This window comes from Synchiropus splendidus, chromosome 17, assembly GCF_027744825.2.
Source record: "Synchiropus splendidus isolate RoL2022-P1 chromosome 17, RoL_Sspl_1.0, whole genome shotgun sequence".
Taxonomy (NCBI): domain Eukaryota; kingdom Metazoa; phylum Chordata; class Actinopteri; order Syngnathiformes; family Callionymidae; genus Synchiropus; species Synchiropus splendidus.
This window is the reverse complement of record NC_071350.1, coordinates 4,866,572-4,996,363: the sequence shown is the minus strand read 5'-3', so window position 1 is coordinate 4,996,363 and position 129,792 is coordinate 4,866,572. Positions and strand designations below refer to the sequence as shown.

Genomic DNA, 129,792 nt, shown 5'->3' with positions numbered 1-129,792 from the left:
ATGCAGTCGTGTCTCGCGTGTATTGCTTCTGCTTCCGGGGGAAAATAAGTCGAGTCACTTCCTTCCTTCCAGTGTCTGCTTGTGGAATGTGTCGTGTCTAAGCTGCTGCTGGGCGATGATGTCACAAATGGAAGTTGCGATCGGATATCTGTCAAGCATTTCGTTTGTCGAGCATCCATTCTACTTCCTGGTCTGTGACAATACGACGCATCGTGATTGGCTCACGTATTATTTTATTTGCCTTCGCACAACACTCCGAATGCTTAAACTACACAAACTACAAACATGAACTGAGAACACGAACATGGACACGAGAATTTCTTCTGGTTTCATGGAGCACAAATGTAAATCACTGACACATTTAAAGCAGTTTGTTCATTGAAAAGTAAACAAAGAATACTGACTCAAGTGTCATTTTTACTGAGACATTATTGCACAACACAAGCCACCACCTGGCAGTCGCGTTTCACTGGACCTCCTGAGTTCCTTTTTCTTAGATATGATTTTTGCTATGAACATGGGGATATTTTCAATTTGGGGATGATCATTTAGTGTATTTTTGCGTCTCTGCTTATTGTTCTAGTGTGCGAGTGAGAGCATTATGATCGTGTGTCGGCTCGGCCCAGACCGTCTACGAGTGTCATCTTTATTTTCATTTATACAATTGCTTCCTCATACAGGACTGGTTACTTTATTTAGCTGAAGTTGGTGATTCAATTGTTGATTTCATATAGACACATGGTGACTAGCGGTAACACTAACTTGTCATTCACCTGTTTCTTTAAACTAAGCGTATATAGTGGTCTTTTTCCAGTGGTCTGTGTCCTCAGGCCACAGTTTTATTCATCCCTTTATGAGTCCATCTTCCTCTGGAGCTTAATGGTTTTGCCATGTACTAAAACAATGAAGTATTTTTGGATTGAATAAAACTGAACTTTATGTTGTTCACAACAAGAATATCAGCCAAAGGAAGGACATCTTGACTGAAACATCAGCATCTCAGTCGAGAGTTAAGATGACTATCTAATTCTAATATCTGTATAGCTATTTTTTTCCTTTCCTTTGTTACTATTTTTTCCTCCACGAATGAAAAACAAAAAAAGAATAAGTAATGCCTGGCTTTTGCCAAATGCCAGTGGAGTACAGAGATGTTAAACTTTGGAGGCAAAACAACAGTAACAGTGTGACTAGTCGTGACCCTCGTCTCTACATTAACTATATCTGGTCTGGAATTTTTTTTCGAGATACGCCTTCATATTTCTGATGACTCTAAGACACTTGTGATGCAAGGGGAGACCAAGACTTCATCCTTCACCGCTGCTTCCCTGCTCTTGCCTCACTACTGCACCCTGCACCAGATTAGACAGCGAATGGCTGTGTCAGCGATGAGAAGAGGAGTTGTGTCCACTGCGACAATGCTGATAGGTTTAGTTTCATTCAGAGAAATCTACTTCTGACACATGAATTAGAGCAGTTTCAAAGGGATATGGTTTTATTTTATGCCTTTTTTTTCTTTCTCCAGGGGTTTGCCTAGTGCATTTTTTCAATGACTATATTAGTCATTGGCTTAGGACTGAGTCAGTTTGTACGCAGTTGAAGTGCAGATTTCAGGGGAGTAGATCAGTCCCATCGCACATATTTTCTAAAATGTATTCATTTATTATTCTTTTGAAGTTTAAATGCTGTATGCTGTGCTATTTCCAATGCTCATTGTTAGGATGATCTCAGGAACAAGGTGATGCACTCTGACAAACTGGTGAAAACATTTTTCATTTCCCAAGTTAAGTTGGTGTTCTTCTTCTTCTTCCTCTGGTGTTCTTCTTCTTATTATTATTATTATTATACAGACAATGTAAATTAACACCTCTCAAGGTTCATCACAATAAAAATAGCAACACATTCATCCAGCAACAGGAGAGCTGTGAAAATGCAGCTATTTTATAAAGTTTAGATCATTTTAATATTCATCCATAAATCTTCATTGAACCACCGCTTAGTCCTGTTCATAGTTGCAAGAGAGCTGGAGCCTTGCCTCATGTAAAATGTTTTATTTAGGTTTTATTTAGGTTGTGATCCAGCCTGAGCACAGTTGAAATACCTCTGTGTTTGGCTGTTTCAACAAGTCATTTTGAAACAGTGTGGCAGTTCAATGCTGCACAGTCAGTTAGTTGTGAAACAGTCAGATCGGATAAAAAGTGAGACCGTTTGATGCAGAGAAATTTTCTGTTGCAGTCAACCTGCGTGCCCTCTTGATGCAGCAGACCTGCCTTCACATTTGCTGGCAGCACACTGCCATGAAGTGGTTATTCAGAGGTATTGCATTTACAGTCACGATTTGAGTCAATGCTGCTCATGTTATGGGGTTAGGGATCGGGTTAATGTAAACATGCAGTCATTTCATTCATTCATTCTCCCCTGCCTGAATCAATTTCTTCTTTAGAAGGAAAAAAAAATATGATTGCTGCTAATCCGTCAACATAAAGTTTCAGAATGTAAGTTATTTGTGAATGGAGAAGTCTGGAAATTGACCTGGAAATTGGGGAATAAGCAGAGATTGATGTGTTCCAGATTTATTCATGCAGAACGTGAACACATTGACACATTAAAGAGAGAATAATGGCTCAGTCAATGTTAATGTTAATTACAGAAAAAAAGACATATTAAATCTTAAGTGCTTTTTGGCCCCCAACAGAAAACATACTTATCGGTAACTAAAATAAAATATATAAATACAGTGGCATAATTGAATGACAAGCAAATATGGTGCTCCTCAATGTGTCCTCTTCAAACAGCATTCATATAATAGAATGCAATTAATTCCTGTTGGCCACATTTATTAAAGCGGCAGTGATGAATGTGAACATTCTAGAGTGACTAATGCTTCAGGATTGTATTTGTGGTTGATAGTCAAAACAGCCACTGCTAAAGATTAGTTTGTAGTCGGTCATCTTAACCTCTAACCACCAAATGTTAGATAAGATGTTAGCATGAGGCCCTGAAGACTATCACTAGAAAAGCACTCAGAGAGCGCAGAACTCTGCCAAACAGCTTCATTCCCCAACACCATCTCCTTTTGACAAGGAACCCATAAAAAAAGGTCACATTTCAAATATTTCTTGAACGATTCATCCAGATCTGTCCATACTTCATTTTCAATACAAACAAACAAACCGTCGCTGTCAGAAACAGCCTCCTTGGTGAAGGTCAGCATCCAAACACTCTGTAGCCTCCTCCGTGCTGCAGGTGTTGTCGCTGTGGAAAAGGAATTTTGATTGACAGAGGAATGCTTGACATTCAGGAGATGGGAAGGGAAACCAGAAGGGCGATGCAAGGTTTCAATGTGACAGTCAAAGACTGAAATCTTGTGCTGGGGGAGGCTCTCGGAGAAACCAGCCCTCCATTAGTGAGACAGTCCAGAAAGATGTACTGTCAACATCAAGAATAATGAGGGAGTTTGGACAGATGTGATTAGATCTGTCCGATGGGGCTTAAATCCTGGGTGTTGAGGGACTGAAATGTCTCTCAATCAGGCTTCAAGTTTACCTTCTATCTTTGCAGCTGTTCATGACATGTCTATCTGAAGTTGCCATGTGCTTTGTAGGAAGGTTGGCATCTTCTTTGTGACAGGAAAAATGACTTACCCAATCCAGGATCGTATTAAACCAGTGAACCTTAACTATTTGCTTTTATGAAGCGACATCATGTGGCTAAGGTGCATCCCAAATTTCATGTTAAATTCACAATTTATTCCTGAATTTCACATGATTGAGAACAAGCATTTTCATGCATTCATCCAGTCTGATCCACTATATTTACTCTCATATTGACTGCAGCACACGACAGCTGAATAAACACAGATGAGGGGACAGGTCCACCTATTACAGCCAGCACCAAACACCGTCTGAAACAGAAAATCCTTCAGATGACAAAGCGCTCGTGGAATGAAAGTCACAACATGAAAACGCCTGCATGCACACATTTTAACACACAGACGTGTTGAATCAAATTGCTTCCTTTCTTTTAAGAGTTTATTGGATCCCTGGTGCTCACGACCTTGGGCTGTGGTGTCACCATTTTGCAGATATATGTGAAGTGATAGGGAAGATGACCACGCTGCACCAGCAGCGGAAAGCTTGCTGCCGTTCGGGAGGGTGTTTCTTATGTCTGAAGTACTTGTTTGCTAAAGGATTTATCGAAAGCATCAGGAGCTAAAGTGGAGAACAATTCTGCCACTTTATTCATCCTATTCACTAATGCTACCAACTGTTGCACAGGACCAAAAGAACAACATCACAGACTCGAGGGGCCATAATTGGCTGCCTCACGGTTGTGTCTAGTTTCCCTGTTACGCACTGAGAGATGATCTTTGTCGTCCATTAGGAATAGAGTTGATACTTTCCTGCACAGAAAGGAGCCAGGAGAACAGACCCCGGCCTTCAGCTCTAGACTCACTCCTAAATTAGAAGCACCATGGATCGGGATCAGCACCTCGTCCTCCGAGTGTCCGGTTCTCAGCAGGTAACTGGACGAAGATATATGACTGAAGTGCACTAATTTGCACTTGCAGCCCGCAGATATTTATAACCTTCACAACACTGAACTACTTTAGGTTCAGGGGAGGACACAACAAGGCAGATGTTTGTACCATTATGTGATTATTCCTATTTTTTATGTTATTATAATATCATTATAATATCAACTTTGACAGTACTTCTTTATATGGCATCTTCCACAACACTATTGTCATTGCGCTTTTATAGCCCATGTGGAAACAACAACACACATAACTGAAAACCATTCATTCCCAAAGTACATAATTTATACACTGTATATAAACAATATAACAATAACAGTTGAAATAAAATCATGATGATGTCACTCATTGTGAGTGTCTCAATGTGAGCCAATTAGAATGTTATTTTAAAATGAAATTCAGATTGTGTTTAAGATATTAGAAGAGACAGTTGCAAAGTCAAGACGCCTCGACCTAGAAAGTCTGTCGTCTTTAAATTTACCCACCTGTTTGCAATGACCAAGTCTTCACACAATGGCCACCGAGCTTCTACAAGTCTGTTTTACTTAAAAAGCGACAAAGACTCCAAAAAAGGCCAATGTGATGTACCTGCGACAGAACTGACTTGCAAGAGGCTTGCTGCTGCAATTCAAGACATGAGCTCTGAACCACATCACTCCTGGCTGTCGAGTCATTTACAAAGTTAGTCCTCATTCTTCTCGTAGACAATTTTCATTGATACCAAAAGGAGCATTTTGGCGCTTTAGCGTCTGGCAAGAGCATGTGTCCACGACAGTGACAGCAGCTCCAGTGGAAGATTCACAGATTCACAGATTCTGACATCAAAGTTCAGATCCCAGACCAATTGTTGGAAAAGCTCCGAGATGGGGAATGAGTCTTCTGCAAAACCTACAATGTAGGTCATGTCTTTGAAAAGGTCTGCGATGAAATATTCACTGCACAAGTTTGGAGAGTTCGGTCAAACCTTGCCGTAGATGAAAAACACACCCACTGAGTCTTTGCCACAGGCCCAAAAACTCTCTTACTAATATTACAGTAATAACAAACAAACTTAGTAGACTTAAGGCTTCCCTCATGTCTGCAGGTGGTGTTTATTCAGGGAGGCCCGTCATGATCCCACGATCGTTCACTGCGTCACACGAACAAGTTGTTTCTTGACCCTTTCACTCTTCCATGTTAAGGTTTCATCGAAACAGTCTCTAACTTAAAACATGGAAAGGCACCATCAGGTCCCTTAAGATATTTTCAATAAACTGGAGACATCACAGCTGCTGTTCCATGGGCCTACTTTCCTCAATACGAAGATCTATGCTGCGTTCCATTTACCTTGGAATATATATATATATATACATATATAGTCAAGTGCACACTACACCGCACTTTGAGCATCTTGTATTACGTGCTGGGGTGGTGAGAAATCTTCTGACTTGGATGCCAGATGTCATCTGTGGGTGGGGCAGGGAATTCCCTTTTCCGAGGACAACTGGCACTTTGCATAAATCTTCACTCTTTATGGTCGTGAATTGACACTATCAGATTCAGATGTGCTTGCTCATGCTGCGAGCACTCTGAGATGCTTGGTACCGTTCAGTCGAACGCAAACAGCCGGAGGCGTCGATGGAGAAACTCCACTTCGTCAATGCTTTTATAAACAAACTGCAGTCCGTCACCGAGCAAAGAATATTTCATTATTTATCTGTTCAACACATTTGTCTGCTATTACTTTGATATTTATGTTCACCTGACCCGGTGCTCCGATTTGCCTTAGTTACCAAGATGGTGTAGATGCCAATCGGTCCGCTTCTGGAATGTGTCCCACCTGCCGAGGGATGATGATGTTACATCCTGCAGCCATTATCGGGTATTAAATGTGTTTTAATAGGCCAGAGAAAGTTGAAAGGAGGGATTTGATGGCATTTTCTAAGCGTTTATGTCCACGGAAGACAATGTTTGACATCAGCTTGTATCACTTTTCCACTTCCTGGTCAGCTGAACAACCCATCGTGATCAAAGCCGGAATCGACTCCACAAGATTCAGTGATGCACCTCTGAAGATTTGATGAATTTATCAGCAAAAATATGCTTGATGGAGTTTTCGTGAAGCACAATCGGACCTACCAAGCAATAACCTGGGCATGTCAGCCACTCACAATGCGTTGTTCGGAAGTGGAGCAGACATATGCTTTGTATATGACCTGATGATAAACATCATCTTTTGCAGATTTCAAGTTTCTCTGGCTCATTAAAAAGTTTTTATAAACCTGATCGTAGTCGCTGGATGTGACGTCATCATCCAGTGGCAGGTAGGACACATTCCTGAAGTGAACTGATTTGCTACCTACACCGACACTGGAGGACTGGTGTTCATCAAGAGCTATTTTACTGGTCAGGCCATGTGGGGTACACGAGAGCAGGGACACACAGAGAGAGGAGTGGATCAGGTGTGCACATGGACCCAACCTTTGATTCAGAGCGAGATGAATCGGGTCATTTCATTCCACACAACGTGTTTATATGCCACATTTTCATTTTGTTCAGGCATGTTCCGAGGACAGTAGTCCATGTAAATGCAACAAGTGGCTTTATGAAACAGTGCCATCATTCTTTGTAGGTGGTGCTATCGGTTTTAGAATGAAGTGAGGTTGCAGTGAAATAGTTTAGAGACTATGGAGTGGAGAGCGCCATCTACTGAGCTCTGGAAATGAGGACAGTTTCATCACCCCATCACGAATGTGTCGCACTTTCAATATACTCTGAAGATGGTGTGTCATCGGTCATGAAACCAGAACAAACAAGAATGATGCTATACATGTGCCTCATCTGGCTGGAGGCTCATGTCTCTTTTGGCGAAGGGCTTCAACATCAAACTGAAACTTGTATGAGAGCTCCGCACTTCATCGCATCTAAAGTTGACAGTATGTTTTCCAGTTGGCGGGACACCATGGGGCACATCCAGAAACACTCTCGGACAACATGATGCCTCCACAAACGTCTGAAAATAATCAATTGAGAGTCTGTTCAACAGGCAGAAACGCACTTGTGTTAGTGTTATATAACTTCGCTTAAAAAAAAAATCAAACAAATAAAAAACATCTTTGAGTTTGTTTTTTTAATATTTTCCAGTTCAGATACACAACATACAGTGTGTAATAGCCTCTATTTGAAATAGAAATATTAACTTTAACTCTTTCCCCGTCTGGTCTTTATGCTCTCTCACAGTATCTTGAGCTTCAAGCAGGTTACTGAAGAAAACAAAATGAAACAAGACAAACAGGTGCAAGCCTTCAGTTCAGCACGACATGTAGTATATATATATATATATATATATATATATATATATATATATATATATATATATATATATATATTTGGATTCCACTGTTTATTTATTTCATTTTTTCCATGATCTGAAGCCAAATCATATCAGTAGAGTAAACTTGAGGGTGAGAGTGTCTGCTGTAATAAAGTTTAGATAAAGACTCAGGGCTGTGAGCAGATACTAGAACAAATACCAACATTCGGATCATTGGCTGCGCTGTCTCACAATGCTAAAGCTAACAGCAACACCCAAGAGGTTCCAAAGACATTCTTTATTAAGTGTCAGTCTTCCTTCCTGCTTTTGCCTCGAGCATCTCTTTGGCTTTATTACCAACAATTGGCTTGTTAAATTCAGAAACAACCGATGTTGAAATTTGACTGTGAAGTCGGGAAGAAGTCATGAGAACCACAAGGAGGAAAACTCAGTTGCACAACCCCAAAGAAAGCAAGAGCTAAGATGCAGAAAAAAAGTATTATTTCTGGTGTGATGCAAAGAAGAGACTTGCAGTGATGATTTCCATGTGTATATTATAGACTGCAAAATAGCAATTTCATTTTCAATATATTATCCCATCTGATGATGTTTTTTGTGCTGTGGTTCTGAATCAAATTCATATAAACAAATGGAGTCTGAGCATATAAATATATATATATATATATATATATATATATATATATATATATATATATATATATATATATATATATATATATGTAGTGCTTTAAATCATTCATAACTTGCACCTGCTGTCAAAACGAAAAATCTTGCCAATCACTCAAACCAAACAACAAACAATATTTACAAATTCCAGTTTGTTCTCTTACACTTAAAAAAATGTACAGTAGATTTTTTTTTTTTCAATTCATTTTTTTTTTTCGTCCTCGCAACACACTCCAGTCCAGAGGGATGGCAGTCTAAAATCAGAGTGTGTTCTTCAGAAGCAGACAGGATGCAGGATGCATCACACAGAGGCCTTGCTTGCTGTGTCTGTAAATGTCATTGAAGATTTCTATTTAAAATCAGGTTTTTAAAATACCTGCGCAATGACAGGAGTTATTTCGCCATCATCTTTGGATCACTGTCAGAATAATCCAGTGTTATCCAGGATGTTATTTTTCCGTAATTGTCCCAAGTGTAACCCATCTCTGTGTTCAGTTGTGCGTAAGACGTGAAACTGGCGTGCGAGGCTTCCTCACTGTCATTAATATTTCTTCTACTGTGACCGAGGAGAATCATGACACAACAGAAGAGCAGATGATAAACGATCAGGCAGTCTTCAAACACTTGAAGCATGGAGACGATGTCAGTCACAGACTTATATAGACGTTTCATGTGAACTTGAGATTCTTTTTTTTTTTCCTTTTGTTGTTCCACAGCAACTTAAAAAAGTGCGATCTTCGAGTGAAACAGTGACTGTGCAAACGTCACAGTTGCAAAAGATAAGAGAAACAGCAAAAATAGAAAGGGGAGACGAAGGCTTCCATCAGTCTGTCTCTGGGCATGAAGCGGCACAGCCTCGGTGTTAGGAAATGGGGGAAAAAATAAACAGGAAATATTTACTCTCTTTGTTATAATCATAGTTTTACACAATATTCATCTCTTAATACTTTAATATGTTTTGAAAGTACCACAAAGTGCAGCTGAGTTTGGAACAAAAAATTAAAAGTGCTTTAAAACTGAAAAAGAAAGAGGGCAAAATCATCAAAAAGACAATTATCCACACTTTTAGGGCAAAAAAAAAAAAGACAAAAATAAAAACATGCAAACATCCCAGACAGCAAAGTACATCTTGGATATCAATAGCCGATCTTTTCTTTTTTTCGAGGGACGAATGAAATCTGATTTCTCGTATTAGAAGAGACCAGCCACAGTGCAACATTAAGTGATTTAAAATAAAGACGTGTGGAGCAAAACCCAAATGAAACATTGGCACTTTTATGATGGTAATTCCTTATAAGATACAGTCAGGAGGAACCTCTCCGGACCATCCACTGGACGCCAGTGAGAGAGGAACTTGATCACAGTACTTGGCACCAAGAATGCTGGTAAAAACGAGAGATATCAGAATATCTTTTTTTTTTTCCTCATTCATATCCTTACAATTTATTAATAATACATCAATTACAGTTGTGTTTTTGTATAAAAGACTCCAAAAGGAAAGAAGAGTCTACAAGTGATTGTTGGAGAGAGGAGAGAGGCGGGTGAAGATGGAGACAATGAGGAAAGCTACAAATGGAGAGAGGTGAAACGGGGAGCAACAGATACATGAATGGTCACGATGGCAGTGAGAGAGAGAGAGACAGTGAGATCTAATGGACTTCCCGGATTCCAGGTAGCATCCCGCTAATCATGACTTCCTCTCGGTATATTTCATAAATATATTTTCTTATAAATATTTCTGTATATATATTGTCCGATGAGACACTTCAGTTGTGTTCCCCATTTATGTTATCATTGCCAGACACACCTTAAACAATGAAATCTGTGCCATGGTTGAGGAGAGATCAGAAACTCAACCATCTTAAACAGAGGTTCTCAAGAACTTGGTTGTACTCGAAGATAGACACAACCAAGTGTCAGATTAGAGCTGCTGCCTTTTGTGGACACTACTACTGTGGAGGCACAGCCATCCAAAAACAGACTGAAATTCAAGAAGGAGGATCAACAAATTCTTATTTATTCTAACTCTAAGGAAAAGAGGAGTTTAGTAATTCAGTTCATTTGTCCAATTTGTCTGAACCAGAATAAATGTATTCACTTCTATATGTTATAAATGCTGCATTTAAAGTACCAGTACAAAGGTTAACCTTAGTTTCAGAACTATGATTCACAAATATTACAAAAACTCATTGTTGACAGGACAAAGCACTACACAGATCTTTTGATATTATCATCGCGTCATGATGGATGTGTTCACTGCTTTTAATTCATAAACATAATGTTCTCTAAATATACTACATTGCTGTGAAAGACAGATTAAAATTTTACAAAAAGACCACTGTAAGTTTATGTAAAAGTCCTAAATATTTTGTGTCATTTTATGTCATTTTATATACGTACTTTAAATGCAGTATTTGCTACCTGAGAAAGATACGATGTGCAACCCACTGCAAATGCAAATTGGACAAATGTGAAAATTGTTTTTGTTTTTTTAAATTTAGGTTTAAATCTGTAAAGCAATGTGTAAGTTGAGTTTTACTCAAGTATTCAAAGTCATTTATTAGCGGATATTGAAGTCATCAATGACACAAGAATTGACTACCTAACATCCAAACAATGCAACTGTTTAAGAACTCAAACTGAAAGACTCAATTGTTCTCTCCTCTCATGGGGCCAGATTTCAGTACAGAATGAAGTCTCCAAAAATGAGAACACAAGCAGCTGTTGGGACACAGCGCTCCACACTGTTTGCCAAATTCTTCTTCAAGATTGGGCCTTTTTTAAAGCCGCGTTTTGTACGTTTTAAGAAATCCCCGCCTCATGACTGACAGCCTGCTCGAGCATATGGTGCCTGAGTCAAAGCTGCTCGCTACTTTTGTTCCAGACATGAGTGGAAATGAGTGTTTGTACATCATGTTGGATGTTGTTTCCACAATGACTCAACAATACGTGCAAAGAAAAAAAAAAAAAAAAGCTACATGTGAGACCGAATGTGATTAGCTCTATCATTTTTGTAGAAAGTGTGTGGTTTAAAGCTGCTTTTTTGGTGGATATGCCGTCAGCTTTAACAGTTAAACGGAATATGAGAGTTTAATGAGGCTTTTGGCAAAAAGAGCTTTTCATGATAACCTCTAGGATTACAGCTCAGAGGCTTATCACGGCTAAAATCTTAGCTTCATATGATGACATCATGAGACCAAAGGAAAAAGGAGTGCGTATGGAGGAGTTTGTGTGGTGCGTCTGTGAGAGCCCACTGGGTGGGGGGGGCGGAGCTTGTGCCTGGTCCTATACACGAGTAGTGGAGTGTTGGTGCGGCAGGGCATTGTTGCTGTGGCTCGGGACCGGAGTGGTGGAGGGGGCGGGCACTGGCGGGTACGTGTTGAAGGGGTGGAGTGGCTGCATGCTGCTGATGGTGCTGGGGATCATGGTGATGGTGTTGGCTGTCATCAGCGGCACATCTTCTGGCGCCCGCCGCAGGGCAAGAGTGTAGTCAGGTGGACACACCGGAGGCCGTAGAGGCTCCAGATCGCCCAAGATGCTTCGGGATGGGAGGGGGGTGCCGTGCTCCAGCTCCACTCTTTGCTGCTTCATCTGCAGTGACATCAGCTCTTCCTCCTGACTGAGCGCCAGGTCATTGTGCGGTGGGGCGCCAACCACTCCCATGCCGACACCCATTCCCATTGTAGTGCCGCGCTGTGGGGACAGTCGTCGATGGCGCCTCTGCATGAGTTCATGACGTTTGTCCCGTTTGTAGTAAAGTGCAGCAAAGGCCAGAACATTCAGGAACAGCAGTGAAGCACCTACAGCTACAGTGACGCTCAGCTCGGTGGAATAGTCTCTTGTCTCGCTGGGAAAGGGGGAATACCGGGGTCGCTCTGACTCCTCTGGCTCTGGATCTGGAGGAAGGGTGGAAGTGCCCGGCGGTCGTGTGGAGTGGCCGTTGGTTTTCACCGGGCCTTTCGGCGTCTGCCGTGTGGTGATGGAGCTGAGGTTCTCTTTGTGAAGGCTGTGCAGATGCGGGACCAGTTCCAGCCAGAAGGCGACCTTGTTGGCCCGGTAGTTGTCTCTCACTCGAGGCTTCAGTCCGATATGTAGGTACTGCTTGTCTTTGGAGCTGAACTTGGTCCAGATGACTTCCTCAAAGCGATTTGGCTTGGTGTGGATGAATGTGGTGTCTTGAGGAACAGGTAGGTTTGGATCCCTAAAAAGTAATAAGAGCAACGACAAGTTTTTTTAAAAGCGCTTTACAATGCGTGAGAATCTTCAACCAATCCTCTTCAGAACCTTGAAAATATTGCACATGAAACAGTGTTTACCACCAAACGCTGTTTTAACAGGTGCAAGACTGTAGCTGACTGAAGGACAAATGTGATCAACTTGTTGAACTGTTGAAACAGTTGTGTTGGTTCTGGACAGAGCAAACTGTTTGATCGGTTTTGTTCAAACATCATATGGACTTTTTTCTCGGCTGCAAACCATACCATAACTCCGTCTCGCCACTCATAATAATTAAAGCAGACTGAAGGTTTCTTTTTTTGTATAAAAGACTTTATCTGAAAGGTAAATCTTAACTTGCAGATTAAGAGACGAATGGTATCTAAGATATAAAAAATGTTGACATGAAAGTTATGTTAAATATTAGTGTTAAACTCAATGTCAAGTCACCTTGTGCACCAGCAGAAGCTTCAAACATGATGATGTGACACAAAGACTGCAGTGATTCACCTTTGCCGTTCAACTGGCTGTTTTCAAACAATGATCACCAAACTCAATGTTTAATATCCAAAAACAAACAAACAAACAAGGAACAACAACGACAAATAAGATGCAGAGAGAAGGGAATTTGGTGAAAGATGGTGGTCTTTTGTCTTATGAGGTAGAGTCATGTGTGAAGGAGTACAATTTTTGTTTGTTTTGTTTGTAATGAACCACAGAGAGATTATGCTAAAATCGTGTGTAGGTCTGCCAGTTACAGGCTGTTCATAGTGATGGGTAGATGAGGTATCGTGAAACAGTATTGCAAGGTTGATAAAACAGTGTCCTGATTTTCAGATGCTACTAGATGGCGCTCTTGGCTTAGAAATAATCAGGTTTTATTGTTCAAGACGATACAATTTACAGCAGACAGTGCCATCTGGTGGCCTCTGAGAATCAGGACACTGTTTCATGAAACCTCATCACCTGTTCAATACTGTGTCATAACACCTGATCTACCCATCACTAGCTGTTCAAGAAGTACACTTTCTGTTCAGTTCACGATGAAGTGGGTCACAACAATGGAAGGCTTATTATAGCTTTGTTCACACTTAAATGAGCCCTTTCATTGACATTTCTCTGAGGACTTAATATTTTCAAAGACTGAATATGAGATGTTTGAGTATGACGTCTACATTTGCTCACCCTGTCTTTGCAAAGTTGGTCCAATATGTCATCACGACGGCGCTCAGCATCACATCATTCTTCGAGAAGTTGCAGGGGAATAGGTCGTTGGCGCCCACCATGGGGATCCCGAACACATAGGGGATCTCGTCTCCATGGGCGGCATCTGCCCACTCAGGACGGGCCTCGGTCTGACAGTGGTGGTGGAAGGTGTAGAAGTACACCGGGGACTGAAACTCAGCGTGCAGTTTTGCTGTGGCGACGGCTGGTGCCACCCACTGGTGATCCGTGAAGAGAGCAAGGAGGGTCTTCCTCCGCATGTCGCTGTTGTCCCTGTCAGCCCAGTCTGTGTACATGAACTTTATGGTTTCCCTCAAGATGTCTTTCCCTATGGAAAAAAGACAATGATGCATCACAACTGGTGTGTGGTAAAGTTAGGCTTGTCTCCCAAGAAATGGCACTCTAATAAAAAAACAAAAAATTGTATACTCGCATATTGTAGCCAGGAATATAATTCTGTTGGAAGGATGCACATGGACTCTGAGCTTTTGTAAGGAATCCTGCATTTATTGCACTCACTTATTACTCCAAATCTGACTGCATGTACAGCGTAAATATGATTTTGACAAAAGCCAGACTGCAGAGAAAAAGCACGTTGCCAGCAAGCACAGTTCAGTTAGAATCATTTATTTATCAAGAGTAAAGTATCATGGTCAGAAAGACTAGATACATTCCAAAATTATACACATTTTTATTTTGTTCCCCTAATTTAGTTGTCCTTAATAAAAGGAGAACAAGTGGCTGTCAAATTGAACCGTAATTCTCTAATAAACAATAGATGAATGTCAAGAGGTCTCAGAATCAATAAGCAGCTCGGGTGTTAATTTAGCCAGCGACTCTATAGATTCATCATGTTAGCAGAGACCAATGCAGGTTATTCTCTCGCAGAGGGCTGGTGATCACTCACGTCCACTGCACTTGCTCGAGGAATTTCTTTTGCAGAATCACTTCTGTGTGTGAAGCTTGATGCCCACAGTCGTGGTGATGCAGAACCATTAAAGATTTCAAAAACGGCATCAGCTAAATCACGTCTGTATAACAGTGAATGAGTCACTGGACCAAACAGGTCACTGGCTTTTAATGCAAAACCACTCAAATGGTTTCAGTAACAAATGGTGCAGCGACTGTTGCCAACAGATGTGTTCACAAAAAGTGCTGTCTCCATGTATTACTGTCTTGCCAGTCCATTGCATGTGCAGTGTAGATAGCCACTCAGATAAACTCTTCCATTAAACCTTCAGCCAGAAGTCTTCTAGACTGTAGGAGTGTCCGGGAATGTTTTGAATGTGTTGTGACTGATAATAAGTGTCAACAATCCACTCATTTACTGCTTCTTTAATGTCATATTATGTATGCAATATTGAATGTAGCAACTGAATTGATGACAGTTGTTCACGGTACACACATAATGATGGCAAGCCCACTTATCTCTCATAAGATTATCCTGCTAGATAATCCTGTGTTCTGGGGGATTTGTCCCGATGACATTTGTAAATGTTAAACGTGTTCAGTATTTACAATCAGAAACCTCCATGTGAGTGGGGAGAGCTGACGGCTCCCGACTTAAACAGTGCCACTCATTCTCACTCCCAATCTTTAAGTGACTTTTTGTGTCCATTTTTCACGCCAAAGTCGGCCTTTAGCGACGCATGTTGACACAATAGGCTGACAGTTGAAGCACATGTTCTGTCTTCCAAGTCATATTCTGTCACCGTGGGCAGTGAGTCACATAAAACACAAATGGACCTTGGGGTCAGCCACAGAATGGCTCTCCTATCACTCTGTATGCTACGTTTCACCTGGTAAATGATGCACCTCAAACAACTTCAGTCACCGTGCTGTCAGTCAGGAGGAGAGCGCCATGAAATGCTATCGTCTCCCCTGCAGATCCCAAACTGGATTGCATGTCTGACTTTCACTTCCATTCTGCAAGCACTGCGTGTGTTCCTGTCGTTTAGATGTGATTCTTTTCTTCAAGATATTTATGTAAAAAAAACAAAAAAAAAAACACCCAAAACCACTGTCATTCTTGCCGCTTTTGTGTGGCATGTTTTCCATTTGTTGCAATTTTTATTCTTTGTTTTATCCCATGTGGTCACTAGAGATTTCTGGCTTGGAGGTCAGGATTCTAGGACAGTGGAGGGTCATAATCTTGATGTGTGAATTGTGTGGGGGGAGACTATTGGGGCGCACCACAGACATTACACTTCACTAGCAGATTAAAAAAAACAAAAACTAAGATCTTGATAACCCTTGTGATTATCCCACTTTGCTCTGCTTGCACTTTACTCCGCCGCAACTGTTTGTCATTGCAATAACCAGTTAGGATTCAGTCAAACTTTGAAGACAATACTTTCTGCCAAAACTACAAACATGCTTCTGTCAGTATGTAGGCATGCAGTATCTACAGTATGGCAAGAAAAGCCACCCACCGTATTGATATCCATACAGATTGTCTACAAAGTTGGAGATGGTGTAGTCGAATGACGCTGAAGTTATGCCGTCCTCTCCTTCGCTGTCATCCACAAACTTCAGGCCTTCTCCCTGGTTGACACCCAGCAGTATGTCGTAGTTCAGGAACTCGCCCTGGTGTCACACACACACACACACACACACACAGAGCTGGATGTGACACAGAACTTAATCACTCACTGAAGGCTAGGAGATGGATACCATGATGGGCTGGCCAGTTTCATTAAAGTGATTCATGAATCAGCGCTGACCTGCTGCATCAGTATCTCAGGGTCGTCCGGCACCACGTCACCATCCACCACTGGTCCAAAGGCAATGTGGTAGCGAGCTGGCTGGATGTCTTGATCGACTAACTCACGGAAACTCTTCCTCCTCAGACATTCCACCAGCTCCGCCATGTCTCCCAGAGTGCAGCCCACCTTTCTGGCCAGGATCTTGGTGTACATCACCGGGCGGTAGTTGACAGACCAGCTGGAAATGGCCGACCCACTCTGAGCGATGGCTCGCTGGAATAGGCCTGTGCAAAACAGAAAGCCCAGAATCAAAGAAAAGCCTTGTCTTCCGCTGAAACACATTTTGATTCCAACACTCTCTCGCCTGCAGCTGAGGAGGCCTTCAAGGCCAGCGTTAAATAATGCACATGTCAAAGGCGTGATTGTAGATCATTACATACCAAGGAGGATGAAAAAGACGCCCTGCTGCTTCTTTCCATGAGGAACTCTTAATGATCACTCGCCTGCGCTTCACTTATACCCGGCGAGAGAGGGAGAGCGGTGACAGCTCACAGTGGTGGGCTTGATGGCCGCGCGGAATCAAACAAGGACAGACGGGGATAAGACAAGAGAGACGCTGAAAGAAAACCGCTTGTGCTGTGCCACCTCTGCACTGTTATGCAAAGTGGCTTGCTGTCCCTCTGTTTTATCTGCAGATTCTGCCATTAATATTTAAGCTCCTCCATATTCTGCATGTGCCCCACCTCCGCTCCTTTCCCTGTGAAATCAATTAAGATGCCTCTGGGCTGCAGCTCTGCCTCCACTCATCCCACCTCTGCACACACCTGGTTTGGTGTCGGAGACCAATTTCGTAATGAAGAGGAAACATTTCCTTTGCCACAAATGCATTGACTGGGAGGGTGAATTGGAACTATATTAATATAGATGAGCAGATCGGTCCGAAGTGGTCCAAAGCCTCGGGGCACCAGAACTTTTTACAAGTTTATACAAGAGCCAACAGCGGCCAACATTAGTATGACTGATGGTTGATGGGGTTTCATGGAACAGTGACCTCATTTTGAGATGGCGCTGCATGTTGCACAATATGTAGCTTTGAACAACTATTTTGAAATAGCCTCTCGTCGTTTTTAAACCAAGAGCGCCACGTAATGAGCTAGGAAATTGAGGATACTGTTTCATGAAACCTCATGACCCCATTACGACCATCAACTGCTGTTTCTTGGGTGCCACTCGAAGCCTGTCAATGGTAAATAAGCATGTACGGTACAAGACTAGAAATGAACGTGTTATATGTCCTTCATGTGTCATCCTAATATAAATCATGTAAAATATCAATCCTTCCATTATTCAAACCAAAACATAACCTCTACTGCTGCGGGCAAATCTGAATCACTCCCCAGTTAGAGGAGAGCCGTGTTCTGCAGATGAACGTTGCCCACTTTCACGGTCAAAGTTTCAACTGTAAATGTCAGTGTGCTGCTGTTCATACCTCGTGTGAGGCTCAGTGTTGGACTGGCCTAATCATATGACAGCAGCGTATTGTTTGCACACGTAGGAACAAACCACGTGTCAACGAATACACAACACAGCAACTTTAGATGTTGTCTGACTGTCTGAGAGAGTTTCCTGCATCATTCATGTTCATAGTTAGGGAGAACGGGACAAGGAGACTCATAAGGGAACTGTATTGTGACTATAAAATCCAGGTTTTGCATCGAACATAACTAAATTATATAGTTGTAAGAATGCATTTCCAATTACAAGTGTGTTAACTGGAGTGTTGTTTAAAAAAAAAGTATTTCCAAAGTTAAGTTAGAATCTCTGTAGAGTTTGGAAGTCAAAGCCATGTTCCCCTCCATCCCCTTGGCAGTGTACAAGCAAAAGGGAAACTCCTGTTTCCTGAGGAATTTAGTGAGTCCACAGAACCGCTTTGCTGAGATCCCACTCAGAATAGTGCTCACAATCCCAAGCGGGATGGAGACACAGGACACATTTGGAGAGATACAAGCAAGAAAAACCACCTGGGGAGGTCATACTAGCACTTGAAACAGAGAAAGAAAAATAAAATGAAAAAGGAAAAACTCCTCAATGCGTGACATTTCCTGACTCCGTACTCTCACATACAGTACACAGGCACATATCGTCACGACTTTCTCAAGTGAGGGGCCAATATGGCTTCATGAAACGGAGTTCACATTTTCCAAAGCAAGTGGAAGGTCAATATTTGGCTTGTTTGTCTTTGAATAGCTTTTTCAATGAAACCTCACATCGTTTTTAAAGCAGCAGCGCCACCTACTGAGCTCTTCAAATGAGCACCAGTTTCATAAAACCGCTTTAGCCATCACTATTTCTGACACTTATTTCCGTGTATTACGATTGATGATATGATTCATTGTACCATAGTGACTGATTTTATACTCCCTCCGATCTGAGTAGGGGGAGATATTTGCAAATTCTTACCCTCACGTTGTCCCACAGAAGGTACAAACCATCTTTTCACATCAAGATTACGCTCCTGAGGGAGACACTGATCAAAAGGCCACCAGCTAGTTCAGACACTTTCTTATCTTGAGCGATGCCGCATTTCATAAAAAAAAAGCATCACTGCAGCTGCATTATGACGTGATAGAAAATGTTTCAAGCTGAACTTAATAGTAGGAAAAGTAGGAAATATAGACACACTAAATATAGAGTCGCACCACTGACTATAGTGAGCCTCAGTGAGAGACTGTCTACGTCCGCATGGTGCTGCTATATGTTTTATTAGAACTTGACTAATATTCAACCTTATTATTGATAGTGTCTAGATGATTTGGCAGAATTCCATATATGTGGGAGACTTGATGAGACCCTGGACCGCTAGTGTGTTTACTGGCAAGCTTCTTAATAACCCACCTGCGCGACCCATTTGCCGAGGGTCTGCGACGTGCGGCCCACCTCCACTTCCAGACATGTATATTTCACTACGCCCACCCTCGGCATTCTGAGCCCTCTCATTCATGAACATTTAATGTTTTGCCGGCTGAAGGTCAGAGCCTCAATGCCAGACTTAAAACTCTAATAATAACACAATATGAATTCTTGGTTAGCAGCCAACTCTCTTCACCTACTGAGCTTTCCTGCCACAGTCACAACAGAGGATTAGAGACGGAACATCTGCTGGCTGTGCAGACTTCGAAACATATTTATTTCAGGAATCTCAAATGTTGATTGTGGATGTTTAATTCCATCCGATACACATGAAATGACGGACATTGGATTTTTGTGTCGCTATCTTTTAAAGTCAATAGTCGCCCACAATCTCAGAACCCAAGGTCACCTTTTATTGACAGTGAGAACTTTATTTTCATCAAAAAATCCAACAATCGAAGTCCTTAAATGTTCAATTTAACAACAACAAAACTGAGCGCTTTTCTTAAAACATTCTGGTAATACAAATTCCACTTTGTACAGTAGACTACTACTACTACAAATGCTCAGTAGTCAGACTAAAGGCAAGATTATTCACGCAAGCAACACAATATTCTAGATGATGTTTGATTTTTGTTTTCAGGTATAGAATGTTGAACTCTCCATGACGTGGATGAGACAAACCATAATCATCTTTATGTGGCCAGGTATGAATGTGTATCCGTGAAATTCTGTGCCCTATAGTGAATATACGACATGAATATAATGCATTCAAAAAACAAGACGGATGTCTGTGATGTTTGTGATATCACAATTTAGGGCCATATTTTTCAAAACCTGTCACCACTCGCTCCCTACTTAGTACTATATATATATATATATATATATATAAAATAGTCATTACTTTTCCATGTAAATGAGATGTTAATGTCGGTATTATCAGATGTAAAGAATCACAAGTACAGTATTGGATATTACCACATTTTTAACTGGTAAAATGAATAAAGAAACATGACTATCGGCGTTGCCTTGGAAATAGACTACCTCAGAAGCTGATATGACTTGAGGAGCGGAAATAGCAAACATTGTTTAGGATAAACAGATACCAGAATATTATGGGGCAAAACAGGTACATTTTGTTTAATCTGACAGTAAAAATCCTCCTATTCAAATTCAGCCACAACAAAGAGCCATTTTTTGAAGAGCAGAGTAGAAAAGAGGAGCTCCTCAAGATCAGAATTGACATTCCGTCACCTCGGCACATGGTGGTCCAGATAGGATGGTGGTGGCCATACACCGTTCTCGCCTTCGTATTTGAGAACGGCGGGTCACCTCAGGATCAGTGAACATCATTAGCTATTCTATTCTAGGTGAGAGGTGCGTCACAAGCGTCAGAGGCAAAGAGAGGCAATATGGGTCAGTTCACGTCTCTCATATGGCAAGCATGAACTTAATGTTCAACCCTCATAATGTTGTTTCGGATTTGCTGAGTAACGATTACACAAGATCAACTAACATTTTATTCACAGTCTGGAATCAGGATGAGTCAGATCTTAATGCACATTTTTGAACTTTCAGCCATCACAGTTTAAAACCCAAAACTGTGCTCAGCAGTCAGATAATTCTCCACTTAGACAGTGTTCCCACCGAGCCACTCGGAGAACTTGTAGTGTTGCGCGCAATATGCTCCATGTACCGCTAGATATAGAATTGGGCTTTCAAATATCACAGAGCCAATTCAGCGTCCAGACAGGATTACGGCTTCTGTGTCAGTCCAGTTCATTGATCTTAGACACAAATGGAATTATGGTATTTAGGGATTATTACAAAGTCGCTGGTCCAAAGTGAATGACGGTGAGAGGAGTAATTCCTCGGTTTCATGGGGATTTCGACTTCTGATTGAGGCTATGCTCACGTGATTGAGCTAAATGCACTTTCTATGAATGCAGTCTTTTTTAAAATGACATTTTAAAGAGAGTGTTTGAGGCTCAAGTTTTCATCTTCCTCTTTATTTTATTTTATTTTTTTAAATATATTTTAATAGTGCCTAATAATATCATCATCATCATCATAATTTTAGTACTGGAATGTTCTTGTATTTGTATTTTCAGGATGAATATTGCATTCAAAGGCCCAAAATACGTCTGAGCATCACAAACAACAATAATAACCACAGACAGCGGAAGCATTCCAGTAGTGTAAAAATCTTTGAGCATACCTATTCGGCTACCGTGGAGTTAGAGTGTTGTTTATACAGTACATGTGAAATAAATGTTTCATGATTAATTTCACAAGATATTTGTTCATTTTTTATCTTTTAATTCTTTTTTTCCAACCATTATGCTCTTTTTACAGGCATTTTAAAAATATATAAAGTCTATGCACAGTACTTCATATATAGTCATTATTATTGTTTTTTTCAATTTTGATAATTTGCATGTTTATTAAGGATCGTATTATTTCTCTCTGTGCTGTCATTTACCTACATTTTCAAAAACAACGAACACAGTTCACATATGTCAGTAAAACTTTCATATAGTTCGTATTCTTTAATGTCTTACTAAAATTTACTATTTGCTCTTCTCTCTGTTTCCAACAAGGTTTTTATATTCACTACCTGTTGGTTTTGGCGCATTCATATTGTCTCAACAAGTCCGCCTGGACGATGACAGAGCAGACATCGGCTCAGCTCAAAATCAGAAGCAAGTAATGGATGTTTTTTTGTTTGTCTTTTTTGTGAGGAAATAATTTTGGTTGACATTGCATTTCTTGTTTGATGTTTTTTCTGTTTAAATATACATTTTTAATGCCTTTTTTCATTCATATTTTTTCAAACAATGACAGAAACAAAATCATTTTGCCACACCTTAAAAATTCAAAAATAATAAAAACTTCTCCTTCTTTAAATGTGTTTTTCAGAGTGTGATTTGTGTCCTCTGGATGTAGGTGTGTTTGTTTGGTGCTGTTTTGGTATGACTGGTGATCTCAACTGTGCTAGCATAAGGTAAACAATAAATGCATTTTGCATACATACTTCAACCTAACATACACATTATGTCCAGTACAGAGCTTTAACTTTGAGCAAAATCATTCGTTTTAAATGGGAAATGTGACATGATAAAAAAAAAAAAAAAAAATTACCCTCAGAGTGGTGGGAGAGGATGAGGAGGTTCACACAGGCTGCACCAGCTCCAGAGCCAAATATGGTGATTCTCTCTGGGTCTCCTCCAAAGTGGCCAATGTTTTCGTTTAGCCAGCGAAGAGCTTGGATCTGGTCCAACAAGCCATAGTTTCCTTTGGCGGACTGGTCTCCTGTGCTCAGGAACCCTGCAGGGGTTTCAACACAGAGTGAACACATGAAGCATCAGCCCAGAGAATCAGCAGGGTAAAAGTACTTTGCCTCTTGTCATGTAAAAACGGCTAAAAATAGAAGATAATTGTCAGAAACTCATTTAATGGATGCTTTGACACAGACAGCTCTGACGATATCACAAGGCTGGAGCACCGACCTCAGCTTGTCACAACAAAGAATACAGCCACCACAACATTCACATTTCCACAACTCAACTCAGTGTGATTTAATAAGTCCGGCTAAATGTCACAGCATTCATCATTCCACTCTTTCGATTCTGGATCAATGTCCATGGTAATATGTACACAATAATGTGTCACCGGCATAATAAAGCGATACATTTGGGGGAAAATGAAATGTGTTCTGTAGAAAATGTAAAAGATAGTGACACGACATCTATGTAGATTGGGCTATAGTTGACTGACGGCAGCAGAACAGAAGAGGTCGAGGAAAAGTTTGGAAAAGAGAAAGAAAGGAAGAGTGGGGAGAGGTGCTGCATGCTGGGACCATGGCTGGAGGAGAGCTAACTACGATCATGGACAGAAGGAAGGTAGGAGTATGTGCAGGAAACCAAGGGGAAGGAAAGTACGGTTGGGGATTGGAGGATGAGTTGTAGGCTGTACGTGACGAATGTTGGTGAGGTGAAGAGGATCGTGACCTTGAAGCTTAAAATTGATGGAACGATAGTGAGTCAGAGCCTCCACCAACAAGTAGGATCGATGCAGGACAAGAAAGAAAGGTGAGTTCTGCAGACCAGGCTACGTAGGGGGAGGGATGGATGGTGGTAGATTTTGCAAAGAAGCTAGAGATGGCAGTGGTGAACACGTGTTTCCAGAGAGACACAGGGTCACACACAGGAGTGGAGGGAGGAGATCATGTGCAGACGGTGGATCTGAATTAAATAGGTGACTGGAAGATGTCAGGGGAGGGTATAGACTGACACCACACATATGCAGGTGACCTGTAGGATGACCACTAGGTTACAAGAATAAGAAAGACAGTGAGGGTGTAGATTAAACAGAAGTAGCCGAGACAGGAAAGGCATAGTTTCAGGTCGGGTTCTAGCAACGGTGTGGAAGGAAACAGCCTAAAATATTTATTTATGAATCACCAGGAAAAGAAAGAAGAATAAGGAAACCTGGGAATGGAACAGCAAGGTCAAATCGTAGGTCGGACAAAGGGCAAAGAGAAAGGGACCGGTCCTGTTCGCTATGGTGGTGGACAGGCTGATGGATGAGGTCAGAGAGGAGCCTCTGTGGACAATGATGTTTGCAAATGACATAGTGATTTGTTGAGTGAAAAGGGAGTGAGGTTGGTGGTTGCGAAATAAGGAAAAAAATGGGGGGTAAAGAGAGGCTAATGGATGTAACGCGAGTGACATTGAGTGTATCGGGGAGAAGCACAGAGTAGGTTCTGGTGATGGGAAATAATAGAAGAAGAAGTATCACACTTGACCCATTGCATGACCAAAACACCTTACAAGAGAACAGTGATTTGCTGTTCCATAACATTATATTCAGGATAAAATGATGTTTGAATAGCAGTGCACTGGTGAGGCAACTGTGGATGATGGAGGGGACCAGATCAGGAGGTTCCATATTCAGCCAAACGTTCCGCTGTATACGACACAGTGGTGCAGCGATATTAAAATGTTGCAGTGATACAGCAGAGGGAAAGAGAAAGGTGTTCCCGGAGCTGCCCAGTGAATGAAGCTGTATATTGTAAAGGGCAGCAGGAGCTATAAAGAACAGCACAGGGAGCTCAACAAGACAGCAGGCAGAAGAGAGCAGTCAGCACGTTTCCAGCGTGGCGAATGCAAATGAAGTTTTATTGTTGATGATCCGAATGTGATGATGACACTAACCGTGGTGATGATAACCTGCGACACCTCTCGACAACAATCATGCTCTCGCTCCACGTCCGTGCTGCAGACAACAGCACTTTACACCTGGAGTGTTTCTGCCATAATGATGATTCATTCGACCGTGTCCAAATTCTTGCTGAAATCATTCATTCATTTCATATCTCTGTTGAATCAGTTTCAGGGGACATTTGTCTGTGGATATTCATGAATGCTGCCATTGCGACTTCTTCTTGAATATGCAGTGGAGATGAAGAAAATATTGGTGGTTTGTCATTGAACCTCCATCTTCAGGGTTCCTTCCCAGAATCTGCCCCAGATTCCCTCACTGAAGTGTATATGAAGTTCACACAAAGAATATCTTCATGCAGTATAAATATCTACTAAAATTAAACATGTAACCAGGTCAGTTGAAGATTCGGGATTGTGTCTTCCAAAAATGGAACTTGCCAAGTAACCAATAACATTCTAATGTCAGTACATTGTAGCCTTTCAATGATGTCAGAAATATGACAAAAAGGAGGTTTAAATTAAATGACTTTAGATTGATGCTTATTCAGTAAATTTTTTTTAAGTTGTTTTTTTTTTTTTTTTACAATGCATAATTGTACTTCTATAAACTTGAAAAAACTGCCCCTCCTTTTAATCTCATTTCACAAACTTATTACATCAACATATAATGTTGGTACAGAAAAACAAGGACTGCTCCTTAAAAAATCATAACAAAATTAACATACATATTCCAAGGTCCTTTGTTCCCACACACAAATCTATTTATTTAAATGTATTTTTATTTTTATTTCAAAGTTCTCAGTGCTTTTCATCCTGCTTTTCTGTCTTTTTTCACATACCATATTACACATAACCATGTAAGTTACGCGGAAATACATTCAACACATATGAGAGGTGATTACTGACTATATTAATGTTGCATTTAGAGCCAGCTTGATGCTCTCAATTAAATCTCTCTTTTCCCCCTCACCTCTGATATGAATAAGGTTCAGTGATGGGCACGAAGGTAGAATTCAGGAAGTGTTTCTTTTTTTCAAAAACAGAAGACTGAAGTGGTCAGAAATGTAGCACATTGGCAACTTAAAAGAATTCACAGCAACAGTGGTCTTGACTACAATCCAGAGTCGACCACGTCAGAGTCCGAGACAAGACCAAACCACTGAAAATATGGGCTTGTGGACATAAAAATCCTAATCTTTTACACTATTTTTCTAGTTCTCTACATTCTTCCTTCAGCATCCAGCATCCTCTCCTTTCTCAACTCATTCTTTTGACATTACAAAGGCTCTGTATCTGTAATATTTTTGAAGAATGTTGCACTGTACCGCATTGCTATGACTGTGCAGTACTCTGGAACATGTCCATTATTTATTAGTTGCTTATTATCAGACAAAACTGCCTTCATATTTGTGTTGACGCTTTCCATCATCAACGCATTATGATGCAATTACCTTCCAAGTAAAAGGCATTGAACCAGTGATAATTTCAACTGCTGGCTTTCATTGAGTAAGTCCTCAAATGTCAGGCAGCCAATGCATGAGGGAGGCTCATTTTTTTCAATAAACATCATGTTGAAGGCCCAGTTTAGTCTGCAACACGCGCCTCCATGCTAAATGGTGCACCGTTGCCCAGGCATCAGCCACATCACTGCTGGCCAACTCGCTCGCTCACATCCGCGTGTAGCTCCCTGAAAAGTGCATTATTCCTGCCTGCAGTGCAGCAAACAAATCGCTGTCTTCCAAAAGTGAAAAATGCTGCAGATGAATGGATGGATTTTATTTTGGGAGACCCGCCTCGAAGCCTTTTGCAGGTGCTACAGTCCATCCAACAGCATGATGATAGCTACAGCAGGTTTCATCATTATAACCAGGTACCATTTCAATAGACTCTCTAAGGTATTTTCAATCATAAAAGGAGCAATAAACATCTCAGTTTTCAGTTTATCTGCCTCTCTTTCAGACATGTTGGCCTACTGTCCATATTATTTGTATTATTACTTATGCTGCAAAAGAGGCCATTTTTGCTGAGCCGATTTAGTGATCCACTTCACTTTAAAAATATTGTCATGTCTCAGTGAAACACAACATTTCCGTTGGCAACGTGTCAGCGTGAATCTAAGACACCTCACTGACAGTCGCGCCATTACCGAGATACTATATGGTTTCATGCTGTAAGTCAGGACATATGTTTGCAGGTGAATGCAGGTTTGCGGCGCACTAAATGGCAGATTTCGTGGCCCAGGAGAGGAGCTTGTGCATCCTTGTGTTGGGAGGTAATTGAGCATTTCCTTCTTCATGATTGTGTGCCATCTGTTAGACATATTTAGTTGCAATAAAGAGGTTCAAAAAAAGAAACACAGTAATCTCTCGTGACTTCAACCCTCAGTACATATCTTCAGTTCAGAGGAGAAGAGACACCTTTCAACTCACACTCATCTTTTCACTTGAAATTCTAATGCTGGTTCTACTGACAGTGGACAAGTCAAAATGGCAATCGCAGTGGCATGATCCTAAGATCAACCTGCTGGCTGATAAGCCCCATGTGACTTTGACCTGTCAACAGATCAGCACTGACCTCTGCTTTTTTAAAATTGAAAACCAAAGGCATGTGGAAATGTGTACTTGGTGACTGACCAGCCGAGTGCCACACTGCCTGCCTGCCTGCCTCTGTTGCTTGGCAACTCTCCAAGGCTTCAGGCAAAATAATATGGACAGACATTGAGAAGCACTAGCATGCATATTGGAGCAAAGCCTACGCACTGCATAAACATATACTACATGGACATGCAGGTGAAGTGTGTGTGAGCTGGCTCACGCCAGATCACACCTCGGGTCCCTCTCTCTTCAAAGGCAGATGGGTGACCATTAAGATAAGTCAAACAAGTTCCCTCCTGTTTCCGTTTCACCAAGTTTTCTATCTCATTCCTACCACATCTGCTGAGTTGGGCTTCCTACGGACTTTAGCGCTGAGAGCAGCAGTTTATCAGGCTAGCTCATGCATATTCAACACCCGCTTTAGGTAACGGCCACAGAACTGCGAGCGAGTCATAAGAACTGATGCAAGTTGGATAAGATGAACGGATGAAAGAGGAGAGAAACTTACCGCGACTGATGGAGGGAAATTTAAAACAGAAATATTTACGACGAGGGGCAGCCATGACCCTCATAAATCTTCCCTACATATGTTCGCTTCAAAAAAAAAAAAAAAAGCTAACTCTACATTTCCATCACTTCATCAAACCAGACTTCATGAATGTGTTTATACAGCAAACGACGAACCTATGTACAATGTTCTTCTAGTGTCTTAAATTAAATTATTACAAACAAAATTATACTGTCATTTTTTAAATATATATATGAAAAAAAAGACAGTATAATTTTGTTTTTAATTATATATATATATATACACACACACACACACTCACACATATATATATATATATATATATATATATATATATATATATATATATATATATCTATGGCAATGCGTGGCAGCAGCTTTTAATAGTAGATCGATAGAAAGAAAGAAATAAGAAGACGGAAGTGTGAAGGACACAAAGATGAGTGGGGGTAAAGTGAAGCCAGAAGCATAAGGCAGGTATTAAACTCAAAATTGCCCAAAGCTGCTGTCAGTTCTTACATGACACAAGAGGTGAGAGTAATGCACTGAAGGACAGACAATACAATTCCACTTCGAGGTTACACCACAGATGATGAGATGTGTCAAAAAATCAGAGGGATGATATTGATGCTTTGTTCACGTACACCAAAAGGCTGAGTGATATTACAATGTACCCGATGCATGAGGCAATAAATTCAGGAAGTGAAATTAGGGTCGGCACTGAGGAAAAATGGGAGTCCATGTGAATGTCATCCTTTTATGAAAGACACTGGGGCTTCAAGGATTTGACCAAATAAAGAATACGACCTTGAGTTGACGTGACATGAACTAGGTGGGGTGAAGGTCAAGTCATTATTGTGTAATAACACTCTTTATTTAAACATACGTACATTACAGGGCTAATTTACAAATGGTTTTGTGGACTAAAGTGTGTGTTTTTTTGCAGCCGAGGATAGTTTTAGCCAATTTTTTTAACAGGCTACTTTGAAAATGGTCTGGTTTAAATATCAGCAATGCTACCAAGACATAAAACATGATCATGTCATGGTTCTTTATTTTCACGATTTCACAACTATTTCCATTAAACTCTTACCAAAAGAATCAAAGCTGTACACAAATGGAATGAAAAAAGTTTGTACGTACTCAAAACATGATTTATATGTATATTCTTCAGATCAGCCACCCTTTGCTTTGATTACAACTTTGCACACTTTTGGCATTTTGGCGGTGAGCTTCATGAGTGAGTCATCTGCCAGCAGGTGACTACATCCAGAAGCTCAGGCCGGGGGTTTGCTGCACTGTCACCAACACAATGGTGGCTACTTCGACTCCTCTAAAATATAAAACATATTGAGAGTTATTTAACTGTTTTGCGTTGCTGTATCATTCCATTTATCCTGCTTCATATATCCAATGTCTTCAGTATCTGTCTATTATGAAGAAAGGACTATAAACAATGAAAAAAATCACTGAATGAGATGTGTGCCCAAACTTTGGCAGACAGTGGACTGTAAACAAATTGTTTGATAACTTCTTTTTCTCTGTTTAATAAGACTGAATGCAGATGTGTTTTTCCTGGGATCAGATGCTTTTGCGCTCTCTTTTAATAAAGTTTTTATTTAATTCAAGCAAGCAGGGTGCAACAGCTGGAGATAACTGAAGGGTTCAACAGTGACAGAAGGGCATCAGATGGCTCCACAGGAGAGGAGTGAGACTTGCGGTTTGGACTCATAGAGCACAGAGACAGTGGACATGAAGGATGGACAGGAAGACTCTTGGTGTTGGAGACCAGTGACCGTCAGAAATTTGTTCTTCAACCACTGTTTCTCCTAGACAACAAAGGATGACAGCAATGCTCTAATAGCACTGACTGAAACTGTGTTAATGTGCATTATTGCAGACGAAAATGTTGCATAAAATCGTTGCACGTTTTCCTGACTCTACGGGTTATTTTACTAATAAATGCATAACTTGTCTTAAAGCGTTCGCCTCTGTTCACCGACTTACCTCAGCTGTTCATCCTGCCATGAACGTGGAACACAAGTCAAATGGAATGAATAAACAATTAGAATCTTTGGGATCTAAAATATCAAAATGTGTTGACTAAATACAGTGTCAGGTAAAACACGACGAACAAAATTCACTTTGACACAGGACTGAGATTGATCATTTGAAAGATGGTCGACAGAATTAACACGGATGGAGACGCCAGGAAAAAGACAAAGACTGATGATGATTAAAAAGTGATGAAAATAGCTTGAAGCTTTAAGGGGCAGGCTACGATCTGGAACCAAATGAAAACTGAGAGCACAATAGATCACCCATTCCATCATTCAGCCAAAGCACTCCCACGAACGACCCTTAAATACAGCGATTCCCTCTAAACACCTCGGCTTTTTCTCTTTCTTGTCACTTTAAGGAAAATCCAACTCGACTTTACTTGCCTAGTCATCAGTAAAAGGCAGGCCACATTCAATTACGCATCACGCTCGATGTCAAATACACGCAGAAATAAAATTACAGCGTAATTGGTCTTCCTCTTGCTGAACTGAAGCGATTTCTGGAAGCCGCCCATAGGCATCTAATGTCGTTGTATTTATTACCTTACTTATTTCACTTAATTCCACCCTTAGACGTCCAGTTGAAACGATAGCACGCTGTGAAATTAAAGCAAGCCGTCATGCTAAGTTAGAAAAGGTTTGAAGCCCTGAAATTACATGTTAGAAAAAAGAACACAAAGAATAAAAAAAGGTGTCAATTCACATGAATTCAAAGAGGACTGAGCCTCATTTTCCAGTGGAAAGTCGCTGTCACAGGCCCCAATAACACACCTAATGTCGCCGTAAATGATGATATGTTCAGATTAATTTGGCGTAACTCTTCAGATCGTACTTTATCAAGCCATAACTCACACTGTGTCTTATGTAATCACACATTTATTACAGCATTTCAGCCGCACATTTATTCTAATGCGGCTGTGATATTAGCTGGTGCTGCCTGGTGGCGACGCTGCAGGTTATTGCAGAGTCATTTTAAGGAATGATGGCAATACATTTGAGTAGATTACGTGGTATCTGTTATCCTTCTCATGGTTTCATCCACAAGGTTATTACATCCATATGAGAATTATCGTCAATTGCAATGTAAAGCTGGAAGGACAAAACACACAACTGCTCAGCCGTGGTCTTGTTGACGCCTGTGATGATGAATAAACTGAATCCATGAGTAATTCATGAGGCAGACTATGGTGCACACACAAGTTACCTATTTGTAAAATCATGAGAGTGGAAAATACCTGAGTAATTGAGAGGCTATTGTCACTTGGTATGTACAAAGTCAGCATAGGAGTACTACTGGAGACACTGCAGTTTGAGCTAACATCTGATAATGTGGAGCATCGAGGAGGAGCCAACCATGTGCTAGAACTTCCTGAGAAGAATGAATATATATATATATATATATATATATATATATATATATATATATATATATATATATTTCACAAGGCAATGCGTGGCAGCAGCTTTAAATAATAAAAGTCGTGGGTCTGTGCTGCACCCTCACAGCAAGAAGCTTGTGGGATGAGCTACAACAGTAGCGCTCGGAGCAAACCTCTGTGCTCCCTGTGTGGCGTTTGTACATCCTTCCAGTGCACACAATGATTTCCTCAGGGCCTGTGGTCTCCCCAGTCCAAAAGGTTCATTGGTGAGTGTGTGTCGTCTGTCTGTCTGTCTGGGCTCTGTGATGGACATGTGACCTGCCCAGGGTGTTCCTTGCCTTTCGCCTTCCATTGCAGAGGAAAACAAATGAATAATTGAAACTTAAAGAGTGTTTACATTTTAGCCCCTACTGTGGACTCCTAGATATAAATATATATAATATATATGGGGAATAATTCCTGTGTAATATGTACATGCTATAATAATACACTTAAAAAACTGTAACAATGGAAAAATATATATACATATTTAGTCCTGTGCGACTATATGTGATTGTGTGTGTGTGTGTGTGTATATATATATATATATATATATATATATATATATATATATATATATATAGTTGATGTGTTTGCTACAAAACACATTAACTCATTAACATAAATACAAATCCCAATGATATTACTCAATAATAATTAATAATATAATATTGTACACAGCTTCATGAGCCCACAAATCCAATAGTTTCCCTCTGATGCCGAGTATAGAGAGAGACAGTCAGATTAGTTTTAGTTATGTCCTCATCTCTGTGTGTTATGGAGATGAATTGCTGCTCCTTTCAAAACCTCTGCTCAATATTAAAGCGGAGTGCTCCTCAGTTCGGTGTGAATGTAGATTGACTGCAGAACTCGATGCATCATGGTCATAATACCAATGTCAGGGCTGAAATAACGCTTGTGTCGCAATCAATACCAACAACAGATTGATATTGGATATTTGCCAACAGGGCTGATGTACCTTGGGACCCTCCTAGTGTATTTGGGACTGACATCAATATGCTAACTTAATTATGGGTTATTGAAAAGACGTTACTGTAACCATAGAGACCTGGATGAGGAGACTGTTAATCTGTGAACAAGCCTTCACTGGTTCTGAGCCTGTATTTCAGCATCCTTCTGCAGAATGTCTTCTGTTTTCTGACAACCCACTTCATTTCCTCAACAATTGACTGAATTCTGCAGAAGGCTTTCCAGTGAATATCATCGACTGGATGAAAGAGTCCAGCCTGTCCTGGGGACGGCTGGTGCACCCACTGTTGTCCTGTCTGGTTTTAAACCGGACACGAGTAGACTTCAAAGGACTGTCAGGACTATCGAGGACCATCTGAAACAGCATCACTGCAGACCCCTCTCACCCCAATGGCGCACCCGACCAAGCACTCGCCGCCAACAACAGCGCACGGGCGAGTCAGGTACGTTGAGGCAGGGGATTTAGCCAAAGGAACAATGAAAACCATGCAGAAAATCAATCTTCAGATGCATCACGACTCACAAATACACAAATGCTGATTGTTTAAATGTTTTATAACGTAAATAAGACTGAACTAAAAACAGACACTACACGGCGCACATGTAACCAAACATGGCTGATCTATTTCATGGTCACGCCGATGAATTACATTTTAGTTCGCTGTTGAGGAGGTGCTGAACAATTCCAGTAACATTCACACAAACACTCTCTACCTTTACTTCTCAGATTCCGCTGATGGTCAGTCTCCACCCCGACAAGTGGCTCCATAACAACACAACTCACAGTACATGTTGTCACAATGACAACGACCCTGAAATCGACGCTGCTGTATATCCCTCCGAATCTCAGAAGTTAAAGAGGTTGGGGTTAGCCAAGGTATAGGACGGCGCTCCATTCATACTATCTCAAATAATGGTTTTTAAATCAAATCAAATGGAGGACCATTGAGGACCGTCACTAAGGAAAAGACACTGACATTAGTGTAGTTCAGTGAAGACAGCTTCAAAAGGACTCCCTGTGATGCTCCCCAAGAGTGCGCACCTCGCGCTTTCCCGCACCACAGCGTGTCATGCTCCTCATGCTCCGCGTCTGGAGCTATATGGATGTTTTTTTTCTCTCATCCTCCCGCGCATGATGCACCATGCTCCCGAGTGCAATGCTCCATATGGCCCTGTGCACGATCTACGCTGCACAGTCTGGAACGCTACGCAAGGAAAATGTTTTTTTAGTTTTCATGAGTATAGGATGCAAAAATGTCTATTTTCCCAATGTCAATGTATATTACGCCATGGGAGTGAGGATGGGTTGGATGGATTGTAGCACCGAGAGACGTGTACAGCGCTTACTAGTGGACTGCGGCTAACAGCAGTCACCTGACATGGTGCGATCAAAACTGTCAATCAATATACAACGATTGTTGTGTCTGATGCCACTCTTGCCTGTTACTCTCACGCCGAAAGCTTTAACTATAAAGAATGACAAGACATGTTTAAGACGGTGGCCACTGCATCAAACATGATCCTGTCAATAGCATGAGGTTAAAAATCATTCACTGTCAAGGTAAAACAACAAACATTGGGCGGCAGCTCGAGTTACCCGTGTATGTATGACACAGTAATGTCATTCATAACCTCATGTTTTTGATGCCGTTGTATGTGTTTGAAATAACTTGTAAAGTCATGGACGGAATGGGAGTGATTGGGATCACTGTCTGGATCCAGCAGCTTGTTAAAAGAGTCTGTATTGGTGGAGGTTTGCACTCTCTTGGTAATTTATCATTAACTAAAATGAAAAACCCAGAATTCTGCCGGACTTTCAAGCATCTTAGGTGAGTGTGGATTTCAGTAAGTCATTTGATACATGACAAATGGCTATAAGCCCATGAAATACTGTCGTCAATATAGAAAATGTATGGTCACACTGCTGTGTGACAGCTCCACAATATAAACAAAGCACTTCACTATCACCCTGTCACATGCCCCACCTCCCCACCCCCCTCATCGACCTGACACTCTGCTTCGGCTGGACTTAACTGGGTTCAACAGTCTGCTACATATGTGCTTTCAAATGATTGCATGCCGCAAATCTCTTTAATACAGGAGACCTTGACATGTCCAACGTGATTAAAACACGTGTTGGTGTGTGCAACATGTCGTATCATTAGCTGCTTTGATTCCGTTCCATGTGTTTGATCCAGCTGTGCAGCTGGCAGCCTTCCTGCAGGGCAAGCACTCGCAAGTCAATACAAGTGATTAGTGTTCAATGTGAACCCTTCCGGTGAGCGGTAACTGCGTCCTTGAACATCATTTGAGAGTCAAAACTACAGACATGGTTTGTAATGCACACACCTTCTCAGGTTACTGCCTCGCTGAAATGTACCATCTTATGGAAGAATTCAAAGAAGACGTGAAACAGAGATTGAGTTCAGATGTATTGCCACAGTCAGGAAGAGGAGATAACAAGTCAAGTGTTTGCGAGGGTTGCAGAGTGGGAGGATTGTGGTTCTGTGCACAAGTGGGAGGTGTTCCATTTGTATTTTGGGTTTTTGTGATATCGCAGCCAAAAAAAGGAGATGATTATATTGGGTTTTACTTTACATTAGACTGATGTATAATCGGCAACACATGAATCCCGCTTCAGACTTACTTTTTGTCCACTCCAGGCCACCGTAGATCAACCTCCTAGTGCTGCCTGCTTGAGCTGATATAGGTTGCTTTGGCTGCTTTTCTTAATTCCGTGCGCTGAACTACGTATCGAGGATGCGTACAGATGGTGTGTTCATGAGTGTAGGAATTTTCCATACTACTGAAAAAAGGTCAGGGGGACACGTACCTCCTAAACTGACACCTGCAGTCGGATCAAGGATGTCGACGAAATATACAGCTGACCTGGAGGCTTGGATGTTCAAGATATGGTCTTATATATTTTTTGTCAGCCAGGATCATCTGTACTGCCATCATTGCTTCATTCTTCACTTGTCTCCCATCATTTTTATATACTATAATCTTGGCAAATATTGAATTCACACAGCTTCATCTTAACACACCAGAGTTGTCTTAAACTTCACCCCACTTCATCAAAAACAAAAACATGGCAGGCAACAACATTCGACTTGATGATCTGATGGTCCATTTATCACATATTTTACATTCACAACAAATAGTGGACTCTTGACCGTTGTGATTTAGTGCTGCTGCTTTTGCTATTTTCGGTCCAACAGTTTGCCACTGTGTTCTGTGAGCTGTTTATCACACTCTACTGGCGCTTTTCACATCAAAAGACGACTCTCACTTAAATATTTGAGCCGCGCTTTCTGAAGACTTTAGTCATGAGACTTTCGTATAAATGATTTAAATTGTGTTGTGGTGTTAAGGCTGCCAAAAGAATGAATAATCCAGAGGAAATTAATTTTTACATTAGTCTTTGTCTGCTGGATGTACAAAGGCAGCTGTTTGCAAACATCATATCAAGCATTTAATGTGATAAAATGCCAGTATTGTTTCAATATCATGCCACCCAGAGCCACCCAGAAGAGAAGGATTTTTTGTTTATATGGTGACAGCACATCTTTATTTTTAGACGCATTACGGCCAAATTAGCTTGTCACAATTCTATTCTTAACTCTGAGATTAATTTGGACTATTAATTTGTGGTGCTATCTCATATAAGCACCCACCCTATCAATGAGCATATTTATCATAATTAAAAGTGAAGTCAGCCGTTGTTTTTCCAGTAATATGTTGCCACAGAAATCCAATAATCTGTTTTAAATAATAGATTTGACATTATACAAACTAAATAAGTTGATCAGGAAACATATTCTCTTGTATGGCAAAGAATATAAGTACATTTTTGAACTTAAGTAATTCAGAATTCTAATTCTATTTATCGGTATGAAGAGTTGTTTCTCATTGTTTAGAGCACTCTTTGTCCAACTCTTTTTTTCTCACTGCCCTTTCTGTCTTGCATCAGGGCAGTTGGAGCAGAATGTGTATTCCGCATTTATATTTCATGTCAATTTCTCCACCACACTCAAAATATGTATTTATGATTCAGTGCAGTAGCAGCAGCTTCTACTTCTCTTCTGTCTTCCAACTTGGGTGAGACATAGCTAACTTTAAGAGGCTAATTCTTCAGGTAACATGCAGAGGTTTGTGTGTCAGAATCATCCAAGGATTGATTCTGACTGAGTAAAGGCCCATTGATGCACAAACGTTACATACGGGTCCAGCGAGGGACGGAGCCTTCTGTCCGTGCTCTGCTTTCATTTCATCCGTATTGTCCTGCACGTTTCCATAAAGATTAAGGATACAGGCCAAATGGAGCTGCAGCACCAGAAACTGTGCGGGGAGCGTTGTTGTTACAACCTGCTATGTAGCTTTAATGTGACACGAAGAAGACAGACAGATAACAATGGCGGAAATTCTCCGTCCGATACATTTAACAGCCACACTGACCACCGCTTGCTACCCACCCTTGTATTTTTCCAACATGCAAGTAGGACATCAACATTACAGGCAAAATTCCACTTGTAAATGCTCAACTCCTTGAGAGTGAGACAGTGTTGTACGATTACAGTACCTGTCACGATATCCACATGACACGGTACGACTTCCATTGTGATATTGTGAAGCTCACAATATCAAGAATGACAACCAAAAAAATGCCTTGACATTTGTTGTCACAATCAAAGTTGTGATATAAATTCAAAATTCAAATAACTCCACAAATCGTTTTGGAGAAAAAAACAATCCATGAACTAAATTAAATAAAGCTAGACAATAAACAAGCCTATTTAAAAAAAATAAAAATACACTGGCACAAAAATACCCAGCCTTTAATAGTTTATATAATGAAAAATAAAATCAAAATAATTTATAACAAAAGACCAGGCACAAAAAACTCCCTCGTCTTTGACATTCAAATTGAAATAAATCTAAATGCTTAGGTACAACAAAATTGTTTACCCTTTAGTAGTTAATAAATAAAAATAATAAAAATACCATTAGTGCTCATTGTGTAAAATGTGACCATGACGCCATTCTATACTGAAACGCTTGTAAATCACTCGCTTTATATATTGTGAAGCACTGTGTTATTTTGTGAGCTTTTGGGCAGTTGCACAGCAGTGCTGTTATGGATGCTTTCTGTAGAGTTTTTTTTTTTTATTTTTTTTTTTTACCCGATCAGACTTGAAACTCCTCGAGGTGAAGTGACTCTTCATATAGCTGGTATTTGTACCGCACCATGCTCTGGTAGTGTTTGCATAATGTCTGCTGTCTGTCCGTCACCTTTTGTCCTTTCTCATTTCTTGACATGAAGAAACCAAAATGATTGATGACACACATGAGATTTAAATGCAGCTGGTGCATTCACAATCTCTACATTGTCCTATATATCCATGCTTTGTTGTCTGTTGCCATACGCTGTGGCAAAAGTGACTCATGGCTCATCTTGCAAGAAGTAGTTTGTGTGATCCTGACAGAGGCATGCAAGATGTAGGTTTTTTGTTGTATATTTTAATGTTCTATTTTATGTTATTCAGGCTATACAATATACGTAACTGTTTGAAATAACATTGAGAGGTGAAAGCTACAATTCAGACTTTTTTCATGTGACCACCATTAAACACTTTTAATATTTTACACTTTTTGTCCTCCTTGAACGTCTCCATACTCCACAGAATTTGGTCTTGACAGATGCTGATTTGGTGGGGACCGCTGTCACTGTTATAGCACCATTCTTTGTCCTCCATTGTCCTGTGGATTTGTATCATTGATCCCTCTAAATGTCCATGAGTCACTTGGTATCCATGGCACCTTAAATCATCATGCACTTTAGTCTCCAGACATCCTAACCCCAACGCCTCTTTTTGAAATATTAGGTGGGAAGGTACCACCCGTGTATTAGTTTTTCCAAAATGCAAGGTGGACGTCAACATTACTGGAACATGTCCACTTGAAAATGCTCGACTCCTTGAGAGTGAGACAGTGTTGTATGATTACAGTATCTGTCACAATATCCACATCTCACGTGTTGTGTGTTGCCATACACTGTGGCATTGCGGCTTCCAGCTGATCTGAGAATGCGCCTTTGTTAGCATGACTCAGTCGCTGAATCCACAGAGGCTTTTATGATACGGCGGGATACAATACAAGTTCATGGCTTGTATATAGCAGAGCAAGTTGGTGACATGACATCTGCCTGGCTGACAGCGCTCTGCTGTAAAAGCAGTGGCCGTAGTACAGCTGGTTTTCTTCCTGACTTGAACTGAAATTGGGCAGCTTCCAAGAGACGCGTTTCATCTCGCTTCCTGAGGTGAAAAACAGTCTCAAAGCTCACGTTGGTGGGCCTTTTCCCCAGAGTTCATTAATTAGTTAATTCGTTAATTAGTCTGAACAGATGGCTGTACAACCCAAATCAGAGGCCTCTCGGAGCCCGGAGCAGGAAGAAGGCAGGAGGAGGTGAGACCAGCAGCAACCTCAACTCCACTGTCACCACACCAACGCTCCAGACGGTGCTGCACTGGCCATCTCCATCTCACTCTCACCAGTGAAATCACATTTATAATCCTCCCATTTCATCAAGATTTTCAGGTCGGAGACAGAGACAGTGAGAGTGCTGCCGTCACAGTCGCAGAAGTTTGCATCACAGGAATTCAGAGGAAAAAAAAAAAACCCTCTCGGTTTATTTTTAGACTCTTCCCACCCCCATTACACATTCTTTTCCATTTTCCCTCTTATCTCTTCACCACTCTCTTCGTATTCCTGATTCACTATCACTCTTACAAGGGTGCAGACACACAACAAAATAAAGCTGTACAGGATTATTCCAAAAATAGAAGATAGCGCCGTTCGTATACACTCTCCTGGTGCCTCACTCGGAGTTAAATTCAGTGTCAGAGTGGTGCGCCATTAAAAATTCAGATGGGTGATGCATTATTCATGTATGTATTTCACACATGGCACGCACACCAACTTGGTCCTCATGCACCCGCACATACATATGGAAAGCGTGTGAAGACGTTTGGCTAACAATGCAGGGAAATCACAGTAGTACAGTAACCCAATTACGAAGAGGGGAGGGAGAAAGACGGAACTAATATTGCAGTGTTGCTAGTTGAATCAAGGGCACTGCGTCATCTCTTCTGAGAACAAAATCGCTCTCCCCCCCGCGTGCACTTGTATGTATTTAACGATCATGCGTTGCCGTCAGCGTACTAACCATGTTCCACCATGCACGAGTGCACTTCAAGCAGGAATCAGAGCAACTGCATGGAAGTAAACAGGTTCAGAAACAAAGATAAAATGAGCGTAAAATAAGCATCTTTCCAACTGCCAAAAATGCCTACATCAACTGGTAAAGTCCCGCCCTCACATGGTTGCTTTTTTTTTTTTTTTTTTTTTTTAAGACCCCAAAAATATGCTAATATATGTGCGATAAAGCCATAGGTCCAGGCTTCCCAGCGTGTGTCCTTGTCAGCAATCCTCTCACTGTCAACAGCGGCCTGGATCGTGTTACCCTCTGTTGGTACTTCCATGCCGCTCTTGGACCAAGTCCTAAACTATTCCCATTTCTCTGTTTACCATTATTCTGATATGTTGAAACAGGCACGATGCAATAAACAGGATCTGATTACCCAAGCTGGCAACCGCAGTGACTGACACAGAGAGTTGGTGAGCAAACACCTCGCAAAGATCATGGCGACTGCAAATACTGGAGTCTGCTAATTCCCTGTAGCGCAAAGACATAACACACACAGAGGAAGAGTCCATGCATGTGTTGCTGTAATGGAATGGACACCCTGCAATCCCCAAACACACACACTACACCTGTCTATTATCAGTGAATGGACAAAGACAGGAGGTCCTCCGAAGATGCAGATGTTGGTTAACTTATTGGTCAGAGAAGTGGCAACAGCGCTAGAGCTGAAATGTTTCTGTGGCAACAGACATCAGTAAACATGCGACTAAACAAATGTATGTGTATATATGTATATATATAATAAGTGAAAAGAACATGCAATCCTGGATTGTTTCCAGCATCCCGGATTTAAAAAAAATATAAATAAAAAATAAAAATTGTGTGATACAATAAGACGACAATCGAAATGGACTGATGTTAACCATTATTGTTAGACATAATTCCATCTGTTATTTACACAATACTTTTAATAATTCAATTTTCAATACGGGTTTCAGTTCACTATTTCACTACGTTTACTCCAGTCCTTGAACTGTGTTTGTTTGTGTCTGTGTTTGTGCCGGAAGACGATTTTGCTGCTGGAGTTGGAGGGGACTTGATGGTGTGTGTCGACATACATCTGTGCTCAATCCCTGGCCCCAGGGTAAAGAAAGAGCAGGAGAACCATGAGAAGATGAATGAATGAAAACCAAGGACATCACAGGATCATACTGGTTCACGCCAGAAACAATTCAGTCGGTGACAGGTACAGTAGCTGTGTGGAGGTCTGATCTATCTACTCGGTTCCACTGAAAGTGTATGCATCATGTTGCATCAGAAGTGCTGCAGCTACACCAAGCTAGCCGCCCGACTCCCAGTTACGCCAGGAGTCCCCCTTTCCTTGGATGGAGCATTGTGTGTTGGTGCTTTAGGGGCATTTTGAAGGAAACATTAACATAGTCAAAGTTTCACCCCGTCTTGACGTCCTTCATACAACGGCTTGGAGCCTGTGCTGCTAGTGTTTAGGTAATGTTGATGTTTCGGAGTGGAAAATCTTGTGTCAAGCATCATGCACCGTCTGTGATGTGTCTGGTGGAAGCACTCTTGAAGCAGCATACGTAGAGCAGTTGTGTGACTCAGATGCTTCTAGTGGAACTGCGGGAACGTTGCGCTGACGGCAACCTACAAAGGTGCCTGGAGCTCAGGGCGACTGACACCAACGCACTGGCAAGCGGCATTATGGATGTGGTCGTCTAGAGGGTTACTGTCGCGTATGAGACGTGTCTCCATGACCACGGTTGTTAGTACTGGATGCAGACTGGTAGCATCTAAAAGCTTTAAAAAAATATCCGCTACTTTGAATTGAAAGAAATAAGCAGCAGATTCAGCATCATTTTCAAACTTTTGTCTTGCACTCTGAACCCAGCAGCTTACACGACGTCCAGGCCAATAGACACAGTTTGAAGGCTTTAATGTGAATAAAAGATGTGAGGAGTTCAGAACGTTGCCCAGTTTGTTTCATGAGTCAGTCTCGATGCTGAACCCCGTAGATTAGACGTGATCTTCATGCATTTTTAAGCTGGGTGCACCTCTGACTTTTCTACGATGCAGACAGCACCACTGCACCCGCGGCTTATCGACTGATGCGCTTCATAGTCCAGAATTTACAGTTCCTACATAAGCCATGTGAGCAATGCAGTCAAATGCTATGAATTCTCAACATGCTGAGATGCCTCTCGTAAAACAATGTTTGCATGAGAAAAATCCACATTGTGAAAATGCCACACTTACCCAGAACGCCAAGCCGATAGTTCATGGTGACCACAATGACATTTCCATAAGCTGCCAAGACGCTGCCGTCAAACATGTTTCCTGAGCCTTCCATGTAGGAGCCGCCATGGATGAACAGCATCACCGGCTTCTTGCGACGATCCCGAATGTCTGTATCAAAATAGACAGAGACGTAAGTTGCACCCCAAAATGTGTGAGAACTGCAGAGTATATTCAGTTAGCTAAATGGATTTGTTGTCAAACAACATTGAATTTGGAACTCTGTGTTCTGTACTCTGTGAGGTGTCCTGACGTCAGATTTAAAACAGAAAGGGAGCGCTTCTACCTCTCTTGAAATCATGTGATATGCCACCGCCACAATCGATTACCTCAGCAAGAGGTCGCGGCTTGGCGCTACCCGTTCTGCGTGCCCTTGGAAAACCTCTCTTGAACATAATGAAACAATGAAGCAATGTGCTTGCTCGTCCTCTAGTAGGTGCTTTAGGAATATGTTGGAAAAAAAAAACAGATCATATTTCATCTGCGTGCAAATGAAAGTACATTGATTCAGTGCATTTATTCAATGGCAGGAATGTCACACAAGGACTTAATCTGTCAGGGAGTCTTAGCGCGCTCACTGAAACGTGATTTTTGATTTAAAGAATGTCCTATTTTTGCGAAGATGACATTCAGGAATACACACTCAACAGGTTGCTAATGAACAGATCAGTGACAGCCTTTTCGACTTAATCCCAGCGAAAGACGACTCACTTGAAAATCTAGATCAAATTTTGACGCTTTATTTAGGTTGAGCACCAGCGTCGCCGCAGGGTTTATCCTCCACATTACATCCTGACTCTGACGTCAATGCCCCCCTGCTCTGAGTGGTGATGGAAGCTTCCAGAACTCCTCTTTCTCTCCTTGCTTGGTGCAAGCGGCGCAGCCAGCGCTGGTTCCCTCTCTGTTATTGGCGCCTATGTACCCATCAGGATGTTGCTATGGTTAACTCTGTCAGCTCCCTCTTCTCAAACCCCCCCCCCCCCCCCCCCCCCTCTGACTGTGTCTGTGGTTTGGTCTGAGTGCTTCTGTGTGGATGGGGCTGCGAGCGGAGCCAGTGCAGCCCAGTTAGACTTGGCGTCTGCACAGTGCAGACCCTGTGGATAATTTGTGTGAAAGCTAGACCAAGTGGAAACATAAATAACAGTCAGAGCATCTGTTTACCCTTATGAGCTTCGGCAAACAGTGATGAGGGAGGAGCAGAGATAAGGGGCAACGAAGAAGGGAGGAAAAATAGGACAGCAAGAGGAGAGTAAAGAGGGATGGAGATGTGGATGGGGGGGTCAAAAAATACCCCCCCACACATTAACAAACATTGGATAAAAAAAAAGCATGAAACGACGTGAGTCATTCACTGCAAGGTAATGAACACTCCAATTCACACAGGACACACACACACACACTGCACTTGCATAGGCAGCTGCGATGCTGAGTCGCTATGGAAACTGCTTCTCACTAATAGAACTGCACCAGCCATTCCATTGCACCGACTCACTGAATGCCTGTTGCCTTGGTTACAAATTCCACTCACGTATTTGTACACCCCCCCCTGCATCACCACCTGAATCTCAGGTTGCACACGGACCCCGCGGTGTGTCACTCACACACGCACACACAGACCCACAAAAAGATAGCGAAACGGCAAAGATTGCTTCATCAGAGCAGATCTTCTAAAAATATAAAGGTGGGTTGCAACACTCATAACATGCTGCGCTTTTCTCTCTTCTCATGTATTCTCAACCTCTGCTGATTTCCCAGAGGATATGTAAACAACTTCAATTACCCCAGCTTTACCACGGCAGTGCAGGGGAGTGATGTGCGAGCGGGCTGTCGTCATCGGCAAATGGAATCCTCAGAGGACACTAGTTAGAATGTGACATGAGCCTACCACGGTTTAATTGTCTTTTCATTGTTAAAGCCCATTGATTACATACCTGATGCAAATGTAAGTGTGAATCTACACAACATTACTGACAGGAGCGAGTATGTCTCTCAACGCTACACGTTTCCTGGAGCTGCTGGGAGCTTTTGACTCACAAATTTTGCCCTAAATTTGCAGCATCCTGTTTAAACTGGATTCGAGGTAATTACTAAGAAAGTCACTTTTGGCGACTACATCGAACTGTTGAGGTTTTCCGACTGCTACAAACAGCTGCAACTGATCACACATATGTATTTTTTTTCAAAACCATCCACAGGCAGTAGTAGCCCCTAAATTGTTCTGGACAATATATGTCGACTGAATATTTGCTTGGACCAATGGTGAGGCAGAAATGGAAATGAAATGACATCAGTAGTGGAATTGAAGATAAAAAAGCTCATGCATACTGACAATGGCTTAATGGCAAATGGACAAGAGAAGGTTCAGGTGGGCTGAAATTAACAAAAAATTACTGAACACTATCTCATCCTTTGTGTGACCTAAAATATGGAGTTTAAAACTTAAAAGAACATTTGGCCAGTCCAATGTATGAAACTGTTTGAGAAGCAAAAGTGGTCTAACACAGAAGTCAGATGATATTTGTGACTGAAACAGCATGACGGTATTGTACGTGTCATGGCTGCATTATAAAGAAATACACGGTATTCATTCATGACTCAGGTCCAGCGATACAAAGTGCTCTTGAATTTACTGTTAAGATGAAAACAACACAGCCCAAACAGCTCTGTTCTCCTTTGATCCATTTTATAACACGCTCATTACACACAGATCACTGCTGAACAGGCGGAGAAAAGGGAAAAATGGAAATGCTTTTGGTGGGATGAAGTACCTTTCACAAAATTTTGTACTGTAAGTACTCACAATGCAATGGCTCATATAGCCCAATACAGAGGGATATTTAGGGAACAGTGTTGAACTGGGTCTGGGTAATAACCTTAACTGTAAACAGATCATGATGTGATCTAGTACTTGCTGCACTTCAATTCATACTAAATTTGACTTTTGACTTGGTGGGCTGGACGTGGCCCCTGGGCCTTGAGTTTGGCACCTGTGCTTCACAGAATCACAAGGAATCTGTGTAATAATGATGTGAAGTTTTTGAAAGGGTTGTTCAAAGCCCAAGATTTTACAGCAGAGTGTGTGTGCGATCACAAAACCGAAGCTGACCCATGAAAAGAAGAGGCCATTTGTCATTCCAGGAGCAAGGAGAGGAAAAGAGACCCTCTGGACCACGCCTCATTTAAAATGGCCAGAGCCAAATACTACGACCGGTGGTCGTTCATTTTAAAGCAGGCAGATGGGACACTTGCATCTCTGATGGCGCAGGGTGATGTTCATTGCCATGGCGTGCGTGGATTACACATCAGGCAGCTACAGTGGAAAGCACATAGAGGTTTGACAGTGGCTCTCACATAACGTCTCTTGCATGGAAGACCTTGTTTATTTCCGCAGAACTAAACTGCACATTGCATCCATCACATGGCGTCTTCATGAGTCGGTGTTAGGCTGCAGTCCACACCTTTCGCGAACAGAAAATATTTGGTGGCTCTCAAAAAGAAAGAGCAACCAGGGGTCAGCAGCTCGGATCATGACTCATTCATGAATGGGAGAACATTCTTCTTCAGCAACTCATTCTAGCGCTGCATCGGGAGTTTGCTGCAGTTCGACTGGAAGAGATAACTAACCTTCCTTTGACCACCATGCTTTTCATTTTGAACTAGTTGAATAGAAAAAGCAAAAAGACAATGGCTTCACAGCTTCAAACTTGCATGCCACTGCGCCAGCCATCAAATGTGTTGAAGATTATCTTGAGATAAACAGATTCCATCGTTCTCCCGACACATAAATGTGCAAACACCGTCGCACGCTATTCTCTATGCAGGGTCGCACCTTCCAACACTAACTGCCAACTTCCATCTTTGTCATTCCTGCGCGGCTCTCGCCTACATTCTCTAATGGAAATCTGCATTGATTTTCTTTTTCCCTGACTCGGCACTTAAATATGTTTGCAGACAGAAATAAAAGAGCCAGAGCATCCTCTAGCTATGGATAATCATACCTTAATAATGAGATTTTAATACTTCATCTATTTCGGCGCTGCCGTCCAAAACTCAAACACGAACAATTAGGCAAAGAGTCAGGCCTGACCCGTCCTCTCCGATAGTGTCAAGCTCCATTCAGTATCGACCAAAATGTCAAGATCTACCAGCCTCCCACTCCCCCACCCTTTCGCTCCGTCTTGCCCTACATCTCTCTCACTTTCCGAGCGCTATACGCGTCATTTCATCATGCACTTGTCTTCATTACCACTGTTTTCTCCACTTTCACCCTCCCCTGTTCCTGCTCAGATTTTGACTTTTCTTTCATCTTGACACCATCATTCAGCTCTCACCGACAATCCCTCTTCCTGCTCTCGCTGTTGAGAAACCACACAATTGGATTAGCAACATTTGTCTCTCTCTAAATCGCTGCAATTAGAGATGCAAGGAAGAGAGAAGTCAATACTCAAATAAACCAGCGTAAAATACAAACCCATATACATGCCGACTCCAACTGGGGCAGAGTTTTACATGCATAGTGATGAAGATCACACACGCTCGTGGAAATGAAGTGCAGATTTGTGTGGGCGAGGATTAGGAGTTTATAGTAGGTGCAGACACCAAAAAAACCAGACAGCGTGAATGCAAATATTCGAATAATGCTTGTCACTAAAAACGTCAGAATTAAGCACAACACAAGCTTGGAGTGCTGCAATAGAAAATGAGTGTTTGTCCTATATTGTTGATGGGCTCCCATGAGGTGTTTGGCGTAGCACGCAGGGAAAATTGCTGGTATCAGAACATCTGAGTTCTTGAGTTGGCAAGCCTCTAGCACACCATCATAATGTGGAATGAATTAGGATGAGTTAGGAGGAGTTATTTCGACAAGGTGCATTCTTAAAATGGCAACAGGTTCGGATTCATCATGGTTTTGACACTTGAAGATGAACATGGATGAGGAAAATGGGAAAACATCAAGGAAGGGAGCAGAATTGTCTCTGTAGAGCAAAAAAATAAAATAAAATAAAATAAAATAAAGCCATTTTCGAATTTTTTGAAAATGTAAAGGAGGTTAATACAAATGATTGATATGAACATGACATTATTCTTTTTAGAATTTAAAACACTTCAAAGCTGCTTAGATTACATTCTTTTTTAATGATACTTGCCTTTCATCTTTTTAACATTTGCTTAGTTTTTTTCTGAATAAAATAAACTTTAAATGAAATGAACACGGGCGGCATGGTGTAGAAAAGGTTAGCACTGCTGCCTCTCAGTAAGAAGGTTCAAGGTTTCTAATCCATTCTAGGTGGAGTTTGCATGTTCTCCCTGTGCCTGCCTGGGTTTTCTCCCGGTACTCCAGTTGTGTATGTGTAGAATGTGTAATGTTTATTTCATTATTATGTCACTGAAATAAGTGATGCAAAATGATGATACTACAATAAAGGTTGTCTTTAAAGACAGGAATGTCCCACAATGAGAACTGAAAAAAAGAAACATGGAAAAACAAACAAGCATGCACTTAAAATACCTTCATCCTTTGGCCTGTTCATCGTCGATTCGTCATTCTTTTTTGTGAGTGGACCTGGGTTCCAAGAGGAGAGAAAGCAAAGAGAAGAGAAAAGAAATGAGAATTTAACCAAACAAAAATAATGCAGGATCAGTGTCTGTAGGAGGGAGAACATTTGTCATACATTTGTTATTGCAGTAAGCGACAGGACATGTTACAGCGGATCACAGTAATGCATGGGTGTCTGTCTTCATAAGTTAAAGCTCAAAGTCATCTGCTTTCACTGCTTAGGCTCTAGTCATGGCCGGCCCTTGTAAATGACCCCTGAGGCCACTTCATCTTCACCACCCGATCAGTCCTGACATGCTGCGGCTTTGTACAAAAGTGAATCAATGAGAAGAATCAAGCATCACTCTTTTAAGTCAGAAAATGGAAAGACATGCCAAAATAGTCTGGCCTCGCCCTTCTGCTGACCACGCTGCTGTCCCTACTCATTTACCATCTCCAAGATAAAAATGAGTCCAAAACCATATCTGGAATTTCTTTTAAAATCTCTAGGATGTAAAATCATTTGATTTTCCAAATATGAAATCCATCCAAATATACATTTTTAAGCATTTATTTTCCACTATATGTATATATACTACTGATCCACATTGAGTTTTCGTCACAATATTATTTCCAAAAACTGGTTGCATTGCAACAAACAAAGAAAAAAACAAAAAAATACTAAATAAATAAATACAAACTTGTGTGATCTTATCAGTAAACAACTCTGGAAAATGCAAGTTTTCTTTGTGCCTGGCAGATCTACTTAAAAATGCTTTGTAGCTTTACAGACTTTAAGTGTATTGCAGTAGGCAGTTGCTCAATTCAGCCAAACAGTGGAGAGCTATTGGAAAGACAAGTATGTTTCTTTGGACGTAACAGTCTCACTCTGAATGCGACAGACTTACAGCAAGTGTTTTCACGTAAAAGAAAGACAAAGGTTTTGGCCATGAGGTGGCGCTCATTTCGATCACAATCACCTGACATTTACGTGGAAGTAGTGATGCGATTTGTCAACCGTCAACCCCACGAGTGATAATCCCAACACCCCCCGTTTGGAACGTCACTTGAGGGGGGAAACATTTTACTACATTGAAACGCCTCTGCATCAGCAGGCTGACTTCTGTATCGAAGTTAGAGACTGAAGTCCACCTGAAAATAGTCACTATTTGACACTTTGTGTGTGAAACTACCGCTGCCTTGAGGAGCAAACATGGTGTTCCAACAGTGTAGGAAAGGGAACTCTGGAACAGCCATCCATCGACCGATTGGTTGGAGATGAACAGTTATCAGGACGCTAATGTCAAAAAATGTCAACAAGGAAATCTGGAAGGCAAATAAAACACTCCTTTATTGTTGCTTGTAAATCTTCAACTAAATTTGCATGTAGCAGTCAGCTGATTATCAAATCTAGGCTCGTCTTATTCACACAGGCAGCCAGCAAACTAATGTTCTGAACAGGGAGGCAGAACACTGGAGCTAATCCCAGCTGACAAGAGGCCTGGGGCGGGGTGCACCCTGAACAGGTTTCCAGTCTGTCGCAGGGCCAAAACATAGACAAACAAACTCCACCTGATCTGCCAGTGTATTTTATGGATTGCATGAACCCTCTTCAGTAAAAAAAACAACAACAAGCACAATCCAAAATTTGGAGTTTGGTGAGGAAATAGCAACAAGGCATGATCCAACATTTGAGAGAACAATATATATATATATATATATATATATATATATATATATATATATATATATATATATATATATATATATATATATATATATAGCTGTTGCTACTAAAACTGGGTATATATATATATATATATATATATATATATATATATATATATATATATATATATATATATATATATATATATATATATATAACATCAATCTGGAGTTCAGTTCAGTCAATGAAAAATAAAGTGGATCTGCTAAAGTGAATAAGTACAACGCTATACGTTGACTTTGAATCACATTTTACTCTGAAACCCCAACATGATGACAAGGACTGCAGCACAGGCACCAAGCTGTCAGATGAATGACAATCTCACATGATACTTGAGACAAGGGCTGCCAACTCTCAGGCAACTGGCGTGAGACCGACGCAGCTGTCACACACACTCATGTCACACCTCCCATTCCTCATTTCTAGCTGGGTTAGTTTTTTAATTCACTCGAGCGAATGAAAAGCTGGTGTTGGTACAAAACATTTCCCTTGTCGATGGCAAATAATAATCTTCAGATCTGTATAATCGTCTTATAAGGACGTCCAATCTGACAATACCCCACATGTGTCAACCAATCACATGGTTCAGCAAACACGGAAGTGGTAGGACCGATTTGACAGAGGTTAAAACTCTTTCATGGACGCACATTTTCCCCTGGCAAATGAAGAGGTGTGTGTCTGCTGATGAGTTCATTGTGGTTTTAGTGCGATATCAAACGAAAACACTGACCAATACATGCCAGCCAATCACGACGCATCGTTCCACAGAACAGACATATAATTCGCAAATGCCCCCCAAACACCGGATTTTGCGGATATAAATGTTGTGCATGTGGTGCATCATGATGACATCATCATCCCACAGCAGGTAGGACACATTTGGTCAGATTTGGTGCCTACTCCGGATGCATGATCTACCCAATAGCCATCTCTGGACCTACAAAACACAGCACCAAAGTAACTTCAATGTCATTTCATTCACAGTGGTGTCACGATCACCAGGTGGTCGTTGCGGTCCAGTGTTTGGAGACGTTTCTACTTCTAAGAACGGATATGTTCTAAATAGGCAGCAGTGTGTTGGATTTGTAAAGATGAAGTAAATACATCGGCAACATGACCAATCACGCTGACCGACCATCAAGGCTGCTGCTGCTTTTAAGTATGAGTACTCTGTTGTTTGTTCATTGACATGAGAGGAGTAGGTTCAACCACTGCTCATTTGATCTGAAGAAATGTTGCACTTTATTTTGATGTTTGTACTGTGTCCTTGCTTTTGAATGTAGACAGTATTACAGTATGAAAACAATTCAGAAGTGCAAGTATCGTTCAGTACTGTAAAGGTTAATTCGCTCAGGTGTGGTGGCCAATGCAGGCCGTGTCCAACCCTGGCATCTCCCTAACTCCTCGTAGGCCACCTGCAGGCAGTAGCAGTTCTAAGCAGGGGTGAATAGGGCAAGCGCCCGGGAGGGTGTACTACACTGACAATGGCCACCCCGACGAACAAATGTCTGGCTCTGCCACTGACTGACCAGTGTGTATCCAGAATTAAATATATATTATATTTCACAGTAACACAGTTTAGAATTTTGGCTCCTATTTTCAAGCATTGAATCTCACCATTCTCAATGGACCAAATATCGTCCTTGAATTGCATCAGCAACCTCAAGCTATGATGTTAAAGTGAATCGTTCACCTCTGTGACACAGGTGGTCAAGCTGGACCACAATTACCACTACCTATTTTATGACAATGAGGATGAATGTACCATTCGCCTGAGAGCAAATAGAGTAGAATTAATATCTGGGTTTATTCCCCCACAAACACACAGCTACAGATTTTCTGCTTGGAATGTGTGTGACCTAAAACACAAGGGCGCTCCCGGTTGCCCTGAGAAATTTACACGCCTTGTGGTGCCTTGTGACAGGATTCTGCTCACCAAGGTCAGAGTGGCGCCCCACATTACGCTTTAATAGTAACACCAGTAAAATGCTCCATAGGGCAGAGCCAATAACACGTGTTTATCACAGTGACCAACCAACACGCTGACTTGTATGTTTTGCCCGATAAGGACCGTAAGAATTTCCACCTGGCTTAGCTTTGTTTTGTCATGTTCTCAGCGTATTCCTGCTTAGCGAGTCAGCTACCGCCTATACAAACAATCTAGATACACATGGTAATATTGTAGTACAATGGCCTTGTCATGTTGTTCTCCACACATTCTCCTGGATTACACCAGCTGAGAGACAATACAGCCCCGCATTTTTCCCAACAATGGGTTGCCAATTTTAATTGTAGACACCGTCCTCTACTTTTTCGGAATTTGAGAAGAGGACTCTTCACACTTTTCCTGCGTCTTTTAATGGGCATCTCAGCCCTCCACCAGTGAAATGCTGCATTTCCACCCATCCGTCCACATGAATATGGTTTCCTGATATAAAATGTTTATCTCCCATCTAAATGGAAAAATGATCGATGCTGAATGGATTTCTTGCATCCTCGTAAAAACGGTGGTGCAGATTCACAGAGTGCTTCCTGTTATGCAGGCTGGTAGCACGGTTGCTTCTGGGTTCAGTGGTAGCACTGAGCAGACAGGTAGGCAGGCTGATAATGGATAGAAAGGCACATTAGTCCAACGTCTTGTCAGCACTTTACCTCTACTTAGCGCCACTCTAAAGCCAAGGCTCCCTGCCTAATAGAGACGGCTCCTGTTTCATTCATTTTCCGTCTCATAAAGAGCTAAAATATTAGTGGAGGGACAGTGTCGCTACCACAGATCCAGCCCAACACTCAGACAGCGCTGCCGAGACATTAAAGCATGGATACGTGACATGTTAGTCAGATTTGTCTGCTCCTTCTTCAGGTACGTCTTTAGATAGTAATGACAGCTCCGGGCTTTGAAATTGAAATTGATGAGATCTCTTCCTTTTGTGACTGTTTCTTCTTTCAAAATGCTCTTATTTTTCTGGCTGATCCATAGATTTTCAACCAACATTTAGAAGGATTGGGTTTTATCGATGCTCTGCGAATGGTTTTATGGTTTCTGAGTGGATGAAATTGTGTAACGTTATTACTGACAGCATGGTGTTATCTGACTCCACCACATCCCACACACCTCCTTCAGATCTTCAATAATTATCAGCCCATTTACACAGCAACCATCAGATGGCCGCTCGGACACAGGATCGGAAATGTTAACCTTGAGACGTGACATTCACGAGAACTTTTCATTGAGGAAAATAAAACCGTTGTCAATTCTCACATACTAACAGAGTAGCTTTGTAGCAAAATGAGAAAGCTATGTTGCGTTTACAATGAATGGCAGACAAGGACAACAAAGTTGGCCGATAAGCCGTTCCTCATGTGCCTGTTTCAGTTTCAAGTGATCACAAAAGGTAAGTCATAAATCACTTAGATATTCAGTCAATTCGTCTTTTTTTTTAATAAAAAAAAATTTGACTCAAGTGTCATCTTGGCAGAACATTAGCTGCTGCACTTCAGCAGGTAAGTCAGTGTTGAACCTTGTGACATCACACAAACTCGCTACTGAGAAGCTGATGAAGCTGTCACTGCCCTTTCCCTCCCTCAGTTTATATGTCAGACAACAGAAAATGATCAATTCCAGTCATTCAAAAAGACTGTGTGTGTGTACACAGCACATGGAAAATGCGTTGTATTCACTTAAGGAAGACAGATTCACAAATGCCAGTGGACAAATACTTTATATGTAGGGACGTGAGCATTTTTGTTTGTTTGTTTGTTGTGCAAAACCTGCAATCTAGGTCATGTCTGCCCCTTCAGAAACAAACAAATCCACAGAGTGTTTAGGAAAGACCAATATGTCTCTGTCGCCCTCACAGCTAAAAACACACTTCTTCAACCCACAGTCAAACATGTCAGTGGCACAGTTTACGCCTGACCTTTGATCCTGCGGGAAATTGGCAAACAAGTTTTGTATGACTTAATTCATCGTGTAGACCTTGAAAAATGACGCTATGATGCTTGCTAACATTGACTGCGGTTACATGACCCAGAAAACCAAATTAGTTGGAGAGAAATTATAATTTCTCTTAGTTGGACGTCATGACCTGGATAATGGGGTTAATAGCGTGACTGAACTAGCATCTAATCCAGTAGTTCAGCTATAACCGGACTGGGTGATGTGTGGCTGCGTGAGCTTCAGCAATGTGGCGGACGTAAACAAACTCATATGATGTCTAATAACCTTCTATAAACTCTCGAAGCTGTGCGTGTAACCTGATGCAGTATGTGTGTTCCTCAGTCTTAGCCAATGTCACTCTGTCCAGAATATTTTATTTTATTCAGAAACTTGCGAGTTTAATTCCAAAACCTGGCGAAGGAAACATGTTTGACAATGATGACTGCTCCATGACGGTGACGGCATTGGACCATCGCTCCGACGCGCTGATTCTGGACCTCACTATAACAGTTCAATATAACAGTCTCAAACAGCTTTGTACTATCTGTCAACCTTAAATTGCTCCTCCTCTATGGACAAAGGAACTGGAAGATCTCATGGTGCCACCCATCGTCACAGAGGTGAACTACTCGTAGCTCAATTGTCTATGCGCTGCATGTAAACCGGGGGATCATGACACAACTGGACTTGGTGGCTTAATCGAGCTATTGCCTTAGTCCAGATGCTCCCCTCATGTAGCCACAGTCATTATAGATAGTTCTAAAAACAAGTGAAAGCATCTTAGTGCCTCTTTTTTTTGGAAGAAAGGAGCACTCTAAACTAACATTCTGACAACATTTGGGTTAGAGCGCTGTGCTCATGTTCACTTTAAGACTCACATGCGATGCACAATTTCACAGTCATTCATTTAAAATGTGTCTTCCAGTTCAACAGTTGTGGAGACACATCGATTTAATTCACAGAGTGTGTCTCTGTCGGTTTGCAGCAGACACAAGGGCATGACTCCAGCTCAGGACCATGGACAGCACTAAAACCATATGATGTACTGTAACTGTGAATCAGCAAAGTGCAGATAGTCATAAACAGCTGCTGCATGATCCTTTTCATTGTCCAGACTCAGAGACCAGCATTTCTCAATAGGGCATAATTTGGAAAGCAAATTTGCTCCCACAACATTCGACAGTAACGCGCATGCAAAATGCGTGTTGCAAAAGTGATAACTTGGATAATTATGATTTTTGCCCCTTTTGTAAGACTTATTTTTATTTTTATTTTTTTTTTGTATGACGGTTATTCTTGAGATCTTGTCGAGACTGAAAAGGCGATACCTCACAGCTAAACAGTATATCCACCATGAAACTGTGATGGAAACCTAGTTAAAAGCAAATACATTTTATTGCAGAATGCTGAAGTTGAAAGAAAACCAGCCAAAGAAATGAGCACCACATCATCACGTTATTAACTTGAGACCATTATCAAAAAATTAATGATATGGGTGATATGTGTACAAAGGGAACAGCCAGTCACTGGACTGATAACAGCAGTATATGGCAGCTGTGTTGTCAGTCTACAGAGTCTGACAACATAACAAGTACTTTGAAAGGAAGGACATTTACACATACACTTTTGCCTGTACCTTTGGAATGTGAGTGAAAACTTAGTCTAGAAATACACTCAATTGCATTTCCTCCACCTAAATCAGGCTAAATTGTATTCCGGTATGTGCCAAGCATTAGCAAATAAGCCCAATGGTAAGAGGTATTTTAGAAGATTACACCCCTTTAACTCCGACTTCCAATTCTCTCAATGTCGTGTTGTCTGTGGAGTCTTGTCCCAGAGGACCTCCGCCAACACTTCAGTCCCTACTTCCCATTCAGTGGAGAGAACGAAACCTTTTCCCTAAGTACAGCTGAGAGAAACAAGACTGTTAATAATTTCTGCTGTCAATTACTAGCTTTTGGGAAATACGCTGTGTAAAATATGCCGCAGTAAAAAAATTTGGCGCGGTCGCGATTTATGTTTCTTCACTGCACCGTAAATATTCACTAGTGCCATATCTGCACTTGCTCCTTTCTTATTGGTATAAAACTCTTTTCCACCTTCGTCTGGAGTCGAACTCAGTATCATAACTACATAGTCTGGATTTCAGGTTTAAAATGGCCATTCTGGCCAACTGTGTTGAGCTTGGGAGACAGCTCAGTTCAAGACAACATTACTGTCATGAAAGGTTTGCTTCCTAAACAAACTTGGAGAGAAAATCTCAATTCTTGCGATCATTCTCTACACACTAAATCAGCAGAAGCAAGACGGATGGACAAAGCTAAAAAGCAAAAGTGTATTCAGAAAATAAGGCAACTACTGTAGGAGAGAGCACATAATCTTGCAGAGTACCGAGCGAATTAAATCAACATTCAGAGTTTTGAAAATTATTCACTAGCTTCCCTCTCATTTTCATTTTTTTTATGCTCTTTTAAGGAGAAAATAAAACAGATCCAATATAGACCAGAGTTTTGTGGTGCTGCTGTTAAATGTTAACTTAGAATAAGTCATTTTAGAGGTACGTTTGGTGGGAGTGTGGCAGAAATAATAGAAACACTACTCTACTAAAGTGTTGACTTAAATTGTTAACATGATAAAGAAATAATAGAAATAATAGAAACATTACTGTAGTGAAGTGTTGGCTTAAATGGTTAACATTAATCATCAAACATTACCTTTGAAGTTTGATCTTAGCTTTGTTTCTGCATTATGTTAACAACCATAAATACTTCAACAACAGCAACTTTGTGATGTTTCTCTTGCTCCTGGAAGTACAGTCACACTTGTGACACAAATCACTGAATGCAATGAATCAGTGGTCAGTGAAATGTAATGGCCAGCGTCTCCGTTCTCCCAGTGCTGTTTGACCCGATGTAGCTCCATCTCTAAGTCAGCAGAGTTTCTGTTCGGTTCAGTGAGCTTGTGTCCAGAGTGCAAGCTGCCTTCCGTCCCTTTCCATTTCCTGGGTGCAGTAAACGGGATGAAGCTGCAGTATGTCATGTCTGTGGTGTCCTGTCTGCTTGACAAGGTGTCAGACACGGCAGCAACCCCTCACACCCACCAGTTCCAAGCACAACCCAAACCCTCCATCTCCACTCAGTGGCCCCCGGCCTCCGGTGCTACTGTCCTGCCTCCCCCTGAAATATGGTTTTTAATAAAGAGCACGGTAAATGGCTGCTCTAGCGGCAATAAAAATGAAGAATCTGTGGCTGTTGGTGGAATAGTGTCTTGAGGAAATGTAAGTTCAGCCACAGAAAGGGACATCACCAGCAAGAGGCTACACTGTCCATCCACAGGAACATTGACATTTCTTACATTACGAATCTTGTTTGAAGAAGACCTATTAGGCGGTTGGCGCCATGGCTTCTTTGGCCGCATGTTGTCTGACTGACTTGATCCAGCTTCCATGGTAAAAAACAAACAAACAAAACAAAAAAAAGACGTTTTATCAATGTACCTAAATCATTTGCATTTTCAGAATTGTACCAAAAAATAGTAAAAATTCTTCCCATATATTTGGTGAGGTTTCATGAGGTTTCATGAAACTGTGCTATTTTTCTGACAACCACTAAAATGCACTGAAACAATCTTTTTTTTTTTGTTTAATCTTCTTGAAGCAACCAAAATAAATGTATACATATATTTTCCATTACAGGTCATATTTTATAATAGTACGTGTCTACGACTGCCGACGAAGTTGCTGGTGGAGTTCTACACGGCCATCATCCAGTCCATCCTCACCTCCTCCATCACTGTCTGGTACAACAGCGCCACCTCCAGGGACAAGAGCAGACTGCAGCACATCGTACGTTCTGCTGAGAAGGTGATCGGTTGCAGCCTGCCACCTCTTCAGGACCTGTATGTCTCCAGGACCCAGAGACGTGCAGGTCGGATCAGAGCCGACCCTTCTCACCCTGGACATGGACTGTTTGTTCCTCTTCCCTCTGGCAGGAGGCTACGGTCCATCCAGACCAGAACCTCCCGTCACAGGAACAGCTTCTTCCCCTCGGCCGTCAGACTGTTGAATTCGTGAACAGCCTTGTTGTTATTTTATTTTTTTTATTTATTTTTATTTTACTTTATTTTATTTTATTATTTATTTACTGTTGAGGTTTCCTGAAACATTGTCCCCATATTCAGCCTTCAGTTGGTCTCACTTTTACAAAACAGTATGTGAGGCTTTCCTGAAACAGCAGCTGTCCTACAGCAGAGAGTGCCATCTAGTGGCCTCTGAAAATGAGCACAGTTTCATGAAACGTCATTAACCCATCAGTACTGCCAAGAACTCTTCATCCTCCTTTACTGCTTGGAAACATGGCCCCAAAACAAGACTCTAGCTGCAAGCATAGATAACCCAGTGGACATGCAATGAAGCAGTCAGAGCTCTTTCACGGCGGCCCAAAGCATCTTCTTTAGCTTGCTCAGCCATGTCCTCCGCCTCCCTACCAACCACCCAACATGAGTTATCCTGAAATTCGACCCCATGGCTGCAGGTTGGAAACAACCACAAGGCAAGCCCTGGTTCTGATGGTCATTGCGGGTGACCTCTAACAACACAGTTGTCATAGATAAAGCAGACCACCTGGCACAACCACTGGCAAGGGAGAATGTCAAGTTTTTTGTTTTTTTTTCACAAGCCAATATCCTCACACTGTTACTTTCTATAATTTCTAAAGCTCAATCGCTCAAAAAAAAAAAAAAAAAAACACCAACACAAATTGAAAATAAGAAATATATCAAACTCACAGATAACATGTTTTTGATGGTGTGTCTGAAAAGGGTGACATCATCATGATATTATCTTTTTTCACGACAATACTGTTTTTAATACTGTTACAATTACTATTTCTCCCCGTCAAACCATTGCTGGTCATAATACTATATCAAACGACTTCTCTATTTTCATTCAAGCATTCACTGTTTTCACGTCCAACTACAAATACTTTTTTTTAAATTGATATTTGGCTCACTGCCCCTCAGTGTCACTCATGACATTTGGAGTGAATGAATTTGCTCCGTGGTCTAGGACTTCTCTTGAAGAAGGTGCTTCTTCAGTTCTCCCATATTCCCGACGATGATCCACGTCTTCTGCACAGAGATGGAGGCTGGACAGAATCATCAGCGATGGCTTCACAGGTCAACAGACGGGGTGGCTTTAATCTCTGTTTGTTTTGAGGATATGGCCAATCTATTTCAGCAAAAATAACACTCAGTAGTGACAAAACACAGCAGACAGATTCAGGTGTAAATGTCTTGTAATGGACTCTGGACATTTCATTTGTCAAAATCAAGTCACATTAAGCCAATTTTGCGCTGCCAGTTGATGCTGGCGCAAAAACATCCAGCCAGAGAGGAAATGTGCTTGGTGCTGCCAAATGGCACAATTCACTCGCGGTACAATGTCTATGAGTGCCATCATCCCGTCCTATTTCTGTGGCCTGACAGGCAAGTATTTCAGCAGCAAAGAAGATTTGGTAAAAGGTTTAAAGAAACATAGCATAGCAAATAAACTATATTTGTTCTTATGGTTGCACCATTTCTACCTGGTCTTTGTCTTTATACATTTTGGGTTTTAGTGGATTTCTGAGCCCCTTCAACTGTTAGCTATGTGGAACTATACAGTACATAAATATGCAGTATAAAGTGATCAGATAACATCGAGATAGTTGGTTCTGTTGAATTACAACGCTAAAACTGAATTCAAATTCAGCACCGTGTTGCACTAAATGAGAACCGGAAACGTGCTTCACTAGAGGGCGCTCATATTGACGAACGCATTAAGCTCTTCAGCTTCAGTGTCAGAGAAGAGATGCCGAACTGTTGCATGGCAGCTGGATGTGCTTATCACTCCAAAGAGGATGTAAGCCTGTTCTCTTCCCCAATAGATGTAGAGCATCATAGGAAACGATAGTAGCAAGTAGCAACATCGGTGGTGTCATTTCGCTGCTGGGCAGCTGGAACCTTTTGGCCAGAGAGTTTGTCTCAAATAGTTCTGACACTGACAGGTACATATTGTCAAAATGGCTGTCATGACACTTGCCTGGGAAAGAGTCAGTCCCTTTGTTTGTTCACACAAACAATATTTTGTACTGTTGAGCCTTTTTAAGAGAGTAAGGTCATGTTCATCTTTATTATTATACAACAATTCTCTGTTTTGGAGCTGACGGATGTCCCACTACGCACCGTCAAACCCTTCATCCTGACTTCCACAACAACATGGTTCGAATAAAAATAAGTCCTTCTCTTTTCCTCCAAAACCATTGACATTATGACATGTCATTATTCACTGACATTGCTAGCGAATTCTTATGCTTCCATGTTTGGTTAGAGAGTTGGTTCCTCCAGTTATGCCACACAGCCTTTGTACAGTCAAGTATTAAACTTGTCTGTGTTATTTATGATTGTGTATGGAAACAAAGTGTCAGTGAATTTGTTTGTGTACCCAGAATGGAAAAACTGTGTTTCTTCCTTATAATTCTGACTTGTTGTCGGTGACCCTACAATGTCATTACCAAAGATTTTCTTCAGATGGCGTCAAATGCATCATCTCCTCTCATTTTTTAGCAGTTTCATCCAAGCAGCCTTTTAGCAGTTTCATCCAAGCAGCCAAGTAAACATTTAGTTTACTAGTCTTCCACCTTGCTGCCTTCAGCTTGATTCATCTCAAGATTCATGTTATCTTGAGTCAAGACATACAGTAGCATCACAACAAATAGCAGTGGTGAGCTGAAGAGGTTTCATGAAACAGTGTCAAATTTTTGGGGGGTAGTTCAGTCAGTGGCACGCTCAGTAAAAAAAGACTCAGTGAAATAGTGACTCAAAGATTATCGCAGAGAGTGCCACTGTTTCACGAAACCTCATCAGCCCATATCTACCCTTTAGTTACACCGATACAACACTTACAGTAAAGTGCGATTCACACCACCAGTGAATATGAGGCATAGCACTTGCACTTCCCACTTGCTTGCACCAAGATTTCTAGAGCGCTTGCATGTGTTGTGAGGTTTCATGAAGCACTGTCCTTATAGTCATAAACCATTACATGGCACTCTCTGTTCTCTAATCTGGATTTCCGTATTTCAATAAAACCTCACACCCTACTGAACTCTGAGGACACTGTTTCATGAAACCCTCAACTCATTGCTACTCTCAGCATTTATGAGCTACCTCCTTTTGCATGGTGTGACAGTGAGTCTCTTCTGATGCTTTCTGCCACATAGTCAACGAATCTTGTTCAATTGACTCACACATAACCAAGTTTTAAAAAGCACACTTTGGCTTCAGATATTTTCGAAACATATAATTTTCTTTATCAATTGAAAGCAATGGCCTGTAGTCCTCAACCCTTCATATCAAAGCTAAGGGTGATGTCTGTAGTACAGGTGTCAACACGAACTATAGCTAGAAATTGAAGCCATCAGAGGTGTTTGATCTGTCATTTGTGCGCTGAAACCCACATCCCAGATGGAAAATTGAGGCCCAGAACACACTGTTCCACACAGTGTCCGCACCTGATTCTATTGACTGACTCGATGGATTTTAATCTTCAAATATACAATTGGTTTCCACTGGTTCTCATATTATTTACTGGTCAGAAATATGGGCATGCACTCCTGAGTGATAAGCCAGTACTTCATTCCACAGTGACTGATCATTAAAATACGCCGGCCAGAAGTGCTGAACATGCTGGATGGACAATTTACCTTCTGCCTTTCATGAATCACGGTTACAGATTAGTTCAGAATCTTTATGGAAATGGCTATGAATCCTGTAGATCATAAAATAAGCATAAAAGTTGTACATCTCGGGCACAGCGATGACGTTTTTAATGACACCAATTTTTTTTCTTCCCTCCGCCACGTAAACACTTGTGAAGCTGCTGACAGGAATAACACATGGACAAGTGTCTTCTGTTGGACTTCAGGACCACTTTGCTCTCCCTCAGTCTATTTCCTTTACAAACTAGATAAAACAGATCCTTGGGGACAGCTCCCGCCTGGTGTACTCGCTGACCCCTGACAATAAGTGACAGATTCTGACAAGCAGACAAGGCTATGTAGAAACTGTCTCACTCATTTGCACTTTCTCTCTTGGGGAGAGGTACACACACACACACACACACACACACACACACACACACACACACACACACACACACACACACACACACACACATTGTGCACACATTTATTAGCAAGGCAATTCCTATAGTTGTGTATCACCCTATATAACTGACCACATCCCTCTTTGCCGCTGCAGTCAGTTGTCATGCAGAGATACTTCCAGGTTCTAGGTTGAGTCTCAGGTGAGCCCATTACTCAACTTTTATCCAACATTCCACCACCAGACTGCTACAATCACCACTTTGACTTTGATCTTCCACCCTCCATCTGCCCGTTTTTGCCTTTAGCTCCCGATCATTAATGGGAAAGGGCTTTTGCGTTATTGTGATCTCCATTATTTGACTAATTTCACCCCTTGGGGCCTGTGCAAGGTTGCATTTCGCAAGGTGTTGTAATTGTGTTTTCCACCTTGCTGCTAAGCTAATAATAGCCACATTAATTACTATTCGCTCCTGCGCCGACTGAAGCCTGAAACAAAGAAGGGACGAAGACCATCAGTTGGTTTATAATCATCAAAGGAAAAATACCAATTATGAAGAAGAACCAGCCAAAAAACTGTCCGCTATATTTAAAAATATACTTTAGAGGCTACTACCAAGTCATGTGGCTAAAGAAGATTTTGACTTTGACTTTGAATTATAAAGCTGCACTACAAGTTCCAAATATGTCAAATTTAGGAATAATTTGGTTTTGAAAACAAGTCTGGAACTGCAACATCACAGTGTCACTTTCCATGACCAAATGCAGACATAGACAGTACTTGAGGGGGGGTGGACAAAAACTGATTCAAATCATCCCCGCTGTAAAACTGCCATCCCAAAACCCCTTTGGACATTAAATGTTGGGAATATAATGTAGCAATCTTATAGTCTTTTATTGCGCAAACACCCCTTCTCCCCCACATGACAGTGTACAATCATTAATGTCGATCGACTCAACACGGCAACACACAAGGCTCAGTTAAGATACACATACACCCTGCTAAATACACACCCCATGTGAACACTCGAGCTAGGCACTAGTCTCACGATTCGTCCTGTGTTCGTAGCTGTGTTTCAAACTGGTTTTGAACCCGTCTGCAAATACTCACAGTTTTCAAAACGAAACGCAAGCGATGATAGCAACCTATCAAACCAGTGCAAAGAAGCGATCAGAACAGCAGTGAGGAGGCGTCTGTAGTCGTAAAAGACCTAGCCAGTCTCCCTTTTTACCATTAACACATGATATGTTTTGTACTGCTGAGTTTTACGGCACAATTACATTTCCGTTCAGTGTTGCCATCTCTGAACCAGACACCTCATCGTCTTCCAACAGTCCCAGTCATCACTTCCACAGCTACGTGGTTCGAATACCATTAAGTAGTTTACATGTGCTCTTCTCTTTAAAAAAAAGGTTGACAAATCCCTCATTATTCTCTGATACGACTACTACTTCCACCACTTCAGTGCACTCCATTGACTTCACAAGATGGCATCGGCATTTGATCCACTTATGTACATTTTATGGTGGTATTTGGAAACAAAATTCTATTGAATACATCAAATGAAAACCCAGTACTTCTTCTTTCCAATTACGTTTTAGTTGATTTTGGTGACACTTTCATTTGAGAATGAAAGAGTGACAGAGAACTCCTTAAAGCACAGTTTAAAGTGCACTTTACTCATTGTTTTATTAAATACTGTTGTCATGAAATATTTGGAAACAAAATGATCCACCAAATGAAAGATTGCTTTTTTCGTCACAGAGCTTGAAGCTGGAGCCTGTGTCATATACTTCCACTAAACTGTGCAGAACCCCCTGAGCTTGGTCGGGAGGCCTCTCAGTCACAAGTCGAATCACTGAAAGATAAAAGTCTTTACTCTGTGCCATAATAAGGCTCTGCCAGTTCTCCAAGTCATAAAGTTCAGCCAACGTTTTAATGTTTATCTAGTCAGCAGAAGCGATTTTTGAATCTTGGCTGAAGCGGATCCCATTTCCCCTTCTGAATTAACACAGAATGAAAGAGCACTGGAGAGCAAATATCTTAACCCCCTCGTGAGAGTGCATTGGTGCAGACGTTCCAGAGTGACTATTAATGTAGTGCTGCAGCAAGGGTTGACCGAAGCTACCGTAATATGTCGGAACATATGAGGATAAAAGAAGAATAAAAACAGATGAATGGTCATGGAAACCAACTAACCCAAAGTAAAAATTAAAATAAAAGCAAAAACAAAAAACATATACACTACATTTAACTACATGGATGCTTGCTAACCCTTAGCTGTTTGTTGGTGCTGAAGAATTAAAAGGAAGGTCTGACTACACTTAACACAAACAATGTTGAAGGCCAGAGTATAAATGTAATCTCAACTCTCTGCCTCGTGGTCACCTCCTTACTGGAACGCTTGAGACCCTCTAAAGGATGGAAACCAGGCTGCACGCATGGAAGCCTGAACAATCTCTAGTGATCTCTCTTAGCATGAGTTTATGTCCGCTGATGGAATATCAATCTTGTTCCTTTGTTCCTTTCCCCACCTTTACGGCCATCAGTCATGAGAGGAACACAACTGACAACTCACTCCTATGTGCGATACACTGTGCTTTGAATGCATCTGTTGCAGTGTGTATCATCCACATTTCTTTTACCGTAACGCCAACAACACTACTTTTCTTTTTTGTTCAAATGCTCATTTGAATTCTCGTAGAATCAGTTGTTCCTAACACAGCATTAAAACTATAAGCTAGTGGAAGCTAGTAATGAAAGTGAACATGTGCTTCAACATAGAGACAATAAATCAATGACTTATCCAATACGTTCTGATGCCCAGCTGCTCTGACATGTCATCACTTTAAAACTGCGGTAGTGTCTGATCAGCTGTCTAAGAACGTCATTCAACACGAGTATCTGCTAACAAACTGCAGAGCAGAACAGTGTAGCAGCAGACTGGCAGCGTTGATTTAATATGCATCAGACAAATTGGAATAACAGCACAGCCATCTGACTTTGGCACACAGTTTTCACAAGCTACTGAAGCCAAATACTGTAGGTGCCGGTCCAGGGCTGAAGCAAAGCTATTACATGGAACATACTAAATTATTCAGATGATCTGACTGAAAGTTTAACGTGGAAAGTGAATGCCGAAATAGATTTGACACAAAAGACATCAGAAAGAAGAAAGCCTCTCCATGTGCAAACACTCAAGGCGCAACTGCAGAGCAGCTCTGCCCACTGAGGACAAATGAGGATTTTATAGCTCACTTAGCCTCTGTTTTCACCTTGTGTTTCATCACCACAACAGAACCTGGTTTATTTTGGCTTTATTTTTTATGACACAATTTCTTCCTTGAGCACCACAACACTGTAGTGTTGAAGCCTCCAACGTAGCGCAGATCAACATGATCTAAATGAGCGATTAAATATTTAACAAACCACTATTAGCAACACAATAAGAACAAGAAAAATATTGAAAATTACTAAACATCAGGAGAATTATATTGAAATGAAACCGGGCATGTTTTTGTTGGACACGGAATGTTTCACAGTGAAATAAAATCAAACGTTACATGATTGTTTCAAATGAAATGTGTGACAGATCAGATATGTGTGTGTGTCCTTGTACAGCTATATTTGTGGGGGGCAAATTCTTGGCAACACACCAACTTGTGGGGTCATCTTTCCTCAATTTGAGGAAGAAAACATCAAAATAACACGGTTTGATGATTCCTGGTTAGAGTCCTGGTTAAGGTTAGCCATTTGTTTTGGATGGTTAGGTTTAGGTTGAGAGGCTGCTGAAAGGGTTATGGTAATAAGATGTCCCCACATGAATAGATATACATAACATATGTCTGCTTGGATGCGTGTATGAAGTTATTTACACTAGCATTTCATTCAGCAATGGATTTGTTCAATTTAAAGGGAACCTGCCATGCTTTTCCAAGTTTCAACAGTTGTCTACATCACCATAACATACGCTGGATGGTGAAAGAATGACAGTCGTTCTATTATGAGTAATTTTATGTTCTCCTGGTTCTAAGCTGGGGAGGAACAGATGGAGGAGTGGTAGCTGTAGCGGGGCACCAAGTGAGGAGGGGACGATGACATGGACCGTCAGTCATTGTGGGGTCACTCCCCAGCAGGAACAACAGTGGCGGATGAGCTAGCGGTGCCACTTCGGCATCGGTGGGAGAGTGTAGCACTATGTTAGTCACAGATCCGTGGCTAGCAGCAGATGCACCTGAAGCTTCTCTCTCACTCTGGTGGGAGAAATTCTGTCAAACCTTCCTGTCCCCTGCTGGCTGGTGTATAGAGCTGGTCTCTGGTGGGTGTTTAGAACATTTCTGCACATTATTTTTCTATTTTTGTGGTATTAACATTTTTTGTAATGATGTTCATTTTCTGGTGTCTTTGTTTCTACAGCGCTGGTTGTGTTGTTGCTTTGTCTGTGTGTTTAATGTTTAATGCCTTCAATGCTTCTGTGCTGCCAAGCACTGCCTGGCAACCAAAACTTCCCCAGTCACATCTAATAATCTAATCTTACGACTGCTGTGTGACATGAATTCCTGGCAAAATATCTTTGAAATATCATGATGAAAACAAATGCCCTGTGATGTCATAAAATAATGGAACAGAGAAGATTTATCCTGATTAAAGGAGCATTTGAGTGTTTCAGTTCTCAGATAATATTTGATCTCCGTAGGGTGAGACAAGAGAAGATTTATTTAAGAAATTCAAAAATATCTCATCCGAGTTCAAATACAGATTCCTATCACTCCCTGAGACTCCACTGTTTGCCTCTTTTACAACCCTTTGTATTTCATTTGGTGGTTTTTTTATATATATATAATTCATACATAATTTCATTTCAAGAGGTAGCACAGAATAAGTACCAAAATGACTGTATAAGACGTCATCAATAACATATAACACCTGACGGGTGACTTCAACTCAAACTTGTGCACAGAAGCAATTTCTGTTAAAATTTACAAAAGGAAAAATGAACAAGAAACAAATGAAAAAAAGTCCAATTATAGTATAGGGTTGTTGAGGTTTCATGAAACAGTGTGTTTATTTTCAGAGCTCAGTAGGTGACGCTCTGGGTTTAAAAAGAATGGTTCATTGGGATAGTTGTTCGATGCCAAAGCTCAATCAAAGTCTCATCTAGTGGTCAATGTTTCATGAAGCATCTCCCACCCATCACTACAAAAAAAAAGAAAATGTCACATGTTGAACCTGTACTGCGTGATATTCTAACACATGCTCACCTCAATGGAAAAATATATTCATGTTGGGAAGTGGACTTTTGCGTGCGATACTGACGCCAAAGACAGTCAATAGCATTGCAAGCCGATGCATTGGGCTTCCTCTAAGATCACCCTCAATAAAGAGGGCAGCCACATAAGTGGTTCTACAGTATATTACTGACATCCAATGTTTCCCATGTGGATTGTGCTTTTCTCCCTGTGCGCGATGCTTCTCGCTACACGAAACACAGGACGGAAAATGTCTATGCACTGACATGCAATACGGAATGCCGTCTTTGGGGTTTGCATAGGACGCAAAAGTTCACTTCCCAATGTCAATATATTACACCCTGGGAGTGAGGACAGTTTGAATATCCAGTATTTCATCATCTTCATGTGCTGGTACATGTAGATAATTGAAAGGAAAACAAGAATACAGTATATACCGGAAAGTAATGAAGAGATTTTGTGTGACTCACCATCCTCCGTGGGTATGTAAATGTTGAGGTAAAGACAGTCCTCGCTCTGGTTGACGACATACGTGGCTGCTGCGTCCAGGTTGTCAGTGAACCACACCGGCAGCATGATCTCAGGTAAGACTCCGTGCACATTTTGTGGACACACAGGCGCAAACTGGGTTGCGTTGCGAATCTCCTGCCACGATCCGGGCGCCTCTGGAGGCTGGAAACGGCGTTCACCAATGGGTGCAGTGGCATATGGTACGCCTAAGAACTGTTCAACCGGACCCAATATCTCGTTGCTGAGCTCCTTCCGGATCCCACGTACTTTTCCATACCCTGTGGACACTATGGGGTGTTTGAGATCAACCCGTTGACAGGAGGACAGGGTCAGGTGTAGCGCCAGCCCCAAAAGCCACACGTGGCAGCGATTTATAGCCCGCTGTGTGCGACGTTTACCGCCATTGCCGTGGTGGCTGGCAGCACTGAGAGGAGAAAACAACATGTCCAAAGTAAAAGTTCCTTTTGACATACCAATGCGAACGGCAACTGTAGGTGGGAAAAGGACTCAGTGGAATTTAGGATGTAAGGAAGAAAAGAAACAGAACTGTCAGAAGGGGGGAGAGTTTTCCTAGGGCAACATGGTAAGGTGGACGGGTGGGTATCATTATCAGGTAGACTCTGTTGTCCCATCCATCTTCCTCTCTGGTTCTGTTTATGGGTCCAGAACAGCACTCGGGGAGACAATTACACCTGGAAGACACAGAGGGTGATGGAATTAGTGTTTGTAGAAAGATGCAGCCTGTCGGTTTGTTTAAAAAGACACGAGAGGACAGGACAGCAGGTCACTTTAGTGGGTTCAAGATGTCTATGTCTGAACTTCTTTTGCCAAGACTCCTATTAAACCCACTTGCTTGGTTCTTCTGACACCACAACAGGATTGTTCTTATCTATCAAATGTAATTCTTTTTCGTCAGGAGTCAATAGATATAACATAACATACAACTCCAAGTGCATTCAGTGTGATTCTTCCACACAGATTATGAACATTTAGACAGGTCCATATAGTTACATGCGGCACGTTTTTCTTTTCTTTTCTTATCATTCATGTCAGGTACAAGGATAAATTTAGGTATATGCTGATGATATTTTATTTTTCAATAGTCATGAATAGTGACGGGTAGATGAGGTTTCATGAAACAGTATTGAACGGTTGATGAGGTTTCATGAAACAGTGTCGTGATTTTCAGAGGCCACCAGATGGCACTGCCTGCAGTACAACAATTCAACAAATAATTCAATGAAACCTTCTCTCCTTTCTCAACCAGGAGTGGCATCAGCGGCCTCTGAAAATTAGGATACTGTTTCGTCAAACCTCATGTACCCGTCAATAGTCATGAACAACATGAGCCCTATGAGACTGGGGCTGAAACCATTGTGTAATTCAGTGTGAATGACATTCTTCTCTGAAGGAAAGGTAAACATCCCTAGCCAAACACGTGTCTCAGAAATCCTCTCAGAGCCGCATTTCTCTCTCAACTAAGTTCTTCCTCTCACATGAGAGCAGATGAAGGAGTTTTTCTGGCGCTGGCTACGGAAGACGAAGCCGTTTAGGTGTGATAAAAGCTTTGTGTGGCGCTATCTGGTTCAGAGTGAACTGCTGACCCACCTCATTCCCCCTTCCCACCATCGATGCTGCAATAGCTTCCACACTACTGAGGGGGGGGTAGCCAACACTAAGGTTTGATGATATTATGAAGCGGAAAGATCCCGTGCAGTATTATAAGAAGCAGAATGTTGCTGATGTGAACGCCCGGAGGCCGCACAAGGACGACGCGCGCCTGAGCTGTCAGGAAAAATCGCTGGTCAATTGAAATTCTCTTGAGCAGCTCTATCTTTTGACAAGTTCTAAAGAGGCTGTATGATGTGTGTGGACATACTCAAACCTCAGACTGAAGATGATGACTTTAAGTGAGATGAATGTATCTTTTAAGGAGCGCATGACTCATTCTGTGCTTTTAAGGCAGTCAAAAATGAAAGCGACAATGGGGGATAACCACAAATAAATAAAACAATCTGTGAAACAGATGATATTATACTCATGTTATCACATCATCGCACCATCGTGGCGTATTATTGTAGTCCCATCTGAATTCAGGGGTGAATTCAGGGGTGAATCGGGGTGCGATGATACGATGCTACAAGATTTCTCAGTTCTCTAAAACCCTGTCCTGTGGGAGGAAACCCATAGATGGCCCTGTCTGCTCTATAATGTTGGGCTTAAAACTGTTTCTACGAAACTCCATGATCCCATCACTGTGAAACTGTTTGCTACCAGTGGATGGCAGTAATGTGCACGGGCTGCATCAACTCTGCCAAAGAAAGGACTGCAGTAGCGTAATGCAATGAGCGCGAGTAGTTGCCAAGTCTGCTATTCTTAAGCGCCTTTTTTTTCGTTTATGCCACATGCAAAGGTGATTTTTTCCACAGCCCTGCCTCTGCATGCATCAAACACACACATATAAACAGTTCTGAGTGAAGTGAAAAATGTCTGAACTTGAATAGGTATTGCAATGAAACATTATTTTGAAACCAACAGCGCCATCTAGTGGCCTCTGAAGATTAAGACACTGTTTCATGAAACTTAATCTAGCTGTCAGTACCAATAAATTCTTATGATCATCTCCATTCTATTTTATTGATCTATTTTTTTGGTTGGGTTGTTGACTGCGTATTGTTCAAAGTTTAACTGCAGTTGCTCCTTCTATTGTGCAATGATATTGTATGGATATTTACAATTTCATTATTATACAATCTGTCTGTGAAAATATAAATATTAAACTTAAATGATCAAAAATAATTTTGGATAAAAATAAAATAAAATTGTACAGACATAAGATGTGTCACATAGTGACACGTCAACTTCAACATGACTGTGGACAATGTGAATATGTGTCATTCATTCAACGTTTTCATGTTTGATTTGCTTGTTATAGTTTAGAAAACAAAGGATTTCAGCTAGCGTCACTGCTTATGACACTTCCATGAACACATGATGGCCAAGAGACAGCACACACCTTGAAGCATCTTTTGATGATCTAATTGTATATTGCATCGTCCTCTTGCTTTTCTCCATGAATTTACGCTACACAAGTATCAATGGTGCTCAGTTTCCTAACAAATTATGAATTTAAAGTAACAACACATCCTTTGCGGCCAAGGTCACAACCCCATTAATAGGCGCTAACAAGCCCTCTGTATCCACACTTGAGTGTCCTCACAAGGCAATGCAGGTGTGGGTCAAGAGGAAGCGCCAAAGACAAATTGCTCTTTGCACTGTTCACCTCTCAGCAAGTTCAGGGAATAACACATGCACATGTGTTGAGATAAATGAGGCGTCCCAGGCTGCATGTGAGCCGCATGAGCATGAGACAATATCATGTTCTCCAGCACTCACATGTGAGAGGAAAATGGTGGCAAGTGAACATCCGGAACAGCTGCTCACGTCAACCACCCGTGAGCTGAAGCACTGCTTGATGCGCTCATGGAACTAGATTTATGGATATATACTGCGAGTCTTATGATTCCAGGGGAAATGGGTGGAAAGACCATTGTACCAAAAACAGCATTTGTTTGAATGCATGCTTAAAAACTTGGCAGGAGGCTGTGTAAGTGGAAATATTTCTCACGGGATTCTATATTGCCTTGTTTCCACTTCTGCTAACACAAGCGCGTGCCGTCAAGCTGCTCGCCTCTGCTAGTCAACATATGTGACAAGCAACTTAGCTCGCCGGAAACAAGCAGCTGAGTCTTTCACTGTTCAAAGGCACTAAATACAACCTATCTCTGGCAAGTGACTCATCACTACCAGCAATTCCTAGTATGACATTTATTTGTCGCATATTTTGCAATTCATGAATTTCCCTTCGACAAAACAGCAGCGCTTAAAACATCCAAAGTCGGTGCTAAATTAAAACAAGCTGCATATATAACTGAACGACAAAACGTGTCTGGGTGTCTCCCCACACTGACATCTACAGTCGGAAAAATCTTCTAAAGGTGCCGTGAGACTAATTTGTTCCACGCAAACCTGCCACTTTTCACCACATTTGACACCCAGCGCAAGAGGTTTTGACATTGTGGAGTGCAAATTCATACATCTTTTAAACACATTCCCATGACTTGCAGGATTTCAGTAAGGATCCCGTGATCCGGTCCTGAACGTAAGTGAATCAAAAAGCTTTGTGTCAGCAGACAATTTCAGCCTCAGTCACTTGTTATGGGAGAAACTCAACAGCTCCAGGTGCCAAACTCATTTTGATAAGTGTTTTCTAATAGGATAGAAAAATGAAACTCTTCAAAGCCTCTCAGTCACATCCATCAAGTTACAGAATCGATCAGACACATCCGGACCTGCAGGGAGGTGCTGAGTGTTGAACCGATGATACAATTAGCAAGAGTATGAACATTTTAAATGTTCAGAAGGAAAATAGTCGCTGTTGTCAGGTTGCGTCCTCCTTCACACCCCTCACCTGCTGCAGCCAACAATCCGGCTTCAAGAGGGTCCAGCCAAAGCTTTCAAAAGCAGACAGTTGGGTTCATGCTCATGTGTTCTGTCTGCCTGAAACTACAGTGGCATTAACAGACTTTTTAAATAAATGTAGAAACTCTTGGAGCAAATTTAAAAATAGCAAAACATATTTACAACATGTCAAACAAGATTATTTCCAAGTTTTAGATGTGTTCTAAAATTGTTTTCACAGTTTTTGTATTAGCAAGCTCCAATCGCTTGCTACCTGGTTCTTGTTGTGGACGGTGTATCGATTCTGACCCGTTCCTCCTTTGTCCTGAGCGTTTGCTTTCTTCGTTCTTTGCGGTCAACAGCACAGCCGTACGAACGTTTTCCCCTAGCTTCTCTCCGACAGAAATCAAAAAGGAAAAATCAGACTGAAGCTTGTGCCGTGGAACTTGTTTTTATTGAAAGTCGCAAACTCTTTTTTTGGAACATCAAGAATTCAAAAAGTTTACAAAAGAACCTTGCACATGCGCTGTCCACTCCAAAAGACCATATATATGTATATATATATATATATACATATATATATATATATATATATATATATATATATATATATATATATATATATATATGTATATGAAGCACTAAACCTCACTAAACCTCTTCAACAAATCACTAATAGTGTAAACGATACCAAATGAAACGTAGCAAAACACTTTGGCACGTACAGTTTTGCAAATGTGTTTTCAGAGTTTGTAAATTTGTTTTAACATCATTCTGCATTTAGTCCACTCTTAGGGAATTTACATATACTGGAAAAATATTTACAAACTTACAAACTTTTCTTAAGTTCAAAGAAGTTTCTACATTTGTTTCTACAAGTGTTGTAAATGTATTTCGCTACTTAGTAGGTTTTTAAATGTGTTTTACACTTCTCAGCCACACACAGTACGTAACGCCACACAACCGCCAGGACCGACATCCAAGCCGCCTGTCACTCCCAAAAATCATCACAAGTAGTTATATATAACCGTAGCGTGTAAAATGTATGCTGGCAGACAGCAGTATTGTCATTACATTCTATGCTCATCTGTATGAGCATTTTAGCAACACAGCAACTACTGCATGTCTCAGCCACTATGGCCCTTCTGCAGCAGCAGGGCTCCACCTGCACCAGCAGCTTTGCTTCTCACAGTTCGGTTCCAGAAGCACTTTAACTACATTAGCATTTGTTCTCACCACTACTAAGTTTAATATGATCTTCTCGCCTGCATTTACATTTTTATTAATGTAGAAGGAAATTTCATTTCTGAAGGGAGACGTCTTTCCAAGAGAGAGCCACAAAGGTTCAGTGGGTTATGCACAGGCAGCAGTAGCTGAGTTCGACAGAACTTTTCCTACTCCACAGTTTCTCAGCGAACACGACATTTCGCAAAGGAACCAATTCCAATGATTTGTCTTGGATCTGAAGTTGAAGTAACTGTTTGAATGTGTGGATAGCTCTGAAAATCATAATGGTCTTGTATTTGACATAAAAATGAAGCCGTATTGAACTAATACGTGATTTTTTTTTTCCTTTATTAAGAGGTGTCCTGAACGCTACGCGGAGCTGCCAGCTCTGTGTCTCTCCTCGTGAGAGAAGTACAGTCACTTCTGTCTCTACCTGGCTTATTAACCAGAGCTGAGGACAGGGAGCACAGGAGCCCGTGCTGCGCGTTTGTGCTGCAAGCCAAGCAAGAACTGCCGCAGGTGTACACACGGCAACCCCGACAAGTTGCACGGCTCTGCAAAACAAAATGCGTGCGGTTCTTCTATGGCTTATTTTCAGGTTCTGGCTGATCTATTCTTAAATTATTTTGAGGAGGGAATGATCTTTAATATGATAAATGATGTAGAGAGAACAGTTTCACACACACAGCAGCAGACCTTTTAAACATGCACTATTTTCGAGGGATTCTGAGAATATTTGTAAGTTCAACAATGAAGGAGGGCTGTGAGTAATAATTTCTCCTTGAAACAACTGTATTTTCTTAGGCAAAATAATGCCAAAAAATCGAAATCTAAACTGTGTGACCAAACATGCAAGATTTTCATGAAATATCTGAATAGACTTACTCACAAAAAATATTCATATCACTACTCGCGCGCCATTGAGGCATCTTAAGCAGCCGCTCACTACAGTATTGGAGGACTCTGCAAGGGGAGGCCCATATTCCATTGCCAAATAATGGACGCCACAGTGGGAGGTCCCTTATTTTGTTACATGTAGGGAGGCAACACTACGTCCAGGCAACAGTTAAGCAATAGGCCACCTGACAGAGGTATTGCATTGCCGCTCATCACGCTTAATGCTATAGCATTATTTGATGGACAATAATGATATATAATATAATAGTGGTTGGCTTGCAGCAAGATGTTTGAGGGTTCGATTCCCATTTCGGACTGGTGGAACTATAGACCTGTAGACCTGTCCAGGGTGTATTCCTGCCTCTTGCCCAGTGACCGCTGGGATAGGCGCCAGCATTCCCCGCAACCCTGAACAGGACTAAACAGTGGTTAACCAACAATGTATGTATGTATAATAATAATGATCTAAGGAAAATTGTTAGCAGTTTGTTCACACTCAACTAAAGCGCAATGTAATTTCTCGTCAAAACATACAACTGAATCGTAATGCCGGGGCAAATATCGCTTTGGAAAGTTGAGAGTGCAGAGACGGCGAGAAAAGACGGGGGTAAATAAAGCATCGTCTTGAGGTTTGCAATTTAAAAAGAGATTAATGGGATAAGTGTGAATTAACTAGCTCATGTTCCTCGGGCGGTGAGCTCAAAACTAAGCCCCCACAGCAGATTCTGGAGTTAAAAAGAGCCCAAGGAAAGTGAGATGTCTGGATGTAGCCACGGGCCAGCCAGCATTTTAGTCTGCTTAAATGCAATTCTAAAAGTGACAACACTCAGCCTGAGCCACAGCAAAATAAGATCTCTTCATTCTATGCACCGTGGGAAAAAAAAAAAAAAACACAAACACACTGTGCAGCCGAGTGATGAAGCAGCTAAAGGAAGGTGCACATGAAACCGTTCTATTGAAGAAAGGTTTTTGTCATTTCAGTGTACGGCACGAGGAGCAGCCGGTCTGCACGTTTCAATTTCTTCAGCGCAACAATTCCCAGGATTCAATAAACCCGCTGTTTAACTCAAAACAGATCTGTCTGCCAGCACGCCTTTTAAGCCAGAGATTAAGAATGATCATGTACAATCGCTAATTACAAGATGAAGTAAGATCCTCGCGTGGCTCCAATGAGTCTCTCTCACAAAACTAGATGGTGCACAACCAGAAACGGTTCACTTCAGTTGAGATTGAAAATGAACATTTAGACGTGTTCCATCTCACTACAGAGCTCTGAACATTCCTCAGAGCTGTTAGCGAAGACACGGGCAAAGCGTGGCCTGGGGGCCAGATGGAGCCTGTTTTTGAAGACAGCACCAAGTGGTCTTTCTCACTGTGTCAACTTTCTGTGGCGATAGCTACATGCCTGTTATTTACGTGTCATTTGATATCGTTCTTGTGAACTGCATGTGTTCATGGATAAAAACCATCCACGGTCCACTTCATTTTCATAGCAATTCTCAATTCTGTTTGGTGTCTTTTTTATTTTAATTATTGAAGACGTTTACTTAAGTCTGGTACTTTTGTATCGTATGTGACACAAAAGGTTTCTACAAAGTGAAGACTTAGTTTTAGGGGGGACAGATCCTACTACAACTACTATATGCTTCTACATTAAAAATGCTTTTTTTTTAAAGAGATGTCATCGTAGTAATGGTAATAGTAGAAGTAGTTCATGCTAGTAGCTGCATACAGTAACAATATCATTGACCGCGGTTACATGACGACCTGGAAAACTAAATTATTGCGTTAGTTCGGCTAAATTCAGACTTTTAAAATACATGTCGACTACTGGGGAGAAATTTGAATTATTCTTGGACCATGCGGCCCGCGTAATGGGGTTAATAGCTTGTCTATGCTAATATGTAGCCGAGTAGCTCGACTATGACCGGACTGGGTGATGTGCAGATGCACGAGCTTCTGCTATACAGCGGAAGAAAACAAAGTCCTAGACAAATCACAGTCTAATAACCTTCAGCAGTAGACAATGGAGAAGTCGTGTGTGCAACCTGATGTGCAATATGTGTGTTGCTCGGTCTTAGCCGATGTTAACACGTAACAAACATCAGCTGTGTTGTGAGACTAGCGACGATACTGATCTGCAGATTTGTCGTCAACTTCCTTCACCCAGGTTTGTTGCCACGAGATCAGAAGACGTGATTTGTTGGTTAAAGGACACGACATTACCAGCACGTTAGCAACCTTAGCATGTTTGCTAAATGAGTCAAGGCAGGTCATCAAAAGTGAGACTCTATGCACACAATATCCAGAAGATTAAGTTTTATTTAGACACTTGAGAGCTAAGTTCCAATACCCGCTGAAGGAAGCGGCAGCTCCCTGACGGTGACCACGTTGAACCATCGTTCCAACGTGCTGATTTTGGATGTCTGAAGTTAAACTAGTTTATCAGTCACCATCATCGCTGTCTGAAACGGCATCTTATCATGGAGATGCATCATTCAGTAATTCAACTTATCTCCACTGCATGTAAACCAGGGGATCATGATGCGATCGAAGTCCTTGGCTGAATCGAGCTATTGTCTTCGTCGGGTTACTCTCTGCATGTAGCCACAGTCACTGGACACACTGGAACGGTTACTACCCACCCTCAGATGATTGACTAAAGATAACTCATGCGTACCGCTTAAGGCTGGACACTATGACTTCAACGCATGATCAAGAGAAATTGTGCTTGTCCACCTGGATAACGCTAAATACAAGATATATCTCCCTCTCAGTGTCGTACATATTGGGAAGCACCACAGCATCAAATGTGTTTTGTTGTACTTTTGTTGTCTAGTTTTCATGAGCAGTTTAAACCACTTGTGCTCCACTCTAGCCATAGGAGCCATATCCTCGTGGCGGCTAACACGATGGTTAATTTATTTAATTTTATTTAAATTTATTAAATTTATTTAAATTTAATTTCTATTTAATACATTGTGTCGTATACTGACGTTGGCAAAGTTCCCTTTTGTGTCCTATTCTGATAAAAAAAAGGCAGCCTTCACTGTTGCAAGTTGACACATTGGCAGCGTGAGAAGTGAAAAACAGACAGAAGTTGGGGTTACTGTCTGTCATGGATGGCGCTCCATTAATTCAATGGTTAACAATGTGTCAGATTGCTATTTAAAGGCCATCAAACGGCCGTGCATTTTAGACAGAGGCATTTCAGTACCCTCACCTAGGAGGAGAGCCATGTAAGGAGTTATAAAGAGCAACAGACATCCAGTCTCATTCAGTGAAGAGAGTTTCAGCACGTCTCCCTATGATGCTCTGCGCATTTCATTTTTCTCTCTCCATCCCGCGCATGATGTGCAATGTGCCCATGCCAAATGCTCCATGCAACCGCACGCAAAAGAGTGGTTGTGCTGTTCATGGTGGAAAAGGAATGGCATGTTCCCTTGCGTGGTTATGACAGTTTTGTCTGATCTTCATGCGTATATTCTTGCACCTTCATTTCATCTTCTTGCTCTTTTGTTGTCCAGAAAATGTGCAGAATTTTATTGATATCCAGATGTATGCCCCCAAACAACGCATTTTCTCATCAGTAGATGGACTTAAAAGCATCTCATTCTATTACCTAATATTGGCGTTTGAAATCAGGGAAAATGCAGACAGGATGAGAGGAGAAAAGAAATCATGAACTGAAGGAAGCTGAACTTCCGGGATACACTATGATTGTATGAGACAGCATGATGAAAATAACACATTACACAATAACACAATTGCTCCACATTGCTCACACAAGACTCTCAGCTTTGAATAATATCAACTCCCTAAGATTAAGTGAAATCTTGGCAACACATAAAGCATAAACCCTCTCACCCACAGTCGCTGCTTTTTGGATACTGGGCAGTTTGTGATAAAAGTTGACAAGAGAAAATGCATAGTTACAGATGAAAGATGAGATGTTATTCTATGGAAAAAGACAATTACAAACAAATGTTTAAAAACTGTCAGAAGAAGAAAATTAGAAGATTTGGTAATTAGAATATATATATATATATATATATATATATATATATATAAAGCAAATATTTAAAAACTGTCAACAAAAGAAGAACATTAGCAGAATATTGTAATTATATATATATATATATATATATATATATATATATATATATATATATATATATATATATATATACAATATATACATATATAATTACAATATTATATATATATAATATTGTAATTGTATGTTGGAGCATGACATTTCAGAGACTGTGTAGAATCTGTTTGGGCTGCATAAGGTTTTGTCTTACTTAACAGCCAAATATGAAAAGAAGTAAAACTCCCTCAGTTAGTACTGCAATTTAGAAAAAAAAAAGTTTTTTCTCTCATCACGTCTCCACAGAAGGGCGAAGAAGCAGCTTCGCTTGGTTCAAAAGTTTACAGATTTTGTTTATGTCCTATTTTTTGCGAGGGACTTTGGAATCCTGTTTACCAAGTTTTAAATGTGTCAGTTTGAGTGAATAAAGTAATCCTCACAAGTAAGAATCGAAAACGCTCACAGATGCACAAATGAACCGATTAAAAAATAAAGAAATAAAACAACCATCAGACCCTGGTCTTGCTGCCACCCATTAGCTTCATCTCGGTCATCTATGGCAGTAAACAGAATAATGCCTCCTGGTCGGACATCCCTAAGCTGTGGCAGTAAAATGATGAGCTCATAAAGCTTTCATAGGCGACCTCAGGCTGACAAGGACTTCAAACTCATTCAACGTAGCAGGCTGTACCACAGACTGACAAGTATATCAGTGCTCATACACTGTTCAGTACCTGCTTTAATGAATGAATGACAAACACAACAGTGACTTGCTCATGGAATCATGTTGTGATTGGTCAGAAGGTGAAGGTGCTTGGTCGCATCAGCACTACAACAGTAAACAAATTCAATATTTTCACACTTACGATGAGTGCTGTTCAGTACAGTATGGCTCGATCTTGCGGATCATTCCAGAAACATTTTGACCACAACTTGTTTTTCCTATTTTGCTGTTATGTATTCACCGGTTTTGTGAATGACTAGTTCAGCAATGTCCCATCTAAACAGCAGAGCCATGCTTCATAATTCATATTTCCACTCGTGCCTCACAGAACTGAAGCACAGCAGTCAAGTAAAAATAGCACATTAAAGCTGTCTTCACGTCTTGCTACATTAAATCTGGTCTTCAAATAACGCGCAGCTCGATTGAGGTCAGGGGACCGAATCAGTCATTCAAATAAGAATTTGGCCCCAAATCTGTCTGTATGCGTCGGATCAGTGTTCTGCAACTGGGACGCATTTGTAACAGAGGACTGTGAGCCGGATAGTGATATGAAGATGTTTTGATGGGAAATAATGATGAGTGTCTTTACTTTTAAGGTCTCTCAAAAACATTTAGGTTCAATCATGTATATGCTTCCTTAGTCCAGTAAATAAAGCAGTCTGTTTTTTCAGTTCACTTTTTGTTACACTGCAGGATCACTGGGACACACACAGCTAATGTGGATTTGCAAACGTCCCACCTCTATTCCACAGTACTTTATGGCCACTATAAAGCTCATTTACATGCGTAACTGTTGGTGGTCGGAGCACATCACTGAGGAAAGGTTGCAGTCGCGTCCTGTGAAAGTCTTTTAAATTAAATGAATTTCACAGTGAGTTCATTAAAACTATTGAGTAAAATAACAAGGCCACTTCATGTGTATTTGAACAACGAAATAATACTCTTGGTCAAGCCGAGAACATCCTAAAAAACAGTTACCACATTAACAAATACCATGTTTACCTGTCTGATGGTGCGGATTGGAGGAGGCTGAAGTCATAAGAAGAAAAAGAGCTGGCACTTTTCCCATGTAGAAAAAAGGCTTATTATTATTATTATTGTTATTATTATTGTTATTATTATTATTATTATTATTATTATTATTATTATGTAGTCACCCAAGCAGTCAGAAAACTAGGAATAAAATTGCATTACATTATATTCATGTAAATGTGTCGTATTAAAAACCATAACTTTTGACTATATAAGATATATATAGAGATAAATGCAGAAGACTCAGTGATCGTAGCGGGGAGATTTTTTTTAGACACTAATGCTGTGTCTAAGTGTTTGGGTCCGGCGGTGCTGCTTTGACAAATGAATAGTGACTCGTCTGCATATTATGTGGATTTTCATAGCAGCAAGGCTACAGTCATCAGTGTTGACGTGTTTCCTCCTGGCTGCACAAAAGCATCTGCCCTGTGGAAGCAGACATATAACAAGCGCATCTATATCAGCTGAACACAGCAGCACCTCAGCGGAAATAATGGCACATAGTCTCCACCCTGAGCTTAAAAGCCAAACTCTGGCGAGAAGTTTAAACAAATGGAGGATGAAAATCTATTTTTGTGAGAAACAAAATGTCTATGGTCCCGATGAAAGAGCGGCTGTACGGATAGATGGATCATTCCTGAGCTAGTGACTCCAATTTATTCCAGAGATATGTATTTCATGGTCTGCAACACAGTGAACCAGCAAAATCTGGGATTCATTGTGGAGTTTAACCAACTTTAAATCCCATCACAGCATTTATGAAAAACCAACACATCCTCACTCCCATGGCGTAGGTATTGATGTTGGGATAGTTGGCTTTTGCGTCCTATGCTGGTAACAAAGGCACCTTTCAGCGTTGGATGTTGACACATTGGCAGTGCGGCACATACAGAAAAGAAGGATGCTGGGGTTAGCTACGTCATGGGATGGCTCTCCATTCATTCTGCGTGTAACAATGTGTCATTTGCTATTCAACGCCCATCAAGCCACCGTACATGGGTACCATATATATAGCCAGATATGGGGTTATAAATAGTGTGCTCCACTCCACGCCTGGAACACTACATAGGCGTTTTTTGTTTGTCAGTATAGGAGACAAAAGTACACTTTTTTAACATCAATATATGACACCGCGGGAGTGAGGATGGGTTGGCTAAACAGTTTAAAACATTTCAAATGTGTAGAAACAGAGTGCTCTTCATAACAAAAGGGGTTTAACTATTGAATCTCAAAAGCTTCCCAGAAGATAATTTTGAGTTACATATCAAATGTTTAACTGTGAATTATTAAGAGCTTGAAGTGAAGTGAACAACAGGGATGGACCTCATAACCAAATCTACATAAACTGTGAGCAGATGTGGGGAAAGCATATACTTGAATTTACTTTTCATAAGAGGTTTCAGTCTGTAACCTTTTCCTTCTCATTCTTTGGTGAATGTCGAGAGGTGGCTCCATAACAGCTGTGATGGAAATGCAGTGTACTCCAGCTGTTTTTTAGTGTATCCAAGCAAATGAATAATTGAAATGTTTTCAAAACCTGCCTGCTTTTTTTTCACTCTTAAGATGTGCGCAAAACCTTTTCACTGATGCTGCTTATATACTCCTGCAATCTCAATAGGGGATCCTGAGAATAACAACCTGTGTTTGCTCCGTCCCTCTCATCGAAGCTGTGACTACACTCTGAATAACATCTGCTGAAATTATCCAGATGCAACATTTGTCAGTGTATCAAGTTTTCATGAAGACATTCCTTACGTGTGACCTACTATGGTGTCCCTTAGTGCCCTTAAAATTGCTTTATGTAAATAATGTAAAGCCCCTCCAGAACCTGGATTCTGTGTGAACCTCTGATCATAAAAGTTGTCCTGCTAGATACTGTCAATTCTCAGTGACCATGCTTGACGCTTCACACCCTCTCCAAGTCATCAAAAGACTTGTGAAGTGGTTCACCAAACTGACATTCAACGATCATGTGGAGGCTGAAGAGAGAAAATCAAAGAGGACGTTGACCTTACCAAGAAAGAGCCTGAACTGCTCCGTGACAGAGTTGTGATTTTGAAAGGCTCTTTCAAGGAACACCTCACATGCAAACCGCCTTCATGCGTCAACACCTTGCTTTCATGTAATCTAGTCAAGTCGAGTTAAAGATGTCTCTTCACATGAAAACTTCATCAAACTCATGGAGACACACTTGGGATGAAACATTAACAACTGAAAAAAATCACAAAATTAACTTTGTGTTACGATCATGTCTGTGTCAAAAACATAAAGAGTATTTATGAATGAGTACTGGAATGTTAAAGTCTGATCTATTCCGATCAAAATCTTATGTTTTATAGAAGTTACTACTGATGGTTTGCAACAACTGCTAGTTCTTTTAAAAAATAAATATCAGGTCAATCCAGAATAATGTTTCAGACAAGAACTATCAAATGAAAAACTAAATGTTCTTCGCGATTTTACTAAAGGACGTCATATGTAATTGTTGAAGCATGTTTTCATCAGCAATCTATGTCCCACAACGGTGAGTCACACGGACGCTGACATTGTCAACGGCAGCAGTAGAACAAAACTGTATCCACTTTACTTTTTTCAACAACGATTTTGAATAGCTCCTTGAAAGCTCCTCACTATCCGACTCCGGTCAAAATGCCATAAATCCAATCTCTATGGCGTGAGGCAGGGAAGTACAAACTAGACATTGTTTGCCTTCAGAGCGCAGCCCCGGCTCTCGCAACAGCATCTTCCACTCTGGAGTGGCCCAGCTGGTGTGGACTCTGAGCCAACAGTATGTGTATGAGGCTCACCACGGTACATGAAGTTGTTCCCATTGTTCACTAGGAGATCTTAAACAATCATGTGGGCAACAACTGTGGCACTCTGAATCCTGAGGTACCAGCACGCCCCCTGCCACGGGTCAGTGACTGACGTTTCTTCACATCCACAGCCACATAAAATCAGAATCAGAATCCGAATCAGAACGCTTCATTAATCCCAAGGGAAATAATGTTCGTAACATGCTTTGTACCCAACATCTCACAATAAAATACAAATAATATTATAAAGTGCAAAAAGCAATCCAAGAGAGTTTAGAAACAATGTGCAAGAAAAAGCATATTCAAGGACAGAGTGAACAGAAAAGATGTGCCAAAGAATCCATCTCTGGAGTTTTTCAGGGATGAATTGTACAGTTTTATTGCCACAGGAAGAAAGGACCTCCTGTGGCGCACGGTCTTTGAGTTGGGTAGTCTCAGTCTGTTGGTCCATGTGCTACTGTATTGGACCAGGAGCTCATGGAGGGGGTGGGTGATGTTGTCTAGGATGCTCCTTAGTTTCAGGAGCATCCTTCTCTCCATAACCATCTCCAAGGAGTCCGGTTTCACCCCCACCACATCACCAGCTTTGCAGGTGAGTCTGTTGAGTCCGTTAGAGTCCACCACCGTTAATCTGCTGCCCCGGCAAACCACAGCGAACAGAATTCCACTGGACACCACCGCCTCATAAAACATCCTCAGCACTGTCCCGCAGACGTTGGAGGACCTGAGCCTCCTCAAGAAGTACAGACGACTCTGTCCTTTTTTGTAAAGGGCCTCAGTGTTCTGAGCCCAGTCCAGTTTATTGTCTGTGTGGACCCCAAGATATTTATAGTCCTTGACCATATCCACATTGATATGGTCGAGGACTAAAACTACACACTCCTACATGTTCAGGCATGATAAAAACCCAACTTCCCCTGACTGCAAATACAGCTGCAACATCTAGATCCAGGCCGTCCATGCAGCCTAACAACAAGAGGATACGTCCTTATATCCAGAGGGTGCCACAGGTTACACTGTATATCCTGGCCTGGCAACACCATTCAGCATCAGTTCTCTCACCAAAGCACCATTCGGATTCGGTTCCTCAAGGACTGTCCTGTAAAGTCACCGTACGAGGGACTTGGAGTAATTTTTACACCAACGTCACCTTTTAATCATGTAAATAGGATCCTCCTGCTCAAAAAACTGTTTGCTTTGAGGCCCCCAAAAATTCCAAAATGGTGGCATGAGATTTCATTTCAGAACCCAATGTCAGTACAGTCAAAGTTCAGATTGCAGCCTGAAAACACACCAATTGCCAGAAATCTCTCATTTACACTGTTAAACTTTCGTAAGAGCCAGCAATGTAATGCTGCTTTTGTGTGTAAATGCTCCTGTTTCGCCTTGAACATTTGAACAAAGTTCTGTAAGGTGTTATGTAAATAATGCAAAACCAAACCCTTGGAGTTGCTATAGCAACATCAAGCACCTCCTCGCTTCCATGTCTCATCGCCTGAGGAGCCCTGTTTCGCTGATGTTCGTACACATGAACCTTGGTTGCATTCAGAAAACAAACTACAAATTTCCTTTTCAAGAAAAACAAATTGCCTTGCAAAACACGTATCTGCTTTTTGTATTATTTGTTGTTGTTTTTCTTTGGTTCGAGTATGTCAAACGTGAGTCGTTCTGACACATCGTCGTCCATCCCAGTAAGTATACCTGCAGTTTACTTTGCAGCACGATACAAGCTGCCACAAATACATGCTGCTGCTGAAATTTAAATGTTGCCTTAAGAGGTCTGTCATGTTGAGCTAAAAGCAAACCTTGACAGATGGGCCGGGCTGCATCGATGATATGGAAGTCAACTGAGGAACAGCACTGAGGCTCTTGTTATGGAATGTATTCTGCTAAAATGATTTGCATGCTCAAAAGTGTCGAGAGGCTTCTTGTACTCCACAGGCTTCGCTCTGAGGTCAGTTGAATAAAAGATGGGGGAGAATTTGGACTTTTGTACGACGGGCTTTTCTTAGCGACAAAGTCAAAACAATCATTAGAGTTTTATTTTGCTTGTTTTTTCTCTGACACCAAGGATCAACCTCTAAATTAACATTCCAACAAAAAAAAAACTAAATTAAACGTAACAAAACAGCGTAAAATCTGGTCAGTGTAGGCCTGTTGAGCTGTCTCTTCATCTGGTTAAAGTGATGTGTTTGATCAGCTCCATATCGCCTGACAAGCAGCTGTCATCGTTCGCTGCTCCTGTTACGGGTCAAACGCCACACAGACTCGCTGCTATTATTAAACTCGTCTCTGCCATTAAATGTGGAGCGGTTTTCATCAGGTTCACATCATCCGCTCTGCAGTTGAAAACCATTTGATCTGTTAGACACGTGAGTCCCCATTTTTAAGGATCATTTCTCTGTGTATGTGAAAAACATTTTATCACGCTGTTGCGAACCGAAAAAAAAGCCTTTCTTGAACTTGGACATTCAAGCATTTAATTTGGGAGGAGGACATGGTTTCAGGCTGACGAATGTACCACTTCACTTAGTATGTAGTAACTTCACCAAAGAAAGTTGCTTCTTTGTGCATGGCCTGAAGGGCGATACCCTTCTTATAATAAATATTTGGATTCAGTTAATGTTTATTTCATCACCAATTTGTCATTGACATTTTTTTTTTGTGAACAAAAATGCCTGATTTAGCGGGATCTGGAACGACATGACGGAAAATAAGGATCTTGGTGTATTAGCTTGTAAAAAAAAAAACTAGTGTCAGTTTTTAAGTCCAAAAAATGATTTTAACAAAATACAGTGGAACCTCGGTTCTCGACCACAATCCGTTCCAGAAGGCCATTGGAGAAGCGAATTGTTTGAAATCTGAATCAATTTTTTCCATTACAATGAATGGAAAATGGAAAAAGAAATAATGCGTTGTAGAATGTAGAGTGTCTGCTGCAGGTGCGCTGTTCCTCTATGTGTGTGGCCGCTGCATGTGGGAGGGGTTGCCGAGTGAGTGACGTCTCTCCAGAAGTGAAGAGGTGCCCGGTGCGTGTCCAGCTCTGAATGTGCGCTTCTGTGCAGTTTGGCTGTGACAAAGTCATAAACCAAGTCACGCTCTGTCCCAGACTCGCCTCATCCCTGTCCCAGCTCCAGCCCACAACAGGACATCAAACCCTGGACGTTCAAGTTCTGGATTTTCGATCGAAATCCGAAGCAAAAAAACGTATAAATTTTTGTTCGAACTCTGATTTGTTCAAATTCCGGGACGTTCGAAAACCGAGGTACCGCTGTATGCATTATTTGGTAAAGCTGGGTATTAAGGGGTGTGTGACCACAGTCTTTCAGCAGCTCATTAATACAGCAAACTAAAACAGTAACTGGTGATATGTTACACCGGGATGGTCGGGATGTAGAGTGTCTGAAATAGAGCAGGCAGAGATGGATCTGGCAGTCAGTCATGTTTGTTTACGTCCGCCCCGCATAGTGTTTGAGTGATGACTCGCTGCACTAGTGAGTCCAACTGTTTAGTCCCGACTATTATCCATTTAAATAATTGCAATTTGAACATTTATGAATCTTCTGGGAATCGCTCATGTCCGAGCCTTGGCGGCAATATTTGTAGGTGAATGTGAGCGTTTTGCATCTCAACAAGATGGGAATGAACATGTTGACGCAGATGACACACAGACTGTTGAGCGAAAGGAGACTAATGGGATTGGTGCAATGTGTGAGAAAGTTGTGGTGATGATGAAATTGCAGCCTCACAGAACTTGCAGGGACTGGTTGAAATTGCGTTAATAGTTAGGATCGCCACATCTACATTTCCTGGAGGTACTTGCTGAAATCTCTTCTACTCTTACTTCATTGAAAACATAACTCCATCCCTGCATCAGTGACTTGTATTTGTGACAGCTGATCACATAACAATGACGTTTTTTTTTTTTTTTTTTTTTGCCTTAGTGTCCCAACAGAAATTCCAAGCTAGCACATAACTTAAATCACATGCTCTCCGAATAAAACCCCTGAACAGGCGTTGCTGCTGCAGCCTCAGTCTTAGTTTAGAGCTGAGCACAGGGCAACTCTGGTTTTGAAGCGAACTGCAGTCCTTGGAGCTTGTGTTGGTTCATTAACCAGTGGCGTGCGTGTGTATATGCTGCTGTCGGTCTAAATGAGCCCTGCAAAGGGCTAGAAACCAGTCCAGGAGCCAGCTGCCCGTGACCACACTGAAGGTACTGCTTCGGTTAATAAATACATGGATTATTTTCCCCAGATATATGTAACTAGTACTACTACTACTACTACTACTACTAATAATAATAATAATAATAATAATAATAATAATAGTAAAACCTTAGTGATATATTCCGATGCTATGTGCAAAAACACCTGACCGGTCAAGCTATTGTATAGTTATTTCCCTATTCAGAATGTCCAAGGTCAAGAGAAAGAACAATACACAAAAGCTCTTAGCATCATTCATAATACATTGAATCCCAAGCATCCACATAAGACATGGCAGTTGTGAGGATCCAATTCCCTCCGTTTATGTCTCAGACATTAAATATCTTGCGATCTGAGAGCCTCACTGTCGGGACTCTTCACATTGCTACTTTGGAGAGTTGGACTCAATTAAGCTGTCGACAGTTTGACTCCAGTTATCTCGGGTTTGACCAGAGCCAGTGGCTCCAGCTCACAACAGTCAATAGATGTCATTTCCTCTCCTCCTTGAAGAAACAATACAGTACGTGGAGCCGTCAGCCGGCGGATGGTTCTATTGACGTGTTGACTGTGATCCTTCACACTTGTGTTTATTCAGCTTGTTGCTTAGTGATCATTTGCCTTTCTCTAATGAGGTCTTAAAGCCTCTATATCCATAGACCAGGTCACAACCCCAAATATCTGCATTAGTGCTTTTGAAGAAACCATGGCTTCAGGCTGTTGAGAGCACGACTTAAAGGTATAATTATAATTAGAGTTGCAGCATTGTAATTTATGGTTTGGAATGGATGTTGCGTCATAGGTCACTGGCAACGTCTCTTCTTTCCTTTCACTTACAGATGCGCCCACTTGAGTCAAAAAAAGATGATTTCTTTTCTTATTAAACTCAAGGTTTCAACACATTCTGCCTCCTATTTTGTCTACTTTCAAGTGGCCTTTTGCGTCCAAGAGCGACGAGGAAGTCAGCCTTCAGCGTCACATATTGACGCATGAGACGGTTAATTGACGCACTGACACAGAGGGCCACACGTCACATAAAAGAATTACGGCGGGTAGGATTAACCATGGGATGGTGTTTCTTTCCTTCTGATCACTTTCTTGTGTCACCGGATATATTGAATTGCGTAGAAATGACCACGTTTGTCACGACCATTTCTCCGACAGTAACTGGGAGAACCAAATAAGGCGGTAAATATATCATATCTACAAGGTAGCCTTCATGAGAACTCTGGATTTTCAACCCTGTTTGGGACGTCACATCTGAAGCAAAGCGTCTGACTTCACTGAAACATGTATCCGTTGAAATGCATTCATGACACGACTGCGACTGAGAATGCAAAAGTACACTTGAAAATAGTCGCTATTTGACACCAATGGATTCAGAATGGGTTGTCCAAGCAGCCAGCCTCCCTTTCCCCGATGCAACATTGAAGTGTAAGTACTCCTCTTACATGCGACTATCATGAATGAGAGCGAAAGGTTTTCATCTTTCCAAAATGAAGGCAACCTTGAGATCATTTTTAAGTTTAAAAATCTGCCACTTCAGTTGATAAACACCAGCCACGATGTGATTCCATCCCTCCATTTTGCCTTTATCATGTCTTTATTTGGACCATCGTCTGTTCCGTGTCGAAGCAGCATGTTCAGTTGGCAAGGAACATCTGCTTCTTTTGGAGAGACCCCATTGCATACCAACTAAACCTGTGAAATAGATGACCGTGAACATCATATTTTAAACCTTGTTGTCAGAGGTTTAAACAACACAATGGTTCTGACGTTTTAAGGGCCACTTCGGAACACTTTTGCTTTTTAGGTAACACAAAGCTTTTCAGGTCAGCCTAGCTACTTACATAACAGGTTTAATCTCACCCCAATGATCTCATGCATTCACTGAAATATAAGGCTCTTTCACACTACAACCTCAACAGTGTACTCCTACGTATATGTATCAAACAGCACAAATGTACTATAGTGACATGTAATGGCAAAATCTGTTGTATAGATTTAAAATTCATTCTTAATACCTTACGTAACTGCGATTAACAAACAGAGAGATACTATTTTGGTTTGAAACAATATGTCTGACTACCTCCAGCATCACTGTGCTAAAGATATCCCACGATCCACTGACTCAAGTGCTTAATGGAACATTTTTAATCAATCGAACCGGAACTGAGCCACACACCAAAGGCCACTTGTCATGTTTTAATGGGTTTGTTCGGAGGCTGCTTCAAAAAGGACACATGAAATTACCAGAAATGTTCATTAGGTTTGGTGTGATATTCGTCCCATATCGCAGAACGGCACTTATCGCCACGCGTCTATTTGATGTGTGTTAAGTGCTGTTCAAAGATGAGCGCACAAAATAGTTGCCATGGCATTTGCTCAAGTGTTTCTCCAGCTCATAGATACTGGGTCAAGTCGATTCTCCTGTTTGCCCCTCCTTCTCTGTGACGTGCCTGAGAGCTTGGGGCATTTTAACCTCACAAGTCTCTTCCTTATACCATCAACTAGAGCTCTGGACCGCACCTGAACTGTTCTTTTTTTTTCGTTTTACACTGACAACACAGGATAAGGTTCAGTCCATTAGTTATTTACCTAGGTGTATTTCTGTTTTAAGTACTACACTTACAGTCCAATAAAAATGGCCAGTACCTTGAAGTATCGATTTGCATTCACAGTAAAAGAGGAACCCTGGAAGTATGTTCATGTTTGGCCTCCAGGCAGATTTGCAGTATAGGTTTGATAAGTGCACAATGGCTCTTAGTGGACTTCCACAGCCCTCCACACATACTTTCTCTAAGTGCACTATCCTGCACGACGCTCCTTCAGGGACTACTACTCATAGTAGTGACTTCAAAACAGTAGGAGAAGAGTTAATCTGGAAACATCCCAGAGAAGCTGAGGGAAGATGATCCCAATTATGGATCTTTTAAATAGGAAGCCCAATTCTAACAACAAATTATTATTCTAAACAACAAATTATTATGTTTTGTATACTAATTTCATTATAAGTACTTTGTGTTGGTCCCAGGCTTGTATGGGGTTTGGAAAATAGCCTTCTGTTATTCTCTCCCGAAACTTGACTAGCATTGTAGGGTAAGTTACTATACTATACTATACTACCTACGACAGAACAACATTCTGAAAAAGCTCAGACTTACTGCAGTTACATGCAGAGAGTAGCCCTACTAAGGCAAGAGCTTAAGTAAGCCGCAGAGTACGATTTACATGCGGTGCAGAGGACATCAAATTATGAGTAGATTTCATCTGTGACGAAGGGTTGACCCATAAACTCTTCAGTCCTTTGGGTTCTGCTGACCGTAGAGGAAGAGCATTCAAAGTTGGCAGGTAGCAAGAAGCAGTTTCAGACAGTAGACAGTCTGAGAGTTTAACCCCAAAACCTGCCGAATATATACTTCTGCAGGAGTTAAACTTGCAAGTTTCTGGATAAAATCAAATATTCCGGAGATAGTGTCTTCTATCTGTATCTGGAGTACACAGTAGTGCTTTTGATCACTGGCGTGAGCTTCTACTCACTTAGCTTAAACCAACAAGTCACGTCTTCTAATGATCTTGTGGGAAGTAGCGATCAAAACGTGAGTGAAGGACTAGGCTGTTTACATGCATTTTAACAATGCAAACATTGCCGGACTTACGCAATAATTCAGTTTTCTACGCCGTCATGTAAATGTGTTCACGAGACCCCATTACCAGTGTTGAGTTATGATTATCGCAACTCATCCAATACCTCTTTCTGAGTATAAAGCTGAGTGAAATTACGTAAAAGCAATATACTCTTTTGGCTGTGAACCTTTCCAGTGGCAAGTGAAGGAGTCAACAGTGCCACAACACTCACTGGAGTCATGAGATCCTGTTACCAAAAGTCTCTCTACCTGGACTGTTCTGGGAAGTTCTGACCATAACAATTATTCCAAGATCCTGGGCTTATAACCGGCAACACAGACCAGACCATGTCATTTTACTCCCCCGACAACCTCCCACTCTAGACCTCATGGAACATTAGCCACATTATGTAAACTGGTAGGGGAGACCATCACAGCTGAGGCTGACTTTGTGTACACCTTTGAACAAATGAATGAATGTTTATTTCAGTCTCCTCTTTAAGGACCTACAGACCTGGGCGACCTCAGCAAGAGCTAACAAGAATACTGCACTGTACATTAACTCTGACAGATTAGGAAGAGATTCTACTGCATTGGCATCGACTTTCCAAGACAGCAAAGATTAAAGATTAAACAACGCAAAAATCTCCATGTCTATTATTTTAAGTATCGTTTTCCATATGCACCTAGATTAAAATACTAGAAATTATTTAAAATAGCTCTAAGCTGAAAAGAAAATCCATAACGTGTTTCACTAGTAGATATATTTATAGTTCTGTGGCCCATAACGTGCTGGAGGATGAGTCATTTATTAGCATTTTCTTTAATCCGGACTCTAATGAGCTGGCAGCCGGCTCACACCATCTTATCGCTTAGCTTTTTAAATGGAAACAGTCAATTTAGGTGCAAAAGGAACAAGAGTAACATTTTGTTTTGATGTCAATGTTGCAATTTCAATGACATTTCCCTGTACTGAAGATTTCTGCATCAAGGTGCATTTTCTCTATTTACTTACTGTGCTTCTTAAGCTTCAATTGACAAAGTCAAATGCTTTTAAAGTTAATGCTATTGAATCATGCAAAGCTAAAACATCAAAAGGAAAAGGAATGGAAAATAGTCGTTGCAATTGTCATGTTTGTCCCAGGAAAAAAAAAAACCTTGGGATTAATAGTTTTCTGATTTTTTTCTGATTCTAAAAACATGTTATTTAACAACAGCGCCACCTAGGAGTGACTTCAAGACATTCATAGTCTTGTCGCTGTTGCGGTATATGCATCCATAAATGCCGTAAAATGTACAAAAAATATATATATAAATAAAATAAAATAAATATATATACAGTGCTCTGACAAATGAGCAAAAACCTCAGTCACTTTTTCCCCCTTTTTCGAGCCTCAAGTCCAAATTCTGATGGTGACACCAGATGCAAGCCTGAGTATTGTCAAACAAAAAACGTGTTATTCAAACAAGCTCAAGCTTTGCCTTTTTAAGGTAAGTGATGACACAAGATCATTATGTTAGCGGTTGCTAAGAAGAATTTGAAAATTGAAAATGACATCGCTTCACTGACTCCCATTAGGTTTTTCGGATCGATTTAAACAATAACTGTCGATTAAAAAAGACTGTAATTGACTTGTTCATCTTCATCGTCCTGAGATTTGAACAGTTCATGATTCTTGGACGGCCCTGCCAACTTCTCTTAAAAGTTCTGATGCCCAGATGGTTCATCCGCTGTTGTGGCTTTCAGTTTATGGAAGAACATGCCTCCGGACATTCGCTCTAATACTGATCTCAGCCTTCTGAAATCGTGACTCAAGACCCACAGTTTTGCATGCAGCTATGCCTTAGCCAGACAAACGACAGAATAGGGAGTGACCTTTATTCTGAAAAAAAAAAAAATCTGGCCACAGCCTTGGCTATTTCCCTGTCTCATACCAAATAAAATTGCTCTACTTGCAGAATGAGTGGAGCAGCGCGTTGGCATGTTGAAGAAAAGCTTGTCGTAAAATTAAGACGGTACCTGAGCTGCGAAAGATGTAGGTTTTGAGTGGAAGAGAAGCGGGTTTGTCGAGTCCCTGAAGCAGCACAGAGGTTAGCGTGTCTTGTTTGGAACGTCAGGGTTTGAGCCCAGTGAACAATGATTTGGTTCATGACATTAAATAAGACGTTCCCGCTCTTAAACATGTTGGTTTTCACATAATAACTTTCAAATTTGTGGTCGCACTTGTGCAGTAGGTCAACAGAAAATAAATCTTATCTAGTAAAAGAGGAATGCAAACAAATCTTCCGTGGCAGTGTTTGCCCTCCTCTCTTCCTCACTGTCAATAAAAAGCCAGCACCTCAGGTAAGCTCTTCATTTAACGTGTCAGTAACATGAGCACAACAGAAGGACAGCTCATGTCCGTTCTGAGACAGATTCAGGAGGCCAGACTAATGTGGTTTGATGGAGAGGAGAGGCAGGAAGCGTGTTTGGCGAACAATGCTGGAAGTACAAGTACACGGGAAGGAGGACACGAAGAGGATCATTTTGACCAGAGATGATGATGAAGACAGGTTAAGGTGGGGGAAGCTACATTCACGTGGCAACCCCCCACAGAAACTGTCGAAAGACAAGGAAGAGGACTGCCAGGAGGAAATTCAGTTAACGTCCTGCCCTTCTAATTTATATGACTGAGCTGTATATAAAATGCAAGCAGGAGCTGTTAGGACTGTAAACAAACATTAAGAATATTAAGCACCGTGATGAGTTATATGCACATTCCGTCGCTCGTGTGGCGGACAACTTTTATGGCTGTTATAATGCCATCTGTGACTCTTTCCTCGGACGTAATATCTTGTTTCATTGTATGCCATGTATTCATATCTCATTTCCCGCTGCTTGTGAAAAGCACTTTGACTGCCTTATGGTTTTTGTAAACAACAGTAAATAAACAACCTAATTAATATAAAAAACATTTATGTGTACAAAACACATTAAAAAAATGCTTTGTTCATGAACTCATTTACTCCAGTGAAGGGCATGTGACTGGTCTGGCAGAAAAACAATACCACAGGATGAATATCACACTTTTGCCTCGCATCACAGGTTTGCTTCATGATACTACTTGTGGAGCTGTGCTATATTCATGGGCTTGTTACAAGAACAATACTCTATTTACACCACAGATAAGGGGCCATCAAGAACATGGACTACCCAGGAAATTTAAAGTAAATATACACGCTGCACGGAAGTGCTATGTAGATTTTCCACAAAGCATTAACACAAGTCAGACACACAATCTAGGTCTACGATCATTACTCCTAACTGAGGGGGAATTCTGTGCCTACAACAGAATTGGCCATTATCCTGTCAACTAAATATATTGTGTAAATATGAACACAGCAGTGTTGAATATTGTACAGATGTTAGCGCTTGCATCCACCATCAAACTGCATTAGTCTGGCCATAAAAAGTACGCACAGAAAACACCAACGAATTCAAAGATTCTGCTTAAATAACACAATTACCGGGGAACCTTTCTGAAGCTCGACTGTTTGTGTGTTTCTATAGCAACATTAGTGACGACATGACTGCGCCGTATGACAGGGCAGTGGGAGAAACACACAGAGGCTGAGGTGAAGATGATCGAATTGTGGCATCGGTGACCGTGCTAAAGCACATTTCACTTGATAAACTATGCAATAAATTATTGGTTGTCAGTGTTTGGTAAGTTAAACTACTTTGAATGTAAAAAAAAGTAATAGATCCGGTTTTGTGGCACATTTAAAAACCATCTGGACCATTGCTCACCCACAAGAAGAGCCTCATTAAACACTACATGTCTGGGTTTCTAGACTCTGAACCATTAAAGCTGTTTTATCATTTCACCTATTGCACTTCTTCTCAGGGTGGCGGCTTATTGACTTTAATGGTCAGTCAACATCCACACAATATAGCTGACCGCCCAGTCACAACATTAAAGACTCTTACTTTTCTTTTAGGGGAATTTGTTTTACTGTTTCTTAACTGCAGGACAACGCTCCTGAAATACATCCCGGATTCACGAAATTGTGTTTCCCTATAGAGCACTGCCTGGTCCACTGAGCACATACAGAGAGCATAAAAACACACACAAAAAAAAAACAGCAGCAAAAACATAATTCAAGATAGAATGAAGAGGTTTGGGTATGTATTGGTGTTCAGGTTCTAGGTCATTTCTGCTCTGTCTATTGAAACCATGCATACCGGACTTGGGATGCAGAAAAATAATCATTTAAAAAAACTTATAAACACGAACAGTGTTATGATCAAACATGCCGTTTCTTTCTAACCAAGTTAGAGTGGTTATTTTTTGCTTGCTTTACCTAGCATAGGAAAAACCTCCACAAGTGCACAACACATTCCCCTGTCAGCCTGATGGACTTTTAAATGTCACAGGCTGCATAAGGAGAGAGAGTTGTTCTAAAAACATTCGAACAGACCATTGCTCATCCACGACCTGTCTGAACAGAGGTCCTGTTGTCTGCCATTAACGGAGCGCTGCCCAACCACAGCTGAATATTAATGGAGCCTCCTCTGGATGGTCGGAGGGTGCGTTTAATCCACAACCCGCATCTTCCTGATCTTCAGCTGTATGTGTCTACGTCCATTAAGGAGGACGTCTTTAGAGTTCAAGGCCTCTCCGACTCCAGATGAGGTGGCTTACAGTGCAGCATGACAGCAGTAATGCAGCCATCAAGACATGTAATAAAGCCCTTATTATTACACTCATACATGGTGGTGAGGAGCGGAGGGAGAGAGCGGCCTGTCAGATTGACGAGCCCAATTAAAGCACGGGAATATGAGACTATGTGGTGGAAATGACTGATGCTTCATGCACGAGTCATCATGCTGCGATGTGACAGCTTATCAACAGGCAAAGCCAGTCAAATGGGAAGAAGGCAAGCGCTCGCTGTGGCACTGATCTTCACATTCAAACATCAAACTGTGACAGTGCGTCAAAATGGAAAGTGTGCGCAATGTGCACAGTCACCAAAGCTGCGCGGATTGCGCACAGATGACGCTGAAAACCCAGGAGCTGCCGGTGAAACATATGTCTTACCTACAAGACTGGAACTGATGAAGAAGGCCAAGGCATGTAGATTGTTCTCCGGTGGTGGCGAGTGTTTGAACTAGGCCATTTCTTCTCAGATCTCAGGCTCATCGGTGCACCTTGTCGGTTTTCCTCCGGCTTTCCCCCCAAAAACACATCTCACAGTGCCCCCCACCTGCTCGTCCTCCGCGCATTCCTCTTTGACGCTCCCCAATCCCCTGATCATAGACTTTAATAATGTTGGGCAGTAGCAGCAGTAAAATAGAGTCAGGAGAGAGGAGGAAGAAAAAAATAACCGCCGCGAATGCGTAGTTGTAGCGTCAAGAATAGGAGGTCCAGCAGGGATCTGTCCTCCTTTCCCACGTTAGTCCATAGTGAGACAATCCACGATGTCCGCGCCGTGGACCAGTAATGATTTTTTTTCTTCTAAAAAATGACCTATTGTTGGGGATTGTCAGGACGTGGAACAGCGGTCCACAGACACCCCGCAAAAATCAGGTGTCCAGTCGCTCCTCTGCGCGCTTGCGTGGATGGGGGGGTTTCTGCCGCTCTCTCTCTCGCTACCGCTCACTCTTTTCCGAGCTCGCTCTCCGCCAGCTCCACTCGGTATCTGGCGCTGCTCACCCCAAATAATGGAGCGGTGTGAGGGATCTACCGAGGGATCTAGTGCCGAGACATCCTGCTTTGACAATTGCCCCGTCAATACAAATGTTCTCGGAAGTGGAGGGTGTTATTCAGACGTCACGTGGATCCTCTGAAGCTCCGACGTCTTGAGCTTCACCTCTCTCTCTCTCTCTCTCTCACACACACACGCACGCTCCATCTCTCCCTCCTTGCAATATTTCAATCTCACATCTTGTTGTCATGACGAGGGGTGAGCGCGGGCGCATGATTCAAAGCGGGAGCCGCGGACGTCGCCATGAGTGCGAAGTACAGTGGCTATTCGCAGCCCTGGCTTTTTCAATGATCATATTTAGATGACGATGTTCATCACTCTGACGTCACATTGGCACCAGGATGACGAGTTTTTTTTAGCCTCATAATAATACAGAAGGTATATATTTTTGGTTCAAGCACTTGCGATAATTCTAGTGAGTATACAAACTAGTTTAAGTTATACATTCACTGAAGTAATACATATACATTTAAAAAATATATATTTTTACAAGTTGCAAAACTCGGAAATAATGGAATAATGTTAGGGGAAATATTCGTGACAGCTTTGAGAGCTGTTCTTCAGATGTTTGGAACCACTAAAGAAAAGAAACCAAAAAAAAAAAAAAACAACTCTTACAGATTTTAGTTTTCAGGGACTGAGTTGATTTTTGCGCTGTGCCAAGTTTTAACATCAGAATAGTAGATTGAACTAAAAAAAAAAATAAATAGTGTTCAGTCATGAGAATAAAGTCACGAGCTGATTATTTCAAAATATTCATGACGCACCGACTGTACTGTCAACTCCACTAAACTAAAGACCTAAGAGACTATTTTTGGAATATTCGTGACTCAAGTAGAGTTTTCTAAAACTTTTTCCTACTCTGTAGTTGGATAAGCCCACAAAGGTTCACATCTTGATTTCAGGGGCCCCTAGGTGGCACTCTGTGCTGTATTGTAGTGATGGGTCGATGAGGTATCATGGCGCAGTATGGCAGGGTTGAGGAAACAGCATACTCATTTTCAGGGGCCACTAGATGGTGATCTTGGTTTAGAAATGATGTGAGAAGCCATTGAATTAGTTGTTCAAGTTCAAACATTTTACAGCTGACAGTGCCATCTGGTGGCCTCCGAAAGCCAGGACACTGTTTCCTGAAACCTGATCTGCCCTCCAATACTGTGTCATGAAACTTTGTCTACCCATCACTACTGTATAGTCTCCGGATATGAACGACCATTTCATTGAAACCTCACATCATTATTCAAGAGCGCCACCTACTGAGCTCTGAAAGTGAGGTCACTGTTTCATTATACCCCGCCAAGTAATGACTAGTTTGTAATATCCAGAGACCACAAAATATGTTCATAATCCTGTGAAGCTTTATCTGTGAAACTGAATAGTTATGATTCAAAACATGGATATTGTTTGTTAAAGCAACAATGCGTAACATTTAGACATAAACAGATGATTTTCATATTTCCTCAGAGTCAGACTCTCCAGCTCTCTGTGAAACGCTGCCTTGGAGTATGTAACTTTCTTTGGGCGAGCCGCCCGGAGGCGTGTTCTGTGAGTGGCGTCAGAGCCCCAACTCCACCCCCACTGTAACACTTTATGGCAGAAGGGCAGAGCGAACGAGTTCCTTGTTTAAAGAATGGAATGACAGAGCAAGATCTCGGACAAGTGTCACTATAGGAGATGCATTTACAGCCTTGGCAATAACCGAGGGCTACAAAAGGCTTTTCATTTGATCCTGAAGTGGCAATGTTTCTACTCGACTTGTAAGTCAATTTTGTGTTCACTGCTGTCTCTGTTGTGTTGCCAAATCATGAAACAAATGTCTATATGCTTGTTGTTTGTATATAAGTGTATTTGTATATATGTTTGCAGTGAAAGAAGTGAACTGCCGTGCTAAAACAGGACAGATATACTTCGTGTATGGGGAAAATAGTTTATCAATAAAATGATTGCCAGTGAAAATGACTTGTTCATGTTCTCTGGATGTTTGTCTGCTGTTTGTCATATTTCACTGTCGAAGCATACAGTGAATATTTAGCTGGCCGAGCCGATTAGCCACAATGCTAATAAGGCCTGTAAGGCATTCTTTGTGCTTACCGCGGGTCTTGGATGTGTATAACATGTTATATCTCATGTTTTATCTGTAGCTGCCGCCGTTGAGTCCTCTGACCTGCAGACCTGCTCGGTGCGACTGAGAGACACGACCAGCGCCATATTTCATCATCCCTGACGGTTGTTCTGGAACTGGTTGAAGAAGAATAGTTTCTAACTCTGACGTCTGTGTCCACAGTCAACTCGAAATAAACGCGTTTGTCTGCTCTTTATTGAAACACATTGACAATCATGATGTAATAAAGCGAGAGGAAACACGCTGCTCCTTCGTCTTTATTATTCTACAGCACTGTAAACGACGGTGAGGCAGCGCCACGGCCAAAGAAACCAAATTGAAGGCACAATGAGAGGGATCTTCATCCTGGTGTCAGAACAAAACCAAGCATGAAAACGGAAAGGTGGTTTGCAGCCGTCGTAGGAAGAACATGTATTGTGGTGCTTGTTGCCGCTCTGTATTTTCTGAGTCATGTCAATCTAGTTCCACCAATGCTTGGAGAAAATATTAGTTGTGTATGCAGTGGATCATTTGAGTTTTACAAATGTGCATGCAACTTTCTTTCAAACAATGAACTCTTTGTTGTGAACGTCTGACTGTTCGCCAATAGCTCCCACCCACATTATTATTATTATTATTGTTATTATTATTATTTACTTCTAACTTCTTCTACATCATAGTAGAAGTTACTTCTAACTTCTACTTCTATGTCGTCTTACATCAGACATAACTTCTAACTTACATTGTCAGTTAACCAGCGCTTAGTCCTGTTCAGGGTTGCGGGGAGTGCTGGAGCCTGTCCCAGCAATCATTGAGCGTGAGGCAGGGATACACCTTGTGCTCTACTGAGGTCCAACTTAATCTCAAAAGTTGGAGAAAGGAGCATCTTAGGGCCCCTTTATTAGTGATGTGGGGAAGAGTTCTGTCCCTAATTTTCTTGGTTGGTGGCACATTCAGTTTTGAAATAATGCATTTTATTATATATATTTTTTTAAATCCAAGCCAAAGATCACAGAGCAGTGCCATCTAGCGACCTCTAAAAATGAGGACACTGCTTCCACTGAAACCTTGTCTGCTCATCACTACCCTTCAACGATCGATCCTTAGTCAAAACTACTCTAACCAGCTAGTGCTGGTTAATCTATTATACCACAGTAATGACAAGTAATGACATGTACTCTGGCTCGTACTCGTGTGCTTCAACATGTTTTTGTTGAGAATTTATGCATGCAGAAATTATATTGGATTATATGCACATGCACATAATCTAATGTGTTTTAAGCCTCAAATAGTATAGAGTAAAAGTTGGATCAGCCATAAGAAAAACAGTGTGTTGCTGTTATTTTGAGCATTCATTTCACCGCAAGAAGGTCAAAGGTTCAACTCCAGCTTAAGGTACTTCACTGGTTGGAGTGAAACTGTGTCTGTCTGTCTGTCTGTTTGGAGTACGTATTTTTTCCTCACGCTTGTGTGAGTTTTCTCTGGGCATTTCCTCAAACAGTTAAACAAAACATGCAGATGTGAATTGGCGATTCAAGATAGTCTGTAGGAGTGTGTGTGTGTAGGCATGTTTTGCCATACTTGTGAGTACCAAGACTTTGGCTTAAAACATCAGTGAAAGTAGTTATTATAATGAGGTTAAAGTTTGGTTCAGAGTCCTGGTTAAGGTCAGCCATTTGTTTTGGATGGTTAAGTTCAGTGCGAGTGGCTGGGTAAATCATCATGGTAATGAGAGGTCCTCACAAAAATATGTGTGTGTGGGTTTGTGTATGGCTTAATAAGGACAGAAAGTGGGACTAATATTATTGTGTGAGCCAAAACGTTCCATTTGGGTGTCATTAAATTCATTTGTTTCATTTGATGCAGCTCCTTCCATTTTGGAGGATTGGATGTGTCCTGTAACTGAACACATGATATGGAAGCCAGGTGGCCAAATATGAAATAGTCATAGTAACATATGAATGAAGAGCGTTCACGGAGCATTGCTGTGCTGAAACAGGCGACAGAGGCAGCAAATGTGGCAGCGATTTTTTTTTAATTTTTTTTATTTATTTTATTGTTTTTAATCTTACATATGGCATACATATCTTGTTTTTAAATATTATGACTCGTAACTGAGCTGAAAATGCCTTCTGCTAGGATTGTAGGATACTTTGAAACCTATGACAGAGCGTTGATATTTTCAGAGGCAAGCCGAAGGAATTATTATTATATTTAATGTATAATGTCGACTTATAGATTCAATGAAACCTTATATCACTTTTAAACCACGGTCACCATGTAGTAGCCTTTGAAAAGTATGACACTGTTTCATCAATTCTGCAATACTGTTTCATGATACCTCTTGAACCCAGCACTACAAAACACTTATCGACCAATCAGACTTTTGATGTCTGTGTTAAATAATTGAATGAATGAATGTGGGATGGGGATCCTGGTGAAACCATAAATACTCCCATGCCGACATGTGTAGAGCAGTTCTGACTGTCACAGGTGTCATCTGATACTTATAGACGTGATATGTTCCCTTACATGAGCCAGAGAGCCAGCACACTACATGTGTAGAGGAGCAGGCTTCAAAACTGCTCATGTTTGTGAGTCCGAGGGGAACACAAGGTACTGATACCGCCATCTTATGTTATTGTAACACAAGTTTATTTTCTCTTTTTCCTGAACAGTATCACACTGAGAATCATTCTGATCAGGGAAACATCAGAGTCCCACACTAACACAGCAGAAAAACACTGAGGTTTTGAAAGGGAAAAAAATCAAAAAAATTCAAAAATCGTTGTGGATACCAGCATCTCCAACAGATTCATTCTCTTCACCTTATTAGTCAGGCAGAGCTGGAGCCCATCCCAGCTACTAGGGTAAAGGGGTGGGGGACACCCTGCATGGGTTGCCAGCCTATAACATATGGACATATGGACTAACAGACATTCACACACAGACGCATGCACACACACCTGTAACTTTGTGGGGTCCCCTCATTACCATAATGCTTTCCCCAGCCTCTCACCCTAAACCTAACCATCCAAAAACATGGGTAACCATAACCAGGACTCTAAACCAAACAAACCTAAGTATGATGACCTTGTTATTTTGACGTTATCATCCTCAAATTGAGGCCTAGATTCGTCCAGCCAAATAACATGTTTTAATAAAGTTACAACAGTGACTATAGGGTGCAGATGAGTCTGAACTAATAATAATAATAATAATAATAATAATGCAAATTACCGTTCACAATTTTTATGCGTTTTTTTGTTTAATCATCCATTTTAGGTACGTTTATTATGTTGTGTTATTTTTGTTTGATAACAAAAAAAGACATTGCATCTTCATTCGTGAGTCATCTCCAAACCACCGAATCAGAGTGACTGAAATAAGGGAAACACACTTTCAGGAGATGCATCAAACAGTGAGACAGAGTGATGTTCTGCAACCCCCATGTGTTTGTTTAGCCCGACACAATATTTCACAAAATCTAATTGTAAATTCACTCATTGAAGTTGTAAATATTTCAATAACCAAGCACAATAACTCACAACACGTGCTGAACACAGAATATAGAGTTAGCGGTGACAGGTTACATAAGCATTTGCTACCATTCATATCCATCTATGGCCCTGGTGCTGTCAGTGGCTTTGCTGATGCTCCTGTACTCTGACAGATGCAACACTCGTTCATACTACGGGAGTCTTCCTCCATTGTTTGTTTATGAACACATTGAAATGAAGTCGCAGTTGTGACTACTTGATCACTGCCAGGATGAGTTGGAAAACATTACATGTTTAGTGGTGATGGGTGGGTGGACGCTCACTTTCATATAAGGATCATATGTCACGGGGCGAAAGAAAAAAACACAAATATGAAACATCTAAATTCAAACTTGAAGTAGGACAAAAGTTTCCTCACCCAAGTATCTCCTGATTTAGCTCTTAAGAGAGGGCACAATGAAGCACAAGGTTCCTCCCAGTCACCAGTGTACATGACCTTCACTTCACTATGACAAATCAAAATCTCTGGGTTTGAACGTCACTTACTTTTGTGCGAGCAGTGACGTCGAACACTCACAGGTGGCTATAGTGAAGCCCACAGCCCAGATCTCACCAATGGAAATCACTTATTTCTATTGTCTTTATCATCTGATCACATGTCACAGCATTGGGTTTCCCATGGTATGAAAAAAAGAAACAAACAAAAGAAATAAAAACAAATTATATTATTAATAATAATAGCAATAATGTCAGTAGTATCTGTCATGCCATACTTTTATTTTGTCAGTTACTTCCTGCTCCTGTGTGTCTTTGTCGAGCACGATCGGCAGCTGCAATTTATTTTCAGTGATGAATCTCCACCTCTTAAGGAGAAGCTGGAGATTGATGCAGCGCCAAATCGTGAATGTTTCTACACTGTGGTACGCTTTTGGACTCCCATTTTTTACTTCCTGGTTTGCCCTGTTTTAAGTTTATTCTAATTTCTGTTTTCTTTTTTTCTTACCTCCCAGTGTCTTTTTGGACTCTCTCGATTGCTCCCTGGATTTCGGTTGAACGTGCTCCGTTGGAGTCTCTAGTTATCTATTTTGGACTTGGGCCGCATCGCATTTGTGTTGGCTCTGCCATTTTTGTCATTAACTTTATTTGTGGATATATTTGTGTCAGCCTTTCTATACTTTCTGCGCTTGGGTTCTCCTCATTGTCTGAGCCGTGACAGTATCAAGTAAAAAGATGGAGACAGAAAAAGCTCCATGGCTTTAGAGCGAAAACGTTACTTTTTATCTGTGCTACAATGGTCAACCTCCAACCCCAGTCCGCACTGTGACACGAGCCAGCAGGTAGAGTTGAGTTTTAAATAATACAAATGGCCATTTCTACACACAGCTGTGGAAAAAAAATAAAATAAACTCAATTCATTAAATAAAAAAGAAAACAAATGCAGACAGCGTTCTCCTCGAGTCCCTGTCAAGACCTTGTAGAAACGAGAGCAAACAGAGGCCTAGACAAAGACCATCTGAATACATGATCCAGAAGCTCAAGTCCACTTTGGTCATGAAGACAGTATGTCATCGGAACAACCACATCTCAAACAAAGTAGTATGTTCTGTATTCCGTTTGTTTGCTGTCTTGGTCTTGCTCCCCTCATTGGTCTGGTTCTCTGTATGCTCTGGTCTCACGTTAACAAAACTGTAGGGAATGTCTCGACATGGATCAAGGTTGTCTCCTTGTGACTTCTGCTACATTTTCTCAAACTTATTTGGGTTATATTTTCAACAGCAGCATTTGTGGCAAGTATGTTCCAAGGTGCAGCTTTAGAAAGCTTTGCCAATTTTAATTTTACTTACAAGGACTTTCTTTCAAAGTTCTGCAGTGATCATACAGTACAAAAAAGAAATATATGACTTCTTTTTTTTTTCACAACCAAATGAAACTTGAAGTTAAAAGCACTTTTGACTACAATGAAACACTTAAAATATGAAGCTACAGAATGTATCAGGCCTGGAAAATATGTCACATGTCAAATGTATCACGGACATCATGGGTTATAGTTTTCGGTGGAGTGTTAACAGAAATTTGCACTAAGGGTTGGTCCTGTAGTGGTTTCTGTCTAAAGGATTACTTCCTTGTGTCAAGTGATAGACACACCTATTTACTAGTGATGGGTAGATCAGGCGTCATGACACAGTATTAAAAGGTGGATGAGGTTTCATGAAACAGTGTCCTAATTTTCACAGGCCACCAGATGGCACTGTCTGCTGTAAAGTGTTTGGACTTGAACAATAAAACCTGATTATTTCTAAACCAAGAGCGCCATCGAGAGAACACTGTTTCATCAGCCCTGCAATACTGTTTCATGATGCCTCCTCTACCCATCACTACTATTTACAGAGAGACTGCAAGCAATAATCTGTACTTTAAGCATAAAAAAACGTGATTGAAAATTGACTCTTGATTGCCTTTTTATCCTGACAGTCCAACACAACGCAGTATTACACACGCGTACCTTCAGAACATGCTGTTTAAAGTTTGTCAAACATCTTCTTCTAAACCACCTGAACAGCCATCTGATGCAAACTGCTGCAGGCTACCTTGATAAAGTGCCCTGTCCTCAAGAGTAAACAGGCCTGTGCATGTATCTGTATGTGCAAAGCCCAAAATGGCTGGTCAGAATTAAGACTCGCCCAGCGTGGTGACATTCAGAACCCTGTGTGCCTCTGTGTGGAAGGATCCAGCTGTGGTGGGTCAGCCATGTAATGAGGTTAACGGCGGGACACACCACTGGATGACTCTTGACAATGTTCATCCGAGGAAGGGACCCGGAAATGACCAGGGGGGTTAAATGTCCTTTTTGGTCAGGGATTAACTGAAGCTTTGGGAAGACTGAGACCGAGGAAAAGTAAGCTATGCATAATAGTTGTCTATTTCATTTGTATTACTTATATTTTCCTCTTCATTGCTCATGTATCATTTTACAATAGATGATGATCAGATAACATTGATCAAGATACCACATCATACGTATCATCACTAGTACCGGCTTATGATTCAGACAGCAAAAAAGTATCATTCATTTTCCTGTACAGTGACCTTGAAATGACCTTTCTCTGCAGCTTAAGAAGAGGTCAAACAAGGTGTCATGAAACAGCACAGTGTGTCAGAATCAGAATCAGAATCAAATTTATTGCCATGGTCAGTGGGCAGGAGATGTCACACTCGCTTTTCATTTTCATAGCTGAGTAGGTGGTTTAAAAAGTTCCATTATAATAGTTATTTAAAGGCAAAGATCTTACAGCAGAGAGTGCCATCTGAGAATAAGGACACCGTTTCACAAAGCATCTACAGACTTTTTTTTTTTTTTTAATAATGCGACCTTGAAATGATCTTGTCTCTGCCACTTCAGAGTTATAAAGTAAAGACATGCAATGCATACAATCATACAAGGCAGTTTTCACTGTATGCAAAGTTGTTTGTCGTGTCCCCTTCAGCTAGTGAAAGTGTTTTTTTTTTAATATTTTTTTTTATTTTGGGAGATAAGGGTTGACTGGGAAGTGTGCGGTTAAGCTTGGCAAGTTAATGCATAAATATAAATCTAAACATGAAGCAATTGAAGGGGAGGGGTAAATTATGACACTACTGGCATCATACAGAAGATGTTCTTATCCAAAGCCACTTGCAACAGAGCCTGAACCATCATGGATGGTTCAACTCAGACTTACAAACTACCATCCTCACCTCCTAACCAGACAGTGAGGTATCCTGCCATGCATCATCGTCTTCACTTCAACATGATGGAGGAGCTAACACAATAATGCTTCAACATGGTTCTTCTCCTCTCGCCTGCCTTGCTTCTGAGGCTGGAAGAGAGAAACACATGCGTGCATCAGGCCGCACTGGGGACAGAGCACAGCAACGAGATCCACTTCAAAGATGCTTTGAAGAGGACACAGCTGCAGAAGAACAGCTTCCTCTGCTGGAAACACAGCGCTACTGCATGTCAATGCGTCTTCACGTGATAGACAGTTAAACAAAACATGGATCGAGTTTTGAAAATCATTGTTTATCCATTCAGATCACCACAAATATTGCAGAGGAGCCTAACAATCACACAGAAAGGCTCGGCGCCGGAGGATTAGCAAGGCGGCCTTTATTCTTTTTCTTCATCTGACGCATTAAATTTCCAGCACCTTTGGCTCTTTAATAAAATAATGCTTCTCACAACATGACCGTCTAAAGAAGGAGAAAGTTTCTTTTATCATGACGACATCTCTGTGTAATCTCCACCAACAAGCATCCAGCAAAGTCAAACAGAAGAAATGCCATCAGCAGATGGGATTTATAAAAACTGGATTATCACTTATTAGACTTATGAGGTCAGTCTCAGGCCAAATTAGTGTCAAAGCAACACCAGCTCATTGTTGTGGCAATTCAAGTCAAACTGTGAAGGTGCCGGAGAGGCCAGTGCCAGCGTCAGGATTTGTCCTAAATCTGACCGACTCGCTTCCGTCAGATCATCCCACAGTGCTTTTGTCTTGGCAGTCTTCTCTCTCTTTAGTACATCTGATGTTCTAAAAACAGGATCTACAGACTGATTCGTCATCTGCTATGACCTGGTTTTTAGTTCACACTGTCGTAGCGCGATGACTAGCGTGAAGGCTGCTGTGTGTTGATGGGCCACGGTGCATAGAAATGTGTGAGGAGACTGGCACTGACTGACGTATCTGGATCACAGCTCTTTGCCATAGACTCAATGTTTTACACAATTGCAGCACCATTTTACCATTAAAAGCAATGGACAAAAATACATATCATATAAATATCATATGTAATTGCCTTTTGTTTTGGACAAACACACTTGATGATTTTAGATGGTTTCAAGGGTACAGTGCATCTTGTTATCTTTTACAACCATGTTCACGTGCCGGTTCATAGTAACAAGGTAATGCTTTCCCACTTTGTCCATCTCAAACTCGTGTGAACAGAACAGGAAACAGCCCGAGATCGCAGCACTAACTGGTGAGACACAGTGTTGCCAGGAAATTCATACTTTGTAGTACAGACTGTACCACACTCTCAAAGAAACACTACCATACGCTCTAACAGACACTGTCGTACATTGATGCACACACTAACATTATGTTTTTCACCCTGTTTTAAGCCAATAGTGCACTTTGTTTATTGAAAAAAATACTTCAACCATGACGTAATTGTGCTTTGTTGAAAATACCTTTAATTCATAAGGATCTTTAGCAGGTCACACTCTGCTGTTTTGGCATGCTGTCTGCAGAAATAAACTGCAAAAAATGTATTTGTTTAAAAAGGTGAAGAAAGGTGAGGGCAATATGGCAAAAAATATTCCATGATTTCTTAGTTTATTTTAAATTGCTGCTTCAATTTTATCACAACCTTACATGTATTTTTGAGAGTAACTTGCAAGTTTCTGACATTATAGGCCGAAGAACTTCATTATTCTAGTTCGAGGAATTTCCACATAAATCTAACATTCTTTGCAGCAGCTTTGCTTCATAACTACACATTTTGGTGCAAATATGTTTGGTTTTGCTTTTAGTTTTTGGCCAACTCTTAAACCTCGGCGCTTGTCTACGAGTGCCACTAAAGTTTTGAAGTGAGACACGCTGCCCGTTAGCCCTGCGGTGCAGACAGTTTTTGCCTTTGCGGTTCCTACAAGCAACACTCTGTCGATCTATCGTGAAGGCGTGTGGTCAAGAGTCGCACCCGGTTTAAAAAAACGGACCAGGAGCGACGCCATGAAGCTGTTGGGCTGATAAATAATGCATTAAATGTTACAGCTGCGTTAACACTAATGTCAGAAGTGTTCGAAGAAAGACGACAGCCATCCACAAGGGACACAAATGTGGCTGTTGACAACTTGCTGCGTTGACTCCTCAGAGGTGGATCAAATGCAGCTGCACTTACAGGAGTGGCACTTTGACCAAAACCATCGGATCCAACTGAAATGCATGATCAACTCATCACCTCTGTCTTCCAACTCTAAACCTGTAACATAATCTAATCCAGGCCACTATTCTGATTTGTTTTTAACTCATACAAGTTATGGTTGATACTGTAGTTACGCGTCTTATCGTGTGCACTGTGTCTGTCTTGCCTCTTCCCCCCATAATGGTGTCATTGCCTGCAACTATGCACTTGCTTTGTTCCTCTTGTTCCACGTCTCCTGTACTATTTGTGAGTGCATACCACACATGTTGAAGTTCTTGGGGTATTTTTGAACAGTTGTTCTGGTGTCACCTTCCTTTTTGTGGTCCTTCTTTTGTTCCTCCAACATGGTGTTTTTCTGTCAGAACTTTTATGCTATAATGTCTTCTTTTAATCCAGAAAATAAACTTTTTTCTTCATGTTTTGTACATTCAAATCATACTCTTAACATTGTTATCTTTCCTACCACCAAAGGTGTTTTTCCCACGAGGGCTGTCCATATCTGGGGTCATGAATGAGGTGCTCTGTTGGTGTGTACCCTGGCTTTTCCTTTTCCTTTTGACACTCCCACACGATGGCACCAGCTGTGACACTGTGACATTAGTACTCCGAAGTATGTACCTGAGCAGGTGTGTACTGTGTCAGTGTAAGTTTTCAAATAACTGCATAATAATGTTCTGCTTTGACTCTACCATTATCATGTAAAGCAAAAATTTTAAATAAATCATTCATGTTACTAGTCCATTTGGACTGCGTTCAAAGTTTCAAAAGGCAACATAGATATGATAAATAGGTTTAATAATGTGTTCAGTGGGTTGCATATAATATATTCCATTCCAATGTTGTTGTAAAACTTGCATCACTCTCATTTTAAAATGTAGTATCCATGCATTACATATCCATCACTGTAAAGAAGAATCAAACAAGAACTTGCAAATTGAGAACATGAAAGATAGTCATTCCTCTGGTTGGAAGCTTACTGTGGACACTATGTAGTTGTTGAGCTCAGCAAAGCCTTGAGGGGAGAATATTTTTCAGGGGGGAAACAGGCATTAAATGCTAATAGACGCACATCACATTAATGCAACACCATTTCATTGTGTCCTGTAATTACAGAACCTTCCCTACATGGTTCAATGGCGCCATTTAGAAGACCCAATTCAGTTTAACCATACACTAACCTGTACATCTCTTCCGCGATGTACTATTGCATACTAATTTGAGAGGACAACCTATTAAACAAATAGGTTGAGAGGGAGGCACACAGTTCTGCAAAAAATACAAAAATAAAAAATAAAATAAAATAAAATAAAAATAAAAATAAAAATAAAAATAATCTCTCGTTTTATATACTGTTTAAACAGATGAAAATCATGTAAAAGAAAAGAAAATAAGTAAGAATTTCTTTTATGAAACAATAACCTCACGTAGACTGGTTAAATACAGGCATGGGGTTGCATGAGTCCTGCAGGCCACACTTTGCAGAGCTGTTTTGTAAACAGATTTGTTACTGAAGAGAAGAACAGATTTCTTTCTGTGGTGCTCTTATGGTCTACTTTGATTATCGCTATCTCCCAACAGCCTCTAAGAGACAGACATTGTTAAATTCACTGTCAAATATTCAGAACTTAAAGGGCACGGAAGACACAGCATGACTCAGATGTGGATGGACGGTAAATAAATATGCAGAAAATGAAGTGATTTAGTGACTTCAACAGTCACATTCATTAGGGCTGTGGCTCATTCAGTCATGTTGCGCAGTGACAGCAGTCAGAGTGACCGTAGCACTGCTCCGCTCACATGTTCACTTTGGCTTCCAGCCTGCCAGGCAACATTTGTGCATGTTAAACCACAATCAATTGGAAACACAAGCAGTAAACACAATCGGAGAGGATGCTTTTTTAGGAATGTATTCAGTAATCATTTGCATTGACAATATTAATAACGAAAATTTAATTCCACAAATCACTTGTAGTAACACAAGCTATTGTTGCAGTTATCTGGACTGCTGTTGTTGTTGAGCTGCCATTTGTGGATGGTGCAGGACAATACAACAGAGTTATGGTTGACAGTAAAAGTTCATGAGGCATCTTTGGTGAAACATGGATTTATGGTGTCATCTTTACAGTGAAGACGCTTCTCCAAGGTTCTCCAAGGTTGTTGCAGTGATGATACTCAGAAATGAAACATTTAAATCTATCTATCTATCTATCTATCTATCTATCTATCTATCTATCTATCTATCTATCTATCTATCTATCTATCTATCTATCTATCTATCTATCTATCTATCTATCTATCTATCTATCTATCTATCTATCTATCTTATTCCTGAGTGGGAAGTGACACCGGTGTTTCCCAGAGTAGGAAGTACATGAGGCATCAATGTGGAAAGTAGATATTATCATGTATATTATGATATACAAATTTGCCAAATGACACACATCAATTTTACATCAGAGTGTGTGATCCAAAATGAAAAATCAAAAGTAATGTTCAATGAGTAAAACGAAAACTCTAGCAAGACGTGTCGCAACAAAAAAAGGGGAAAATACATGGTGGTTTTCTGCACTCAACAGCCCATAAGGAGTGACACAGCGAGGAATAACAACACGTAATAGAGATGAGAAATTTAGCGACTTGTTCTGTAGTTCATGAATGAGAGAAACCAGCCGGTGATGATGATATGTGACTGATCTCTGTTCCATCAGAGCTGATCCAATTGCATTGTCAGACCACTGGAGTTTTCACATGGAAGAACAGGAACTGGACAATCACCTGAGCAGAGAGTTACTAAAGACACCCAATACAATCTGTCACAGTAAGCTGTAAGGTTTGCCAGAAAAGCAGTGGATATAAAGACAATTTCGACGATGCCTTGTCATAATAAAAGAAAAAGACTTTCTCTCTAGGACAAATTCAACCACAGCTTTTCATCGACAGAGCGGAATGTTCTTCAGTGGGCCGTGCAAACCTTGGATCATTGAAGGGAAACAAAGCTTGTAGCACTGTAGCATTTGATATATCAGAAGGGCAGCTCAAAACTTTCCCACATCAGAATGCTGTTGATCCAGTTTAACTAGTACTTGTTATCCTTCAAGTAAGAAGTCAGTAATCATGGTCTTTTTATGTCAACAAGACCAATGCCATTCTGTGTCTTTTTAAATCCAGCGAGCGCCTGGATTCTAGATTCTAGTTCAGTGTTTCTCTGCTCCCGCTGAGAAAGTTACACAGCGGACTGGACTTCATGCTTCTATTACAGACACTGGCAGTTGCTTTGTGTTGCTCTCTTGACCCTTTGTATGTGCTCACCTTACAGTGTCTGCAGTAACACTGTCTGATTTCCCATGCTGCTGTAGCCACTCAAAACCCAATGGATTGGAGTTGTACAGAGGGGCAGAGGTGGGTAGAGCAGCCAAAGATTTTACTCAAGTAAAAGTACTGTTACTTCAGATTAATATGGCTCAAGTAGAAGTAAAAATGAGTCATTTAAATACTTACTTGAGTCAAAGTAAAAAAGTACTTGATGAAAAAAAACTAGTTAAGTTGTGATGGTTTTACAGTGAACTGAAAAGTTTCTCACAGGCTGCAGATGCAGGAAGACCTGTGTTGACTTGGAGTTTTTTGATGTGAGGAAAGGCGTGGAGTTGAATATGGATATGATCACATGACGAAACTGCATGTCTACGGCTTCGTATGATTGTCGAAACACAGTCACGAGACAGAGCCTTGCAGAGGTCTCTCTCTCGCTCTCTGACAGAAACACATGCCCCGATAGAGAGACATGGACGTGCATGTGAAAGCGATTTAAGAAAAGTAACAAGCTCAATGAAGCATAATGTAACAGAGTAAAAGTACAGTTTCTTCCTCACAAATATACTCAAGTTGAAAGTAAAATGTATAGTGATTTAAAACTAATCCTAGAAGTACAAAAATTCCCAAAACTTACAAATGAAATAAAATGTAAAAATGTAAATGTAATTCCTTACTACCCACCTCTGCAGAGGGGTGTTCTCATCTGCTGTGGTGAACGTTGAATAACTCTATATATGTTTGCAGATCCTTCGTGATTCCTGTGTCCAAACCTTTGGCCTGCACTGTTCCTCACTTTGAAATAACAAGTCATGTTCCTGCTGCCAGGCGAAGAGGAAGGTGTGGCTCCTAATTTCAGAAGAAGCTATTAAAGACTGATAGGATTTGCACCATTGATTTTAACTAGTTGTTTTCTAGCTTGAGGTGTTAATGAAGAAGAGTCCACGTGATCTGAATGTTAGAAAATATATATGCAGGAAAATATGTAGTTTAGAATGTATCTGAAAAGAGTGGAGTGTCTGTGATCTCATTTCTGCACAGCAACAACAAGAGAAAAAAACATTGCCCTTGTCTTGTCCTGACCTTTCAGAAACAAATGGATCGATTGTCTATAATTCTATATATTGCATGACCTTTTGGATCAGAATGATATTTTGTGCTAAAGAGGAAAGCAACCTTTGTGAGGAAGTCTTCCCATCACAGTTTCATGTAAATCATCTGACTGTTTTGTGGTTTTAAGAACTCACCGATATTGTTCATGTGTAGACATGTGGCTCTAGAGATGTACATTTGCATGGTGACGTTACTTGTGTACCTCTATTTTCAGTAGTCTATGAGTGATTTATATCTGCAGAGTTGATGCACCAGATTTATACAGAGAGAAGCTCAGACCTCAGATGCAGAGGTTACATCAGGCCATGGATTCTCTGCACAACATAAATCTTTCATGTAGTTATCAAGTACATATTTAATCCTTACTTTTAAAGCGATCCAGTTTTCTAAGTCAGTGGTAGACATTTAAAGCCTAACCGTGTATTTCATTGGTTAGTATAATGACTTATGGCACTGATAAACTCTCCTGTTGAATCAGTAAGATTATACAGTGGTACCTCGGTTCTCGACCACAATCCGTTCCAGGCGGCCGTTCCAGACGGGATTTGTTTGAAATCTGAATTGATTTTTCCCATTACAATGAATGGAAAAAGAAATAATGCGTTCCAAGCCTTAAAATAGTCTTTTGTAGGAGTGAATGTAGAGTGTCTGCTGCAGGTGCGCTGTTCCTCTATGTGTGTGGCCGCTGCATGTGGGAGGGGTTGCTGAGTGAGTGACGTCTCTCCAGAAGTGAAGAGGTGCCCGGTGCGTGTGCAGCTCTGAATGTGCGCTTCTGTGCAGTTTGGCTGTGACAAAGTCATAAACCAAGTAACGCTCTGTCCCAGACTCGCCTCATTCCTGTCCCAGCTCCAGCCCACAACAGGACAACAGGAGCGAGCACCTCCTGTGTGACTGCATACAGAGGCTGCGTTATACACAATAACAAAGCGCGTCGTGGGTCGGGCACGTTTTTCTGGCTTTTTTTCGGGGGCGTTTGAGTTGAAATCTCGAAAAAAAATTTCGAACTCCGATTTGTTCGAAGTCTGGGAAGTTCGAAAACTGAGGTACCACTGTAGTTTTTTTCTTTTTTCCTTTCTTTTAATAGTTCCAAATCTATTTTGAAAAAGATTATTAAATTAGTATGAAAGACATTGTATTAAAGACACAGATGTATGACATCTTGAGTGGTTATAAGTTGCCCGTAGCTAAATCATCTGAGCGCTACAATTTACTGTGTTTCATTTTCCTGTTTCAAATGATTGGAAGTGACTCATCATTTTGTTTATATTACTGAAAATATATCAACTAAATTAGCTTTGGTTTACTTGTTCATTTTGTCCATATAAGATGCATGGAATTAGACAGGAACAAAATAATAATCAACAATATTCTGCTCTGCGAATATTTATTTTTCATTTATGCTTCATTTTTTTTGTGCAGGTTTCAGGGACGACACACTGGTCAAGTGAAGGACTGCAGCAAGACGTAGCAGTCTAGTCTGTGAAAGAAAAAAAAAGAAACATTCCTCACTTATTTTAGCCTCAGCTACACAGGCAGGCAGCATCAGCATCTCAATTCCAGACACAGCTCCAGGAACAGGCTCAGACTGCACTGGCCTCAAGTGGACAATATGTAAGTCTCACAACAGGTCAGGAGCTTCATCGATCAGTTGGAGAAACTGATTTTACTGTCTATAGAGATAATTTACACACATTTGCAAACCAGTTTATAATAAATAGTAAATCTATGAATATCATAATAATACATCTATAAACTATCACCTACATCAAGTTTTGGACTTCAAAAGTCAAGGTTCGTAGTTGACTGCCAAAACAGTACTGGCTTAAAAATGCAAACATGAATCAGCAATTGTCATTCAGAATAGAGCAAAAGACAAAGATAAAAGACCAACTGTCTGCTCCTTTGATCCTGCACAAAGAATTTTGGCTGCATGAACATTTGAAGCTGCTGAATAGCCGAAGGTCATTTGTCCGATCTTAGCCGAGGTGACAGATGAGAGCGTTTAGACTGCTTGTATAAATGAGACCAGTACGATGATTTGTTCTCAACATTAAACAGCTGTTTAATCTCCCACCCTCTCACTTTCCCTTTCTATCCTTCACCCCCTCCCTCCCTCCCTCAAGTGCAGTCTCTCGAACCATGGATATGTTTTTAATAGGATGAGCAAAATCATGTTAAAGGCTTTAAAACCACTGCAGTGAAACGTTGTGGCTGTGCCAAAACTCACTCTCTGTCGCTCAACTCCTCTTTCGCCTCACTCTCACGGGGTCTCGGCAAAGGTTCTCACTCAACACTATCAGCACAGAGCCGACCAGGACACTCAAAAAAAAAAAAAAAGTTGATGGTTTAGGATTTAACGTTAGTGTGCTTCCAAAACAAGAGTGCACGGGGCACGTCACAATAATCTTGAAATGAAAGGAAACAAAGTGATGTCAGAGAACAGATCTTTTAAACAGAGATTCCCTTGTTTACTTCACTTCTGTTTTTTTTTTATATGATGTATTATGTTTAGTGGCTCCAGGGTGGTTTTCCTTTTAGGAAAGGGAACAAACTGGATCTTTTTTGCAAGGGTTGCCAACTTCGGTACTAGATGAATAGTTACACCCCATGTTGTTTGCTTGGTCGTCCCTAACCAGATTTACTCCAACATTGACTAATACAATTAGATAAAACTGGTTTATTTGAATTTACAAATGTTCACCCCGATTGTCCTGCCTGTCACGTGACCAGCAACTGCAATCTCTATTTTAGCCTTTCCAGTATGTATGTGCAAACTTGTATTGCTATACTGGTGGGGGCTATTTTTTTAGAAACACACCCCCTTTGGGCGACCTTCTGTTTTTTGGGTGTATTTGTGGGGAACTTTTGCCGCTCCCCACAAGGTTAAGCCTCAATTTTAGGATTAAAACTTGGTCATAACTGGATCATTATAAGTACCTTATACATTTATGAGGACATCTTGCTGGATGTTATGCCTCAATTTGAGGATGAAGACTTAAAAACAACAGGGTCAATATAGTTAGGCTTAAGTTTGGTTTGGAGTCCTGGTTAAGTTTAGTCTTTTGTTTTGGATTGTTAGATTTATGATCAGAGGCTGGAGAAAGCAATATGCAAATGAGTGGACCCCACACAAATAAAAGTTAGGAAGTAAGCAAAGTAAAAGTTATATAACAAACAAAGGCTTCACACCAATGGGGATGGAAATTTGCGGCTCCTCAGAGATATGTATCCGCTGTCTGTGTCTGTCTATATGGCAAAGACTTGCTACATGAAGCCTGTGACCGTGGAGTTTCACTGAGAGTTTTGTTTAATTCGGATATCAGTTGGTTCAGTCTGTTTGTCTCAGTGCTCTTGCTGCTTCCAGATTACAACAAACTAAAGAAAAACTCCAAAAGAGACAGCCTACCGTTTCTACTGCTGCAAGCTCTGACATGCATCGATCACAAGAGCTTGTCCTCTGCACTCCTACTGAATGATGATGCAGTGATAATGGAACTTCTGATGAAACTGTGTGTCAGAATCGGCCTAAAATAAGATATTATACAGTGCTTAAATAGAGACTCTGACAAGTTTTGGTCCTGTCCCTGTCCGTCTCAATGGTATTTGCTTCTCTTTAGCTGAGATGGGTAAATGGGGCTGAGTGTCCTGGTGAAGCTCAAGAACATCTCAAAGTGTCAAACTGGTGAAGTTTGCAGACAGCACCATACATCACTGTGCTCATCCAGGACAGTGTCGAGTCTGTCTACAGGCAGGAGGATGACAGGCAGTACTCCTGAAGTTGCCTCTCAGTCCTGCCCCCGCCTTTGCCATCTGGAACTGTTGGGACCAGAAGTGGACCCCCAACATAGATGCTTACAAATTCAGGAAGTACTAATGTGCTCAGGAAGGGCTGGTTCCACACATTCTACAACAAAAACACAAGTGTCGAGTTAACAATGAGGGTGCGAAGAAGTGTAGCTAGGAGTCTGGGTGAGTGTGTATGACTGTGCATGTGTGAATGAATAAACACATAAGTCTCTGAGATTCTAACGTCTAACTGTTGGCGCAGATAGAGGGGGCGGCGTGGGCAGAGAGTCCGACCTCCTGAGGGCCTGGTGGATGAGGGTGTCCTTCAGTCTGCTGGTTCGGGCCCCTAGACTTTGCAACCTTCTTCCTGATGGTAGCAGATTGAAGAGGCAGTGTGAGGGGTGTGTAGCGTCTTGCATCATGATCCCTTCCTGGTGCATTATCCTGAGTGCTTCCTGGGTGAGGTGGGTGTTGTAGACGTCCACACAGTGATTCAGCTGGTCACGATGCTCTCCATGTCTACTGGTTACTGTCGACTCCTGTGGTCAGAGACACTATCATCACTCCATGCCATAACAACTAGTGGTGCACTGGTGTGGGTTCATGAAACAGTGTGCTTATTTCCAGAGGCCACTAGATGGCACTGTCATTTATCCTACATTGTGAAACATCACATCATTGAACATAAAGGTATAAACGCCACTTATGGAAGTATGAATATGAGGACACTGTGCCATGGAACCTTATCAGCCATCACTAGAAGCAACTCATTTCTAATCCTCCTCTTGTTGTTTCCCGTCTGCTCCCTTTGTTGCATTTTGTTTTGCTTTGTTTTCACTACTAAGTCCAATACCAGGAAGCTTCTTCTCCAACTAGGCAGCTTCATGAACATTAGTGTCTGTTATTGACCATTTATTACACCAAACCAAATTAATAATTCATGCTCCAATTCACTTGTGTATTGAATGGTTCACGCACAAGGTGACAGACTCTCACAGCTGATTTATCACCTTTCATAATTCAGGTGATTATGTTTGCACTCACACAAACGTGCTACTGCATCTGTTTGCCTATGGATTTGTCTCCATACACGATGTCAATATTTCAGCAAGTTATGCCTGAATAAATAATGTCATTGATCACATGAAGTCCAAGTTTGGATCACAGAAAAAAAAAAAGACATTAGCACTCATGCAATAAAAAGTCATGTTCTCCAACAACAGAACTGAAAATTGTGTTTTATATCTAGGGGTTTAGATGCCAGGCAGTCGGCATTATGGTATATAGAGCTACAAGGTCGAACCCCATTCTGTGGGACGACGCAGTAGCAGCAGAAACGTAAAGCTACAGGCTGAGCCCCAAATGCCCTTGAAGTGTCTGTCATTGATGCAGCAGAGGTCTGCGTCAGTTGCGCTCAGTGTACAGCAGGAGGCGCTGGCAGACTACACACGAGTCCGTTCATCTCCTTCTAATCCTATAGGGCTCTGTCAGGGGGAGATAGTCACGGTGAGTAAGACTGTCACCGAGGAGAGGTAAGCCAGGGTGGAAACCAAAGATGGGGCAATACAGCCGGTGACAAACACTACTTTAGGAAGGTTTGAGAATCAAATGTGGGTGTTTAGGCAGGTTCAAGAGTGTGCACGGTGGGATTTGTGTGTTTCGGTGTCATAGATGGATGGACGATCCAAGAGGACATGGTTGGGTTTATCGAAACCACTTTTGCTCTCAGCGGCTGCCCTCTTTCTTTCCATCCTCTTTTCCACTGCCTGGCTTCACCCCAAACCATGTTCTAGTGTTACACAGCGCCTCCTCCTCCTCTGTCCACCTTTCCTCTCCTCCTTTCATCCCTCGCTTCTTTCTTATCACTCGGTGAAATACTTTCTTATCTCTTTATTTCCCTGCAGCTTTTGTTTCCAAGGAGTTGCAGGTGAAATTAGGGGGTATAATTTCCCACAATCAGCAGAATCTGGTTCAGAGCAACCCCCCCTCCCCAACCCCCTCCACACCACTGCTCTCGCTCCCACCCTCCTTCCACTTTCACCTCCTATCAAACGCGCACACATCCCCAACGTGGCCAGGGGCAAGAGAAACTCCGGCATGTCGGAGAGAAGCCTCTCCTTGCTCTGCCTTCTCCGTGGGGTCACTTTCATGTTCGGATTGCAGGGAAACCAACACCGGCTGAAGAGAGGAGGAGAGACACACCAATTAGGGCAAAAAAGCAGATGAGCAATTCTCAGCTGTGGGGGTGATGAAATGAGAGTGCCAGGAAGGGCAGAGAGGTTAGGGTCACTTCCATGGACGGAAGGAAGGAGGTGAAGGACAAACACGAGGAGGCAGAGGAGCAAAGTCAAGTAGGACAAACAAGCCTCCAAACATACACCCACATAGATGTACACACACACACACGCGAGCGCGCGCTGAACCAATCATCATGGATAAGAAGATTATGCCTCTGAGTTTCCTGGAATGTTCTCCGCTGTACCCCATCGACTGCCACCTCCCATCCCCCCGTCCAGTACAAAAGAGTGTCTGCCTCTCCTCTCCAGGCTGTGGTGTGGACTCTGGCTTGGATGTCCTGATCTTCCACAGCTCAAGTTATATAAGCGCAGCCCACTTGTCTACTACGTCCCCAAAGCTGCCCACAGAACACAAGCCATCCAGGCCAGAAGCTCTTTTCACTGGCCGGATGTTGGAGGGACACTTACTGCAGGAAATTAGCTGCACATTATCCACTTCACGCCATGTTTGAAGCTGCACACACTCGAAACACAATGTTGTTTGCATACTGGGAACAATGAAACACGCGGCCCAGCGCTCTGTTGTTTCTGCTCAATTCATGCATAACAAATAACGTTCATATAGTGTTCCAGTTGAAAGTAAAAAAAAAAAAAAATCATTTTTATCCAGGGAAGCCCAGACAAATTTGAGGTGTTCCCTGGCCAGCTGGGAGATTCACTCTTTTTGCGGTGACAGGAAAATGAATGAGACAACCTGCAAGTGTGGAATAGCAGGGGACCTTTAAGCCTCTACCAGATGTCTGTGCAAGAGATGAGGTTTCATGAAACACGTTTCAAAACACAGTATTGGACCGTTGATAATGTTTCATAGAACAGTGTTCTGATTTTCAGAAGCCACCAGATGGCACTTTCTGCTGTAAAATGTTTGGAATTGAACAACAAATTCAATGAAACGTCACATCATTTCTAAACCAGGAGCGCCATCTAGTGGCTTCTGAAATTAGAACACTGTTTCATCAACCCTGTCTTACTGTGTCGTGATACCTCAACTACCTATGAGCCTTCATCACCTGTTGCTTCATTAACGTGTATGCAAACTCTAGACAAGGATACAGCACCATTCATTATATTTAGGACACTAGTTGCTAGTGTTGTAGAACCTGAGACTAACCTCAGTCTCGGACTCAACAGCATTTGGTCTTGGTGTAGTCATGACCGTGGAGATCACAACTTTTCTGTTTTTATTTATTTATTTTGCATGTTAAATGAATTAAATCTCTCAGAAAAAGTACAGTATTTTTTTTTTTCAGTTTTTGTTTTTGAGAAATGGCAACCCGTTTGACACTTAAGGGACCACACTTGGAATGCTCCCATCTCACGTCATGTAAAGGAGAGAGAAAGGAGAGTCGCAGCAATATTGTCAAAGCCAAATATTATTTAATTTGCATATACTACTAATAAAGTCTTTGTCTGCAAAGCATTTGGGAAGAAAACTAAATGAAAGGAAGTGAGATTGATAACCGAATTGTGGAGTAATGGTACCTTGGTGGTGAAGAGCTCTTCACACTCTTTCATTTGAACAGTGAGTAAGAAATCAGACCTGACGCCTCACAAAGATACGTGTTTTCAAATACTTTATTGGACTTGTAACAACATGACTGTTCTGAATGATGAACGAGTCCTAAAGAGGTCCAGAATCGGTGCAATGGTTCAACTAGTGATGGGTCGATGAGGTATCACGAAACAGCATTGCAGGGTTGATGACCACTAGATGGCGCTCTTCGGGTAGAGATGATGTGATCTTTCGATTAGTTGTTCAAGTCCAAACATTTTAGAGGAGACAGTGCCATCTGGTGGCCTCTGAAAACTAGGGCAATGTTTCATGAAAGCTCAATAACCCTTCAATACTGTGTCATGAAACCTGATCTACTCCTTACTAAGTTCATCATTGTCACCAGTCGACATTAGTGAGGAGCGCGTCCTTTAGCAGCGTTGAATAAAATGAAATGTTCAGAGCAGACGTGGTCAGCACTTTTTTTGCCAGTTCTCTTTGTATTGCAGGAATGACTGCATCTACATTAGTATGGTTACCCAGGCATGGAGCTAACAAGGCAATGTTCAACAGAACAAGTGAGAGACCGTCAAACAGGGGTTTTGTAAAAATCACAACCACAGTCCAATCTGGTTGCATGAGCCCTGACGTCCAGAATGTATTGCTATTAGACTCTTTATGAGTCCTCCTATAATAATAATAATAATAATAATAATAATAATAATAATAAGAATAATAATAATAAGAAGAAGAAGAAGAAGAAGAAGAAGACTGACTGTTGAATTCATGAGCAGCCTTGTTGTTATTGTATTTGTTTATTATTATTATTATTATTATTATTATTACTATTGTATTTTGTATTATTATTATTTATTATTATTATATTTTTTATTTATTCATTTATTTTTGTCAGCACTTCATTCCAAAACACTTTCCTAGTTGGTGGGCTTCCCACTGACCGTGGCAAAAAAATAAATTCTGATTCTGATTCTGATTCTGATTCTGATTCTGATTCAGACGAAGAAGAAGAAGAATTTTTGTGTGAACCATAATTTCCGGACAGTAAGCTGCAACTTTTTTGTCACGCTCTGAACTCTGTGCCTGATACTTCGGCGTGACTAATACAGGGAAGAGCATCATGCTGCCAAAATATTGAGCCTGGTCACATCAAACCAATGAAACCACAGCCATTTTATTTATCTTAAAGTGCTCAAACTGCGCTGTTTTCGCGCCTTGTGTCCGCAGCTCCACCAACAGAGCCGAGCTCCTGGGGGACCGGAGAGGCGATCCTCATGCATTTTTAAGCCAGGTCCACCACTGACCTTTCTACGAGGCAGACAGCACCACAGCACCCGCGGCTTATAGACCAGTGCTGCTTATGCATGAACAAGATCTATTTTCCTTCTTAAATTTAGTGGGTGTGGCTAATATTCTAGTGCGCTCTACAGTCCGGTTATTTTGGTAATTACATCGAATGAATTTAATTCATTTATGGTGCAATAAAGATGGCTAATTAAAACAAATAATAATTTTAAAAATCAGAATATCAGTGCTTTGACAAGCAGTTGTTGGAGAGACCGGTGTGACACTGTGTCAAATTCTTATTTCCTGTTAAGGGATGCCATGTTATAGAGATAGAGAGATCTTGGACTGGGGCTGTGTTTAAATTTTTGGTTTTAAATATTGATTTTGACACCCCTTCTCTCAAGATACCTTTTAAAGCCACGGTCCTTTTAAAACTTTACGCATCATGACGAGGGAAGGGGACTTTCAAATCCCACCTGCTGGTCAGTGGAATGCTCAGCAGAGAGGAAGGGGAAGTGCATGAATGTTTGAACTGCAATTTCTGCGTGGGGAATCTTGGCCATGCTTTCCAAAGCTGACAGAGAATGGCACAAATTCAGGTTCACAAGCTTAAAGATTTATTTTTTATTTTTTCTGGCTCTGACTTGATATTAATTAGGATTCTCTTTGACGTCTTTTTGGGGGGATTGAAGGGGGAACTCTTGGATGCAACATAATTGGCTGTAGTTCAAAACCTTTGAAGTCAAATTGCATGGGGGAAGTTGACTATTGTAAACTGGATTAAGAGTCAAGGGGGTAATAACTGAACAGTTTCTCTCCATTTCCTGTGAAACTTCACTGTCCTTGCTCGTGTGAAAACAGCTCACTGTCAGTGCTTTGCTTCCAACACTTCCTACTTGCTTCTCCGGACACATTTGGCTTGAGACTGCGCGATTCAATGTCTGCTCACGGTTGACTTGTGCAATAAAAGATTGTTATTGCTCCACTGGCATTTTCACCGGACCTCTAATGGCACGCATGGATCTGACTGCCAAATGTTAAGAAACAAATTCAAACAGAAATTGCGATGTCCATTAGCTTAATTTGTAGTTTTCGACTGTAAGACAAATAAGCAGGGTAAGAGGCAGCCTGGTGCATGGAAAATGAAGGAGAGAAACCATGAGAGAAAGCAGGGTATGAGAGGAGAGAAAAGTCTCCAAGTGGGGTGTGACAAATGATCCTCTAAGCTGCGCTGCAGTGGACGGGCTGCAGTCTGGAAACAAGGGCAGTAATTGGACGAGGGAGCCGTCTCAGTCCAGGATGTTCCCACTTGATCAGACTGAAACAAAGCCAGAGCCAAGTGTGAAGACGAGAAAGTCAACTGTTATGAAACCTAAAAAAGAAAAAAAAAAAACAGCCACCGTGTCCAAGAGGCCATTACATCCAAAACAAAAGAGCTTAAAGATATTGCTGCTTCACTTCAGCGACATTATTGATGAAAGCCGGACTTTATCTACTTTGCTATATAAAGTCTTACAGCAAGGGATTAAACTTGAGTCTTTTTCGTGCAATATATTTAATGGGCTCTATTTGGAGCATTTCAATTTGTAATGCTTGTTGCCAAATGTTTATTGCTTCCAATTTACGCCAAGACTCAGGGGGTTGTTAAACCCTGTATTAGCAGGATGTTAATTTTACTGCTGTATTTATACGTGCTAAAGAGTTAAAATATGTGCTGCTCTTGCAATACCAGCCTCCTTCTTGGAGGAAATAGTGTAGATAAACAGCTTTCTCCTGCGTTTCTCCTTTCAAGGAACCAGTTTTTAATGTAGCTCTGGATCCAAACGAAGACTAATGTTCTCAGGATGAAACAGTGGAGTGTTCAAGTCGCCGGCGATTATCGTATCAATGGATATGTCTGTTGATTTCGCTCACTCAATATTAGCAACATTAGATGAATTCAGAGGGATATTATGGAGATAAGTGAAGCCACTGTGTGGCTTGTTTGTCTTCGAGGCTAATATTTACAGTCTAAAATATCTATCTTGTAATTTTTCCCCTCAGAGTTACTTCACTGTCAATATCAATGCAGAGTTTAATAAATACTCATGAACCATTTTCAGTTACTGAGGGACAGAGAGAAGGTTTTAGTTCGTAGCAGAAGATGACTGACAAGCCAAGTAGATGGGTCTAAAGCATTATTTACTTCTTAAAATATAAAGAGGAACATTTTCATTGCTGTTCTGTTTAGTAAACAGGTTATCAACATAATACATTTATTGCGATGATATTTCATAGAAGAACATCCCGATGTGGGTGGAATGACTTGGCGGAAGTACGCCTCTCATATCGGGATGCTCACTGTATGATCGGCCGTTTTCAGCGTGATAGTTGAATGCTCCCTACTTGCTGCTCACTCAGCAGCAGCATGTGGTGTGGTGTCTTTCAACCTGTCATGTAAAGTTTGCATCCTGCAGCACATGCACAGGAAAATGCTGTGCAGGGAAGTGCCTTCAAATTAAACACGCCATTTAAAGCTCCAGCACTTGACGGAGCACGGAGAGTTTTCTGGGCTCATGAAAGTCAGCCCGCTGGTTCCTCAGCAGCAGGCTGTAATGGTTAGCAACACCCACCGATTTGAGACATTTGGAACGCAAAGCGTATTGCCCAAGAAATAATGAATTAATTTCACGGCGCTAGATGACCAGCCTTTCTCAGGTGTCATTTACGTGAAGACAGAAACGACCGGATCCGTCACCGTTTTGGTGTCAGGGGCAGCGTTGATTCGGCACCTGAATCTGAAACTTTTGAAAACATCCGGAGTGGAAATTTTCATAAATGCAGTGTTCTAAGCCTTGAGCCTTATGTAAGCCTTGAGCAATAATATGTAAATATTTCATGGATTTAGCAAAGTCTCAAGAGATTAACTCTGACGTCTCACGTTGAATTAAATGTTTTTCATTTGTCCTTTTTTTTTTCAATTATTTTTTGTCTCCTTGAAATATGTCTGAATTGAATTGTGAACGGTATTGGTGGTGATTGGCAGCAAAAACCTTGGTCGGGGTGTATATATATATATATATATATATATATATATATATGGCAGATGTGAGGTCATCATCCCGCGGCACACAGGACACATTTGGCAAGCGGACAGAATTTTTTTTTTTTAAAGAAATAAACAAAGCATTCTACTTAAAGACACAGCCTCAACAACCCCGTACAAAATGTCAAAGAGACTGAGGGCAACACAAGTGGAGCATTGTGTTTTTGGGACGTTTTTATAGCAGATCTGCACACATCAATATATAAAATTGAACTGAATTCAAGCTTTCATCTGTGGTGAGATGCAACACAACACTTGGGATACAATATGTAAATACCTACCCTCCACCTCTTTCTTTTCATGTCAACATCGTAACGCTCACAGTTTTCTCCTCAAACAATGTAATGCTTTAGAAATATAGTAACCTTAAGCTAGCTTCCCAGATTTGTTCCGGGTAACGTAAAACCACATGTAAGCATCTTTACTGCATCTTAACACTTGGAACACATTAACATATAAATTGCTATGTAAACCAGCCCCAGATCAAAACACATTTTGGCTTTTACAAACGCAAATGTTTTCATGAATGGCAGATTTTCAAATGTGAACTGGAGACTTTTGAGTAGCCGTAGAAATGAGGCTGGGAATGAAATTGAGGATCTATGGTGGAGAACCTAAGGGAAGAAGAAACCTGCGCAACCTGACGTCGCTGCTGGCTACATGCAACTTAGTTCAAGACTTAACCTAAACATGGCATTTTTCATGTCGCTAAAATGCTTACAGCGGAGCATATAAACGCTGCCTGATTAAAGATGGAACAGCAGTCTGATGACAGACACATAGAGCCTCAACCAGGGCTCATAAATAATCCATTACTCTGCATTAACATCTGCATGCATGTGCGCACCACTGGGCTTTAGGATGTTACAGAACAAATGCGAAGGTTTCATGTCTATTCTTATCCATTGTGGCTGCAGATGTTGTCATGACTTTTGCTAAGAGACTGCTTCTTCGTGAAGGTAAACACCGAGCTGGCTGTCCTCCGCCAGACGCTGGAGGACAGAGTTGCTGGATTAAACCTACAGTTTTGGCTGAAAGGCACGTCACCCGTGTTGGCACTGCTGCAAATCCAGAGGAATTCTTCAATACCCAGTGTTGTATTTTTAGTTCTCTGGCCCCATAATCTGAGATTAATTCACAGCGAACGGACGGGAAAATGCTGATGAAATGAATCTGTGCTGTTAAAGAAGCTCAGGATACATATAAAGATCAGGATTAAAAATCCACACCAGAACAACCCCAGGTGTTAATTGAGATGCAACCAAGGACCTCATGAAGCACCTGAGCCCGCCACGCGCAGTGGTGGCAGCGTTTAATCAGAGGTGAGAATGCAACTGTGATCCTGTTAAACTGTGGTGACCTTGCTAAGAGCTGCCAAACTGTCCAGTGCTGGGATAAGCTCCCACCACGCGTGACTGATACAACACATCATGGCAACGTTCACGATGTTCAGGGGGAAACAGCGCTGACTTTTGTTTCTGTCTGCAGAGCTTATTTTCGGTAGCTATCAGAGGGACTGTGTATATACCATTTTGCAGTTCACTGGAATTCTGGATGTATGTTCTCCCAACCACTTATCAAAATGGAAGTTCTCTGACGTCAAGTGAAAAGGGTCTGTAATCCTTAAGCAAGTCTATCATCTAAACACAACACTGTCCCACCACCGATCTGGAAGCTTGGCCTCCACGCCACACGTGCATGAATGAGGTCGACACATCAAAAACAACTGGAAAATGTAGACATGTAAGTGGATGAGATGATTGTTTTTTTTCTCGTTTTCATTTTTCAGGAATATCCCAAATCATAATGACCACAATATTGCAACATGACAGGAACACAACCCTGTGGAACAAAAGTAAAAGTTGCCTCACCTGAAGGGATGGACTGAGATTTATTCAACTCTTGACTGGCGACATTCTGTTTCACATCACAGTTCAAGTCGACGTTGTTGAGCTCAAGACTTTTGATCGTATATATTGAACGTTTAGTGTTTACGATTGACAGCCCTGACCACATTTGGTAGAGATGAGTCGATGAGGTTTCATGAAACAGGGTCCTAATTTTTGGAGTCCACTAGATGGCGCTCTTGGTTTAGAAATAATGTGAGGTTTCATAGAATTAGTTGTTCACTGCCACCTGGTGACCTCTGAGAATCAGGACACTGTTTCATGAAACCTCAAACCATTACTGGTTTTGGACCCGATTGTCACAATATGATCTGTGTTAAGATAAAGGTCTTTGGTCAATTATCATTACGTATGCTGTGCTTAAACTTCTGCAAACGTTTCATAGTTTATCCCGACTAAATATTTCACAACAATCTCATAACACAGTCCCAAACTGGAGAATAAATACTTTAGATTTCTGATGCTCCCTGAGAGATTCAGAGATGAGAGTACAAATTGCCTGACTTGTATCGGTGCTTGTTTCGTCTTGCATTAAATTGTGCCGCACAGTTGGTGCCGCGCCTGTTCAATGACTCGCAAGGTGGATCTGACCGAGGGAAACTATTTTTACTGGCGGTTGTGTGCACGAGTGTGGCGGTGCATGAGTGCATGTCTTCATATCACAGCAGGCAATGCATCGATCAAAATGAGGACATCCAGAGTCCATGTGAAGGTTTTCATGGGATATTAGTCGAAACACGAGGGAAACACATATTGTGAATGCAAAAATATGCTTGAGGAACTGTTCACTGGGAATAACCGAAATGTTCATTTGAGGCGGTGAGGCAGGTTCACAAAGATCCCTGTGGAGTAAATACTACACACTGTTGAGACTTATTCAGAGGCAATGGTTTAGTGGCAAGGCATGTACAGTCTAAAACAGCGGCAAAGTCTTGGTGACGTGCTTGTGCATTTCCTGGTTTGCAACAGGCGTATTTAACAGTGCTTCAGTCATGAAAAATAAAGGGAAAATATGCATGAATATGATGCCCTCAAGAATTCTCCTTCTCACTGCATTCGTGTACACAATAACATTCATGTAAATATGAGAATGAAACATGCCAAATAAAGATGCAGAAGCTTCATAAATCAAAAAGTGGGAGAGTTTGCATGTTCACACGATAAATACACAAAGACAGAAAAAAAGGACACCTGAGATATCACTGAACCGAGATACAGGAAGTGAACCGAGGGCGAAATCTCAAAACAGGAAGCAAAGACGAATCAGAATTCAAGCTCTCGGGTGCACAGAAGACAAATCACACAGCTGTCAGCACAGGCTCATGGAAAACACCAAATACACAAGTTGTCATACACAGAGCAATAACATCCAAACAAAACACACGATAACATGGAGGTCAGAACACAGATTCAGATGAAACACATGGTGGTCCAACTCTCAAACTGGTGAACAAAATGTGAAACAGAAGGTGCACAGCCTTAAGGACCAGAAAATGGATCACAAGTGGACAGAACGCAGAAGACGGGAAAAATGACCAAGACCAAGTGACCAGCATGGGAGTGAAGTTGACCTGGCAGACGCCTCAGGGAAACGTCAGTTTTTACTGCACCATTAGCAGGTGTCAGGGCCATGGGCGAAAATGAAGGGTGAAAAACAGGCACTGTACCAACCAAATAAAAGCCAACCATGACACATCCAATACAAAGTTTTGTGCGCTCCATATTGCATGTCAATTGCAGCTGGAGAAGTCACTGCCGCACACATTATTAGGTCCTTTAAAAGACACAAACAATTGTGTGTTGTCTTGATAAATGGTTTTGTGAGTGGAAAAAGGTTTGTGTATTAATACGTACTTAGTAGACTTTGAAAAATACAATCATTTGTGGTAATCGTTATTCAAATCCATCGTGCCCATAGCAATAAGAGTTGTTTCATGTATGAAGGACTGACATGAATTGGTTCTGTTTTGTGATCACAATAGTGCTACAATGGACATTGAACAAAGATGGTTTTCATCTTTTCATCTTTAATAAGTGAAATCTGTGACTGATAAGCCGTAAGTCATAATGTGGATTAAGAAGTTCCAGGAAGTGTCAGTTTAATTCATCCAGCTTTTAAGAAACATGACAAAGATTAAAAGAAAAAAAAGATAGTTAAGGTAGAGCGTACTAGATCGCACATACGAACATATCTCTCTTTGTCAAATCAATTTTTGGTATGAGACTCAAGAAGGGCTCGCTCATCTAATTTCACCATCATAAAACTGTCTGACTGAATCATTTGTTAGAATAATGTGACTTGAGCTTTGACATCGAAGCAAAGTGCGATTGATAGACGGGTTGGTGCAGCGGCAGCAGTGATGTGGTCGCTGTATCGGACCGTCGTGGTGAAGAGGGAGCTGAGTCACAACATGAAGCTCTCGATTTACCGATCGATCTACGTTCCCACCTATGGTCACGAGCTTTGGGTAATGACCGAAAGGATGAGATCGCGGATACAAGCGGCTGAGATGAGTTTCCTCCGCAGGGTGGCTGGGCGCACCCTTAGAGATAGGGTGAGGAGTTCGGTCATCCGGGAGGAGCTCGGGGTGGAGCCGCTGCTCCTCCACATCGAGAGGAACCAGCTGAGGTGGCTCGGGCATCTGATCCTGATGCCCCCTGGACGCCTCCCTGGGGAGGTGTTCCAGGCATCTGGGGAAGACCCAGGACTCGCTGGAGAGATGATGTCTCCGGTCTGGCCTGGGAACACCTCTGGATCCCCCGGGAAGAGCTGGAGGAGGTTGGTGCGGATCGGGAAGTTTGGGCTTCCTTGCTCCGACCCCGGATAAGCGGCAGAAGTAGGTGAAGGTGAAGGCATCCATCTATATTTGTCTCACCAAACTGTCATGGGTTTAGAATCCTGATCCACTCCGGACCAACTTCCAAAATCACTTTCACATCTTCTTTGCTTGCCAGAGTATTGTTTGGCCGGACTCGCTCGGCCAAGACACTGATTGCACCGAGATGGAAACATCTGAATAAGCTTACACTGCACAAATGGATCCTCTCATATCTTGATGTAATTTCCTCGGAGCTACGTAGCGCTGGTGTTATAAGTGATAAAACATTCCCAAATATATCACTGGGTGACGGCAGATGAGAATCCAGGAAGGATTCTTTCACAGTGAATATAACTACAATGCATTTTTTAAATTCAATATATTTTGTTGTTATAATATAGATATTTATGTATATTTACTGTTTTATTTTTACAAGGATTTTGACATTAATCATCACACCATTAAAGGAAAAAGAATGCTGGGAGAAAAGCTGGTATCCCTCCTGACTGGGCGAAATGTCGAGAGCGGCTGTCTGGTAAGTTGATGTTAACAAAGATCTGCATAGTATGTTCACAATAGCGTCAGCGAGCCGACAGCAAGAGACTCAACTGCAATCTCCATTAATCCACGGCAGTTTCCCACTGGTTCAAAGGCGGACCAGCAGCCGAGCTGCGGAACATCAAAGAGTCCGCGCGCTCATTTAGTGGAGACGCCAAATGAGCGACTCGCCGCTCAGCTTTAAATGATGCTGAGGTGGAGTCTTCACCAACATCTGCAATTACCACCAGTGAGATTGAAGCGACCTCTGCACTGAGGTTCAGATGTTCTGCCACGTTACTCACACTGGTTTCATAATCACTCCAACATTACCTTCAGGCTAATGTGATGTTTGAAAGAGTCTCAAGAGCAAGGTCAAAAAGACATGACACTATCTGTCTGTCTGTCTGTCTGTCTGTCCGTCTATTTATCTATCTGTCCGTCCGTCCGTCTATCTATCTATCTATCTGTCTGTCTCTCTGTCTGTCTATCTATCTATCTATCTCTCCATCCGTCTGTCTGCCTGTCTGTCTGTCTGTCTGTCTGTCCGTCCGTCCGTCCGTCCGTCCGTCCGTCCGTCTATTTATCTATCTGTCCGTCCATCCGTCTATCTATCTGTCTGTCTGTCTGTCTGTCTGTCTATCTCACCTTTGTTTACCTTGAGAAGTTTAAAAGAATTATTGTCAATTATTATACAATTATTATATATTATTATACAACTATCATATCAAGCATCACATTTTCTGGGGTGACATCA

The 129,792-nt window shown here is 41.3% G+C and overlaps 1 protein-coding gene across 1 annotated transcript; it reads right to left on the bottom strand.

Moving 5' to 3' along the window:
• Positions 1-8,575: 8,575 nt before the first annotated feature.
• Positions 8,576-95,895, bottom strand: nlgn2b (neuroligin 2b). The gene is made up of 9 exons (XM_053846166.1): positions 95,160-95,895; positions 66,961-67,692; positions 47,407-47,460; positions 41,859-42,008; positions 22,709-22,894; positions 16,676-16,941; positions 16,385-16,538; positions 13,914-14,280; positions 8,576-12,714 (listed from the first exon to the last, which is right to left on the bottom strand). Exons 2-9 carry the CDS (start codon positions 67,469-67,471, stop codon positions 11,799-11,801), a joined length of 2,604 nt encoding a protein of 867 aa, XP_053702141.1. The 5' UTR covers positions 67,472-67,692; positions 95,160-95,895; the 3' UTR covers positions 8,576-11,798.
• Positions 95,896-129,792: the final 33,897 nt, after the last annotated feature.

What these genes read in the sequence shown, in the direction of transcription:
- nlgn2b (XM_053846166.1), bottom strand. Translation starts at nt 67,471, where the DNA reads ATGTCAAAAGGAACTTTTACTTTGGACATGTTGTTTTCTCCTCTCAGT. An exon ending in CCTCTCCCACCACTCTGAGG is followed by an intron (nt 16,942 to 22,708) that starts GTAATTTTTTTT and finishes TGTTTTGCACAG; the next exon opens with GCCTATTCCAGCGAGCCATC. An exon ending in ACCAACTTTGCAAAGACAGG is followed by an intron (nt 12,715 to 13,913) that starts GTGAGCAAATGT and finishes ATTACTTTTTAG; the next exon opens with GGATCCAAACCTACCTGTTC.